We start from the raw sequence: 144,179 nt of genomic DNA, 5'->3' as shown, positions 1-144,179 counted from the left end.
CAAGTTGTTTTTGTCGAGGAAGCTATAGGTCCTCTCTGTGATGATGGAGGTGATGATCTTGTACATTGTAGGTAGGCAGGTGATGGGTTTGTAATTCTTTGGGTTCTGTGTCTCCTCTGTCTTCGGGAGCAGGTACGTGGTTCCCCGTGTGAGCCATTTTGGACATTTCTTTGGATTCTTGATGATATCATTGTAGGCCCATGCGAGGTCTTCGTGGATGCTGGCCAGGTTCTTGATCCAGAAGTTAGCAATTCTGTCTGTCCCTGATGCCTTCCAGTTGTTGGTCTTGTTGATGGCAGCAGTGGTCTCAGTGGTGTTGATGTCTGACCATTCTTGGTTCTGTATGTGTTTGTATTGATCCTGTTGTTGCTGGATCCATGTAGCTTCCTCATTGTCTCTTTTGTTGTTCTCCCAGATCTTACTCCAGAACTCCTCGACTTCTTCGATTGTAGGTGGTTCATTGACGTCTATCTTCTTCTTGCCCAGCTCACGATAGAATTTTTGGCATCTTCTTTGAAGATCTTGTTTTGCCAAAATAATGTGCTCCTCTTGTCAAATCTCCTGAGTCTCTGTGCCTTTGCTTGAATCTGTTGTTTTAGCATCTCTTTGACTATTGGTATATCATTCTTCTGTTGGATGTTGAGCTTTCGTTCCAGTTGTTTCCTTTTTCTCTCTTTGATGTTGGAGTTTTTCTCGACTTCACTCAAGAGTGATTATTGAGAAATGTTTATTTGAATAAATAGACAAATATGTTAATTCATGTTTAAGTAAAAGGGGCATGAAAATACTTTGTTGCAGTTGGAATGCTTTGTTTACAATAGTTGCAGTTGTGATGTTGACAAGAGGGCGACATAAGAGCTGCAGTAATGCTAATGTTTCGGTATTGCTACAGATTTATTTTATTCTGAAAAGTCTCGGTTTAAGTTAGACATATGCTTTTATGTTGAAGAGGGAAAAAAACGGAAGTGACATTGTTTTTTGTTCGGCTGCTTGACGTTTTGTGTGTGTGTACGCACTGTTAGATTTGTAACACAGGTTCACCTTTTTTCACAGCTCCTGTAATTTACCGCAGCATTACAGAAATTAAACGTTGAGTTTGAAGGTACAACTGTTCTCCTCATTATTGAGAAGCCCCAACTAATCAACAGTGATAGTTGTCTCCGCAGTTTCCTAATCTCCTTCTCAATGTTCTCCTTCCAAACTGGTTGTTTTCTCTTCCGTTTCTGTTTTTTTTTTTTTTTTGTCTTTTTCCTACTGTGTCTGCTATGGCTGAAGCGGCCGCATATATGAGCTGGTTGATTTCTGTTAGGTTCAACGGTCTTGTCATCTCGCCTTTGATGTTTTGGATGGCTTCGTTGGCGAGTCTGATGGCTTCTTTGGAGTGGTGGTCTTTCGTGATCTTTGGGATTATTAGTTGTTATTCGATAGGAATTTCTTTCAGGGTTTCCCATCTCTGCCTTGATGCTTACTGTCATCTCTGCTTCTTTCTCATTGTATTCTTCCTGGACTGCCTCTACTTGGTGTTGTACTTCTGGGGAGTCCGTGATGGTGGTTTCTGCTTGTTCTTCTTCCTCTCTAATAGTTGCTGCTTTCTCGTCTCGTTTGTTGATGTGTAGCTCCTCGGTGTTCGTGTTGGGGATGCTCTCTCTGATCTTTTTTCGTATGTTTTTGAGTTCCAGGTCTGTTAGTCTTTGGTTTTTAATGATCTCGCGCCTGACATTGGAGAGTTTGTTGGTGTAGATCAGTGACTGTGTCATTGATGATGTTTATTGATCCCACTTACAGTTGGCATCCAGATTCAATCTGTCCGTTGGTTGTTTTTCTCGCCAGATGTTGTAGGCAGCTTTGGACGTTGACGTGAAGCAGTGTAGAATGCTTCCATGACATCTATATACTCTTCCCTAGACCATTCATGGGTTTTTAGTTGTTGTACATAGAAGGCCACTATGAGGAGTGTCCTCGGTGTGGTGTTCCTCTAGCATTTGGTGGGTAGAGTTTGTTCCAGTAGCAGACTTTTCGATCCCAGCCTGGTTCCTCGCTGGGGATCGCGGTCCTTGCGCGCGACGACCAATGCGGTATGGTGATTTAGTTAGTCGTAATTGCATCATTGTGTTTAATTGTTAGAGCCCCTTTGGCCGCTTGTATTACTGGCTTGCCATACTTGTGTTGCCCGGTCCGTGCCACTTGGAGGAGAGGTTGAACTTCTACAGACCTTATTATTATTATTATTATTATTTCTTTCATGTTCCCTGTTTTAAGTCCTGTAGAGCCGGGTCCAAACTATGGACCTGAGGCACTATAGGGCAGATGTCACTTGATTGACAGTACTCGTCGTAATATGTGGGCTGTCCGAGTAGGGCGATCTTCTGGACTGCATGGATGTTGATGTTGTCTGGGATACGTGTTATGTCTGCACACATCGACAGCGCTGCATTTGATTTGGTGCTGTTCTATTGTGCTGGGATCGATTGGTGATGCCTGCGGGCTCTGGGTTGTTTGATCGGGTCTGCCTGTGATGCTGTGTCAGTCTAAATAAAGAATGCAACGTAGCGGTTGTGTCGAGCGACAGCGCTGTGTCCTGACGTGATTTCTAGATACAATATTGGCGACGAGGATGGCTGATATCTCTCTCCCACCACCTGCCCCCTTCCTGGCATTACCTGGCGAGCCTCCGGTACCATGGACTCGCTGGCTACACAGTTTTGAAAATTACATCATCGCCTCAGGGCTCGACGACGTGAGCCAGGCTAGGAAGACGGCTCTGTTGCTACACTGCTTGGGAGTAGAGGGTCATCGTGTGCTCGGGACTCTGGGGAACGTCACAAACTTTGACGAAGCTGTGGGACTTATGAGCACCCATTTCGCTGCTCCACAGAGTGCCCTCCTTCGGCGATTTATATTCCCTCAGCGACACCAACTGCCTGGTGAGTCTGTGCAGCAGTATGTAGCTAATTTGCGAGGGCTAGCTAGCACATGCAAGTTTGGCGCGCTTCAGGACGAGATGGTTCGCGATCAGCTAATCGAACACACCAACAACGCAAAGGTGCGTGAGACTCTCCTGCTGGAAAAAGACGATCTGCTGCTGTCCAGAGCAATTACCATCGCACTACAGGTTGAGGGAGCAGCTGAGTGTGCTGCTATGCTAAATACACAGCAAGTGGCCACCTCCAGTCAAGCTGCCAACGACTCCTCCCTCTACTCACGGCTGCCGCTCGGAACGCAACCCAGCCAGAGCGAGGCGGGCGCCGACTCCACTGGGAATGTCTTGCAACTACAACAACGGCGTTCTCGGCCCCGCCCTCAACAGTCCTGTGGTAACTGTGGATCTCGGTCTCATGTTTCAAGGGCTCAGAACTGCCCTGCCCGTGGCCAGACATGCCATAGCTGCGGTAAGCAAAATCACTTTGCCAACGTCTGTCGATCTTCCCCGGCTGGGTCAGAGGGCCACACCCCCCAGTCTTCAACCGCCGTCATTCACAAGGTGAGCTCTGGGCCAGTGTCATTCAAATCATGCACAGTCAACATTAATGATGTGTGCATCCCCCTGCTGTTGGACACCGGTGCAGGTGTGTCTCTCCTGAATGTTGATACCTACAGTAAATTGTTCAGTTCACTGCCACTGTCCGCACCCTCAGCTGTCCTCTGTGGGTATGGTGACTCCAAAATCGATCTGGTTGGCTCTCTCCAAGTGACTGTCCGCTATGGAACCAAGCTGGTGCCCAATGCAGTTTTTCATGTGGCACGCCGTGGGGCCAACCTGATGGGCCTGGATCTGTTCTCCGCTCTGGGGTTCTCCCTCTTAGACACAAGGGGGGCTGCAATCCTGACTGTTGCCACACCTTGGCAGCAGAAGTGGCCATCGCTGTTTATGGGGCTGGGCTGCCTCTCCGCCTTCGCCCATCAACCTCTCCTCAACCCTGCTGTGAAATCTGTCATCCAACCGCTGCGCCGCATCCCGTTGGCTCTCCGTGATGGGGTCTCCGCCGAGCTGCAACAACTGCTGGAAGCTGGCATCATTGAACCGGTGGACGCGTCACCTTGGGTCTCAAACCTCGTGGTGGCTAAGAAGAAGTCGGGGGGCCTGCGTGTCTGCGTCGATCTACGTGCAGTAAATAAGGCAGTGGTCCCTGATAAGTATCCACTGCCCACCTCAGAAGAACTCACTGCTCAGTTCTATGGCTCTGAGGTGTTCTCCAAGCTCGACCTCAGACAGGGGTACTTACAGGTGCCCCTCCACCCCAGCAGCCTAAACCTCACAGCCTTTGTGACACATGCAGGAGTGTTTCGCTACACCAGGATGCCTTTCGGTCTCAGCCCCGCCCCTAGCTGCTTCCAGAAAATCATGGTCTCCGTGCTGGCTGGCATACTGGGTGTGGCCATTTATCTGGACGATATAGTGGTACACGGGCCCACCAGTGAAATCCACGACAAACGCCTCAACATGGTCTTCGCAGCCCTGTCCAAGCACAAGCTAACTCTCAATGCTGAGAAATGTGTCCTCTCTGTGCCAGCCATCGAGTTTGTGGGGTTCCGGCTGTCAGCGAGCGGTGTAACTCCACTACAATCCAACGTGGATGCCATTCAGGCCATCCCTGAGCCCAGCTCAGCTGCCCAGGTCGCCTCCTTCCTGGGTATGAAAAGTTACTACCTGAGGTTTCTTCCCCAATACTCTGCGACCACAGCCCCCCTGTGCCAGCTGCTGCGTAAGGACGAGCCATGGGTGTGGTCAAAGGCATGCAGTGACGCTGTGCGTGATCTCAAGACTCAACTGACTTCACCACCAGTGTTGGCTCACTTCGACATCTCCAGCTCCACCTTTGTGACCTGTGACGCATCAGCCACAGCGATAGGGGCTGTGCTGTCTCAAACCCAGAACGGTGTGGAGAAGCCCATTGCCTTCGCCTCCCGTGCCCTCAACCTGACCGAGCAGCGGTACTCCGTGGGTGAGCGTGAGGCGTTAGCCTGTATCTTGGCTTGTGAAAGGTGGCACCTCTACCTCTATGGCCGCTCCTTCACCCTCAGGACAGATCACCAGGCCCTGACAGCGCTGCTGTCCACATCTGGGACAGGCCACAAACCCCTGAGGTTGCACCGCTGGTCTGACCGCCTCCGCCAGTACAACTTCAGCCTGCAGTTCACCCCAGGCAGAGACAATGTTGTCGCCGACCTGCTCTCTCGCTCTGTCTCCACTCCAGCTCCACAGACGGACACTGACTGTGTGGAAAATGACATTGTCCAAATGCTACACACACCCCTTCAGGCCACTGTCTCTCTGCAGAAGCTGAGGGCAGCCTCCGAACAGGACCCTGTCCTCTCCCAGCTCCGCACCTACATCCAGGACGGCTGGCCTCACAAGGTCCCAGAGGAGCTGGCTGCGTTCGCCCGAGTCAGACAGGAGCTCTCCTGCTGGAACGACACCTGCGTGGCACGTGGGTTTTGCACAGTGGTCCCAGCTGCTCTCCGTGCACGTGTTTTGAATATGGCGCATGAAGGCCACCTGGGCATTGTGAAACTGAAACAGCGCTGCCGAGACCTGGTGTGGTGGCCGGGGATAGACAGAGATATTGAGGCTCTGGTGAAGGACTGTTCTTCCTGCCTTGTGAGTGGCAAGACTGGCCACCAGGCTCCCCCACCCCTGCAACCTCTCGCCTGGCCCTCTCAGCCCTGGGAACACCTGCAGTTGGACATTTGTGGTGAGATCCATGGAGTTCCCCACCACCAACGCGTCATGGTGGTCGCCTACGATCTACACTCAAAATGGCCTGAACTCACCACTTCCGGCACTGTGACCTCACAGATCATCATCGACTTCCTGGACTCTCTTTTCTCTCGCTGGGGTCTCCCAAAGACCATCACCACTGACAACGGCCCTCAGCTGGTCTCTGCTGAGTTCGCTGCTTATCTCGAAAGCAAGGGCATCCGTCATATACACACTGCGTACTACCACCCCCAGGCCAATGGCGGCATTGAACGTTTTCACCAGTCACTGAAGAACGGCCTCAGAGCACACATGGCCCAAGGGTGCTCTTTCACGCAGGCCAGCCGTCACACTCTGCTGCACTATCGGGCCACACAGCACTCGACCACAGGCGTCCCCCCAGCCTCTCTCATGCTGGGCCGGGAACTGTGCATGCCCCTTGACAGGCTCCGCCCCTCCACACCCCAGGCACCTCCCTCTGGGGTCAGAGCCTCAGTCACTCGTCAGCAGACGCGGATGAAGCAACGGTTTGACCAGTCAAAACGAACCAGGGTGCCAGATATCAATGTGTCAGACTGGGTCAGGGTCCGCAGGCCCCACAGGGACAATAAAATGGCTTCATACTGGTCCTCTCCTCTCCAAGTCACCCGTCAGCTGGGCCCAGCCACTTACCTCCTCAACGATGGCACTCGGTGGCACTCCAGTCGTCTACGGAAGGTGTCAGCTCCGCCACACACAGCTGGTGACACAACCTTAGCCATTCCCTCAGCATGGCGAGACGCCCCGGGGCTTCATGCAGCTCCTACACGGGCCCCAGACATTCCTGGGCCTCAGCTTCCCCTGCCTTCTCCCTCCCCACCTCGGCCTGCCCAGCCTCAGGCCGCCCCGCGACCTGTTCGCACACGTTTATGCCCTGGCCACCTAGAGGACTTTGTGTCAACCTTTCATGTTTGAAATCCTGCCGGGGGGGAATGTTATGTCTGCACACATCGACAGCGCTGCATTTGATTTGGTGTTGTTCTATTGTGCTGGGATCGATTGGTGATGCCTGCGGGCTCTGGGTTGTTTGATCGGGTCTGCCTGTGATGCTGTGTCAGTCTAAATAAAGAATGCAACGTAGCGGTTGTGTCGAGCGACAGCGCTGTGTCCTGACGTGATTTCTAAATACAATAATACGGTTGGTGAACGTTTCCTGTCATGTTCTGTAAGAACTTTGCATCTAGTTCAATACTTTTCTCCCTCCTAGTGGTCGTTTGAGAGTAACTCATTATTCTCTAGTTTGCTCCGTGATTGTTCTCATTGGTTATTGTAGTCACATGACACAGCCAGGTTCAGAGATTCGACTCAGGAAATGTTTTCGTTATTTCTTTCGTATGTGGTCAGCTTGCAGCTCCAGCTACCTTATCCTTTCATTCCTCTTTTTGTGCCTTGGGAAAGCATCGCTTGTAAGTTATATTTACTTTCACGGTTAATCAGAATAGTGCACGGGTGTCATGCGGTGTATTCTGTCATGTTACATTTGAATATTTAGTTTGTTTGCACGTGAATGCGGTCAAAGCTAAACTAGCTATGAGTGGCTATGGCGTTTTCCGTTCTAATAGCTATTTCACATTTTCCTGCTGCAAATATGCCAGTGTTGTTTGTTTTGAAGCTAGTGAAGGTTGTGTACATTATTCGCAAGATATTTGCAAGTTATGTACAGCTATTTACATATCACTTTAATGGGATATTTGGACTTTGTAACCTGTTGTCATTTTACATAATTTTACGTCTGTGGATTTATAATGTGATTTATATAGCATACAGTAATTGGTTTCATTTTCTATATAATTTCAGTTTTACAAAATCGTTTCATGAGAATGACGACAACAGTAAAGAGCATTAAACTTTACTCCAGCCTCTGACTTTCTCTTGAAGCCTGTTCGCTATCTGACGATTTGAGTAAAGTCACACACACACCGAGGACAGAATATTTCAATTCCCTCCTTCATGAGTCCTAGCGCTCCGATGACCACTGGTGTTGTTTCAGTCTTCATACCCCACATCCTGTTGATTTCAGTCTCCAGGTCCTTGTACTTGGTCAGCTTCTCTGTGACTTTCATTGAGGCGTTTTTTTTCGGATGGTATTGCCATGTCGATGAGCATGCACATCTCTTTTCCTTCCCGTCCTTGATAACGATGTCGGGCTTGTTGGCTTTTATCTCTGTCAGTGTGGATGGGCATATCCCAGAGGATGGTGACATCATTGTTCTCAGTGACCGTTTTTGGCTGATGTTCTTACCACTTCTCAGCGTCTTGATCTTGTAACTCCTGCAGATCTTCCAGTGCAGGTATGCTGCTGCCTTGTTGTGCCTGTATACATACTCAGTCTTTGCCAGTTCCGGGCAGCCTGAGGCAATGTGGTCGATGGTTTCTTCGTACTTATTATTATTATTATGATAAATCCATCCATTATCCAAACCGTTTATCCTGCTGTCAGGGTCGGAGGGATGCTGGAGCCTATCCCAGCGAGGCAGGGACCCTGGACAGGCCGTCAGGCCGTTACAGGGCTGCGGGACCATCCATCATATTATTAATAATAATAATAAATCAAACTTATGTAGCGCTTTTCTAACACTCAAAGTCACTTTACAATAAGCGGGGTGAAACAAGACAACAGATAAACATAACACAGACATACAGGGGTGGATGGGAAGGGGGGGTTACGAGAGGGAGAAGCGGCAGCCACACACGACGCCAGCAGTACTCTCCCACTTAAACACATACAAAAGGGCAAGAAAAACAAAAACAACAGCACTGTAGACGTTGATTTGCTGTAGGGGTTTACTCCCGTAGCATATTCCTCTCCCGAGGTATCCACTAGGCAGTGGCACTATTTAACCCATAGATGGGGGCTGGTTCATGGGCATCAGGGAATATCCACACACCGGTGGGCCTGCGTACTGCACATCTATGGGCCAGACCTCAGCTCTGAGTCCCTTGTCGTTCAGCCAGGGTCCAAGGTGTACCCAGTTACTGTGTGTCGCCACGAGGAGGCACTACATAGGGCTTGGTGTTGGAGAGGCTATGTACTGGCAGGGAGAGACTTAAATGCTCAGCTCTCCTGTTCGCATTTCTGCTAGCCAGCGGTGAAGGTTGAGAGTGAGACATGACAGGCACAGAACACTACACCAACACACTAGACCAGCGGTCGGGAACCTATGGCTCGCGAGCCATATATGGCTCTTCCGGTGACGGCATATGGCTCCCAGACAATTTTGAGTTGAAAAAAAAATCAGTTTGGAACTGATTTTAAAATACTTGTGATATTTCTTAATAATACTGTGTCATTTTAAAGTAAACAGAAATGAGTTTTGAAGATAAATTTCACGGGTCACGGGTCACCCGTGGGTCGGGTCGGGAACCAATGGCTCGCGAGCATGTCCGGGTCATTGTAAAGGTGAAGAAATCAATTTGATCAGATAGCCAACTAGTTTATCCGCTTCAACCCTTGTAAGGGAAAAGAGGGCGAAAAGAAAAAAAGACGGTGGTTACCGTGCATTCCAGGCTGCGTGGACAGAGGAATCTGCATTTGTGGAGAGAGCAGGATCTGCCGTATGTCTCATATGCAATGATAACATTGCATCGATGAAACGGTCACATATAAAGCGGCACTTCGATACGCCATGCAGCACCAGAAGTCGCATTAAAAGTAAGACATATTTCATTTATTATACGTTAAAAATACTATATGGCTCTCAATGAAATATATTTAGAAATATTTGGCTTTTATGGCTCTCCCAGTCAAAAAGGTTCCTGACCCCTGCACTAGACGCTTCACAACAACCCCACTTCTTACACAAGAATCTCAGACACACATTATTATTATTGTTGTTGTTGTTGTTATCATTATTATTGTTATTAGTAGTAGTAGCAGTAGTAGTAGCTGTAGTGGTGGTAGTAGTATTAGTAGAATCATAAAGGCCATCATATTGGTTTTAGTGGTGTGGTAATATTAGACATAGTAGTCAGGATATTAATTGTATATGACATAAAAGCTTTTTCAGAAATCTTTTGAACATGTGCTTAATCACAAAGATAATTGGGGGGGAAAAGTAAAAAGTGCTTGATGATATCCTTTTTGGTAAAATCAAGTCTGAATGATGTAATGATGAATAAACATGCAGTGAAACAAGGGCTGCTCAGTTTATTATGTATAAAACGATAATCATCCACAGTTAGCCAATTCAAATAATGTCTTTTAAGCACAACTCTGTTTCTTTTTCATTTGAGTGTTTGTTGTGGTTGAAAATAATTAATCTAAATGTTGATTTAAGATTCATAAAGGCAGTAAAATCGTCAAGACCGACTGATCTTTGATAACATCTAGCAAAATTATCTGGATTACATTATGCCATAAAAGTGAATTAGATCTGACCTACCTGGTATACACCTCGGGGCTAAACACAGCCAGCTGAGGTCTTAGAAAACGCCACACATTGTGGCATCATAACTCATTTCCCCTCGAAATATTGTGAATTAATTTTGCATCTTAGTGTCAAAGGATACAAATTATCATGAGAGACTAGTGGTTCAAGCAGATGAGCTAGTGCCATTAGGGCTGATCTCAGCATCCTGGGACCAACTATGACGCGAACCCTTTGCTGTGTTCTGGGACTTCTTCTCTTTCTCTTCACCTTCTATCTGCACTGACATGTTAACTTGGGCGCAAAAAGAATTGGGGAAAAAAAATAAGAAGAAGAAATGAAAAATCCCTCACCTCAGGTAGGCTTGCTTCCATTTGAACGTGTGTGTGTGGGGGGGGGGTCTCTGACCTTTTGAGGGTCTGATGGCATTTGCAGGAAGTGGAGATAATACTGGATTCCCCACTGGAGCGAATCATGTTCCGGCAATGGTCCTAAGGTGATGAAACCTGTCAGCTTCACACTAATTTTGTCTCTCTCTCTCTCTCTCTCTCTCTCTCTCTCTCTCTCTCTCTCTCTCTCTCTCTCTCTCTCTCTCTCTCTCTCTCTCTCTCTCTCTCTCTCTCTCACACACACACAAAACCATACACACAGACAGATAATCAGGCAAAAAAAAAAAACACACACACACAACCATACCCATACAAAGACAGATAATCCTTCAAAACACACACAAACACATTCACAAACACATGCTCACAGACAGCTTTACACAGACACATGGATTACCATTTACACATGCATGCAAAGACACAATCACATGTGTGCACATACACAAAAAAAAACAACACACACACTCATACACACAAACATGTACACGATGGGCAATGATAAACATGCAAACAACAGCACTTAAAAACATACGCAATCCTGACTATGCAAACAAACAGTCACAGAGCCACCCACTGGACACACACACGCAAACACACAATCAGACAAACAACCTTGCACCAGTTGAACCTGCACACAAAGAGCAGCTGTCAATAACCACCATTAGTCAGAAGAGTACAGTTCTGTTGTAATGAGGACATCACGGTGCACCACCTCATGTGTCTCTTCACACACAATAGGTATTTATAGTGTTGTTCACTGCTGCTAAAGCCAATGATTTGGCAGAGGGTTATGCTGTAAGGGAGTTTGTGTGTGTGTGTGTGTGTGTGTGTGTGTGTGTGTGTGTGTGTGTGTGTGTGTGTGTGTGTGTGTGTGTGTGTGTGTGTGTGTGTGTGTGTGTGTTTGTGTGTGTGTGGCAATTAAAATGACAGAAGGCTGATGACTGTCAAAGGCCAGGTGCTGCGAGTTAAGCAGGATTTGACCCAGGACCATGACGTTATTGGATGCTGGTCCTGCAAGGTATGAACCACCCGGCTGGCAGACATCTGGCCACATTCTCAAACAAATCACTATCATACGGTAGACGTGTCACCCTCGAGTCTGGGAGGTCAGATATGATAGGTTAAAGTAATATTTATGACTATAAATAGACAGATAGAAATAAAAAAAAACAAATACATAAATAAACAGATTGAACAGATCAGATCTGGTGATTTTCCTTGACATTCTCAGTGATGCCCTGTCTGTCCTTAGGCGCTGTTTACAGATGTCTCTCTTTGCTTTTTTCAGTTGGCCGATGCTTAAAAGCGTCCACATGGCCTTTTCGGGGCTTTAAACTGTGTGAATGTGGGGACAGGCTCAGCTGGTCAGACATGTCTGTCAGCACAGCTATTACAATCCTGTCTGATGGTGGGAGGTTGTGTGTGTGTGTGTGTGTGTGTGTGTGTGTGTGTGTGTGTGTGTGTGTGTGTGTGTGTGTGTGTGTGTGTGTGTGTGTGCGCGCGTGCGCGTGCGCCCATGCATATGGCTGTCTGTGTGGGGTACACAGTCCTGTGACCTTGAAACTAACACTGAACATTATACCCAGCCATCCCACCCCCCGGAGCAAATATATACACATACAAACACGTGCACATACACACACACACACACACTTACATCCATACACAAAGAAAACCACTCACATACGTTCAAAAACAGCCCAGTGTCTTCCAGAGATACCACGTAGTCCGCTTTTTTCATTCAATGTATATGAGCCGGTGTGATCTCAGATTTATTTACTTTTGCTGGAGTCATTACAAAAAACTACTATTAAACAAGCGGCGGTCTACACATTGCCTGTAAAAAAAAAAAAAAAAGTTTCAGACTGATTTGAAACTGAGAGGGGTCCTATCAGCTCATGTTTAAAGCTACAGTATGTTTCAGAGGTTTAGGGCGTCCGTGAAATTCAGCAAGTTATAATATATGCAAACGCTCTTTTGCTAAAGCAGTGTTTTTCAAAGTTAATGTATATATTCAGGAAATCATTAGATATTTTCTGTCTTGCCAAAACAAGGGCATTTTGATGGGATTACCCCCACCCCCCCCCCCCCATGCCGGCCTGTGAGATCAGGTTCAATCAGTTTTTCCTGCCAATTGGTGTCCCCTGTGGAACAACTGTAAGCTAAAGCGCCACAGTGCTAAAGTGAAGAGGCAGAGGCTGGCTCGGAGGCAAGAACAACGTGCTAATGCTACAATAGGTCTCTAACGAGTGAGCGGCAGCGCTAATTTCCCTGTTTGACAAAGGGACTCTGTGATCTTTGGCTGTTGTTAGTGGTTTGCTGCCCTTGTATAGTGCAGCAGGTGTGTGTGTGTGTGTGTGTGTGTGTGTGTGTGTGTGTGTGTGTGTGTGTGTGTGTGTGTGTGTGTGTGTGAGAGACAGAGACCAGACCAGACCCTTCCCTGCTGCTGAGATAGATGTGTGCCAGCTCAAAAGCAAGGAGTTAATGCAGGTTGTGGAGGAGTGTGTGTATGTGTATTATTCCGTATGTATGTATATTTACTTGCTTGTATGTGTGTTCATTTCTTTGTGTGTGTTTTAGTATTATCCAAGTTATCCTGTGTGTAAGTGCACATACTCTGGATTAATTCAATTTGTGATGTGTGTGTGTGTGTGTGTGTGTGTGTGTGTGTGTGTGTGTGTGTGTGTGTGTGTGTGTGTGTGTGTGTGTGTGTGTTTGTGTGTACACATGCACGGCTGATAGGGCCAGGGGGTCAGTCCAGGCCTGCTGGGGGTTATTTGGTGCACAGCTTGCAGTGGACAGGTTGAGCTATAGATCATGTTCATCTCTCTGTGTGTTCACTGTCTTCATGACATGGCGAGCTGCCTTTCCCTGACCATTCAGGGCCCTGGTGAGGTTAACCTGTCAGTATCAGCACATCAGTCAGGAAGACCACCGCTTCGAAACAGCACCAGGAAAAAAAGTGGGCTCGAACAGCATATCACGGTTGTTGTTTTTTAAAGTTTACTTAAAACTTCAGCAAATGCTACGTGTTACAGTTGAACATGAAATATGGACCACAAAAGTTCATAAACTATATCCCATGTCTGACATGGCATATAGTTTGTGAATTTGTGTTAAACCCGTGTTATTTTTTTTATAATGTCCAGCCATTTTCCATACAAAGGAAAACAATATGTTTCTGTGTGTGTGTGTGTGTGTGTGTGTGTGTGTGTGTGTGTGTGTGTGTGTGTGTGTGTGTGTGTGTGTTTGTCTATGTGTGTTCCTTGGCTTACATGTGCACATCTAGGAGTGTGTGGTTACCCCTACATGTGTGTGTCTCATTGGGCTGTGTGTGTCTGCGTCCCGGTGTGTGCCATTCTTTGTGTGCCTCCAACAGATGCTGTAACTCCCGTGTGTTTTCTAGAAAAGTGTTTTCAGGATGGGTGCTACCTGATCCTTATTATCAAGTTTTGATATCAGCACAACTTGTGTCCACACATCCTGTTAAGTGATGGACGTTCCAACAATACTGTCATGGTCACAAATGACAGACGGTTGATGGTAAGTTATATAGGACAAGTCCCTGCAGTTGGCTACAACTGTGCAGTTTGGGCCACCAGTGAAGAAACCAAGTGAGGCAACCAAAGGGTACCAAATGCTGTAGGTGAGATGAGGGGCAGGCAGATGGTGGGGGGAGAGGCAGTAGAGTTGGAGGAGAGACAGTGATGATGATGAAGGATTGGAGTAAGTTGCCAGGAGCAGAAAAGGGCAGAAGGAGAAGTGCACGGTGACAACTCTGACAGTTTGAGGCTCCTCACACTCCTTCAGACCCAGGGTTAATTTTAAACCTAAAGGGTAGGTCCTACTCTGGGAGACCCGTCGACTGCCACAGTGCCTCGTTTTTTTGTATGTCAGTGCATGTGTTTGTGTGAGTGTGTGTTGGTGCATGTTTGTGTCCGTGCGTATTTGTATGTGTTTCAACATGCCCGCATGTACACATGCCTGACTTTTTTCGTGTCTGTAATTGAGTGTGCTAATTCTTGCACCAGCGTGTTAGTTATATACACACTTGTTGCGTATGTACCTTGTGTGTGGCCGGGTGTGAGGCAGCTCTTTTTACCGGATGACTCCAGTTGGCAAGTAAGCCCCCCACGCCTTTGTTGAGAAGCTCCTAGCATCTCAGCTACTGAGAGGCCCACATCAGTCCACTTTGTGGCCCCTTAGGAGATGTCCAGTGTTGAGGACGCTTCCTACCCCCCTCTGCTGTCCGAATCTCAAGTACCACATAAATCACATGGTGTATACTCACACACACACTGGGGGGCTGACCGGTATGGGTCTTCATCTTTCTACCCAACTATCTGTTCTCTATGTTTGTCTGTCTGTTCCTCCCCCCCTCACCCTCTCTCTCTCTTTCTCTTTCTCTCTCTGTCCCTGTATGTCTATGACTCTCTCCACACCTTTTCTACTGTTTTAATATTCTAACTAACGCAAAATATAAATGCTAATTTGGTGTCTCAGTGGCTTTGTGTGCCAAGCGCAGTGTTGAGCTTCTCTCGAGGACTTGAGAAACTAATAAGCTACAGGCACTCCTGTCTGGCACGCCTTGAATTCACTGACCGGCACATTAAAAACACGGGGATTTAAACATTTGTTAAGCTGGTTCTTAACCATTTGCTGTATGCTCCCTTGCATGTGCTCCATCTGTTTCTACATGTTATTTCACTCAGCCAGGGACCCCAAGTAAGTCTATAGCCTGCTGAGGCGGTAATAGACGAGAGAGATGAGTGTGAAACTTTTCCTGGGCGCGGGACGGAGGACAAGCTGATGTAGCAGGACACTTCAGGTCCCTTGGGAGGGATCATAGCTTCACTCAGGTCAATTTCTGCTTCCTCTTGTTTCTCAAATTAGAGCCTCCAGTTGGTTTTGGAAGCCATCATGGTGTATCTCACTGGCCTCTGCTGAAAAGAGGAGGGCTGCCGCTAGGTGGGTGGGGAATGGTTGGTATTCACTAGGCACCTTAAAGCAAGACGGGTTCTTTGAAAATAAGTGGTACATCCTATCAGGGAGCCCAAAAATGCCAAGTAGAACCCCTGAGAAAAAGATATCAGGATAGAATAGCCATTTGGCCCACTGGAATGTATTTATGTTCACCAGCCTAAGCCACTGTCTAAACTCCAATGAACTGTCTTATGGCTGACCTTTGAGGAACAAGATGGCCCTTGGTGTGATATCATAGCTCCTCACTGTCTGCAGAGAACGTCTCGGTTTTGAAACCTGAATGACTAATCCAGGCTTGACTGGTATCTTTTGTGTGTGTGTGTGTGTGTGTGTGTGTGTGTGTGTGTGTGCGCGCGCGCGCATGCATGCGTACATGTGTGTGTTGTATCAATACCATCCATCCATCCATCCATCAATACTAGGTTGTTAAAATTGCTTCAGCTGATCTAGAGCTGGAAGTGGGACAGAAGATCCACCTGGTAGCATCTGGAAAGTAAAGTGGACTCAGGCCTGATTTCTTTCTGTGAAACTCTACATAGCTTGTACATACGATCTGTCAGCATCTCGCCAGACTCTGAGTTAGCCCTGTGTCTGATCCAGAACATTCCTAGGCTTGCTGCTGGTCTCAGCTTTAATGCCATATAGCACTTCACGTCATATAGCACTAAGACGGTCATACTGCTTATCACAGGGCTGGATAACGTTTTAAGAATGATGATAAAAAACAACTGGCTATATCAAATTAAACATCTGTTCACTTTGTAGGATGATTAATTTTGAGACACTTCTTCAGTCTTTGATACTTGAGATATTTATCAAATTTGGTGGTGACAATGTGCATCTCTCCACAAAGCCTCCTTTTTTATTTCTTTTGCTATGATTACCATGGCTGGTATGTACGACGGAGAACCAGTTGCGCAAGCGAAATCAATTTGTATGTATCTTTAAGCGAATTGTCTCATTTTCACACTGCTATCAGATATCCGACTGTGATCTGCCCTTACCATGTTACGGCTGGTGCGGATTTGAGATTAGGCCACAGCTGTCCCAGAGAACCTTATCGTGCCTCCGTATTCCAGTTTCTGGGAGAACAGGATAACCTTTCTGTCCCTTGGGGGGGGTCCAAGAGCGAACGGCTGGGGCCACCTGACATCAGATCACCCCCATGGAATTTGGGGAATGGTACCGTCCGTCTGCCTATCCCGCACCATGGGGGACGTGGCATCTCTGAATTGTGTTTATTTGTTGGCACCCTGTCGTGAAAACCTTCCCATCAACTGCATGTTAATCTTGTCAGTGAATTCTCTGAGGCCTTTCTTTTTCGTTTTGTCCTCTCCCAGACCTCCCAACTCCGCAACATCTCAACCGACCTGGACCTTCCCTCACTTCTCCATTCTCAGCTGACTTGCTCCCTCTTTCAATCATATTCTTTTCTCCTATTATTTGCTCCTATCTTCTCAAATGCCTCTGACCCCCCCCATGTACACACACACACACACACACACACACACACACACACGATATACTCATAATAAACAAATACACTTGGACCTCCAACTCCTCCACATACACACAGATAAACACGTACCCCTGCAAGGGTTTGGTGACACGTCGCTGCAGCAGTAGAAGGCACTAAAAAGGCTTTAGTGATAGGAAACCTCCCAGTCGTGCTGAGAAGCCATCTTCTCTTTCACGACAGGCAGAATTTATTAGCTTGGCATTGGGCATCTCACCGGGTCTTTCTGTGCTCCCACCGGGGTGGGGAGGGAGACTGGGATGGAGAAAAAGAAAAAGGGAGAGAGAAAATGGGGTGAGAAGCTGAAATTCGGTGGTGAGGAAAAGTAAAGAAGCAGGCAAAACTCGGAGAGGAACTGGAGTGATGTCAGGGAGGCCAAACAGCAAGGAAGAGCTGAAAAGAGAATTAGCGAGTGATGCAGACTGATAAATGACAGGAAGTAGAAGAGCAAGCGGGAGGTCGAGAGAGAGGTGGAAATAGGAGAATCAGAGATGAAGTGATAAAGATTAGTAGATTTAAGGTAGTAAACAAGGTTTGAGGGATAAAGTATAAAGGGTAGAGGAGTGGTAAAGCAAACAGGCACAGTATTAGCAAATGAGGACAGACAGAAAGGAAGGAACTAGAGGGAGATGAGTTAGTTCATTGGTTGATCAAGAGAGGGGGGGGGTATGTTAGAGGCATGGACAGAGAGGAAAGGTGAAATGTGAAAAAAGAGGTCACACTTGATATATTTGGTGCACAGTTGAGATTAAACTGGGAACCTTGTCTTGAAGGCCTTTACTTATTGAGCCTCACTGGATGCAAACCTTGCAGCAGCAGAAGGACCGAGGGCAAAAAGTAACTTGCATTACTTTCAAAATCCTTCTTGCATGGCTTGATTGTTTAAGTCAGTGGTACTCACTAATTTTCTTAGGAGAGCCACTTATGAGTCAGACCATTCCTCAAGGAGCCACAGAGATTGCAGATATAACTCGGGTGTTTTTTTTTATCATCACTCTCAAGATATTTACCATCTTTGTGTATGTTTAAAAAATATATAGTACCATGCTTTCCATCCTTACATCTCTTTTTATTCTAATAATAAATCTGTCCATTTTGAGAAGGGTGGAGGTCAAGACAATATTTGATATAACCTTACGTGCTAAACTTGCAAAACATTTCGCAAATACAAAGCTGCACACATAGGCTATACGTCTACCCATGATCCCACGCTGTTACGTAGCCTACGTTCTTTGACATATCTTCAGTATGCTGCCATCTGCTGGATAATTCATTTCAATGTGCTAAAACAGGACACAAACGGAACCTATAGAAGTAAGTTATAGCTATGTTCTTATTGTTATCAGTGGATCTATATGAGGCGCAAAACAAAGTCTCACGAGCCGCATAAAGAGTAACACTGGTTTAAGTAGATTTTTATTTAAAGAGCTCGATATCGTCAGTGGTTAGCAGTCTCGTTTACGTATTTAGCCGATGCCTGACTATGGCCCGTCCCTTAGCAAGACCCAATGAGGTGTAAACGATGACAAATGCCACACTACACCAGACATCCCGTTTCCTTTACCTGCTTGTGAATTTTCATGTTGCTGATACTGTCTGTCTGTATGTTCCTTAGGCTTTGGTTTAACATATGCACTGGGATTCAGATTACCTGAGTAAAGGGTTTTAACAGCCCTGTGGGGACCATCCACACCATGACAGCAAAGCCTTGCAGGTTGTCCACCAACACAATCATAGAACATCCATGTAGAGGTACATTTGAAAAAAATATCTGAGCTACTGGAGGTGCACTTGATCTGTTTGCCAGTCAGCCATTCAAACAGCATGTAAAATGGAAACACCGCTCGCCGCAAAAGTGCAAATATGGGGTGACTCGTGTCTTTTGAAAGGCAGTGCATTGCTGTTTTGCCTACGTCTGTGACACAGCCACCAGCAAATGTAAGTAAAATGTCTAAGCAGCAGAAGACATGGCATCTACCGTCCATCATCAAGTTTATTTACATGGTGATGAAATACATTTTTTGTTGGAGAGCTGTGCGGAAACCTAGGAAGTGCTGACCGAGCGTTGTTGAGCCACATTGACAGCTAGTGGAAAAAGTGTCAATCAAACAGATGGCTGAAGCTTTGCTGGGGCCCATGGCTGCGTTTTGCATGCGGGATGAAAGAGAGGGGATTGAAAAAAGAGCTTCAAAAACAACACATGAGCATGCTATCAGTCAAATCAAGAATGAACCGTTCCTCACTTCTTTATGTCAAACCGAAACCAACAAGTTCAAAGGGTCACGTGTATGCTAATTAAAATCCCAAATGTCAGCCAAGGGCCCAGGTCGCACTGTCTATCATCCCGGCATCACGATGCCTCTTCGCCTATGCTGCCATGCATTGCCAGCCTGATCAAGTTCAGCGAGAAGCTGAGACATGGGGAAGAGGATCGGGGACTATCAAACTACAGCCCGAACTACAGGCCAGAGATGCAGAGTTTGGAGACGGGCCGGGAGGCCGGCGTGTAGTAATGAAGAGTTCAGAGGGCAAAAATAACAAAGACAGTGATCACAGCTATAAATTCTGACACGGGTGCATCAAGCTGTCTGCGCACTCATTAGGTGGAGCATCAGTTGGTTCGGGAGAGAAAACATTTTTAACCTCGTCGTGGCCAAAAAGGTCACAACTCAAGACCACTGTGCTCCGACATGAGTTACAGCCTCTCGTTAAGACTGGACATCCTCTCTCTCTCTCTCTCTCTCTCTCTCTCTCTCTCTCTCTCTCTCTCTCTCTCTCTCTCTCTCTCTCTCTCTCCCTCTCTCTCTCTCTCTCTCTCTCTCTCTCTCTCTCTCTCTCTCTCTCTCTCTCTCTCTCTCTCTCTCTCTCTCTGTCACAGTCTACTTTCCCTCCCTCCTCTCTCCTGTACCATTTGGGCTACAAGTAGACATATCCATTGCCGACATCTCAGGGGTGCTGAACCTGATACTCTTACCCAACCTCCCAAAAATGTGCCACAAGTGTGCCGTGAGAGGAAGTGAAAGCAGCAGTGGTGTCACACACACTTTATTTTTACAATTCGGACACACGACGCTGTCATACGATCTGGGCGGTTAATCTCCCTGCGGGCGTAAATTTATATTCTATTCAGGCAGTGCCCGAGGCAGCTTCAGTACGAGGCCCCCCGCCGGACCATGGCGCACTGCCCGGGACTCAGACCCTCCACCCTTCATCCTTCTCTGCGTACCAGCGGAGAACGGTCCTTAACCCTCTCAACACCCAAGACCAATCAAATTCAGAATCCTGTTTCATCTAAGACTGTTTCAATTCCAAAGCTTTGATTTATCTGAGTCTAAACACAGCCCTCAACGGGGCAGTTATAGCATCGGCAATTCTTGTTGCTTCTCAATTGAGGCTCGAGATGAAATACCGAGAGTTTAAATCAACACAGACTTTCAATGGACTTCAACAGCAGCGCGATGAATGACGGATTTATACTGCCTCACTGATTTTTCTGACACAGTAATTTGAGGGCATGAAATAAAACGCGCTGCCAAGGCGGTGTAATCGAAGCGTGGGAGTCACTGTGCGCTCCAGGGAGATTTATCGCCCATACAACGGCGTGTTAGCCAGATAAAACGTTACTTGAGAGAAGTTAAAACCCCGCTGTAGGTGTTTGAAAAATGAGGACAGGAGCGAGAAAGGGCGAGGACAGAGAAGGGGGAGAGAAAGGCAGGAGTTAAAGAGATTTGGACAGACAAGGGGTGAAAACCAGTGGGGGGAAATGAGAAAGGTTGGGAGTCAGCTGAAAAGAAAGGAAGAGGGGGAAGAGAGAGAGAGGTGGGTAAGAGAAGCTCATGGCCTCATCTTATCTACCGAGCATCTGAAAAAGCCCTGCTTTTTTTTCTCCCCCGGCTGATAAAACAAGCAAGGAGAAGAAGAGGACTTTTCAAAGAGGTTTCATCTGTTTTTCTTCCCTCTCTCTGACACCCAATCGGAACCGCAGCGGCAGCCCCAGGAGACCGGGCCGGGCCGGGCCGTGTTTAGTTGGCGCTAAAAAAGGTTATCTGCAATATTGAGAGGTGCTAAGCAGAGATCTGTCAGAGCAAGACCCGTCTACTTTGTGAAAGAAAAGGAAGGGAGGGAGAGAGGATGGGGGAGGAGAGAATGAGGTTAACGTGTGCTTATGAAAACAAGAAACTTTGAGGAGCAGGGCAAAAACAGAGGGGGCAGAGAAAAGGAGAGAAATGGGGATGTACTAACAAACAGGATATGATGTAACAATCCTCGCGCCACAGACCTTTAAAGTGTTGATTCTATAGAGTTCGATGGGTTTGTGAAATATTTTATTTCCCTATTGGTTTAATACATGTATGTTATATTTTGAATGTTTTTTTCTATAAATTAAAAGCAAAAAAAGTGCTGTCGCCGTTTCGGGGCCCTCAGACTACATCCTGATCTATTTGTCTTTGGCCAATGAAGGAAATTAATAGGGTCTTTGGGTTCGGCTTCTGTTGGCAATCAGTCTGCTTTTAAAATGTGTGGACTAATAGATGACATACGATGAGGATATTAAATATTTTTACATTTTTCAAACTATTAGGAATTATTTTGTTTACAATCACGGTGCGGATCTTGCATCACCGGGCTACAAGAATGTGCTATCTGGCACTATCCTTTTCACTTCATTCTAATAATACTCATGAAATTAATCAACTGTTGGCACCCTGGTAGCCAAATGGTGCATGCCACATAACTGCAACGTCCCTGGTTCGGTTCCAGCCAGTGACCTTTGGTGCATGTCATACCCATATCTCTCTTCCCTTGTTTCCTGTTTGCCACTTCACTATCCTCTATCCAATAAAGGCAAAAATGCAAAAAAAACTGTAAATATTCTTGTTAATATGTTATATGACAAGTTGTTGGTTGTTCATAATGTTCTTGAAGAGGTTTGATCGTTATGTTTTTGTTTTTTTCTAAATGTTGTCTTCATTAGCCAGTAGATGTCATGAGCAAATATAGCTCATGCTAAGCTAACAATGGGGTCAGCCCTATGTTCCCTCAGCCCTGTGGGTTAGCTAGCGAATAGCTAAGCTATCAGTTAAAGTTAGCATAGTTTAAGCATTAGGTTAAGGTTAGGGCTGGGTAGAGGTTGAGGTTAAGTCTGGTTAAGGTATGTTAGGTTAAGTTTAGTTAAGTTCATTGAAATAGGTTTGAGGGAACATAGACACAGTACCCTTACAACTGCTAGTGATTTCATAATGCAGTTTCAAAACCAATCAAAATCTGCCTCAACGAATCTAGAAATTCTTAAGACAGCAATTCTCACAAGGGAAAGGGCCAATATTAGAGTTAGACATAGTTAAAGGCAATTGTTTTACACCCCATATGCATTTTTATGTTGCACGGAAACAGGATTGGATGCAGATTCCTTCATTTAATTGGGCATGATATTTACATCACGCTTTAGAGGTCTATACTTCAGTGTGAACAATCAGTAAACAATGTTACTAATCCGTTTCCTGAACCAGGGTACTAACCTGTCAGTGGTTATCCTAAAGGATAGGCAGGCCATACTGTTCTGAGTCGACTCGCCCATCTGAAAGGCATCCTGAGCTTATGAGTACAGGAGAGTCATTGGGGTTAACAAGTGGGAACCTTCTTAAACCGATGTTTTGTTTGAGTTAGGCCCACAACACCCCAAGAAAGCCCCACGGCCATCTCCACCATGTTGGAACCACCATCATTAAACCCACTGTCAGCGGTGTCAAAAAGCTATGGACAAGGTGTTAATAAAAACGGAGGAAGGCTGACATGAGGCGGAAAAGACTGATTCAGAGATGGTGGGGAGCAGGTAGTGAAAACCAGAGGGTTAAAGAAGGGGGATCAAAGGAACTGTGGAGAAAATGAAAAACTTCAGGGTTGTGGGCTGTTTGGTCAGTGGTTTTATTGAATTAATTACATGAGTGGGAATTAAGCTGTAGCCAGAGGCGATTTTTAAGGGAGCTGATGCTCTGCACTGTGGTAGTGATTCCAGCGCATTGGAATGATGGCTCAGAAGCCTGAAAGAAGAGACGACTTCAGTTGAGTTATTGGTGTGCAGACAATGATGTGGAGTGGAGAATTGAAGGAGGTGGGGAGAGGGAGAGAGCTTTTAACTTAATTAAACACTAATATGAAGCAGTCAATGCCTGTCCCTTTGTTCTAGTGGGGTTGTGTGTGTGTGTGTGTGTGTGTGTGTGTGTGTGTGTGTGTGTGTGTGTGTGTGTGTGTGTGTGTGTGTGTGTGTGTGTGTGTGTGTAGACCTGGTGTCCCCTACACTAAACCAGACAGGCATTATCTAGGAGAATGGAAAGTGTGTGTGTGTGTGTGTGTGTGTGTGTGTACATCTCTCTGTATGCATAGTCTGACCAATAAATGCATGTCTTTGTGTATGTGAATGGGTGTGTGACTATTTGTAAAACTGACAAAATTGTGTTTTTTGTGTTCTTATGTGTGTGAGAGAATGTGAGACAGAAAGGAGAGAGAGCTTATTGTGCAAGTAGGGAAATTTTGTTTGAATTAGTCTGATAGGATTAGTCAGAGGTCACAGAAGGGGGAGTCTCGATTGAAGTAAATCTGTCTCGGGGGAACAAAACAATAAGGGGAAAAGATCAAAGCCTTTCAGACACTGAAATTAGAGACTCACACATTACACTGGGGCTTTAAACTGATTTCTGAACCTACATTACTATCAGAGGGAGCGTTGTAAAGCTACACAACCTTCTTCACTATCGAACACTTATACCTAGTGCTTTCTCTCTCTGTCGAGCTGTCTATCTGTCTATCTCGTTTTATGCATGCATATAATGTTTTACGTGTGTGGCGCAGTGGTTAGTACCTCTATTACTTATGACTCTGTTCAAGGATGGCACGGTGGCGCAGTGGTTAGTGCGGTCGCCTCACATCAAGAAGGTCCTGGGTTCGAGCCCTGGGGTAGTCCAACCTTGGGGGTCATCCCAGGTCGTGGAGTTTGTATGTTCTCCCCATGTCTGCGTGGGTTTCCTCCCACAGTCCAAAGACATGTAGGTCAGGTGAATCGGCCATACTAAATTGTCCTTAGGTGTGAATGTGTATGTGTGTGTGTGTGTCGGCCCTGTGATGGCCTGGCGGCCTGTCCAGGGTGTCTCCCTACCTGTCGCCCAATGACTGCTGGAATAGGCTCCAGCATCCCCGCGACCCTGAGAGCAGAATAAGCAGTTTGGATAATGGATGGATGGATGGATTCCTGGAAAATAAAGGTTCAAGGAGTCATTTTAGAGAGTTATGTCTTATGTCAACCCTATGTATGAAGGCTATATGATCAGCTTTTCCAGCTATATACATGTTCCCGGTCTTTTTGTTTGTCCAAATTATCGCAAATCTGATTTTCAAATGCTCCTTACGCTGCATTTAGTGTTGTCCATCCTAAAGAGGAATTGTTTGACAAAAACTTATTCAGTGATGAGGCACAGATCTCAGCTTCACACAGGGCCTTTTACAATGGCCTCTCATCTAGTTTACACGGTGTCTCCCAGTCCACTCTCAAGTGGTCCTCGGTGTGTTGTAATTATGTAACTGTATACCATTGTTCATCTGTTGTTACAATGTAGGAATGCCGTATCCAAACCTCTGTAGATCGGCCAGATGCCATAAGGCTGTATGCTGGTTTGAGGCAGGAGTGACGGGTGGCAAGATGCTGGACTGAAGCTGTGGGCTTTGTCCGGATTCGTGGTCATTGGATGGTTGGTCAGTGTGTGTGTCTGTGTGTGTGTGTGTGTGTGTGTGTGTGTGTGTGTGTGTGTGTGTGTGTGTGTGTGTGTGTGTGTGTGAGAGTGAGTCCGGCAAGAGGATTATGGGGAGTTTGGAGCGCAAGTCTCTGTGTTGACAGACAACTTGGCCCTGGGATTGAACACACACCCTGGAGACACACTCTCCCTGTGCCCTCACCTGACCTCTTTGTTTGTGTGTGTGTGTGTGTGTATTGTGGCAGTGGTCCTATACAGTCTTCATCTAAACATCTGATCTGCCACGGTTCTCATAATATTGCCATATATTGGATGACAGCAATTATAAACCTGCTGGTCTTTTGCAACAGGCTTCTGTAGATGTGCATCAAGTTTTATTAGTTTATTGTCAAAAGTTAAGCACACGTTGATTTTTCACGGCGCAAATGTACATTGATGATGTGATATAATGATGTTGACTCTCTAAATCATTATGGGGAAAGTGCTATCAAAAGCTACAAAAGACTGAAGAAAACATGATAGGCAGTATTGTCTGTTGGATAAATGTTGTTTGATTGACCTTGAAAACACACTGTGTCCTGATGGAAAATTATTGAGTCCATTAGATGTTGAAATCCACAGAGGTAAAAAAAAGAAAAAACCTTCACAGCGAGATAAAACAACAGAGATTCATCCACTAAAGTAATACATCAATATCCATGTACTGTAAGTGTCAACAAAGTATGTAAGGAGAGGTGCGGTGCAGTACGTCAAGAAGTAACAAGACACTACAGTGTTTATTCTCTAAATCAAATGATTGACAGGCCACTCTTCTTTCAGGGTGGTCTTTGGGGGTTGGGAAGCTTGACAGGGCTCCACGCTACCCTCGCAACCATTTTTCATCGCCCGTTTTCCCCCCTCAGAAAATAAAGCTTTAAAGGGAATAGCTACATTACCCATGTCAGGCTTCAATTTCTCAGCCCCCCCACCCCCCCACACCCACCATACCCCCACCCCTCAAAAGACCGTTCTGACATGTTAGACACAGATTTCATCACACACGCATCCCTTTAAGAGACACTTTGCCCTCTTTAAAGATTTCAAGCCCTTTTCCCATTTGGGATATTATGACCAATTTGGACAAGGTTCCCTCTGCAGTCATTACTCACAGTGGGTCATGAGATGAGATGAGATGAGATGAGGTTGTGAGTCGCACGTTTGAAACAGTTTTTGCGGTTCCAACTCGCCGGAGAAACTCGTAGTCTAATGGAATAATGTTTTAGTCCCGTGGTTATTTAGGATATATAATCATTACAGTGTTTCTTATAGCAAGGGTCAGGACCTAAACTGGGTCACCCGTGTTTTAGAAGACTTAATTCCCTAATTTGGGTTAAAACTAAAAAAATGCTGGGTTACTTTGCATATTCACTAAAGGCTTTTTCGAAAGACGCAAGCGGCGACTCCCAACGTTACACAACGCATTATGTAAAAGGCCTCTTCCACCAGCCGGACTTCACAGGCATTCCTCAAACTGTTTCTGATTTTGTCTGATCATCCCATGTTTCCTCTCACCGCGTCCACAGCCGTTTTGACACCTTGATCTAATGCTAGACCAAACAGAGGAGCCTGGGATATGGTTATAAGCGATGGTCTCCTGATCAGGTCTGTCTTGGTGCCCTGAGGGATGTTTGGCTCCCCCAGTGTGAACAGACCCCCCCCCCCCATCGTAACTGGAAATCAGCCAACTGTTTGGGTTTCGGACCAATGCTGAGGGTCTGCAACTCTGGGTCTGGTTTGGGTCTTCTCCAGTGAGGAGAAGCGATGTTGCAATCTGACTTGCGCAGACAGGTTTTATTTGGAAAGCAAGTGGATTTAACACGCGAGGACAGGAGTCATCACTGATTGAGCCTGTTGAGTTGATTTTGTTGGTATATCTAGACTGACATCAGGAATCGGGAACATTTATTTGTCGTTTCCTTTCATGCACTTGTATACATGAAATGAAACAAAATATCGTTTCCCCCAGCCCACAGAAGGGCAACACAAGGACAAAAAGACATAGCTAAACAATAAGAATGCATAGCCAAACTACAAAGAAGAAAAAAACTACAAAAGAAAACACAAAACTACAAAAACACGCATATTCAACATATCCAAAAGAACATTTCACTGTCCAAAAGAACAAACGCCAGCCAGGATGACTGTTGGAACTGCCAGTCTGCAAGGGCTAGCAGTTAGCTTAGCCTGCCCTGCTTCCGTGTCCTGTCAGATCACCCTCGGTGCTTCCTCTTCGGGCACAGCTCCGGACAGGGCCGTGGTCCTTGGGCCCACCGGACACAGCAGACCAGACTCCCCCAGCCAATCCAGCGCCAGTTCTCCCAGCCAGACACCCTCGACACACCTCCCCGCACTCCACATGACGACACCAAAAACACAGTCAGCGCCAGGCAAGGCTGCCGCCAGACCGCCCTCAGTGTTATCGGATCTGCCGGTCTGCATGGGCTAGCAGTTAGCGTCGCCTGCCCCACTCCTGCGTCCTGTCAGACCGCCCTTTATGTAACTATATACCATTGTTCTGTGGTCTAATTCACATTATACTGAGTTGCCGAGGAACAGTGTTGTAAAAATCATGACCAACAATCCAAAAATTTGACCGCAACACTTACCAATGACCCACTTTGTCCTCCACGTTAACTTTTTACTAAAACCTGGCACACTTTCTGGTATTTTTGCACCACTGACTGGTAGAGTCCTTGGTAATTTCTCTCAGTCGTGGAGCATTAGAAAAATGTGCGGGCCTGCATACATTTTCAGTCACATGGCCCTTCCATATTTTCATACACAGCACCACCAGCCTTGACCAGCTGTGAATTGTAGAGGGAGAAACTTAATAAAATGGGAAATCTGCATTTAAGTGCAAAGTCATGTGAAAAATAAAATATAAACCGACGATTAAAGCAGTTTGACAGGATATCCAACACATTGACATGTGAATGCAATACTGAAAATTGCCAGTTTGCCCTAGTCATGGAGATAGATGTACATTCACATGAGCAGTGAACGAGGACAGTCACCTGGATCCTCAAAATCCCAAAGAAAGCCCCAAAAACAAGGTTTTACCGTGCTGCTTAGCAACTGTTTAAGGAAATTTTTTCATATTACCACATCGTTTGTGATAGTAGCAGTCCTTGGATGAAACGTGTGACAGTGACAGCAAACTTGATGTATGTGTGAGGACTATTTATTAAGTGTGTCTCCCAATTTAGGTAATGACACAAAACAAGGAAACATTGCGGGGTGACAGTGCCGTCAGTGTTTATGGATTTTCACAGGAAATACGGTAACAGTAAATAGCTCTACGTTGTCATAGGAAAATGTGAGCTGAACCTCAAGTCCAATTGTCCCCATGTGTCATGCTTTGCGAATGGTTTCAGTCTTATTTCATGTACAAACAGTTTTCTGTCCTTGGCTATGGGTTAAGTCAGTTTTTTCTCTCTTCTCACACAGGAAATTGCATGTCTGTCAGGAGGATTGTGGGGCAGCATCCTGCTTGTAAATCATCACTCCGGCAGTGACTGTGGCGAAACTGCACTAAGCTACACAAATCGCTCTGCTCCGCTGAGACTGTTGTTATACAAACTTAGCTATTATTGAGCGACTTGTGCCAAACTTGGTTAAAGAGGTTACTGACGTCATCTCCGGTACCAGTTGGTTTCAAAACGGACTTCCATTTAGTTTCACCTGGAGTTCCCTGTTGTCTATTAATTAATTAGTATCTATCACAAACTGCACACCTTGATCCTCCGTTAATGATTTTGATTATCCGCATAAGTGCATTAATATCCGTCAGCCCGGCCTTGCTTTTTCTCCATGCAAAGATAAAACCCAGCTGAAAGGGTTGAAAGCCATTTCATATTCATGTTACCAGATGAGCTCCATTTCTTGCATCTGTAATCTAGATTCATGGCACCATGTGTAAAGATTAAAAAAAAAAGACAAAGATGAAAGACTCGACAGACCTTCACATTCTGTGTCATTTCATCCTGCAGCCGGTCCCCTGTTTAAACATACCCCTGCAAAAAAGCCCCGGCAGAGCGCCGTTGTTAAAGTGTTTTCGGAACAGATCGGAGCCGAGCACGTCTACTAGGTTTTGTATTTATTTTCTGTGTTTAATTGGACAAATGAATGGCATTCCAGCCCAGGAGCATAGTGGCATTATTGTTCTCAGAGAATAAACACAGAAAGGTCCTGCATGGACTATAAAACTGCAGAATAAACAGCCCTCTCAAAGCCCAGTATTGAATGTCTGTTTATGGCTAGTAATACCAAGTGCAGAGCTTTAAAATTACTAATTACATCAGCCACGTATGTGGATTTCTAGGGAGAGCTTTTAAAAGGGGCACCGGTGGCTGTGTGTGTGTGTGTGTGTGTGTGTGTGTGTGTGTGTGTGTGTGTGTGTGTGTGTGTGTGTGTGTGTGTGTGTGTGTGTGTGTGTGTGTGTGTGTGTCTACAGATTTAATAAGCAATATATACTTGTGTGGTTTTTGCTTCTGCTCTCCTGTTGTTTCCCTCTGGATATTCTATTCTGTTTTATAGTCATGTTTGTATCAAAATTAATCATTTCTTATTCAAAGTTTATGTATGTACATTCTTGTAAGCATAGGTGAGTTGAATGTGTGCGTGTGTGTGTGTGTGTGTGTGTGTGTGTGTGTGTGTGTGTGTGTGTGTGTGTGTGTGTGTGTGTGTGTGTGTGTGTGTGTGGCTTCGTAAGGGCCCAGGGAGAGCTGACCTCGGTGCAGGACATGAGGAAAGAAATGGTTTCCTCTTGCCTGAATCTCCGCAGACTCCCTTGATTTGAACATGTTTCTCTCTTCCGTTGAGGTGGTAGGAGGGGTGCTGCCTGCCCCCTGGTCACCAACCTCTCTACAGGCAAAACTACTTGAGCAGTTAGAATTCATTTTACATTCACTGGTTAATTTACATTCGTTGAAATTCACATTATTTGTAAGTTTGAATGAACACAGTCAGTTTTGGGACGACATTATCCCCTGTAAAAATGTTTTCTTCGTTGTCAGTTTTGCCTGTCTTCGTAAACATTCTGACCTAATGTTAAAGTATTTCATAGCAAGGCACATCTGCACTTAGATTTCTCAGTGCAGCCATTCATTAACGCCACCAGATTTTAGTTGCAGCATAAATGGATTCTTGATTTGTTTTATTTTATTTTTTTGTTTTTTTTGGGGGGGGGGGGTTGTTTGTTTCATAAAACTGATTTATTTTGAAAGTCGGCAGAAACAGAGGGGTGTGCACACAAATAAATATGAAGGAACCAAGTGCAAAAAGTGCAAGGACAGCTTTGGAAAAAAAAAAAAAAAAAAGAACGGCCAGAGACAGAGAAAGAAAACATTCATAGCTCTGTGTGTGTGTGTGTGTGTGTGTGTGTGTACTCCCTCAGGTTGAGGTAGAGGACAGTTGGTCCTGTTGGCCAGACCTGCTTGCGCCGTCACCTCATCATTCAGCGGCCTGCCTGGACCCCCCTCACCCCTCGCCTCCGTTGCTTTGGCGACCAGGTTACGGCGAGGTCTCTTCAGGCGTACGCACCACCTCATATCTTACCTCAGGTATGGGCTTATTCATGAGTGCTGGACACAGATTTAACACAAGGCCTGTCACTGGGATGACTAGTGGCCTGGCTGACTGATTAAGTGCCTGTTTGTTACAGCTGTCCCACTGTCCTGACTCCCATGCTACCCAGACTAACTGGACACCATTTTGAACGTGACGCTAGTGAGGTAAGTGCCGATGGGATTGAAAGTAACCCTGTTACCTTAGTCAATTGCTTCGTTTTCATATTTAAAGAAGAAAAACAAAAGAGCTACTGGAGAAAAAACTCCTGGATGCCGTCACTAATTTTGACTATATATAAATATATATGTAGGTTACCTTGGTTGGTGAAATTTTGCCCCGTGCATTTTTGGGGCAAAACTCAACACTGATTAATTCTACCTGTCAGTAAATGCTGAAGAACAAGTACCAGTCATTTCTTTCTTTTTTTTTTTTTTTGGTATGTGTGTTTTTAAAGCAAATATTTTGTTTGCGACACAGACACCACCAGGGTAAGCGCTTCCACTTCATACAACGTAATTTCAGATAGACCACGTCATTACCGTAAACTGACCTCTTTTCGGGTTATTTGGTCGTCACAATGCCCGTCTGTGCGCTTACAGTGAACGCCATAAGGCTTCTCCTGTTGTAATAATGGCGTCATAAACATGTGTACAGGATACAATAGAGAGTTTACCATCTTTAAATGTCACTCACTACGCTGTTGTATTTCCCAGTCTCTATTTTAAAACCGGCCCTCGGCGGATTGGGCCGACACATTAAACGGCCACGCTTTCGTGTTGCTAGGGGAACTTTCCAACGGAGGGAAAGTGCCGCTGTAATAAAAGGCTCATCGCCACCAACAACATTCATCACAAATGTGGGTCATAGGCGTGCATTGTAGCCCGTATCAGATTCAACGACTAGTCTGGTACGCTCTAAAGCCAACAGCTAAATGTTGCATTACATTTAATTCCACATATATGATGACAGGTACTGCTAACACAAGCCACGTAACGTAACATTATCTCGAGTGTAGCACAATGTTTATAACATAGAGTGCCGCCCATGCTCACAGGCAACCCATAAAATAAAGTAGTGGCATCGTATTCTTACATTTTTAAGCATTTAACTGATGCTGTTATCCAGAAAAAAATGTATAATACATTACTAGTTTTGTATCACTAACCTAATGGTCTCTGACTATCCCCTGGTATGATAGTAATACATGTCATGGCGTCATGACATACACATTACTTTATATTGTTGGTGTTACTTGTTTTACATTTGCTATGACGGCCCACCAGAAACACCCTATTGACCCTCTCTGGGGACCCTATCCGTATCCTGACAGTATTTCATACCGTTTCAAATGAGGCTTCGCATCAGGGCCAGCTGCCGCATGTCCTAATTTCGCAAACATTGACAAATATAAAACAAATGGATAACTAATATAAGACACATCGAGGTTGGCGCAGCGGTGAACACTTGTAAAAGTGTCGGTGATGATACCATGTGGGGACATCAGAGGGAGATTGTCCTGAGTATCTATGACTCTGATGGCCAACAGCCAGCATTGGACCCAGTCCTACACCCAACCATTATGGGCTGAACATTACAGCAGGTGGCAGGGCTGTAAGCTTCTAACACAAGGCAGGATATGAGCTTGGATACCAGAGGGAACACTATCCCTCCACCCTGTGGAGCAGGCTGGTGGAGCTTTCAGCAAAAGACAAGAGCGTCATCTAGTGGCCAGTATTCACTACTGGCCAAACACCAGGATGGACTACAGCTCTCCATCTGGTATCCAACATCTCACACAAAATACTTTTTACACAGTTATTATACTTACCGCTGTGCTGTGTGTAGATATTCACTCTTAATTACACCATATTGACTACATACTTAGATTTTTTATTCTTATACACTGAAGTCTGCGCTACCTGTATAGTTGTATGTATGGTTTTATCATTTTACAGTGTATTTGTTATGTATTCATACCACTCCGAAGTATGTCCACATACTATTTCAGCCCATTTTGGGGTGTTGGAAACACTGAAAACTCACTTCAGTATCTACATCAATTTATGTATGTCTGCTTTTCTCTATCGCCGGTAATCACTGCCTCCTGTAAGTGTGAAATCAATTAGCTTTGAACAGGCCATTTGTAAAACCGAACCTTTGTGTCTTTCTTATACCGTTCATTCTGTTTATAATTTTGTTCTAATTCATTTGAAGTGGTCAATTTTAGAATGAAATTTCTTTAAAGAAAATAATTTGGCTAATGAAAATTAATTCTAGTGAAGAAAATCTACATACGTAAGTGATTCAGTTGTGGTGAGAAAAACATTATTATATGAGGCGTGTGAGAAAAGCCAACACCCAAAGTAAGTTCAATGAGAAAGGATTTTTCCCCCATATCGTAATGTGAATAAAATATCTCTGCCCATGTCTAAAAAACGTCTTGTAACCATTTGGCTGTTACATTGTAGGAATTCCTACAAGGGGCTTGTCAGACAGTTATTTCACCTCAGCTGGACCCAGTCTTTCTTTTGCTTTTACCATCCTTAGATCACCCAATGTACTGGCAACAGTGTTAAATATTCTCATTTCCAAAAATATGCCCCGATGGGTTTTTCAGTTTCATGATGCCTTTTTTTCCGACAGTCTTGTGTTGTGTCCACCATTTATTCTCATCAATAAATGGCAGATGGACTGTCTTTATGTAGCACTTTTCTAGTCTACTGACCACTCAAAGTGCTTTACAATGCATGCTTCACATTCACCCATTCACACACACACACATTCGTACACCGATGGGGGAGGCTGCCATGCAAGTCGCCAACCTGCTCATCAGGAGCAGTTAGAAAGTGTCTTGCTCAAGGACACGACATGCTCTCTGGAGGAGCCGGGGATCAAACCAGCGACCTTCCAATTACTAGACGACCTGCTCTACCTCCTGAGACATGCTGAGACATATTAAGATCAATCAATCGTCAGACTTTGTACTAGTAACCAAATCCAAAGTCAAGGTGTAATAGGGAATTTATCCCAGAGCCAAAATCAATAGGAGGTGCTGATTTCCCCTATGTTGTCAGTGACATAAGCTCTGTCACGCCTATCACTATATTACTTATGTTAAGCTTTATGAGCATTTTCTGAATTCTTCAAAATACTACCAGGATTGAATTATAAATTGAGGCCCAGGTAAACACATGTTCTGATTTTGTGGATGACCGTGTTGTCATCCTTGACAGAGGACAAGGCTGAGAGCCAATTTCTACATAATTACTGGCCATTTTCATGATTAAAGACACAGGCTACGTAATATTCGGTCTTATTTTTCTTGCACTAGTGAGTACACTGGTGATTTTTCCAAGAAATCCATGTGCAGAAGAGAAATCGGTGGATGGAGGAAATCATAATGTAATTATCTTTTCTCACAGTTCATGGTATGGTTGTTATGAGCACTGTTACCAAGTACACTGTGAGTCTATATCAGAAATAAGAATAAAATAGTGCAATGGGCTTTTTCACTGCGATATTCTAATGCCAACAAAACTACTATTCTTTAAAATAATGTGTCATATACTGTTCGATGTTGTGGGGAGGTAAAATAGCCCCGCCATTTTAGTTCGAGTTCAAGGCAATGCCTTATTAATTTCATTTACAGGCTGGCCAAAAATCAAGGCTGAATGAAGACGTGGTACAGATTTGCCAGCACTTCAGTAGGTCAAAGATCCTCTCTCAAAATGTAGACTTTGTTCCACTTAAATAACATTTGTAGCAATTAATCTGAATGACTACTGGGTGCTAATGCAGTGTCAGCTCTGTGTTTAAGTGTGTGAGCCTGTCCTGGGATTTTCCTGAAGAATTTTTAATTTCGGTAGGTGTGACATTTACAGCTTCAAGACGAAATGCTGTCCCGTAAAGAGCTGCTGGCCTTCTTTATGACCTTGTAAATACAGAGTTAATTTGTTTTTTGTCCGCCTTGAGATTAAAACGTGAACAGGGTGTGAGAGGTGTTTTAAATGGTCTATTTAATTATTTTGCAGCGCCCCACGGTCAGGAAATAAACACACTCATGGAAAATTAAGTGCCTGATGTGGGTGCGAAACCTTTCCGACAGTCACAGGACTGCGGGTGGACATTTGAAAGCATTTGCAGTCTCCTCATTTCAGCAAAATGGATCTGAAAACTGAGACAGTGCAGTCATGGGGACACCAGTTTTCCCCTCTTGCTATGAAAGAATTTTCCTCTGTCTGCTTTTATGGCGTAGGGACCGTAAATTCAGGCTATGTCACGAGGGCAGTAAAGTCAAGCTAAAATCTCCCTAATTTAAGTATTGAATGATAGCGGTAAGGTAAACAGGGAGCAGGGGAGCTGACTGAACATCCCCCTCCTCAGACAGGTCTGTGATATGGTGAGGTCCTGACCTGGTGCCCTGGTGGTCTCTTGACAAACCTTTCTCATCTACAGCAACTGACTTCAACCCAGATCAGCCCGGATCCAGTCCCAAACGTCTCTCTTTAAGCCTACTGAATAGGAAGCTCCAGAGAAACTGGCCTAAATCATACATATCCAGCCACCGTCCTGTGTGTGGGAAGACGGGGACATTGTGGTGAGGGAGTTGTAATGCCGCTAAAGCATGAAATGTATGTGTAAGTCAACAGGGTTTCACAGAATAGCCATGTATGTTATCTGAAGCTCCCCAGCTGTGGAGAGACGTGCCTGTGTACACACACATACACATCACATGCACATTTTCACATCTCTGTGCTTTTGCAGCAGGGGATTTACGGTACTCATTGCAAAAGCTGCCTGTAAGGTAGCAGCGTTGGGGTGGTGTGTGTGAGGGGGTGATTCGGCAGGAGTAACACAGATGCTGTTTAGTAGTAAATAAAGCGTGTCATTTAATACAAACAGTTTCATTATATCACAATCTTTCAGCAGTTCATGTAAAAAAAAAAAAAATTCATCCCCCCGGCCCACCCCAGTGAAAACAGCTCACGCTGATAAGCCAGGATATCGATAGGAAAAACAGTCTGCCAAATCTGCCATTGATTAGGTGATGGTGAGGATGGTGCGTTCCCTCTTCCTCCTCTTCCTGGTCTTTTCCTCCAGGCGGCCGGTGGCATCTGCAAAGAACATCACGTCTTCCTTGCTCTCAATCTCTCGCTGGAGAAACTGGAGGCCTGCACCATTGAAGCCAAACAGGTCCTGAAACACAATTAGGGGAAAGGCATTTCAGGCGACAGATTAGATTTGAAGGAACTTAAACAGCCTCGTGAGCCAGCCCAGATTTGTGAGCTGATGACAGTGTGTTTACAATTCTGCTGCACTGCGTCTCAACTACGTAGCTGCTTTAGATCACTCTCCAAAGCCTTGACTGGACCATTTAATGTTTTAATGGACCTGCCATTTTTTAAATCTCCCAATGAGAGGGAGGTAGGACTCAATCTCACCAAAGATTAGAGTGACTGACTTGTGATATCAGTCTGGTTTACACAGCTAGAAACTTTTCAGACACAAGATAGCTACATTTTCCTTTTTTTCTAAAACTTATTAAGGGGTTTGCAATTAACACTGACTTGTTATTTTCATAGATTATGGCCTCTTTCCAGCAGGTAACAAACTCTGATCACATCTTTATGTGATCAAATCTTTACAAGTGCAGAGGAAAGATGCAAGTCTGAAATGTATCACACAGATAAAAACTCTTTCACAAAAACAGCTTTTCTCTATAGTTTAAATGTGGTTTCTGGTTGCTACTTACTCTTATTTCGCGCACTTTTGAGACGGTGTTGGTCCTCAGCTCGTCTATGACAGAAAGCAGCATCTGGTTACTGGTGATTTGGCCAAAATGTATCCTGCAGAAACAGAAACGATTGAGGGAAGACAGCATCTAAACAGAGGATTAAATAGTGGGTTTGTGGATCTAGATGTTCACTTACATTCACTACAGCCTCTGGATAAAAGGAGGCAAAAACCTACAGATTTGTAAGTCAAATAATACCGCATGTCTTCTTAACTTCAGCGGCACTGCAGCTATAGCTACAATAGAGAGAAAGAGACAGACAGACAGATTTTGTGCATACCTTAGCAGGAAGAAGAGGCAGCGGCAGACTAGCTCCACCTCCAGGCCCTGCTGGATGTAGCTGTTAAAGAGTGTCAGCAGCTCAGGGATGTAAGGGAATGGCAGCACCAGCAAAGATACCTCCAGCTCACTGAAACAAACAAACAAACACAAACACACACACACACACCACTGAATGTTCACATACATTAAAAAATATGGCTAGCCAGTAATATCTGGGATAGAGTTATACTAAAGCTAAGCAATTGACGTTTCTAACAAATCTGCAGTAAACTAGACAAGGTTGCATCCTGATGGGATTTGATCCTTGGCCAGCAGTGATATCCCCATTAAATCCCACCTTCTCAAAGCATGGCTTAAGGGTTTCTAAACACAAATATGCTAACCACTTTATTAGAGTTTCTAGTATTGGCGATAAGATGTTATTGTTGGTAACCAGAGTGAAGGAGTAAGGTCTGCACACTGAATTTCTCCCAAAAGCTCTTTTATTTGGCAATGTTTCGATCAGTTAGAGCTTCCTCAGGCCAACTGACTGAAACGCTGCTGAATAAAATAGCTATTGAGAGCAATTTATTGTGCAGACCTTACTCCTTCATTCTAGTTTTGCCATTTTTGCCTTGCACCTTAATATTTTCTGGATGTGTGCATACTTGGTTCCTCTTCTGTCGTTGCTAACCAGGACAGAGAGTTTGCCCATTCCAACCCATAGAAAAATTAAATATATCAAATCATATCGCAATATGGATTTGAGATCATTGAGCAGTTCAAGTCAATGAATAAAGTGGGGCTGGATGAAGGGAATAATGTGAAACTGACTCAAGTATACAGCACAGGGGGCATCAGGGTAGTGTAGCGGTCTATTCCATTGCCTACCAACATGGGGATCACTGGTTCGAATCCCCGTGTTACCTCTGGCTTGGTCGAGCGTCCCTACAGACACAATTGGCCGTGTCTACAGGTGGGAAGCTGGATGTGGGTGTGTGTCCTGGTTGCTGCACTAGCGCCTCCTCTGGTCGGTTGGGGTGCCTGTTCGGAGGGGGAGGACTGGGGGAATAGCGTGATCCTCCCATGTGTTACATCCCCCTGGCAAAACTCCTCACTGTCAGGTGAAAAGAAGCGGCTGGCAACTCCACATGTATCGGAGGAGGCATGTGGTAGTCTGCAGCCCTCCCCGGATCGGCAGAGGGGGTGGAGCAACAACCGGGACAGCTCGGAAGAATGGGGTAATTGGCCGGGTACAATTGGGGAGAAAAAGGGGGACAAATCCCGAAAAAAAAAGTGTACAGCACAGGACATATGGGAACCCACAAGAAAGACACAGACGGCTCATTTTGGTCCAGACTCAAAGTCTAAGAGACACTTCTCCAAACATTCAATTAAAAGAAGACATTGACTTCAAGTGGGCTTGGGCGGTATCAAGGTATTACGGTGTACCAGGATATTTAGAAAACCCAAAGGTATGATTTTCAATACCGTCAAAAATAGACACTCCTCTTTCTATTAAACTGGTAGGAGATGCTGTATTGAGGCGATGTGTTGTAGTGCACAGCACAGGCCACCAGAGGTCAGTCTCCACTGGTGGAACAGGCAGCTGAGCTGAGAAAGATGGTGACTGCCAGTGGGGATAACGTTACAGGACTATTAAAAAAAGGGAACTGCCTCTGCATGTTTGGAAGTACTTCAGGGTTAGTCACGATGATAAACGTGAGCCAGCCAATGCGGACAAATGCCAACAGAAGAATTATTTGGTTGTAGAAAAGAAATAATTGGCTGGTTATTTCTGCTCTATAGTTCTCCTAGCTAATCAATTGAATATGACTAGCTATGGAATCATGAAAATATTGCCACATATAACTTTATCTTGAGATGTCTTCTTCCAACTACAAAAGCAGTTTATTAGCCACATGATTTTATTCAACTGCCAGTCTGTCACCACATCATCTCCATCAGCTCACTGATGTGTCGGTATCTGCCGCGCTGCAACAAGTGTCATCAGGTCCTCCAGCAAGTTATGCTGAATTTATGGAAGAAGGGTGCTTATTTCCTATCTACTGATTATTCTATGGGCCATAAGTATTTAAACCTAGAAAGACTTGTCTAAGTAGGCTAATTGCATATGAGACACACAGCATTGTACGTGAGACAATGTCATACATGCTATAATGACTTCTATCACCAGCATACCCATCCTCCTCTTCCATCTAGCATCCAAATAAAGTTTCTAGTGATGCTTACATTGAATTTATTGTTTTGTTATGCTCGGTTTAGATCATCGTGAGACAGATTAGTTTTACCCTACTGATGATCAGATAGGATACACAAAGCTAAAATAAAAACAACAACAGAATATATTTGGGGCAGAGAAATACAATATATGTACAAAAGTATTGGGACACCTGGCCATCACACCTACAGGAGCTTTTATGACACCCCATTCTAAATCCATAGGCATTAATATGGAGTTGGTCCCCCTTTGCAGCTATAACAGCTTCCACTCTTCTGGCAAGGCTTTCCACAAGATTTTGGAGTGTGTCTGTGGGAATATTTGCCCATTCATCCAGAAGAGCCTTTGTGAGGTCAGGCACTGATGTTGGACAAGAAGACCTGGCTTGCAATCTCCGTTCTAGTTCATCCCAAAGGTGTTCAACGGGGTTGAGGTCAGCACTCTGTGTGGGCCAGTCAAGTTCTTCCACACCAAACTCACCCAACCATGTCTTAATGGACCTTGCTTTGTGCGCCGGGGCACAGTGATGCTGGAACAGAAAAGGGCCCTCCCCAAACTGTTCCCACAAAGTTGGAAGCATAGAATTGTCCAAAATGTTTTGGTATACTGAAGCATTAAGATTTCCCTTCACTGGAACTAAGGGGCCTAGCCCAACCCCTGAAAAACAATCCCATACCATCAATGCAGCCAGGCAGGTAATGTTCTCCTGGCATTTGCCAAACCCAGATTCGTCCATCAGACTGCCAGACAGAGAAGCGTGATTTGTCACTCCACAGAACACGTTTCCACTGCTCCAGAGTCCAGTGGCAACTTTACACCACCCCATCCGACACTTGGCATTGTGCTTGGTGATGTAAGGCTTGCATGCAGCTGCTCGGCCATGGAAACCCATTCCATGAAGCTCCCGATGCACAGTTTTTGTGCTGATGTTAATCCCAGAGGAAGTTTGGAACTCTGCAGTTATTGAGTCAACAGAGCGTTGGCGACATTTACGCACTATGCACCTCAGCACTCGTTGACCCCGCTGTGTGACTTTACATGATCTGCCACTTCGTGGCTGAGTTGCTGTTGTTCCTAAACGCTTCCACTTTTCAATAATACCACTTACAGTTGACCGTGGAATATCTAGCAGGGGAGAAATTTCACAAACTGACTTATTGCAAAGGTGGCATCCTATGACAGTACCATAATTGAATTCACTGAGCTCTTTAGAATGACTCAGTCTTTCACAAATGTTTGTAAATGCAGACTGCATGGCTAGCTGCTTGATTTTATATACCTGTGGCAATGGTTCTGAATGAAACACCTGAATTCAGTGATTAAGAGGTGTGTCCCAATACTTTTGTTCATATAGTGTACATGGGCATGTACAACATTACAACATGGTCAGTAACAAAATGGACTTTCTTCTTACCTGGACCTGACCTTCTTTATGACGTCTAAAACATAGCGAGATGGCTGTAAAGTAGAGAGACAGATGGTGTAACAGTGACTAAAATGTTTAATAATTGGAGGAAATCTTAGCAAAATGTTCATTCCTAACCAGCACAATATTCTACCTTATGCAGTTTTACTTACTGAAACATTCCCAAATACAAGGATGGGGTTGGGTTTGGGTGGAGGTAACTGCAAACACAGTGACACAAAAAGAGCATGGTTCAAAAATGGAGTAAGCATAACATCCTGTGATAATAGGACTAATTCTGCAGTTTTCTTTATATGGCTTAAGTCATATGTTTGGAAGCTGTAATTGCTGCTAAACGTGCCTTGTCTAACTACTAACAGACATGCCACATTTACTGTTGTATTTTTTTCAATCTGTTATATCCAACTAATGGATAAGAATTGTGCGTTAAAATGTACAGACATTTCATATTTTATTTTTCTACCCTGCTGAGGTTGAGTTAATTTCTTTTCCTTTAAGAGACTAGCAAAACATGTAATTGGAACAGGGATAACCAAATATTTGCATAAAACTGTAATAGGTCATAGGTGCAGTTAGTTAAAAGCTTCACTTTTTCTCATTTTTCTGTCTTACGTTTACCTTCCTCTCATATAAAGCCTATTGCATTTTCATGTATGAAATGTACAATATGAATAAAGTTTGGTTGATTAATTGAGTTATTGTTTAAGGCCATTGTACACCGTGTGCCTCTCTACCTGTTTGCCTGCATTCTCACAAGCGTATTTGTGCTCTTCCATCTTCCTGTTTTCCTCTCGGTAGAGCTCCAGAGCCTCCATGATTTGTTCTGCCTTCATAGAAAAACAAAAACATTCAAAATTGTCAGGGAGGTTCAATCTGAATACACGCGCACGCACGCACACACACACACACACACACACCTTTACACTGTACGCAGACCAGAGTTAAATATCTTATGCATATAACATTCAGCATTGATTTAATCAGCAAGGTTGCCAGATGGGCTTGGTTTGCTACATACGACAGCACATTGATGAATGACGTCATGTTCTGCAAATCACGGGGAAAGTATTTGAAAGCCAGTTTCACATAACACTGCTGTTGGATGGAAACCTTGTGTCTCCAAAATGTTAACACTCACAAGGGGAAAAATACCCTCATTGGACAACACAGTGACACCTGCACTCTTAAAATTATAAAGCAAGGGTTATGAAACTTGCTTAAGACGTAGCACACTCATGCGAACCTCAAATTTCATGAGCAACATAAAATAAAATGACGGATAACTCTTATAAAACACAGTAAACCGAGTTATGAGGCTCCCACATGACAGCAGCATTAAGGTCTTTGGGATTGACACCTTGTGTGAAGTTCAAAAAGGTGGTAAAACCTACCCCAATTTGTAATAAAAACATAATAAAACAAAACCCAAAACCATAACAAAAATTTGCAAGCACAGTCACATATTCTGGGTAAATATGAAAAGGTGAACCCCACTTACAGCTTTGACCGTCTCAACAGTTTTCTTGCCAGCTGGCGCTGCCTCTCCTTGAGTCTCTCCAGGGACCTGTGGAAGTGACCCACAGATTACACCACCCTCAGACATACATCCCCAACCTCTGCAGTTTTCAGTGAACTGGTGTCTTACTTCTATATGACCTTCAGTATCAATATATCTATCTACATATGAAACTTTTCAGTCTCAATAAATGCTTCTCATCTTCAGCCGCTTCTCTGGGGTAGGGTCACAGTGGCAGCAAGCTAAGTAGGGCACTCCAGGCGTCCTTCTCCCCAGCAACGCCCTCCAGCTCCTCCTGGGGGATCCCAAGGCGTTCCCAGGCAAGATTGGACATGTAGTCCCTCCAGTGAGTTCTGGATCTACCCCGGGGTCTTCCCCCAGTTGGACGTGCCTGGAAAACCTCCAAAGGAAGGCGCCCAGGAGGCATCTTAATCAGATGCCCAAACCACTTCAACTGGCTCCTTTCGACGTGAAGGAGCAGCGGCTCTACTCCGAGCTCCCTCTGGATGTCCGAGCTCCTCACCCTATCTCTAAGGCTGAGCCCAGACATCCTACGGAGGAAACTTGTTTCAGCCGCTTGTATCCATGATCTCCCCCATTCGGTCACTACCCAAAGCTCATGACCATAGGTGAGGGTTGGAACGAAGACTGACTGGTAAATTGAGAGCTTCGCCTTCTGGCTCAGCTCCCTCTTCACCACAGCGGTCTGGTAAATTGTCTGCATTACTGCTGATGCTGCACCAATCCGCTTGTCAATCTCCCGCTCCATCCTACCCTCACTCATGAACAAGACCCCGAGATACTTGAACTCCTTCACTTGAGGCATTCCTCACTTCACTTGTTTCTGTGATTTTCTTACCTGTGATTTTCTGTGATTCTCTTACCTGGATTATTGAGCATGCATAGACACCTATCTACATACCTACCAAGCAATGCAATCTGTCCATCTACCTTCTTCCTGTCTACAAACAAATCTAAAAATCTGTCCAACTACCTACTCACCTAACAATCTATCTCATTTATGCCTTTTAGATTAATAATCTATTTTCAAAGGGAGAAATGAAACAGAAAGTAACATTAAGACAATTGGCAAAGACAGATGACATACAACAATGTACAAAGGAAAAACATGCAGCCAAACTCCAAACTAATCTTATAAACCTTTAAAAATCTTGAGAAGGCGAACAGGACAAGGTGTTTCAAGCTTAAGTCTTATCTAACAACAGAATAGACGATTTGTGTCTATTGACTTGGCCTCAACATCCTTTGTAATCAGTTTACAGCATCTAGGAAAAAAAACAGGTTTTCAGTTTTTTTTTTATCATTAAGCAAGTGAGCTTCAATAAGGCAGACGACAGAATAAATGTGATCTTTAAGTTGGTATGCATCGTATTTCCAAGAGGGAGCATTTTCTCCCAAGGCGTTAATGAAGTAAAAAGGGTTTTTCAGAAAGTGCACCTACCACAGGCTCATCTCCTTTGGCCATGCTCTCTTCAAACTCTGCTTCTCTCTCCTGAGGGGGAAAAAGATGGTGGAAAGATGAGAAAAAAAAGTTTTCTGTTCTACAGACTTTAAATAGATTTGGTTAAACTTCGGTTAAGCAAATTTCATTCGTCTCTCAGTTCTTTGATGGGCAACAAAGGAAAGCCGCAAGATATCAATAACAAAATACCAACACTTACAAATAAAGAGCAGAAGTTTAAAATTGACGATTTTCATTCAAAAAATTGTAGAAACCTCCGGTATTAACTGGTTTTTCAGTTGCAAACCAATGCAGAGAAAGACTGTCAGCTAGCACATACGTACATATAGTATAACCATCAATCATCACAATAATCATAAAAGCTATTTTAATAGCACTTTCCAAAAAAGGACAGTATAAAATGAGTACCAACAAACTAACTGTTATGAAAGCACGGAAGAACAGATAAATCAGACTGAGAGCCATCAAAGGATAAAAATGATTGGTTGAGCCTACCATCTCCCTCTCCTCCTCCAGGATGATGGGCTCCCTGGTTCTCTCCCATAGACGCAGGGACTTGTCGTGGGATGAGGAGACGATGTGGTCCCCACTGGGGCTGATGGCCAGACACCACACCTCCCTGTGATGGCCCTTCAACCAAGAGAAGAAAAGACTGGGTTAGCCTTCAACACATCTATGATCCTGTTTTAGTTCAAACTACTGTTCCAGAATGCCATCAATGAGAGGGAAGAAATGTATGGATTTGTTTTAATAATTTTTCCACTGGTAGGGAATTTGCTTTAGAGTGAAACAAACCATACTCATTGTACAGATGAATATAATACATACTAGCACAGGGAGACTTTGCCATGTCAAAGATAACAATGTGATACTGGCCCCCACTTTTTTTTTTTGGATTTTTTTCCCTCTTTTTCTCCCTAATTGTATCCGGCCAATTACCCCACTCTTCTGAGCTGTCCCGGTCACTGCTCCACCCCCTCTACCGATCTGGGGAGGGCTGCAGACTACCACATGCTTCCGCTGATACATGTGGAGTCGCCATCCACTTCTTTTCACCTGACAGTGAGGAGTTTCATCAAGGGGACATAGCGCATGGGAGGATCACGCTATTCCCCCCAGTTCCCCCTCCCCCCTGAACAGGCGCCCCAACCGACCAGCGCAGGCACTAGTGCAGCGATAGGACACATACCCACATCCGGCTTCCCACCCACAGACACGGCCAAATGTGTCTGTAGGGATGCCCGACCAAGCCGGAGTTAAGACAGGGATTCGAACCGGTGATCCTCGTGTTGATAGGCAACAGAATAGACCGCCACACCACCCGGATGCCCATACTTTCTCCCATTTTACTCCCTTTTCAGTCTCAGGGCTAAGCCTTTCATAGGGGAAATGTTGGCCAAAATTTCTGAGAGATATGTGATAGCAGAATATATGCAGGCTAGTAAAATTGAAACCAGTGATGAGAGAGACTGAAAATGAGAGGATGGAGAGAGAGAGAGAGAGCGCAAGTCAGTCACCTCTAGTGTCTGGATGTGTTCGAACTTGTCAGCATCCCACTGCTTGATCTTCTTATCCTTCCCCGCCGTAAAGAACAGATGGGTTTTGGGGACAAACTGGAGGAACATGACACTGAGGACAGCAAAAATTACAGGAAAGAAAATAGATAAATAAATTATAGACAAAGACAGGAAGATAGAATGACAAAAAAGTAAGATGGATAAAAAGATAAAGTTAGAGACAAAGTGTGTGTGTGTGTGGGGGGGGGGGACAGCCAAACAGCCGGGGGGAAAACAAATGAGAAGCGAAGACATGAAAGAGCAGCTGTTGTGAAGTCACTGGTCGGAGTCGTTTAACAAAGACATGGATCATCAGGGTTCCTGACTACAGCAGATGAAGTCATAACTGGAAACTCCAGACCAGGTGGCCAGAGTCTACAGAATGATATCATCCTAATGCTGTTAATGTTACAGCAAGCACATGCTGGTGGATTCTTTTTGGTCAGTGTGCTTTGAGACTGTACAGTACTTACCTGTCATCATGAGCAAACATGGAGCGGTGACAGTCACCAAAGTCTAGGCCCCAGATCTTCACGTTTCTGTCGGCAGAGCCAGTCACTATCAGGGAGCTATCCTGGTGGGGTAAAAGAAACACAAATTCAGAGTCTGTGTGGGATGAGGGAACTGCTTTGTGGTGTAATTCAAAGCGTGTCTTGGATTCGTCCCCAGGTTCTCTTCCCGGCCGCCTGTGCCAAGTGTACCTCCCAAGGCTAAGGGGGCATTCTTACATGATTCCTCCATCATCTAAATCAGTGGTACTCAACCATATGCCATGGAGGGCCAAGAGTATGCAGGTTTTCAATCAAGACAGACTCCACACCAGCTGATTTCATTGATTAGCATTAGCAAACAGAAGAGAAGGGCTAAACAGTGAAATCACCTGTTGGGAGGTCTGGTTGGAATTAAAACCACTGATCTAAACCAAGTGCCTTCTGATCAGAGGGGCAGTGGGGGTGGGCCCTGCTCCTTAATAATAAACTATTTCAAATCAGATAGAAAATAAAAAAATAACGACAAGAGTCAGGACTGGAAATGAGGGGCATCTGGGTAGCATGGCGGTCTATTCCATTGCCTACAAACACGGGGATGGCTGGTTCGAATCCCCATGTTACCTCCTGCTTGGTCAGGCGTCCCTACAGACACAACTAGCCGTGTCTGCGGGTGGGAAGCCAGATGTGGGTATGTGTGTCGGTCGCTGCACTAGCGCCTCCTCTGGTCAGTCGGGGCACCTGTTCGGGGGAGACGGGGAACTGGGGGGAATAGCGTGATCCTCCCACGTGCTACGTCCCCCTGGTGAAAACATCAGGCATGTGATAGTCTGCAGCCCTCCCCGGATCGTCAGAGGGGGTGGAGGAATGACTGGGATGGCTCGAAAGAGTGGGGGAATTGGCCGGATACAATTGGGGAGAAAAAGGGGGGAAATTTTTTTTTAAAAAAGACGACATCAGAAAAATCTAAAACTACAAAGAGATTTGGGATGTTTTTATTTCTTTTAGAAATGTATGATGCAGTTCAGAACAATAAAGAAATATCTGTTCTTACAATATGCAACACCAGTAAAACAAAAAATTTCTTCAAACTATCAAATTTTCATCATCTTAATCTGAATTATTAAGTGTTATCACACCAGTTATGATAATAAGGATCATTTTAGCCATAAACAAATAGTCTTAGAAGTACCTGATAGTTGTTTGTCAGGTTGAGCAGTACTTACGTGTGAGATGTCCAGGCAAAGTACAGGCAGTTTGTGTCCATACAGGGACAGGAAGAACTGAAAAAGAGTGAGAGTGAGAGAGAGAGAGAAATGTCCCTCATTAGAAGTTATGTAATACATCAGAATCCCTCACTCGCTAAATTAAACAGATTTTACAAGTAAAATCATGTGAGGATGTCATTATTTCATAATTTCCCCACTTAAATTTACTTCAGTATTGAAAGGAAACCTTGTCTAAGGGAGTTCAGAGTGTTTTAGACCTATATGAAGTATTTATAAAAGAAAGGGTGGTACACTTCAATATTAGGCAGGCAATTCTTATAGTCAGATCATTCAATGTAGTTGTGGGAAATTTGATTTCAGTCTGTCTGTATCTTAATAAAATCAGCATCATGTACCAAATAGCACATTAAGTTAGTATGAGTGTGAATGTGCACATTTAAAAATACGTTAAAGTCCTGAAAATATACTTTAATACAAGTGTCCATCAGATAGTAAATGTTATTTGCATATGGAGCAACAAGACGACCTTCTTTATCCTGACTTGCACCCACTTTTGCAGGCTTTAATTACCTTCAAGCTTTAACCCTGAAAATTAAATACAAGCAAATGTCTTCTTTGATGATATGACGTGTAAGACTTTTATATCCTCACCACAGCAGCCAAATGCCAAAGAAATGGCAGTGAAATAGCAGTAAATGAAATAGCAGTCAATTTTGAAGAAGAAAAGTTGTTGCTAACAAGCAGATATGAGAGACCAAGCTCGTAAAAGATATTTACAAACAGATACTAAAACATCAACACCTAAAACCAAGATTTAACTATCATTTTTGGTCAGGGTGTGAAAGGTGCTGGCACAATATGACTGTTTGATTTTGAGTGCATTTCTGGAATTTAAAGCCATCAAACACCAATGCCAAAATCACCTTAGTGAGTTTAACAAAAACAATTATCTTCAGAATTGTAGCTTTAAGGTTTAAAATAGGGATGCATTGATAGTGATACCAGTATTGGCCCGATGCTGTCCTCGTGTACTCGTAAAACTACTCCAATATACCCAATACCCAGTTAGACGATTCCTGGTGAAATTGTGAAAAGTGAGTGGTGCTTTTTTTGCCATTTGGACGGAAAGAGTAGGAGATGGAGCCAGTTAGATGACGCAGAGAGACAGCCGAGAAGCAGATGAACATTTCAATGTGTAATTTGTCGGAATGGAGCGAGAACTCACAGAGTTACAAGCGTGTGTAATGTGGATGAGTGCAGACAGCTGAGGCACGGATGCGGCGTGTCATGTAAGCAGGGCGGAGCGGGTCTTTTATAAATGGTAAATGGACTGCATTTATATAGAGCTTTTCTAGTCTACCAACCACTCAAAGCAGTGAAAGGGTGAATGTCAGGCGTTTACCCATCCACCCATTCACACACAAATTCATACACTGATGGCGGAGGATGCCATGCAAGGTGCCAACCTGCTCATCAGCAGCAGTTAAGGGTTCAGCGTCTTGCTCAAGGACATTTCAACATGCTCTCCGCAGGAGCCGGGGATCGAACCAGCGACCTTCCGATTACTAGACAACCCGCTCTACGTCCTGAGCCATGCCGCCCTTACACTGCTATACTGTGACTGTGTTGCCGGTGGTTGCATGCCAGCCGTGTTTTCTGCTTCACTTCTGCTTCAACGGGTATAAACTACACAGAACTGTAAAAACTGAGTATGATCTGTTTAAAAACGATTAAATAAATACTTCATTGTACCAGAGGCAATGCGATGCAGCAATGCAACCTTGTGGGTTTTTTCATTGCACATTAAAATAAATCAATCAAATCACTGTGTATCCATGATCCTGTAGTTTAAATGAGCTAGTTAATTAATTCAGTACTTAATATAGCCTACCTTTCAAACCCTGCATAACCAACTGCATTATCACTTGGCAAAACTCAATATGCACGCAGAAATCGCCTTGAAAAATCCCTCAGAAAACACAGCTGGCACCCAACCACACACAACACAGTCAGTGTCCTGTTTGTTCAGGAAAACACAAAGTCGAATGTTAAAATGGGGTCACGGTGAGAAGGTTAAAATGTCAGCAACAGCATCATGTTGTGTATTTAATTTGTTACAGTCAGAAAGTGAGGAACATACGATGAAAATTAAACATGTTTTGAAAGTCATTGAAACATACAGTGTAATGGTATTACTAAGTACTCATATTGGTACTCGGTATCGACAAGTACCCAAATATAAATACTTGTACATGGTGTGAAAAAAGAGGTATCATTGCATCCCTAGTTTAAAAAACCGCCCCCCCCCCCTTTAACTCGTCTCCTCTCCTTGCAAAACCTCCCCTTCGTGGCTGTAAAGTGAAGCTAATCAAGTAATAGAACTCACTACAGGATTCCATCTCTCACGCTGATGTACCAGGAAAAGCAAGTAATCTCAATACTGTGAATGCTACTGAAGTCTTAGTGACCGTGTCCGTGTACCTTCAGCGTGTCTGTGTAGAAGACTTTGACGGTGCAGTCTAGCAGGGAGACCGCCAGGAGCCGATGGTTGGGAGAGAACTTCACACACAGGACGTCTTCTTCCAGCTGCAGGGTGCGTGTGTGTTTCAAAGTTAGCTTCCTATAAAACACACACACGCATGCACACGCACACGTACGCACACACGCACACACGCACACACACACACACAAAAAATCAACTGATTAATAATTTCACCACAAGTAAAATATTACTATTACCTTTTATTATGTCGTCACATAAGATCTTTACAAAACTATATTCCAATTTACATTATAATGAATAGCACAAACCTACCTATACTATTTTCCCTAGAACCTATTACCAAGTTGACTGCTATTGACTATTATGTGTCAGGTTATTATCATTAAAAAAAACCTCATATTCAGATAAGACTGTGGGACATGCAAGTTAGAGATGTATTCTTTACCCCAAAAGTGTGAAGTATTCAGACTCTTACACTAGGGATTATATTATTTATTATATTACATAAAATTGTATAAATATTATATTATTTATAAGTTTGTCCATCCATTATCTGAACTGCTTATCCTGCTCTCAGGGTCATGGGGATGCTGGAGCCTATTCCAGCAGTCACTGGGAGGCAGGTGGGGAGACACCCTGGACAGGCTGCCAGGCCATCACAGGGCTTTATAGATTATATTATTGTGTTATTATAGTGAGAAAATAGAATCCATTTAATAGGTATTTTTAACATAAGACTCCTATTTAAACAGACTAAACTAAAGTTCACATTATTACATGCAATGGATTATAATTAAACATCCATCCATCCATCCATTATCCAAGCCGCTTATCCTAGGTAGGGTCGCAGGATGCTGGAGCCTATCCCAGCAGTCATTGGGCTATATATTTAAACATTTGGAAAATGGTGATGACTTACTTCTGCCCAGCCTCCTGATCCCTGACCAGCTCAAAGTCCCAGAACTTGACTGTCTTGTCTGCACCTCCCGTCACAATACTCCTCTACAGGCACCACACACACAAACAAACACGCAGTCACACACAAACACACACACACACACACACACACACACACACACACACGCAAAACACAAAATGGCACAGGAATCTACTTTCGAGAAACTAAAATAACAACTGTTGAAATCATACATTTTAAAAAGGCATCAATTTTTGGAAGCAGACAGGTTAAAATAAAGACAGAAAAAAAACAGACTGCTTTAGCAGATCTAAAACCTGAATGACAGACTAGCCAACAGCCAGCCAGCTAAATGTTGGGCTGTACCTGGTCTGGGGCCAGACAGAGCGACCACAGGGCTCCATTGTGGGCATCCACTGTCTCTAGGAGGCTTCCTGAGGCCAGTTCAAAGATCTGCAGCTTACCACTCTGCCACAACACAAGCAGTAGACAATGGGAGAAGGTTTAGTGGGCTAAGCTACACAAGTTAAATGCCACTGTGAGTGTGTGTGTGTCAGCAATGTATTCCATAAACTGACAATTCTTTATATATATACTTTAATGATCCCCGTGGGGAAATTCCTCTCTGCGTTTAACCCATCCTCGCTGTGTAGCTAAGAGCAGTGGGCAGCCGCCGTGCCGCACCCGGGGACCAACTCCAGTTAGTCTTTTCATGCCTCAGTCAGGGGGCATGGAAAGACAGACAGGTGTAACACGCCTGTCTTTTTGATGGCGGCGGAAACTGGAGCACCCAGAGAAAACCCACTGCAGACACAGGGAGAATATGCAAACTCCACACAGAGGACGACCTGGATGACCCCCAAGGTTGGATGACCCCCAAGGTTGGACAACCCGGGGTTCGAACCCAGGACCTTCTTGCTATGAGGTGACAGCGCTAACCACTGTACCACCATGCCACAAATACAATACAGTAATATATAATATAATACAGTAATGCACAATATATAGTTATACACAATATATACAGTAACATGAAATACAGTAGCCCTTCACTAAATGTTTGCCATAATTAGTAAACTAAATATGTTATTCATATACAGATGTGCTAAAATTTGTTGGTACCCTTACAGCTCATTGAAATAATCCTTCTTTCCTCCTGAAAAGTAAAGAAACTAAAAGCTATTTTTGTCATGTATGCTTGCATGCCTTTGGTAGAATAATGCAAAGAAGCTGTGAAAATAAATTAATTATTGCTTATTCTACAAAGATATTTTAAAATGGCCAGGGCAAATTTGTTGGTACCCCTTAGAAAAGATAAATAATTGGATTATAGTGATATTTCAAACTAATTAGTTTCTTTAATTAGTATCACACGTCTCCAATCTTGTAATCAATCATTCGGCCTATTTAAATGGAGAAAAGTCATCACTGTGCTGTTTGGTATCGTTGTGTGCACCACACTGAACATGGACAAGAGAACACAAAGGAGAGAGTTGTCTGAGGAGATCAGAAAGAAAATAATAAACAAGCATGGTAAAGGCTACAAGACCATCTCCAAGCAGTTTGATGTTCCTGTGACAACAGTTGCAAATATCATTAAGACATTTAAGTCCATCGAAATGTAGCCAACCTCCCTGGGTGCGGCCCAAGAGGAAAATCGAACCCAGACTGAACAGAAGGATAGAGTGAATGGTAGAAAAAGAACCAAGGATAACTGCCATAGAGATACACGCCGAACTCCAAGGTGAAGGTATGTCAGTTTCTGATCGCACCAGCCGTCACTTTTTGAGCCAAAGTGGGCTCCATAGACCCAGGAGGACTCCATTTTTGCATAGAAAACATAAAATAGCCAGACTGGAATTTGCTAAAATGCCTGGTGAGAAGCCACAATCCTTCTGGGAGAATGTCCTTTGGACAGATGAGTCAAAACTGGAGCTTTTCGTCAAGTCACATCAGCTCTATGTTCAGAGATGAAAAAATGAAGTTTGCAAAGAAAATAACACCATACCTACAGTGAAACATGAAGGAGGCTAAGTTTTGTTTTGGGGCTGCTTTGCTGTGCCTACCACAGGGTGCCTTGAATCTGTGCAGGGCCCAATGAAATCTCAAGACTATCAAGGCATTCTGGAGTGAAACGTACCGCCCAGTGTCAGAAAGCTCCGTCTCAGATGCAGGTCATGAATCAGAATCAGAATACTTTATTCATCCCCGAGGGGGAAATTGGGTTAGATTACAGACACTCAAGCTCTAGTAAGAAAAGAAAAAAACTAACAAGATACAAGAAAATAGAAACAAATTGAAACAAGAAAAACAGAAACAAATAGAAATAGAAATAAAAGATAAAATAAGAAATAGAAATTACAACAAAATATATCAACAAGCATGGTGCACATAACACCCTATCTATACTGCACTACCACAGCACAAAACGAACAGCACAAACAAAATCCAACAGGGTAAAACAAGTCGAAGGACCAGTCCACTGACCATTTCTCTGAGTGTCTGACACGCTGAGGGAGGAGTTGTAAAGTTTGATGGCCACAGGCAGGAATAACCTCCTGTGGCGCTCTGTGGTGCTTTCCGGCAGAATGAGTCTATCAGTAAAAGTACTCCAGCACGTCATGGTGGCACATAATTTCAACAGTGTCCTCCTCTCAGAAACTGCCGCCAGAGAATCTAGTTCCACCCCCACAACGTCACCGGCCTTGCGGATCATTTTATTGGGCCCGTTTGCATCGCTACCCTCAACCTGCTGCCCCAACACACAACAGCAAACAGGAGAGCACTGGCCACCACAGACTAATACCACATCCTGAGCATTGTCTGGCAGATGTTGAAGGACCTCAGCCTCCTCAAAAAGTAGAGACGGCTCTGTCCCTTCTTGTAGAGGACATCAGTGTTCTTAGCCCAGTCCAGTTTATTGTCTATATACACCCCCAGGTACTTGTAATATTCCAGTGTCCACACTGACCCCCTGGATGGAGACAGGGGTCACTGGTGTCATGCCCCTCCTCACATCAACAACCATCTCCTTTGTCTTAGTCACGTTGAGCTGCAGATGGTTCCGCTCACACCAAGTGACAAAGTGTCCCACCGCAGCCCTGTACTCAGCCTCCTTGCCCTTACTGATGCATCCGACTATAGCAGAGTCATCAGAAAACTTCTAAGATGGCAGGATTCTGTGTGGTAGTTGAAGTCCATGGTGTAGAGGGTGAAAAGGAAGGGAGACAGGACTGTCCCCTGCGAAGCCCCAGTGTTGCTGACCACTCTGTCTGTCCGTCTGTCATGGGTCCTCCAACAGGATAATGACCCAAAATACACAGCTAAAAGCACCCAAGAATGGATAACAACAAAACATTGGACTATTCTGAAGTGTCCTTCTATGAGTCCTGATCTGAATCCTATGGACATCTATGGAAAGAGATGAAACTTGCAGTCTGGAGAAAGCACCCATCAAACCTGATAGAGCTGCAGCAGTTTACTCAGGGAGAGTGGGCCAAAATACCCATTAACAGGTGCAGAAATCTCATTGAGAGCTACAGAAAACGTTTCACTGCAGTAATTGCCTCTAAAGTAGTGCAACAAAATATTGGTTTACGGGTCCCATCATTTTTGGCCATGTAATTTTTTTTTTATCATTTACAATATTATGTTGAACAAAAAAAATCAAAAGCAGTCTGATTTCTGTGAAATAGGGGACAAACAATGGTGGATGCCAATTACTTTTGTCAATTTCAAGTTATTTCACAGAAAATTGTGCATTCTTTGTTTTTTTTGTGAAGGGGTACCAACAAAAGTGTCCAGGCCATTTTAGAATATCTTTGTAGAATAAGCAATAATTCATCTTTTTCACAGCTCCCTTGCTTTATTCTATGGCATACCAAAGGCATGCAAGTATACATGACAAATAGCTTTTAATTTCATCATTATTCAGGAAGAATGACGCATTATTTCGATGAGCTGTAAGGGTACCAACAAATTTTAGCATGTCTGTATATGTAATAATGTGTTAGATTATGTTATGTTCTGATTGCTTCTGCTTGTGTTTTACAATGCTTAGTTCTCGACAATGAGCCTGGGCAAGGCACTGCATAAAAGAAAAATATTATGTTGTGCATATTGTTAATTAAAATAAAATCCCTTTTACATTACCCATGTTTAGACAGGGTTCATGTGTGTGTAAGTACCTTTGTTCCTAGGATGATTTGTCGGTCCCCGGGCACAAAGACAGAGCTGATAGCGTACTCACAGGCCATCGTGCGAATCACCTGCAGTGTAGACCTGTCACAGGGGGAGGACCATACTGTTAGACAACCCGTCAAATCAACACACTTCACAAAACCTATTTTAATGAGTTAGACGGTTGAAAGAATGGTGCCATAAATGTGGAAAGGAGTTGCCTGAACTGGTTTATATTTTAATAGGAAATTATCACACTGATAAAACCTAGACTACATGATCACAGTTAAGAGATAATCATCATTTAACTAGTCATGATTTGTAGATGAAAGATGACTGATAAGGTATCAGAGAAAAATGTCAAATTTTATTGTGCTGTTCACTTTATTTTAAGAGTAAAAGTCAGATTGGTGAAAATTTTCAACTATGGTCGGTGTGCTGAAAAAAAAATCAGTGGTAAATATATGAAATTCAAATACAACTTATTAACTATGGGGCAAAAAAAATGCGTGTGTGCATATATATATATATATATATATATATATATATATATATATAAAACTTTATTGAAAGAAACACTCAATGGTAGGCAAAGTGCTATGTGTAACTGAAAAATATTTTCTCATTTGCAAACCAGAAATGTCCACATTGAATAACAGGAATGAATTGGCCAGCAGTTGCAGACATAAATATAAGCGCCTATTTATTAATTATAAATAAATCATGCCAATAGACAAATACCAAACCCCCCCCCCCCCCCGCCCCATTTGGACCGTTAGCGATCACGTATTTTTTAAATTTTGAACGTCGCACTTCTCCCTTCCCCATTAGACGTTGTGCACGTGATGTGCATGACGAGGCAATAGATGGTATGTCCTTTCCCGAGTAGCTTTATTGACAGCTGATGATTGCTTATGGCATGAAACAGGCCTGTACTGTCTCATAAAGAATTTACTTGACTCACTGGATTTCATATACTATATACAGTGCATCCAGAAAGTATTCACACCCTTTCACTTTCCCCACATTTTGTTATGTTACAGCCTTATTCTAAAATAGATTAAATTCATTTTTTCTCATCAATCTACAGACAATACCCCATAATGACAAAGTGAAAAAGGTTTTGTAGAAATTTTTGCAAATTTATTAAAAATAAAAAACTGAAATATTGCATGTACATAAATATTCACACCTTTTGCTATGACACTCAAAATTGAGCTCAGGTTCATCCTGTTTCCACTGATCATCCTTGAGATGTTTCTACATCTTGATTGGAGTCCACCTCTAGTAAATTCAATTGATTGAACATGATTTGGAAAGGCACACACCTGTCTATGTAAGGTCCCACTGTTGACAGTGCATGTCAGAGCAGAAACCAAGCCATGAAGTCAAAGAAATTGTCTGTGGACCTCCGAGACAGGATAGTATCGAGGCACAGATCTGGGGAAGGGTACAAAAAAATGTCTACAGCTTTGAAGGTCCCGAAGAGCACAGTGGTCTCCATCATTCGTAAATGGAAGAAGTTTGGATCCACCAGGACTCTTCCTAGAGCTGGCCGCCCAGCCAAACTGAGCAATCGGGGGAGAAGGACCTTGGTCAGAGAGGTGACCAAGAACCCGATGGTCACTCTGACAGAGCTTCAGCATTCCTCTGTGGAGATGGGAGAACCTTCCAGAAGGACAACCATCTCTGCAGCACTCCACCAATCAGGCCTTTATGGTAGAGTGGCCAGACGGAAGCCTCTGCTCAGTAAAAGGCACAAGACAGCCCGCTTGGAGTTTGCCAGAAAGCACCTAAAGGACTCTCAGACCATGAGAAACAAGGTTCTCTGGTCTGATGAAACCAAGATTGAACTCTTTGGCCTGAATGCCAAACGTCACGTCTGGAGGAAACCAGGCACCTCTCATCACCTTGCTAATACCATCCCTACAGTGAAGCATGGTGGTGGCAGCATCATGCTGTGGGGATGTTTTTCAGCGGCAGGAACTGGGAGACTAGTCAGGATCGAGGGAAAGATGAATGGAGCAAAGTACAGAGAGATCCTTGATGAAAACCTGCTCCAGAGCGCTCAGGACCTCAGACTGGAGCGAAGGTTTACCTTTCAACACGACAACGACCCTAAGCACACAGCCAAGACAACGAAGGAGGGGCTTCGGGACAAGTCTGTGAATGTCCTTGAGTGGCCCAGCCAGAGTCCAGACTTGAACGCCATTGAACATCTCTGGAAAGACCTGAAAATAGCTGTGCAGCGATGCTCCCAATCTAACCTTACAGAGCTCGAGAGGATCTGCAGAGAAGAATGGGAGAAATACCCAAAAATATGGGTGTGCCAAGCTTGTAGCTTCATACCCAAGAAGGCTTGAGGCTGTAATCGCTGCCAAGGGTGCCTCAACCAAGTACTGAGCAAAGGGTGTGAATACTTATGTACATGCAATATTTCAGTTTTTTATTTTTAATACATTTGCAAAAATTTCTACAAAACCTTTTTCACTTTGTCATTATGGGGTATTGTGTGTAGATTGATGAGAAAAAAAAGGAATTTAATCCATTTTGGAATAAGGCTGTAACATAACAAAATGTGGGAAAAGTGAAGGGGTGTGAATACTTTCCGGATGCACTGTATATATATATATATATATATATATATATATATATATATATATATATATATATATATATATATATATATATATATATAGCGTTTTTTTCCAAAACCGTCAATGGTGTTATAACTGCTCAACTAATGAGGAGCAGAATATCAACATTATATATATATATATATATACACACACACACACACATATATATATATACATACATACATACATACATACATATACACACACACACACACACACACACACACATTTATATATATACACACACACACACACACACACACACACACACACATATATATATATATATATATCATTTTTATTTTTTCGGAAACCGTCACTATAGATGTAGGAAAAAAAACTTTTAATACATAGCAGTACAAGCTTGTTTCGTGCATCGCGCACTCATCAGCTGCTAATGTGATTCAATAAAGAAAACACAGTTTACATTACCCAGTGTCACGCCCCTAATTTTGGTGGACAGCAACCAATGAGGGCAGAAAATATTTGAACTATTACAACCGACGGGTAGGTAGTTACGGTGGGGTAGAAAACATTACAACTGATGGGGTAAGGGTTTGGGGCTTGTTTTGAAAAAGCATTTAAAGGACCAGGGCACTATTGAAATAGCATACATTTAGAATATAACAAGGTAACGTCAAATTGGGTCATTTATGTATATCGTATAGTGGGGTTGTGTTGGAGCACAGTTGGAAGGGCAGGCAGTTAACATTTTTAAAACAATACAACAGCTAATAAATGTCACATGTGTATCATCTAATGGGGGGGGGATAATAAAGGCATTTTACTTGTAGTTTCAAAGAAAACATTTTTTTCGGTGTCTACAGCTGGTGGCCAATTCATTTCTACTATTCAAGGTGGACATATCAGGTCTGCAAATAATAAAATACTTTTATGCCAAGCACAGGTTACATCTTTTGCCGCTAACTGAATATGCATTGCTCCTTGCAAGGATTTTCCATTAAATAGAGTAACCGATATTTTTGTCTACCAATGACCAAGAGGGCCCTTTTAAGATTAGGTTTAACGCCCATATGAGTAGCTTCAGAAATGAGCATGCAAGAAATGCAGTGGCCTTGAGCCGACACATTTGGTCATTGGTAGACAAGAATATCGGTTACTCTATTTCATGAAAAATCCTTGCAACAGCAAGGATGATGACAGCTGATGATTGCTTATGGCATGAAACAGGCTTGTACTGTCTCATAAAGAATTTACTTGACCCACTGGATTATTTTGCTCCTTATTTGTTGAGCACTTTCCCTGCCGTGAGTGTTTCTTTTAACAAAGTTATATATATACTCACTCGCATAATATAGTAGGCCGAAACAGCATTAAAGGTTGTATTTTTCTGTATTTAAGACATTTACAAGAGCCAAATTGTTACCACTGGGATACTCAAATAAAGGAAAACCTTACAGTGGCAGTACTGGCAAGACAAGGAGAGGAACTTGAAACCTTTGATGCTGGCAATGGTATTACCATGCTTGAAAACACTGATCTCCACAAAGCATACAAAAAAGATTTTAGACCAGCATCACTTTCCTCTTACCATCACATGCAGGTATCCTACAAACAGTCTCACCTGTTCCACACTTTAACCGTTTCTCCGGATGCAGAGAGGATGGCCAGGTTGTCAGAGCTGAAGGCCAGGGTGCGTATATCTGTGCGGTGACCACCCAAAGTGAGACGAGCAGTCTTATTGGCTGTGGGTGTTGGTGTGTCTGACATCTTGAGACTGTAGGTCTCCACGGTGTTGTTTTGAAGCAGCAGCGCCACCCTCAGCTCATTGCCCACACAACACAAGCAGTCCACCCACCTGAGAGGAAACAAGATATGAATGGGTGAGAGAATTTAATTTTTTTTTTCAATTTTAAAACAAGTCTTTATTTAACAGAAAAAAATTAACAAAAAACAGACTTGAAATCTTTCTAAACATATACACAATACTTGTCAAATTACAAACACTCAATATGCATCTTTTAAGCATCCCAAAAAACAATCATTCAACAACAACTCAAAACATAAAAAAACAGGTAAGACCCCTTTTATCTGAGCTCTGCAGAATGGGTGAGAGAGAGAGAGATGCTTGTGCTTCACACCAACCTGATCTTGGAAGAAGCCTTGATGTTTGTCAGCCTGATAATCTCATCTTTCAGCATCTTTTCCACCACTGGTTCTGAAGCCTCCTCGCCTGCACCTTCTTGAGCCCTACGGCAGAGGGCAGTCACACAACAAATTACAGCGTTCAGACTTCTGTGAAACTTCGGACGTACAATTGTATGACATGGAGTCTGTATCATACAGTTGTTGTTCCTGCCTTCTATCTATCTACTACTACTACTATTACTTTTGGCTGCTCCCATTAGGGGTCCCCACAGCAGGTCATCCGCTTCCATCTCTTCCTGTCCTCTGCATCTTCCTGTCACACCAGCCACATGTCGTTCCTGCCTTCTATCTATACTACACAATGTCTATACTGTACTTTCTGTCTGTACAACAGATACTCTTTACTTTCTGTCTGTACTAGACAGAAAAAAATATTATAAATTGCAGTGATTGCGATGCTACAACCATTTTTACTACTGCTACAGTATAACTACTATATACAACAAAAATTTATAATTGTACCTTGCAAAAAGAGCTTAACAATACTATCATAAATACTAACAGTACTTTTGTAGCATTTTTAAACTTCCATAGTGCTTTATTGTTTTTACTGATGGTACTACTAGTGGTTGATAGATATAGATTTAAAGAACACTAAAAAAAGAACTAAACGACAATTAACACGATGTTTTGTTAGGATGTTTTACTTGGCTGCTTTCTTCTTGGCCTTTTTCAGCTTCTTTGTCATCTTCTTCTCCACTTCCTCCTCTGACAGCACAGTGAAGAGCTCCAGTACAGATTCATTACCCTGAAGGGAATGAAAAACAATTCAAACCAATGGCTGTGGTTTCACAACATATCAGTACGATTTATCCACGAGTTCAGAATGAGAGAGAAGAAAGCCACTTTATTTTGTCATTGTAGGTTACAACGAAATCGTAGATTACAATGAAATTTGTTCTCTGCATTTAATCCATCCTATTGCATAGCAGCAGTGGGCAGCTGCAGCACCCGCGGACCAACTCCAGTTCTTCTTTCCATTGCCTTGGTGAGGGGCACAGACAGGAGTATTAACCTTAACATGCATGTCTTTTTGATGGTGGGAAGAAACCCACACAGACACGGGAAGAACATGCAAATGTTATCCATGATATACTAAATATGAATGTTGGTTGAAATGTTATACTAAATACTGATTAGAGGTCAACCTATATGGCTTTTTCAGGGCCGATACCGATTATTAGTAATCAAGGAGACCGAAAACTGATATTTGAAACCAATATACATCCATCCATCCATTATCCGAACCGCTTATCCTGCTCTCAGGGTCATGGGGATGCTGGAGCCTATCCCAGTAGTCACTGGGTGGCAGGCAGGGACACACCCTGGACAGGCCACCAGGCCATCACACAGGGCCAACACACGCACACACACAAGCCTAGGGACAATTTAGTATGGCCAATTCACCTGACCTACATGTCTTTGGACTGTGGGAGGAAACCGGAGCACCTGGAGGAAACCCACACAGACACAGGAAGAACATGCAAATGTTATCTATGTTACACTAAATATGAATGTTGGTCTGAATGTTATACGAAATACTGATTAGAGGTCAACCTATATGGTTTTTTCAGGGCCGATACCATTATTAGTAATCAAGGAGACCGAAAACCGATATTTGGAACCAATATACATTTTCAGTAAAAATTAAAATCTTGGTGTCAAAATTTAGAATAACACAAACTCCAACACAAAACTTGATTGAAATGCCTTTCGGCATATGTTTGATTAAAAGCGGAATTTTCATGATCTTAATACAAAAAGGCAGCAGCAAGAAACAGCCTATCAATTTTTTTGCTAGTCAGCTGGCTAAATTATGGCTCAACAAATGAACTTGTTGGCATTTGCTATCACATTCAAATTAGCTCTATGAGACTGAGGAAGTGCACTGTCGAGTTTGAAATTATTTGGATGAGCAGTTCTCGAGAAAGCTGCAAGCAGTAAAGTTTTTAGCGAAGTTAGTCATAAATTCTGCTTCTTCACTTCCCGTGGAATAACGAGCGGAAACATGAGCAGCGCCACTCTGCCATTGCAAGCCAAACTGTGGTCGGAGGGGGGATTACACTCATTCCTTCAAGTTTGGGTGAACTAGTACACTAGTAACGTGCACTAGTAACATGTAAAAACACCAAGTCATACGGGCGAGTAATGTTACGTTCACAATACAGTAGCTAAAATAAGTTCCAGTTGCACTGGCACCAATGTTACTCAAAGATATTAACTCTTCTTCTTCTTCTTTCAGCTTGTTCCCTATTTCTCAAGGGCCGTCACAGTGGATTGTAGTTTTCATCGATACCTGTGAGGGCACAGCACCAATGGCAGCCATTGTTAACCCAGGCCTCAGCCAAACCCATATGGAGCCTCGACTGATCTGGTATGGTCTTGTCAATCTGCATGATTTGGCAAAATTTTACATCGGATGCCCTTCCTGACAAACCACTAACCCTATGAATGGGGGCACAGGTAAAGCGTTTGGCGCCATCCCAGTATTCATGGACTTGCGCCCATGCCTATCAATATTACATAAATACATTACATAAATGAACTCTATTATCTCTTTATATTTAGCTGTACATCACTCCAACAAAGTGCATTATTCGGGCATTTTCAGCGGTGTAACAGGGAAACTGGGCCATGCTTGTCATCATAGAAATAGATCATAAAATTGTGGTTTTTGCAACCTCAGTGTCGATGATTGTTATCATGTTTATTGAAACTTCAGCAATATCTGCTGCCTTACATTTGAAACACAGCTCCGCTTGTTCACCGAAGCTGCTCCAGTCTGCAAATGCGTGTTAATAGGCTATTATTCGTGACATTTAATTAATCACTGCTGTGGGCAGGACATTGCTCGAGACCACAGAGTGGTGACTACAGAGAGAGAGGCGGCTGCATCATAGCCAAAGTAAGATTTTTTTGAATTAATTTATTTTATCGGTAATCGGATAAAAAAGAAATAAAAAAATAACGATTCCGATAATGGTGAAATGTCAGATCCGATAATCTGTCAAGCCGAACGGTCGACCCCTAATACCAATTACACTGAAAAATACATATTGCAATAAAATTGTAGAAAACTCTTGTGGTAAACAGCAGTCTAAAATATTTTGTGCATTACATCTTTTTTAAAGAACCCGGTTTCTTATCCTATGGGTCAGTAGCCAAAATAGGCCATAAGTCTGCTTCTGTTTGGTCGCCATATGAAAAAAGGCCTTGGTCCATTGATGAGAGGCTGAACGTCTCATTTGGGCTCCTGGATTTTCAAAACCGTTTCGTGTAGGAAAAGATTGAAATCTTGCTCAACAGAATTGTCCATACTCACATGGCAAGCAATGACTCTGGCCTTGGCATCTGTCGTCAATGAAACAACCCTGTCCCTGGTTTCTCTGAGGATGGAACCTGCTTTCTTACACCTTACAATACTCTGAAGAAGGGCAGAGAGAGAGAGAGAGAGAGAGAGAGAGAGAGAGAGAGAGAGAGAGAGAGAGAGAGAGAGAGAGAGAGAGAGAGAGAGAGAGAGAGAGAGAGAGAGAGAGAGAGAGAGAGAGAGAGAGAGAGAGAGAGAGAGAGAGAGAGAGAGAGAGCAAGAGAGAGAAGGAAGGCCAGAGGAGATGTATTTGAGTTCAAGTTGAAAGGTTATGCTTAGCAGAGGGGGTTGCACAACCTTTTATGATTAACTTTTAATGTTGAATGTTGCTCCTTCTATTGGGAATTAAAAATCATTCATCAAAGTTGCTCTATGACTTATTCATAATTTAGGTTCGATTTTACTGCAGCCGACAGCGCAATAACCAAGGAAGGGGCATATTCTCTCGCTCTCAGAGGTAATAGTCAATTCTATCCTTTTGTCTCAGTGGTAGTGTTTCAAAACACAAAGGCAAATTTGCTGAAATGATGCACTCAAAATAAATCAATAAAGTATATGCAAGTTTTCCTTATCCTCTCACTCAGTATTTGCTGTGGGCAGTTGATGACAAAAGAATCATCGCCCTCATACCTCTTCAGGGCTTTCATCCAGCCTTTCCTCATTAAGTTCTTCATCATCAAGCAAAGTTTTTCCCTTTTTATCCTCAGGCTCTCCCTCTGCTTTTGCCTGAATAGGAAGGACACCAACAGCCCCACAGACAGAGCAACAGAGATAACTTATCAGCTGCGACAGCTTTGCACAAAATCAACAGAGTTTTAGTCATTACTGCTCAATGAAAGCACATTGATTATGGTTACATGAAACACCATTAATGATCATTTGCTGTCTTTGGGCTGCAACAAGCTAACCAGGGCAAAGTCACCTCACCTCCTGCTGGTACGTGATATCCCATGCCCTGAGCTCACTGTCTGCAGACCCAGTCAATAGCCTGTTCTCCTGGTTCAGAAGCACCATGCCCCACACCTAATATACACACAAATAAACATCTATTATACACAAATATGCTAAATTTGTAAAACAAGTAATGAAGTAACCCTTTTTCCTCTATTCCAGAATGACCAACATTAGGGTATAAACACACACACACACACACACACACACACACACACACACACACACACACACACACACACACACACACACACACACACACACACATACTGAAGTGAATGCTTTTAAGTGCTCTGCACCTTATAGCTTTGAAAATTTCAGGTAGACATAATTGGAGATTTTGTGGGTAATGGAGCAGTATAAACTATGCAGCCCACTAGGATCAGTCATACTGTGATTGGACAGTGCACTATTTTTAAATGGCTCTCAGTGGAAGGATGCCAAGACTGAATCTCAGAAAAAGATTGGCAAGGCTTTTAGTGTAAATCCAGGTTAACTTACCTCACTGCGATGGCCCACCATAGTCTTGAAGCAGTGCTGTGTGTCCAGGTCCCACCATTTCACAAAATTGTCCTTGGAGCTGGATGGGAGGAAAGGAACACAGAGCATAAAAATATTGTGTGCGTACTATCGTGTTAAATGAATTGACATGCTTTTAGTGTTAGTCTCTGTTGTAATAACAGTCATATATTCATCTATCTTGGACACAAGCTGAAACCTAGACCAATTCATTATTAAAATGAGTGAATATGGAATTCAAAGCCCTCAACACAGGAAGACAGCCAGCGCAAAAACATAAATCAGAGGTTCACACTAATTCAAAATGAAGGTTTCAAAGATGGTATCAAATCCCACAGAGTAGTTTCAACTCACAAGTAGTACAGTGCCATGGGCATGCTGACATAACCACACAGATATCACATTAAATTCAAATATTAAACATTACATTTAGAATTGTACCAAGTAAAGGGGTTCCGAAAGCGTGTGGCTAGTATTTGTAAGCCTGGGAAAGTGCCAAACCTTAAACTGAGTCTATATATGAAACTGCACTGTCCAGAATTTGACTGGGGTTCAATGGGCAAATGGTACAGAGATAGCAACTGAATAACCAAGCTGGGCTAGTCTCATCCTCATTCCATCCATTACATCTGTAAACAGAGTAGCTGGCACTGGACGGAGGACCAAATTATGTGCTGCTTTCAGTTGAGCCATTTTGCCTCACTTAACTAAAGTGGTAAAGCCGTCAGCTTGCAGGGGAACAATAAAAAAAATTATTTAAAAACCAGAGGGATGTGGTTTTTTCAGGGCTTACTTTATTTCATTATGAATTATTCTATTCTGTTTTTGCAGGGACTCAGAGTTGTTTTTGGTAGACAATCCACATTTAATAAGACAAAAGTAAAATCAAAGCTTGAGGCCGTTTGGTGTTACCTTGTAAGGAGAAGGTTCTTATTCTTGAGGAACAGGGCCTCTGTGATGGCATCTTTGTGGCCTTTCAGCCTGTAAAGTCCACACTCATTGATGATGTCCCACACAATCACATCTGTGTCCTGAAGGAGAGGAAAGCATCCCAGTGAGTATTTCAGCAAACAAAAAGATTAACAAGTACCAAGGCAAATGTGATGTAATTCTGCAGTGGATGCCCACAGCATGACGTTATTCAGATGTGATCTGCCACTACTGAAAAATTAAGATCAAGTTCAGGTACATTCTCTATACGGCCAGATTGGTATTAGATCTTGATTTTGACAAGATAAATATTCGACTATATTTAATTTCATATTTTACAGCCTACACCTGTGTGCAAAACTAAAATATCTAGAATAACAATAATTAGAACTGTAGGTGAGTTAATGAGCTCAGACAGTGTTCGGACACTAAATTAGCAGCAGCTGTCGTGCTTGGTTCAGGTCGAGTACCAATGTCATAGGGACAGGTCAGACTCACCCTTGGTCTGAAAGGGTTGTTGTATTCAGCACCTCAGCAATGCAAACCATAAATGCTAAACCTCCGTACATGCACAAACTGGTTTCGTTTTTAGCCATGTATACAAACATCTTAAGTCATAAGGAATAAATGCTCAACTCAACATTGTCCATCACTTGTATGCATTTATTGAGAAAATAACTACTTTCGCCTGCTCCCATCAAGGGTCGCCACAGCGGATCACCTGTTTCCATCTCTTCCTGTCCTCTGCATCTTCCTCTGTCACACCAGCCACCTGCATGTCCTCCCTCACCACATCCATAAACCTCCTCTTTGGCCTTTCTCTTTTCCTCTTCCCTGGCAGCTCCATATTCAGCATCCTTATCCCAATACACCCAGCATCTCTCCTCCACACATGTCCAAACCATCTCAATCTTACCTCTCTTGCTTTGTCTCCAAACAGTCCAACCTGAGCTGTCCCTCTAATATACTCGTTCCTAATCCTGTCCTTCTCCAATGCAAATCTTAGCATCGTCAACCCTGCCATCTCCAACTCTGCCTCCTGTCTTTTCGTCAGCACCACCCAGCCACTGAGGATGCACAAGCCAGTGTATTCTTAGTGCTGGTCCCAAGCCCGGATAAATGGGGAGGGTTGTGTCAGGAAGAGCATCCGGGATTAAAATCTTTGCCAAATCAAATATGCGGATCATAAATTAGATTGAGAATATAACTGATAATCAATTTATAACTGCACAAGAATAGATATTGGCACATGACTACTGTATAGGTCTAGACCCCCCCCCTTTTTTTTCCTCCCCAATTGTACTTGGCCAATTACCCCACTCCTCTGAGCCATCTTGGTTGCTGCACCACCCCCTCTGCCGATCCGCAGAGGGCTGCAGACTACCACATGCTTCCTCTGATACATGTGGAGTCGCCAACCGCTTCTTTTCACCTGACAATGGGGAGTTTCACCAGGGGGATGTAGCATGTGGGAGGATCACGCTATTCCCTCAGTTCCCCCTCCCCCTCGAACAGGCGCCCCGACTGACCAGAGGAGGTGCTAGTGCAGCGACCAGGACACATACCCACATCCAGCTTCCCACCAGCAGACATGGCCAATTGTGTCTGTAGGGACGCCCGACCAAGCCAGAGGTAACATGGGGATTCGAACCGGCAATCCCCATGTCGGTAGGCAACAGAATAGACTGCCACACCACCTGGATGCCCAGGTCTAGACTTTTGTCTGCAAAACACAAATATAATGTATATTTTTTTGCAATAATCATGAATGAAAAATTAAGATAAATATTGGTATATTATTGATATAGGTATCTCAGCTTATACGCACTGAGAGTAGACACTGCTTTATGCATGTATGTACAAAGAAAATACACTTGAAGCATGAAAAGATGGAAAAGATCACAGTGGCACTTGTGGGACACAGTTGAGGTGCTTACCTACATGGACTAGATGTAGACAGCAACACTTATTAAAATAACAAAGTTGCTGTTGCGAGAGACAGATGCCATCAGAACATACCTGGTGCAGACTAGTTGTAAAGCACACATTTTGGGCCCATGCAAACCACTGCTGTAATACATTGTTAATAACATAGCCTGAGAAACAAACACTCCAAATAAGGAAACTCAAAAGGATGCTGTTTTCTTAGTTTGCACTTGCTCTGCTCCAACTTTTGTGAACCAGCCACTGGAAATATCTGGTGTCAAATATATTTTGGATCTTTCCCATGAGTTCAGCATGAGGCTGAGAGTAATTGAGGAAGACTTAAGCTGACATCTGAATGAATAATGTGCTATTACTTCTGGAAGGTTGTTTCAACCCACTGTGAGGCTTAACTTTTTTTTTTTTGCTTGGCATTGACTCAAGTTCTTTTTTTACCTGCACAAGCAATGAGGATCTATTTTGGATGTGCAATCCTCATTTTCTGTACATTTCTACACATTTTCTGAGCATAGAAATCCCCATCTCCATGTAATACTCAACCTAAAATGGAATGTCCAAGCCTCCCGGTGTGGCATAGGTAAATTAAACAAAACAAAACAAAACACCACAAATGTGCGCAGTCCCATTTTTGTTGTTTAAAAAAAAAATCCTCTTGGGTCATTTTCCACACATGGCCCCAAGGTAACTCTCAACAAGGTAGAAATTCTCACAGCAGATGTAAACAGCAAAACCCAGTTCACTTACTCTGGAGCCGGTCACAAGCCGTGCCCCTAGTGTGTCATAGTGGATAACAGTGACGGCTGACTTGTGACCGTTGAAGGAGACGTTGCTCTCCCCACTCAACAGGCTGAAGAGCCGCACAGTGCCATCTTCATAACCCACAGCAATATGGACGCCGTCCGGAGAGGGGCAGAGGAAAGTCACCTCGTGTTTGTTCCCCTGTAGAATCAGGACCTGGACAAAAAGAGGAAGGTTGCCTCACGGAGTAAGTAAAAATATTTGTTTTTAGCCTGTCTCTGCTTACTTGCATATGAAAAAAAACTAAGATGTGAATCAAGAGGACCGTGATGGTGATGTTGGGGGGCTGAAGGTGGGAGTGCTGTAAAAGAACACCACACCCCTTTTCACAAACGCGCCCATAGAGGTTAGTTGGCCAATGGCAAAGTACCATACTACTTGTTATGTTTAATTTGTCAAGACAGCAATCTAAAATCCTTGGCCCATACCGACAAGCTTCAACTCATAAAATGTAAAGAAGGTACCGGTATCTCAAAGGGGTAGTAAAGCTTTGAGATACCTCGAAAATGTATCTCCATGCCAAGCTTCTCTTTTGTATTCGGATTAAGAAACTCACCAAATACTGAAAACGCAGAGCATTTCAAACACTAGTGTTCGCCAGACTGGTCAGATCTGGCCCAATTCATAATAGGGTGAATGTTAAAATTCGGTTGGTGCCTGAATAATAAGGAATCTATCCTAACTGTGACAAACGTCAGATGTGCTAATGTGAAAGGGAATTAACCGGACTTTCCGGGGAGGAGGGGAAAGTAACCTCTGAAGAAAGCGTAGCATCGTCCCGCAGAGAAACCCTGAAACCTCACCTTCTCTGCTTTTCGCACGTCCCAGATAAACACGTGTTCGCATGCAGCCACTGCGACATGCCGTCCCCTCTCTCCTCCTCGGAGGGTAACATAGGCGATGTTGGCCTTCTGGCTGCCGATCACCCCGAACACCGCGGTCGCCGCATAACGCAGGTACTGTTTGGTCAACCCCATCGCCGACAGCCCCAAGGCGACACCGAGTTCTGTCCAGTTAACACAAGAATGATATAGTCTCTTAAGACAAGAAAAACACAGACGTTGTGAGCAGCTACGTTAACAGTGAGCTCGTGTTTTACAGCCCCGAAGAGTTAGCGTGGGCGGAGTTTTACAATGTTTACGAAATGCTAAAGGAGGCAAAGTTTGGGCTCCGCCCGCGCAGATATCCACTTGCACCAAACCGAGCACAACCAGCGTTGCCGTAAATGATACTGACGAACCCACGTGGTGGTGTTCCCGAGAAAAACGAGTTTACAAAATGATATATAAAGCATATATGCGTGACTAAATCATGCGGAAAATAACCAAATTCTACATTGCTATAAATATTAATCTTTGAGCAATTCAGGCTCGCTACTTTTTCCCCTTACCTTCAAAATGCTGCCAGCCAAACGTACTGTATGGGAAACGTTTCCTGTGACACGCGGGTATGTGTTGCAGACCCTACCAATCGATCTAGTGATGAAAATGGTGAAGAAAATACCAGTCTCCCAATTCCAATTGCCCCCCTGCACTTAACCGTTCATAAAGCGTCTTCAAGATACACCGTGCTAAAAGTACAGGGGGATTGAACTAACTGAGCGCTGAGAAAATAAACCTGCGTTTTGTTCGATCAGTCACGTAGGCGTTCTATTGCTTTTCTCCGTGACTATACCTCATAACGCCTCTGTGCACTGTACCAAGCTAGCTAGCGTTAATTGATAACGGTTTTAATGGGCAAAATTAACGCGTTGAAAAAAAGTCCTGAGCGACCTCCACCACTGTGATGCAAAGTTTTTAGTCTACGTTAGCTCCCGCAAGGGTCATTCGCCGTCAATGTTTTGTTTTTGTTTTTTTCGTTTTAGAGAAACGGTGCGGTTTATCACACACCCCTAAAACCATCCTCAACGGAAGTGTTTTTACTCATTGTCAGCTGATCAAAATCTCATGCAGAGCTACGACAATCACGCGGAGTTAGCATGCTGCCTCAATTTTTGTAAACCTGGTTGATTGAGGAATTGAAAGGATCTGTGGCTACACCGTCCAACGGCTGCAATTGCTGGAATGAGAACAAGGATGCCACATTGTCGTTTCTGCATTTAATTGCTTGGATACCGCCTAACGTTAAGGACCCGCTGGGTAGGTGACACTGCTGTTTCTTATCTATCAAGTGCGCGACAAATTAGATTTAATAACGAACAGATCGAATTTGTGGTGAACAAAGTACCACTGTTTGATTCGATATTCTGCCAGTTTTGTGTAAGGTTTTCCCTCTGTTGTCGTTGATTGATTTAGGAGAAAGCCGTTTTTAATATGAGCCTCAAGAAATAAGGTGTAAATGCAACAGAAACGCAGTTCATGCCTGCAGATCTCTTGTCATTCAGCATTCATCTCCAGTGCTACAGGACAGTCGTCCCCTTTGTCATTTCTAATAAAGCTTATAATGTAATCATCCAGTGAAAGTATGGCTGCTAGGAATTTGTCATGGAGGGATGCTCACCACAAAAGCAAAGGCGTCTTTTAAAAGGTATATAAAAAAAAGTGAGAACACCTGACAGTGTCACACATCAAAAAATGTATATGGAGATATCTATAATGTGCAGCTTCGTAAGGGACACGTGGGTTGTGCTAGCAAAATGATGTAACAGTTTTGTGATGAGCAGTGATGGCCTCGATGTGACTTTCATCATGCTGGTTGTACTTTTATTATATTCGTCCCCGATAAATTCAATTTTATTTCTAAATTGACTCAGACTGTCCAAACGTAGTCAGGACTGTGGCTCTATTACATGAAGCTCAGTGTGCCGGTGACTCAACATGTCCTTTAAACCAGATGAGACACACAAGCAGTGTGTTAGAGAGAAGACGACAAAGGTAGTAAAGAGGTCAATGGCTTGTTGTGCTTGTTGTATTCAAATATATTTTTAACTCGCTCCTCTCTGTGTCAAAATGTGCGTTGTATGTGCTTGGCATGTTTCACCTTTAACAGACAAAGTTTCTATTTGCAGCACAGCTCCTTGGAGATTCGGTGTAAGCCTGTCCCAACACAAAAAATGGATCCTCTGGGAGCCCGCTCTCAGTTTGTTGATATCCAAACGCTCCCCAACTGGGAGGAGCAGGTGGATCCTGAAGTGGCGGAGACCCCACACAGCTACAGTGACAACCTGGTCAGCCAGCAAGCCTTCCCCTCTCCCTTCCCCTTCCGACCAGACATCAACAGGAAGATCGTACTCTTGTGAGTCAAACAAACATTTCTACTCCCTGAAGTCGCCTATTCCACATTTTTTTATCAGAATCAAACACATTTTAAGCGAGGACGGCAAATGTTTCGGAATTAGTCTTGGTGGCATCAAGATGGGGTGAGAGTAGACAGTCAAGTCAGCTGTATTTACACAGCACCGTAAAACACAAACCCAGTTCACAACAAAGTGCTTCATAAAGCAAGGACTAACGTAGACAACACAAAGAAGATGAAATAAAAAGTTTGAGTGTGTTATTCATGCATTTAAAAACAGTGAGTGCTCAGCGACGCATGTGGTGCAGGGACCATAGGATCTCTCATATGTTAGAAAATGCTCATTGATTAAGGAAGCAAGATGGTATCAGCCAGTTGTCTTGGTTTTTATCTTTCATTGTATTCTGTTCTTTGTTCAGCCTTCTCTCTCACCAGCTCTTATGAAGTTTTCAGTCAAATAAGTAAGATAAGATTGCCGTTATGAGCTGTGTGTCTTCCTGTGACCTCTTCACACCGTACTTTATTAACACATCTATTCCTGTTTTGGAGTCAGCTGTGTAAAGTTAGTTTAAATGGGTAGTAAACCCTTTATTTTCTATTACTTTTTTTGAGCTTAAAACACTTTGGTATTTCCTTAGAGTGGTAAAACAGATTACCCTGGTGAACACTTCAACAACATAAAAACAGGCCGCATTACATGTCCACTTTGAGATTGAAAGTCTGTGCTTTTTCCCTTCTTCTGGGGTAAAATGCACATTAGAATCAACTCTGCAACATGCCTACATTATATGGGGGCATCAAAGGCATTGATCCCCCACATTGCGTAGCCAACAAACATGGGGTCATGCGTGTTATGACGGATAAAATATGAGCTGAGCAAAAAGGCAACACATACATATATATACGTCAGCCAACTAAACTCTCTGAGTAGGTTTATGAAAAGCTTGGTTGTGGTGTTTATTACAGCACTGTTACCTTGACTCCCCCCCCACCACTGCCACCTTCATTTTCTCATTGACTTCTTTAGCCCACTCTTTCCTCTATACCAGTTCCATGGATTTGTTCTGATTTGCATGCTGACCTGACACCAGATTTATTCTTTATCTGGCTTACTTCATCAAAAGAAAAACAGAACTGAATAACTTCAAGTGGCTAGTCTGTATTCTTTATGTATGCTGAATTGATTGCTAGTGCTGAATATGTATTAAAATGTGCACATCAGCCCCAATCACTGCAAAAAGTGATGCAATCCAAGAGTAGAACGTCTTTCTCGTCCAGATAGCTGAACGGACAGTGAATGGTTGACGTGGCCAATCACTGATAACAGTGAGCACTGTTTGTTGGAGGAAAGCAAGCAAGGCACGGGAAGAGAAATAATCCGCAGTACCTCTCATACTCTCCCATTCCCCAACCATTATCTCTCGCATGATCATTTTTCAGGGTCTGATTGATAAGACTGCCTGTTCATTTTTACAGTTACCTTTGTTTTTTGAAAGATCAGGTGAGACAAAATTAAGAAGCCATTTCATCATTGCTTGTGAAAACAGACTTATGTCAAAACCTGGTATATGGCTGGACCGTGTATGGTCAATGTTCTAAATAGTGGCCAGTTTGTCAGTGGTAGCGTCTATAATGTGAATTCCTGGATATTAAATGTTCATCTGCAATTTTCTGTAGTGGTCCCAGTAATATTTGTTGTTAAAATGTACTGAAGTAGCATATCACATGACATTGTTAAGCTACGTTCGAGTAAAAATAGAAAAAGGTTATATCCATCCACTCATATCTTGGGATATTTGATATGAAATAGAACTTAATTTAATTGTAAGTATACCTATTCTAATTATTTTAACTCCCCCTTCTTTCATCAGTTTCTGTCTGCAGATGTCTCTCATTTTTCTAAGACTCACTCTGTACTGACAGGCACATTCACAAAGAATGGATTGTGCCGCTGATAGCACCTTGAATTACGCATCACTTGCAACCGCTATCTGCCTCATCTCAAAGCTCCAATTCACAAGATATTGTGCTAATGATATTACAGCACAAACACGCCCATAAAGTTTTGCAGCTGAGTCCAATTTGCCCTTGTTTTGCATCTGATTGCAATTATCCATGATGCAAAGTATAAATGGTGGCTTTGCACCAAGAACACAGTAGACGGGTTCAATGTCATCCTTGATGTCATCAGGTAGACTATAGCATGAATTGTTAGACCTGGCAACCTTTATCGCAAATGATTGTGGTCTCAGTTAAATCAAAAAGTGAAATTTTCCTTTGAAATATCTGCTCACAAGCACGCCTGGCATGATGATGCCTTCGCCTGGCCACAGTCACTGCTGCCATGATCACTGGAAAGTCTGGCCCTCAGTTACCACCAGCTCTCTGAAGATGCCAATAATTATCACTCCAACTGCTCGTGGCTTTTAGTGCTGGTGTTTTGCAGTGAAGCTCATTTGCATAGAAAAGGGCCAATTTTGTGTCAAATGCATGATATTACCTAATTTAAATACTTGCAAATAACACCAAGAAGCTATTTGCTTGGCAGCACAGATAGGGGTACATTTCACCCTTTGCTGGTGATTTGAGAATTACAGTTTCTTCTTGTCTTATTTGTGCAAGTTTAGTGGTTGCAAAAGCCGCACAATCCCTTTATGAATTCACCAGTGATAGTTTTGTCAGAGTGATTGTTATTTGGGGCGCTTTAACTATGTGCTCCCCCTCATACCACTTGGCGCTTGGCCGACAATCGCAACAGTGTTTGTCTGCATACTGCAAGATGGGCGTAATTACAAGACATGCCCCCAAAGTACAACACATGTCTGCATCAGTACAAGAAACGCCTACTTTCCAGTTCAAGAAATGCCCCCAGGACACCCCCACCCTCGCTCAATGTTAAGGTTGGGAGGGTAAGGTTAGGGCAAGTGATGGGAGTCCTGCTACAAGTCCTGCCCCTACCCGTTCCACCCCTGTCTTGCAGTCCACAGACAGACCCTTCTCATCAATCCTGTAACTTCAGTGACGTTGTTGATCACCTGATCCAGCGACCCAATCATGTCAAACATGATCACTCAGTCACTCAGTCACTCAGTCAGCAACATTCATGTTTGTAGGGCTGCTGGCCCGCTGGTCCGGTCCAGCCAAAAAAATTACTATCATACCCTTTTCTTTACTTTACATGTTGGAGCAAATAAGGACAGGATGGTGCATCTACAGACCAAGATGAATGCATACAAGATTAGCTGGCCATATAGTCGTCAGAATGAATGAATCAAGTTAAAAAAAAAACAGCAGTGGTCAAACAAGCAGAAAGACTAACAGCAGAAGTGAAGGTGAGTTGACTATATACTGTTGAACAAGAACTAGAAAACAAAGCTGGCACTCACTTGAAGCCATGATGCAAGTACTATGCATGTGATAGAGGCCCATATGAGCACACTGACATCCTCTCATAGAAGCGTCACAGTTGAGTTTAGACACAGAATGTATTTCACTTTTGTTTGATAGATTTAATGCCAAGACATTTCTTCATATTGATTAAAGTTTGGACTTGGATTGGGAAACTGTCATCAACAACAACTAGAGATGGTTATAGTACAAATTTTGTATAGTAATTTGTATTGTATAGTACCCAGGCTCAGGACCTTCGCTGCATGTCATCCCTTGCTCTCTTTTCCCTGTTTCCTTTCCCTCTCCACTTTCCTGTGAGCGCCAAAGACTTGAAAATGCCAAAAAAAGTATATATATTAAAAAGAAATCAAGTGATTCTGAAAGAATTCAATACAATATAAATTGTCTCTTGCATAGTGGCTATTCATAGTGCAGTGATTGAGAAGGAACATTGATGGTTTATCAGTTGGATAGAATTGTCCTGCTTGCTTTTTGAAAGATGAAATTCAAACCACTGATTTGGATGAATTAACTCAGTCAGAGATCAACTGAGTGAGAATGAACTTAGTAGAATGTAAGTGGCCTCTTGTTCAGATCCCCTGATTTCAGATCCCTTGTGCAACTTACATTTCCCTAAGACACAGAAAACATAGTGTGGCACATACTACTTTCTAAATCCTCTGCTGTGGAGCACATGACAGGCCAGATCATGGGCTGGCGGGAGCCTCTCAGTTGGACCCTTGTTTTTGCCCTGTTCAGTCATCATGAGCTCTCACATTCCTGCTGAACTCAAGTGCTCAGCTCAAAGAGGAATGAGCCCTGAGGATGACCACAAACCAAGCCATAGTTTAACAATTGGTAGCTGTTTTTGTAAAGGACATCTTGTCTTTGACGGTGTTAATTGCTGTGGTTAAGGGCTATTCTCTGTGATACAACCCGTACCCAAACTGTACTGTGCCAATAATCATAGGGTAGAATCAAAAAAGATTGAATCAGTTCATCTGGATACAACTTTTATTGACAGGTATGTTTCATTACTCAACTAAGTGACCTCTGCAGTCTAAACTGACTGCAGGTATCCCCACCCTTATAAGCAATACAGTTGCATAACAACCGAAACCAATGACCAGATTCATATGCAAATATTTGTGTGACCATTAACTGGAGTTTCAATGGCCATGCGTACTATTCACAGAGGATTAGGGAATGTTGCAATCGTAAGATGGTGAGAGATGTACTCTTAGCACCCCCCCCCCCAGTTCAGGGATGGTCGTTCCCTCTTAACATAGATGGCCTCTTTGACTCCCTGTTCAAACCAGCGTGCCTCCCTATCAAGGATATGCAGGGTAGAATGTCCTTTTCGGTACTGATGCTATAATGAAGCCCTGTTAATGGCACGATAAATGATTAAGATGATAAATGGAGGTGGGGCAAATACGTAAGCATACTGACTAAAGACCATACTTGCTGACTGATTTGATATTGGCCATGCACATTGGGGAATTTTCTCATTCACCCAGCTGTGCACAAATAGTGGCACATGATTAAATTTGAGACATGTCTGTGTGAGTTTGTCACACAGCATAACTTCCCGTTTTGAAATTCTGATGTCACGCATCCATAGTTAAAGAAAAAAAATGCAACAAAACTCAAGAAGCACAGCGTCATCTTTCTTTCATTAACTTCACTACTGGTTTTATAGACATTGCAATCAAGATGGCAGCTGTGCAAGTCAGTAGCAGGACGGAACAGTAGATGCCATTCTGTTTGGGATTAAGATTATTCTATTGCATTAATTTTCACTCAAAAACACTAAGTAATTTTAGCTTGATTTTTTTTCTTTCCCACCATTTAAAGCTGAGGAAAATATCTTTGACATGTTCATTCCAGACAGGATAAAATTTCTCAAGTATCAAGAAATTATCAAAATTACCAACCGCTAGACCTCCACTGGTAACACTCTGCCATCATCCAAAGAGTATTTCAAACTTTGTGGTGCAATGCAAAACAGGGTCTAAATGGTTGTTAATGCTAGCAAGGCCTGTTTTAGAATAGTAAGTATTCAGTAGAGTTTTGAGTCTTAAGAAGAAGTCTGTTCTTTCTCGGTCCTTGCAGCCTGGCCTGTCTTGTGATCAAGTGCTTTCAATACATGCTCAATTAGTTCCCCATTTACAGTCCAACTAGACCTTAGAGGGTAATGCTGCTCCAGATTTGAGAAATAGAGCACAGAATGTGAATGAGAAAGTATTAATGGACATGTATTCTGAAGATGATGCTGTGTTTTTCACCACATGGAAAACGATATAAATATGTATTCATTTATGCATTTCTGTCTGTTTTCTTTTCTGTCTATTTCTGACTTTCTTTACCTCTTTCATCTATATGAACAGACTAGAAGAACCCCGCTACAATGTAGCGGTTTGGTTATCCACCCGTCTAAATCTCCCTCCTCTTCATCCTGCCAGCTAACCGCCTTCCCCCTGCCCCTAAACCCCCCCCTACTCCAACTCCCTCCCCCCCAATGCTCAGAATCATCTGAAATGCCGAGAAAAGTGGTTTACCCCCCCCCACTCCAACTCCCTCCCCCCAAATGCTCAGAATAATCTGAAATGCCGAGAAAAGTGATTTTTAGCCATTTTTAGAAAATGCATATTTTGCATAATTATGCATAATTATTATAATTCTATTTTAATTTTCTGCTATTTTTATGGTCCTCTCTGGAACAATACCTACCACCTCCAAAAAAAATTAGGATCATAAGTGCATTTTTGCAAAAATGCATATATTTTGCATAATGCCAAAACATTTCAAGTCCCAGAACATTTTTTTATATAGGTGAAAAAATCAAAAATGCTCAGAATCATCTGAAATGCCGAGAAAAGTGGTTTTTAGCCATTTTTAGAAAAATTCATATTTTGCATAATTATGCATAATTTTAATTTTCTGGGATTTTTCCCTTACTCTCTGAGACAATACCTACCACCTCCAAAAAGAATTAGGATCATAAGTGCTTTAGTTTTCGGTCCCACTATCTACACTAACTAACACACACAGACACTAACACCTCACACACACATTACGAAAATATATGAGTAGATTATTAGATGTTTGCGGTATTTTGGCGTACTTCAGTTAATATCTATAGCTAACATGGACTTGGAAGATCATGTGGATTTGGTATGTTAAACAGTAAGATAGTGAGTCACTTGCAAGTTGTCTAACAGTTGTTCATTCATATACATACTTACAGAGAAATAGGCATAGAACCCAGTGCAGAATGTTGATCAACCAGCCATTCATTCATTTATTATTATTTATTTGACAGTTGTTGTGGGTTTTTTTTCTTTCTTCCCAACAGCACCGGTGATGTCGCCCTGCTAAACTGCACAGCCATCGTCAACACTAGCAACGAGTCACTAATGGACAAGAACCCAATTTCAGACAGTATTCACCAGCATGCGGGGCCAGAGCTGAGGGATGAGCTGCTCAAACTCAAAGGTACAGTAGAGGGCGCTGCTGAGGCAAGGGGCTACTGTCAAGGGCAAAGCCACACTGGCAACCAAAATTACGCTGAAGCCAAAGTTTAAGAAGCAGATTCTGCTGACCTCCCTTTCCATGGTTGGAGCAGTTTATCCAGCTAGCTAAACAGTCAAATATGCCCAGAAAGACTCTTAGACTGAGGAGGTTGCATTGTCTTTGAGTTTACTGAGAGACATGACTTGACTATGAAAGGATATGGCCTTCGGTAGCTTCGATGTACAGAAGAAAATGTTCTACCACAGAGCACAGAAAATATGAGTAACCTGCAGGCAGCACCGGCCATGTGCTCCTCTACTAAAGCAAAAATGAAACTTAACTCGACTAAAACAGCTTTTTCACTCTGCGTCACTAGGTGGCAGTATTAGACTGAAGAATATGAAATGGATTAATTTAATTCTTTGGACATTGCATACAGAGGCCATGACACTCCCTGCCTGGTGTCTTTAAGGACACCACTCCATTAAATTCTAGACTACTACATACGAGTGTGTTGGGGATAGGAGGAGAATAAGTTCTGTAAAGGCCTGGAGAAAATCTTGGGTGTTCCTTGTCGGATCACTCTGACTTCCACCTTCCTTGTGAGTTTATCCGTACAAGGGAATGCCTTTGTTACCACCACCATAGGCCATATCCTTTCACTCTGCTGGCCTGCGTCACTAGGTGGCAGTATTAGAATGAAGAATATGAAATAGATTATTTCCTAGGACATGGCATATGGAGACCATGACAGATATTTGCATGTTTGCAACATTTGCCTCAGGCTAAAGATCTGTGAACTGAGACAATACATGTAATTTACTGTTCTTCTTCTTCTTCTTTCGGCTGCTCCAGTTAGGGGCCACAGCGGATCTTCCATTTCCATCTCTTCCTGTCCTCTGCATCTTCCTCTGTCACACCAACCACCTGCATGTCCTCCCTCACTACATCCATAAACCTCCTCTTTGGCCTTCCTCTTTTCCTCTTGCCTGGCAGCTCCGTCTTCAGCATCCTTCTCCCAGTATACATGTAATTTACTGTGTTGTTTCCAAAATGTTTGTTTGCCGTAACTGCTCTTAGTGAGTTGCAACACCCTACTATTTTCCCCATAGGGATCATGAGAGTTTCTTCCAGTACATTATAAAAAGTTGGCTTAGGCTCAGGCAGTTCATGTATCAGTTAGAAAAACATTAAAGCTGCACCAGTTAACTGTTTCACTTTAGCATATCGTCATTAAATTCATTTTGGTTGCATAGTGTGATGGCTAAGGGAGAAAGACACAATCGCCAGTTGGATCAGATCAGATCCGTAGAAGTCTTGTTTATGTTATGCATTTTGTCTGCCACCAGACACAAAACCTCTGGGGAAATATGAGGATGGCTTTATGGCACACATAAGTATTGCAGTTTTGCTTCACCTCATTTGTTAAGCATAGCTCCTCTTCATCCATGATAGTCTTTTGAGCTATAGCTTTTAAATAAATGCATGTATATTGCTGCTATGCTATGAAGAAAAAAGAAAACTCGGTTGTCTTTGTGACAGTTGACGTAAAAGACATTGCTTGAATCCAAAAAGTTACCTGGTGCCTCTGTAATGTGTGGTCAATAGGGATTTTACATATATGTAAGTGGGCAGATGATGCCGATACCAGCTGCTCAGAAAATGAGCTAAAAGGGTTTCCAAGCACAGACTCCTGACCCCTCATATTCCTGTATACTATTATTGAAATTTACATTTGAAATATTTGAAATACCCTTGAAATGCAATTGACCTATATTTAAACCCTTTTTGGGAAAAAAAAGTAGATTGCCAGTATGACAGAGTCTGCCGGTGTACGCTGATCACACAAAGCCCCGATCAAGATCCGGGTTGAGAGCCATGTCAAACTCTGCTCTGGATGGTGTGAAAGGGGTTACTCTGTGTCGCTCCATGTCTGGGACGGGCTCTTGTCTGCCTTGTTGAAGGCGGACTGTCGGTGCATCTGCTTTTGATGACACTAAACGTAGCAAGCCAAACGACATCTCTGTATATGAGACTTGGCGTGAGTTTGCCGCTTTCACAGAATGGACTTTGTTCTTGATATTTTCAATATTCCCGGATCTTGTGTGAAAAGGGTATAATACCTAATCCAGATGTAAGGGTATTAGTCAAACTCACTGGGGGGAAAAACTGCCCAAACTTTTTTTTTTTTTAAATCAATCTTTTTTGGCAAGTAAAATTTGAAAATGTAGGTTTGCACACATAGAACAAATGCTGTGTGGGTGGTATGTGTGGACTTTGTGCCTTCCTCCCACATGCCCTCTGTGACAGGCTCTCATCGATAGTAGTATAAAAAATACACTCAATGAATGTAACATGACCTTTAATGTCTGTCCTAATTCTATTTCCCTGTAGGATGCAGGACAGGTGAGGCAAAGATGACCAAAGGCTTTAACCTGGCAGCATGGTTCATCATTCACACAGTGGGACCAAAGTACAAGGCCAAGTACAGGACGGCTGCCGAGAGCTCCCTTTATAGCTGCTATAGGAACATCTTGCAACTGGCCATGTAAGAACAGTTAGTCAAGAAATGAAGCAGTCAGTGTAAATGTAAATATGAATTAAGAGACACTTCTTTGTAGAGTTTGCATGTTCTCCCTTTGCTTCCCATAGTCCAAGGACATGCACCTTTGGTGAATTGGGGACTCTGAACTGTCCATAATTTTGAATGGTGTGTGAGTGAGCATGATCTGATATCACTCACATGGTGTATCTCATCTATCTATCTATCTATCTATCTATCTATCTATCTATCTATCTATCTATCTATCTATCTATCTATCTATCTATCTATCTATCTATCTATCTATCTATCTATCTATCTATCTATCTATCTATCTATCTATCTATCTATCTATCTATCTATCTATCTATCTATCTATCTATATATATCTATATATCTATCTCTATATATATACACTACCGTTCAAAAGTTTGGGATCACCCAAACAATTTTGTGTTTTCCATGAAAAGTCACACTTATTCACCACCATATGTTGTGAAATGAATGGAAAATAGAGTCAAGACATTGACAAGGTTAGAAATAATGATTTGTATTTGAAATAAAATTTTTTTTACATCAAACTTTGCTTTCGTCAAAGAATCCTCCATTTGCAGCAATTACAGCATTGCAGACCTTTGGCATTCTAGCTGTTAATTTGTTGAGGTAATCTGGAGAAATTGCACCCCACGCTTCCAGAAGCAGCTCCCACAAGTTGGATTGGTTGGATGGGCACTTCTTTGAGCAGATTGAGTTTCTGGAGCATCACATTTGTGGGGTCAATTAAACGCTCAAAATGGCCAGAAAAAGAGAACTTTCATCTGAAACTCGACAGTCTATTCTTGTTCTTAGAAATGAAGGCTATTCCATGCGAGAAATTGCTAAGAAATTGAAGATTTCCTACACCGGTGTGTACTACTCCCTTCAGAGGACAGCACAAACAGGCTCTAACCAGAGTAGAAAAAGAAGTGGGAGGCCGCGTTGCACAACTGAGCAAGAAGATAAGTACATTAGAGTCTCTAGTTTGAGAAACAGACGCCTCACAGGTCCCCAACTGGCATCTTCATTAAATAGTACCTGTTAGAGCCTGTTTGTGCTGTCCTCTGAAGGGAGTAGTACACACCGGTGTAGGAAATCTTCAATTTCTTAGCAATTTCTCGCATGGAATAGCCTTCATTTCTAAGAACAAGAATAGACTGTCGAGTTTCAGATGAAAGTTCTCTTTTTCTGGCCATTTTGAGCGTTTAATTGACCCCACAAATGTGATGCTCCAGAAACTCAATCTGCTCAAAGAAGTGCCCATCCAACCAATCCAACTTGTGGGAGCTGCTTCTGGAAGTGTGGGGTGCAATTTCTCCAGATTACCTCAACAAATTAACAGCTAGAATGCCAAAGGTCTGCAATGCTGTAATTGCTGCAAATGGAGGATTCTTTGACGAAAGCAAAGTTTGATGTAAAAAAAATCTTATTTCAAATACAAATCATTATTTCTAACCTTGTCAATGTCTTGACTCTATTTTCTATTCATTTCACAACATATGGTGGTGAATAAGTGTGACTTTTCATGGAAAACACGAAATTGTTTGGGTGATCCCAAACTTTTGAACGGTAGTGTATATATATATATATACACACACACACACACACACACACACACACACACACACACACACACATACATACAATTACTCAATTACTCTGTTCAGTTTACCACACCACAATTTCTACAAATCCATCACATGACCAACACAATCACTCACACGGTGTATCTGATTATTGCCATGTTGGTGTTGTTCCCATGACATCATCATTACTGTTGCTTCAGGATCATAATTCCAACAGACCAATCAAGTTGTTGTGATGTCGTGCCTTTGCAACATGGAGAAAAAGACCAGAAAAGTACCAACGCTAACCTAACTGCAGCCTTTTTTTAGGGGGGGATTTTTTTCCCCCCTTTTTCTCCCCAATTGTACCTCGGCCAATTACCCCACTCTTCCGAGCTGTCCCGGTCGCTGCTCCACCCCCTCTGTCGATCTAGGGAGGACTGCAGACTACAACATGCTTCCTCTGATACATGTGGAGTCGCCAGCCGCTTTTCACCTGACAGGAGTTTCGCCAGGGGCACGTAGCGTGTGGGAGGATCACACTACTCCCTCCCCACCTGAACAGTTACCCCGACCGACCAGAGGAGGTGCTAGTGCAGCGACCAGGACACATACCCACATCCGGCTTCCCACCCACAGACACGGTGACAATTGTGTCTGTAGGGATTCCCAACCAAGCCGGAGGTAACACGGGAATTCGAACCGGCAATCCCAGTGTTTGCAGGTAACGGAATAGACCGCCACGCTACCTGGATGTCCTCTAATTGTAACCTTAAACCTAACACTTACCTTATGCTAACCTTAACCGATAGCTAACCTTAACCTAACCAATAGCTAACCCACGCTAACTCACAACCTAATCCCACAACCGTCTTTTTTCCCTGAGTTGCAAAGCCATGACAGCACAACAACATGATTGGTCAGTTGCAATGATGGTCCAGGAGCAACATTAATTATGATGTTGTAGGAACAACACCAACACGGTGATATCGGATACAGTGTGAGTGATTGTGTTGGTCATGTGATTGATTTGTTGAAATTGTGATGTGGTAAACTGAACAGAGTAATTGAGCAGAAATACCATTTTGAATCAGCTTCACGTAGAGGTATTCTCAGCTACTCACAGGCTCCTTAGAGGAAAGCCAAAATGTTTCTTAAGGGGACAGGTGAGCGGAAGACTCCTGTTGTTTCACTAGATGATGTGAAATGCAGTCCACCTTTTAGGCCTTTTTGCTGTTTTTATTGAATCCTAATTTTCCAAATGGTAGTGTTTTATCTTTCAAATCTTAACACTTACAGTGCCATGAAAAAGTATTTGCCCCCCCTCCTGATTTCCTCTATTTTTGCATTACACTTAGTATTTTTAGATCATCATACAAAATGTAATGTAAGATGAAGAGAACCCAAGTAAACACAAAGTTCAGTTTTCAATTGCCAATTTTATTTATTTAAGGAAAAAAGTTATCCAATGCCAACTGACCCTGTGTGAAAAAGTAATTGCCCCCTTAGTTACTCAATCAACCAATGGACCAAATTTAATTGATCATTGGATTCAATTAGAGCAGACACAGCTAGGCCTGATTACTGCCAGCCCTGTTGAATCTAAACATGTCTTATATAGAACCTTACCGTCACTATGAAGTAGGCTACAAGGTCTCAACAAGCAGCACACTTTGCCACCATCAAAAGAAATTCTGGAAGAGGTGGTTAAAAACAAAGTTGTTGAGATCACTATGGAAAGGGTTATAAGACCATTTCTTAGACTCTGGGACTCCAGCGAACCACAGTGAGAGCCATTGTCTCCAAATGCAGAAAACTTGGAACAGTGGTGAATCTTCCAATGAGTGGCCGGCCTACCAAAATTCCTTCAAGGGCGCAGGGACAACTCGTGCAGAAAGTCACAAAAAAAAAAAACAGGACAACATCTTAAGCACTGCAGGCCTCTAGCCTCAGCCAAGGTCATCGTTCATGATTTGACAATAAGAAAGAGATGGGGCAAAAATGGATTTCATGGGAGAGTTGCAAGGTGCAAACCACTGCTAACTAAGACAAGCATTAGTGCTCATCTCACATTTGCAGAAAAGCACATTGATGACCCCCAAGTCTTTTTGGATAATGTTCTGTGGACAGATGAGTCAAAAGGGGAACTTTTGGAAAAAATGGGTCTTCCAAAAAGAACAAAATTAAGATTTTGGCGTGGCCTAGTCAAAGTCCTGACTTGAACCCCATTGAGATGCTGTGGTAGGACCTTAAATGAGCAGTTCATGCTCAAAAACCCTCCAGTTGCTGAATTACAGCAATTCTGCAAAGAGTGGGCCAAAATTCCTCCACAGTGATGTGAGAAATTGATCTCCAAGAAGTGTTTGGGTGTTGTTGCTGCTAAAGGTGACACAATGTGTTAAGTTCAGGGGGCAATTGCTTTTTCACATGGGTGTTGGATAATTTTTTTCCTTAAATAAATGAAATTACCATTTAAAGACTGTATTTTGTGTTTGCTTGGGTTCACCTTGTCTTATGTTATATTGTGACAAGTATGCAAAAAAGAGGAACTCAGGAAGGGGGCAAATACTTTTTCACGGCACTGTAGCTGTCTTGAGGAAATTGACCTTGCTTACTCTTCACTATGTTCATGTTGCACACTCACACTGTGTGCTTTATCTGAAATGGTGTGTAAGTTGTCTGTATCTCTGCGTCTGTTTATTTGAGGCCCGTTTGTCTGTCTATCAGGGTCGTGTCTTTGTCCGTCTGTTTTTCTGTCCATTTGTCTGTGCACGAGTGTGACTGCAACTTGGTACTGCACAATATGCAAGTAAGCTTGGACTCTGTTAGTGGGGGAGATGGGCAGAAAGAGAGAGAAGACTGAGACCTGTGAGTGTAGCTTAGGCCTTAGGGGTATGAAATCCCGGCCGTCCTAGTGTTGGCACTAGAACTACCTTACTTATGTACTTACTGAATGTAAGGTTGTTTTTTCCCTGTTTCCACCCACCACAGAGAGCAGTCCATGGCCTCTGTAGGTTTGTGTGTTGTGAGCACACCCAAGAGAGGTTACCCACTGGAGGATGCCACACATATCGCTTTCAGTAAGACACACACACACACACACACACACACACACACACACACACACACACACACACACTATAACTTGCCAGAAAATGCTTAAGCTGGCTTAGTATGCCATTAATAATATAAAGGCAAACATAACAGTCGGAGTATTTCATCATCAGCCTAACAAAAAGATACCTATTAAACTACAACCAATTTCCTAAACTGTCCATAGGTGTTTTTACACGTCCTCCCTCTGAGCTGCTGTTGTTGATGTAAACTGTAACCTGCCTACCAAGAATCAAACCCATTATTACTGGCCTGTTCAGAAGAGAAAATGCATTCGACATCCATGATTTCCCCTCTGTCAAGTCGAACTCTTCTAAGCTGGAGATTGAGCTTTACTTTGGCAAAAAAGAAGCCAGGTGTGGCGCGTTTGCAAGGTGTCAATTTTTCCTTTCACCTGTGGCCAGTCTTTATTGAATTTCATGTTTTAAAAAAAAAAAGAGAAGAACTTGAACTTACTATATTAGGACTTATTCTATAACAAATTATATAAAAACATTACTAGAACCCAATCAGAACTAACTGCTTCTCCCAGAACTAACTGGGAGAAGCAAACCAGGACCCTCTTCACACCATTGGAGTGTTATTGGGGGAAAAAAGTAGATATCCATAAAATTACCATGTAGATGTAAAACACAGTGCTGGATAATTAAGGAAAATGGAATAGTCATCAGTTTGTTTTTGCAGTCATTGTATTAATGGTCATCGTGTGCTTTTTTTTTCTTTCTCTAATTAAAGGAACAGTGCGCAGGTTCCTGGAAAACCATGGGGACACTATTGAAGCGGTGGTGTTCGCGGTGTCAGAGATAGAGGAGGTGTGTACCGTCTCAGCCCTGTTCTGTCTTCTGGATTTTATCGACCCTTCCTTTCCAGGTTGCCACTGGTTTACCCGTAGGGTACTGAAAATGCCGGGTTAGGTTTTTTTTTTTTTCTGCAGAAATATTTATGATGTATTTCATAAATAGAACTGCTCAGGGTTTGTATTAGTTAGATATTAGTATTGGATAAATAATACAGCTGCAACTTGGAACTCTTTTGGTACATGAGCATTTTCTTTTCTTTTTTCTTGACTCACTAATAACAAAATGAGATGTTACTCTGTCTGTCTGTCTGTCTGTCTGATCGCCTCCTCAGCCGGTGTACAGGAAGCTACTGCCTTTGTACTACCCTCGCTCTGAGGAAGAAGAGAGGGCCAGCCTGCCCCTCATCCCCACCGACATCGGGAACTCTGAGGGCGAACCCGTGGTCCCTGAAAGACAGATCCGCATCTCTGAGAAGCCGGGGAGCCTAGAAGGTAGGAAGCAGGAATGAGGACAACAGGCAGGCAGTGAGAGGTTTTAATGTTGTGCATAAAATCTAAGAGTGCTACTATATAATTATCTTATCACACCAGGATAACAAAGCTTTTACAAGGTCAATAAAAATGTTAGAACATAATGAGAACATGGACAATGAATAAATAAAAAAGAACATTAAGTATGATACTGGAGGCATTTTTGTTCCATCTTGTCGAAGATATTCAAAACAAAAAAAACAAAAATCACAGTTGTGAATTGAGTAACCTAAATAAGTGTTTCTAAGTGTTTTTAAGGACACTGACTTGACTGGCCTCATTCCAGAGTACGACTTAGTGTGCTTGAAATGTCTCCTAAGCTATATAAGCAAACTCAGTGCTCCTTACTGTCTGTCAGTGTGCCAGGCAGTAAGTCAGTCAGCCTGTCATTCAGTCAGCCAACTAGGGACATGGGAGAATCGTTGAGGATCCATCATGACAAAGGCAGTGAAACGCTTGGCCTTTCAGCTCCTTAGCCTTTGCCAATAGCTACACACATACACACCGACACAAGTTAATGCATTCATGCAAGTCCACATCCACACCAACCTCAACACTTTCTCTTGTGCGCTGTCTTTTTTTCCCCCCGCTCTCCTCTTATCCTTTGACTCTCCCTAGATCTTTCTCCAACATACTCGCACACACGTGCCTACACACACTCACAATCTGAGGCTTTGTAATTAGTCAACGAGGCATGTCATCTTTGTGTTTCCTGTGGACTTGCAGCTGTGCGCTGTGCGGTTCAGGGAGGGTTCCATGGAGCACACTCAGTTGGCCAACACAGGGCCCTGACTAAAGAAGAACAGGTGTTTCCATGTGTGTGTGTGTGTGTGTGTGTGTGTGCGCGCACGTGCATGTGTGTGTTAGTGTCTGTATTTGTGTGGGACTCGCGTAGGACTCGTCCCACCAAGGCAAGATTAATAGCGTAGCAAAGGGGAGATTGTTGTGGGGAGTCTCACACATATGACTTCTTTACATTTTTTTTCTGTATATCTCAGGATTTCTTTTTATTGTAGCTTTTTGCTAATTGGAAGAAGGCCAGTAGGGGGCATGGAATCTAGCTCCTACTTCCTTCTTATTTTTTTCTTATTTTTCCTTTTTATCTGAAGAAGTGTGGGTCACATCACAGTGCGTAGAAGTGTTTGTGTTTATATGTCAGTGATGTATACTATTTCTCCATTTTTATTTTCGACAATTTTGCACACTCTTTTTTTTTTACATTAAAGACTTCTGCTTTCCAACATTAGCTCATATGCTAGCGATAATTTTGAGGTTTCTGTGTTGACATGGTGACCTTGCTCGAACTCACTGTCCAATGTCTGCTGTCCTCATGGTTCCAGTAGGGAGGTTTCAGCCTCAGAGCGTTGATTCGAAGCAGGCCGGCCGCCTGTGAATGAGACCCAAAGATAACAAACATACACACACACACACACACACACACACACACACACACACACACACACACACACACACACACTGTCATTCACACACATATGGGTTTAAACAAATTTGTGCTGGCGTGCTTGCACAATCACACACATGCCCACAGTCTTGGATGTAGACAAAGATGCACAAACAAACTGACATGAACTAGAGCCTGGAATCTGGTGTTGTTATAGGGCCTAGGCAGCCCAGGTTGTTTTCACAGCGCACATGTACACATGCACGCACACACGCATACACATACACGCACAAACTGTCACTCACGCACACTTTGACCCTAACCCTGGCCACACACACACCACACTGAGGAACACAGGTCGGCATATATAGAGCATAACATGAGTTAAAATGAAGAAAATCTGACGTTTCTTTTCTCTACAAATCATAACAAAGAATCACAGAAAATAATGGACATGGAACAAAAGATGGATAATGCCACATTATCATTGGTAGGAGGCTGATCACCAGAATTTGCCTGATATTAACAATATTGTAAAAACCCAAAGATTGTCAAGGGGCTGTAAAAAGAGAAATGTGTCCTTGTTCCCATCTCTTTGTGTGTGTGCACGTTTTCATTTGTGTACCTGTGTGTAGACGACTCTGAGGATGAGAGTCTGGAGTCAGCCTTGGGACAGGTGGGGAACCATGCCTTTGCCAGGATGGAGGGCGATGTGGACAAACAGCGCAAATTGATCCTGCAGGGCCAGATGTCCGAGGCAGCCATGCAGAAACAACACCTGAGAAAGTAAGCCACCAAACCAAACACTGAAATCTTGAATTTTACAACAGTAAACAAATCACCAGCAGGCTACAAATCTGATTTGGTTGAGTCCCATTAAAAACTGCCAGGAAATGAAAAAACATACACGCCTATAAAAACATAACCTTTAATTTGATAATCAAAAATCTGATAAGCCGTTGCTTGGTGAAGGTAAATATTTTTTATTTGTATTATCATGAGCCTTTGCATTCTTTTTTTCCAATGTGGTTCTTTTTGCAGTTCAGTCATTTATTTTCTGTTAATTTTATTTGATTTTGTTTTTTCCTTTAAGTGATTTTGTTTGGCATTATGTCAAAAATATGAGCATATACTTTATTCGGTAACACTTTAGTATGGGGAACATATTCTAAGTAAAAAAACTTAATTACTAGTGAATTAGTAATGATCAAGATGTCACTTTAGTATGGGGAACATATTCTAAGTAACAAACACTCAATTTAGAGTAATTTAACACTATGAACACTTGTAGTTTTGTGTTTTGTTATGTAAGAACAGACCATATTCATTAAGTGTTAGTAAGGGAGAATAACTGTTCTTGTGGTACTACCACCCTATAAAGTCCATACTAAGCAAAGCATATTGAGATGGTACTACTAATAAGCAATAATTCTGAGGTTATAGAGGGAAAACTCATAGTTAATGGCTTACTGGTTGTATAATAAGGCCATGCAGAATAAGGCATTAATGAGTACGGAATAATGACCAATTAAGAGCCAATATGTTGCTAATTTGCATGCTAATAAGCACCTAATTAATGGTGACTATGTTCCCCATACTAAAGTGTTACCCTTTATTCTACAACCATAAATCTACGCTAGATAAAAAGACATTGTTTCTGCAATAGTAAGGCCTGAATTCATCATCATCAGCAAAAGCTCCACACTGACTTAAAACTGCACCAAAACCGAGTTCTTTATCAACGCAGGATTTCAGAGGTGGGGGTACAAAGGATGAACTAAGGTCACAAACAGTCTCCTTGCTAACCACATGCATTAGCATAGCAACTCACAGTGTTTTACTGTAATTATCGGGGACGGGAATAACAACTCACAGTGTTTTACGGTAATTATCGGGAACGGGATGAGAAGGATGGGACATGTCTTGGGTTTCAAGGTTTAAACTACACGCTCTATATTCAGCATGTCGGACACGATCAACAACTGTGTCCCTGACATTTCCTGCTAACCTGGCTCTAATCCCCCTGTCCAAGTTGAGTTTTCTTTTTCTTTTTTTTTTTTCAATTTCCCTATCACTGCTCAGCAAAATCAAGTTTCACTTAAAGCTGCAATCCTGAAGATTTACATGAGAACGAATGTCCGTTCTTATACTCTGTATTGCTGGCACATTTAAAGCAGAAGCGACTGCGTGAGTATCCTAATCATGAATGCGTTTGTAGTTGCTCTTTTTAATGGGCATTTTATATCTTCAGCAAGGCAGCCGAATGAGGAGGAATAAATCAGGTAGTGGCGAGTTTATGTAGAGAGTAAAGTTGTTCTGGCTAAAATGGTACACCAAGCTGAAACAGATAGATAGAATAACATCCATTAACTAAGGTTCAGTTATGTTTTATTGTTCGCTAGAGAAGGCACTGATGCATCATCACTGGTGACGGTATAAAATTTTTTAAAAAATCATAGCAGCATTGCAACCTTAATACTGCTTTCTATGGAGGCATAATGCATATTATGTGCTATATTTTATATAATGTGGACCTTGTAGGATTATGAGACACCCTTTACTTTCTAAATTCCTATTTATACTATCTTATAATCTTTGCCTTATCTCTTATTTGTTTCATCTGAACAACCCAAATAAAGTCAAATTCCCTGTCTGTGTAAACTTCGTTGACAAAACAGATTTTGATTCATATTATCGAGCATCTTGAGTTATCATACCGCCTTTTTCTTTTGTTTTTTTCTGCCACCCTACAGTTATAACCGCTGGCTATGTCGAGCCAGAGCAGAAGACCTGTCGGACATCGCTGCACTGAAGGCATTGTATCAAACTGGTAAGCGCGTGTGTGATGGTGGTGGGGGGTTCGTCTTCATCATTAGCAGCTGTCTCAGATCATGTTCCTTATTTCTGTTTGTTTGGGGTTTTTTTATTATTGTTATTAAATTATCAGTTTGTACCACAGAAAAATGCTTTCCTCACTGCATGTAACATTGTAGGGGGGGGGCAAAGATGACCAATAAATGAATTGGCCTCTATGGCTAAAGCAGGATGGCTCTCTCTACAGCCTGTCTGTCTGGCTGTCCCCCTACCTGTCTGTCTCTCTCTTTCGGGAACTTTAGTAAGGTGTCATTTACTGATATAAGCAGTAGAAGGCAGTGTTGCTTTACAGGCAAGCCCCTGTGCCATCTGTGTAAATTAACAAACCACCCTCTCATTCCTGATTGCGCCGCTCTCGTATACACAGAAAATATATCTCAAAAATATTCAAAACACTCTGGCTCCCTGGTTTCTTAAAATACAGACCAAAACCTACAATAGGTCACAGGCCTGGTAGGTGACCTGAGGCATTCTCAGGCCCAGGAGCCCATAGACAATTGTCGGTCTATGGATAGGTCCCCACATAAGACAAGTAGTACTCCAACCCATAGTGATAGATTACCAATTTTAGTTTTCTGACACCAGACTTAAGTATAACATTGCCTTTTTCAGCAAACTCACTGTTAAGCCTATACATGTCAGTAAGAGTGGCAAGGAAAACTTTATGTGTGTGACTGTTTGAATGACAAAGATGTCTTTGCAACATCTCAGCTTTTCACCTCATGCATGTGCGTGTGTGTTTTTATGTGTTTCCCTGTCCCCAGGTGTGGACATGTGTGGCAGGACAGTGATGGTGGTGGTGGGGCGGAATATCCCTGTCACCCTCATTGACCTAGAGAAGGTAAGAGTCAGTACTGCTGGACTGAGAGATCGCTGATTCATGCTCTCATTTGAAATTCAAAATGGATTTCAGTGATGTCTTAGTTCGGCTTGACCCAGAAATTGTATGCCTGTGCGCTTTTATGGTTTTCTGTTTAGTGTGTTTTAATGTGGTTGGTTGTTCACATGTGCTTGCATATCTGTGTTTGGGCATGCTTGTGTGTGTGTGTGTGTGTGTGGGTGTTTGCTTGCATTTGTCTGGAAGCACTCATCTTTGTGTGTGTGAACATGTGTGTATTTCTGGTCCTCTTTGCATGCACTATAATTGTGTTTGTGTCCTTGGATGCACGTGCATCTTTGCCTATGTATGTGAATGCATACACACATATATGCATTCAATTGTGCATGCTCTGTGTGTTAAGCTAGCACGTGTTTCCATTTGTGCATCCTTGTGTATGCTCTAATCTTTGTGTATGTGTCTGTGTGTGTGTGAAGGCCCTCCTGTACTTCATCCATGTGATGGACCATATCACGGTGAAAGAGTATGTCATGGTTTACTTCCACACACTGACCGGAGAACACAATCACCTGGACACAGACTTCCTAAAGAAATTGTATGATGTCGTGGATGCCAAGTAAGACTCCTGTTACTTTTTTTTCCCAATGGGTTGTTCTCAGGTGCTCCTTTTCACATTTTGAGTCAAATTTGTGTTGTGTGTGTGTGTGGGTGGGTGGGGGTGTGTGTGTGTGTGTGTGTGTGTGTGTGTGTGTGTGTGTGTGTGTGTGGAGGGGGGCTTAACTTGGCAGTAAGAGGAGCATGCTTGTATCAAAGCACTGGCTTGGTAATCCCAGTTTGGCCTGAGCTGTCAATCCGAGGGTTGCATGTTTTAGGAGTCTAGATGCAGCTGTTGTGCCCCTGGGCAAGGCACTTCAGTCCTACTCGCCCCAGTTAGTTTTGGTCTGTGGCTGATGTGGTGTTGCTCCCATATCTGGACAGTGTAGACAGCAAAATGTGCAAATTTTACTTTCAAAAAAGGAATGAATGAATGAGTTCCCCTACTGTAACTTAATATTAACTTTAATATAGCTCATTAATTAATAACTAGCTTTTGAATTATATTCCTTAATATGTTTTAATATCATCAGTCATATGTCTTGATACATGCTCAGTAATCCAGGTAAGAAAATCAAAGAAGGTTGAATCAGTTCATCTGGATACAATGTTTATTGACAGATACATTTCATCACTCATCTAAGTGACATCTTCAGTCTAAATTGACTGCAGGTATCCCCACCCCTTATAAACAATACAGAACAATACAGTGGCATAACGACCGAAACCCACGATCAGTTTCATATGCAAATATGGGTGTGACCATTAACGAGAGTTACAATGGTCATGTGTAATATTCGCAGAGGATTTTTCGAATGTTTACAATCACAGCATTGTAAGATGATGACAGATGTACTCTTAACCCCCCCGTCATTTGGGAGTCAAAACTCATAATAATTTTATTTCTTAAGATATTGAGCTCTGAGATAAAAAAAAAAATGTCCTCCCTTTAAAACATTATTTTCCTCATCTTTCATGTCCACCACTCTCTCAGCATCCAGTTCTTTTACTGTCCCGTTCCAATATCGCCATCAGTCCACACACGGGGAATATATAAGAAAACAGTGAGGCTGTTTCTGATTTCACCACCCACTCCCAACTGAACACAATAACTTTTTTTGTCCTGTGTTGTGTGCTCTGGGTTTGTTGTTGGACGGCTGTCATTGTCAAGCCTGTCCGCCTGGACACATCTCTACTCTTTAATAACCAGTTCTGCATATTGAAGGCAGAACATGGGGCTTAGAGGGGGCGGTCCGGTACGTCTCAGGAAATCCACCCAAATGGGATAAAGATTTGACAGGCTCTGACAGCTCCCTGGGGTTCTGATCGCCATTTCTGTATTCAGAGTAACCAGGCACTAAGTGTGTCCAAGTGCAACGTGTTGATCAAATGTGCCGTGTGATAGTAGGACTTTTTCTCAGATGTGCATTTTTGGAAATTGGGCTCCAGCTGTGAGGTCTCCAGCTCAGGGAGGCTGTTCTCTATTGTGGACCACCACTGTGATCGTGTTGTGTTTTAAAACAGTTTAGATTTATGTTTTGCCATTTTCCTCCCAGGAAAAATATCTCAGTGGTGAGAGCTGAAATTTAGCTCGTGAACAATGTACTTTTTGAGGAAAACACTTTATTTTAGGTCAATAATGTATGGTCGCCATGACAACAGCCTCCTACGTGGGACAGAGATGGAGACTTAAGAGCCCAAATGAGGCTTATGCTGGATGTAGGAAGGGTAGGGACCACATGAGACTGACCCTTTTTTCTTTTTTTTTTTACTATGTGCATTTTATCTTCTTAATAGAGTCCATCCTTGGATCCCCTCAAGGTTTTGCTTTCTGTGTGGTTTGGTTTGGTTTGTACTTAGCCTTTATCTCCGCTGATGCGATCCGTTGAAACTTACCCTCCATGCTACAGAACTATACGGCTATGGTTTCAGTGTTTTGACTAGTGAAGAAGTGAAACGAGTTGAGAAACAAGTTGTAAAATGCGTTTTTGCTTTAGTTTTTGGAGTAGGAGGCAGCCACGTTTGGAACAGGAACCAAGTACTTGGAGCGTCGTTTCTGAGGTGATGTATTGGAAGTGATGGGGACTAAATGCAAGACTGAAATTTCTTGAAAAGATATTCATGTGTCGATTCAGCCCTGGATAGGCTTACAACCATTTTACAGTAATTATTGTTTTATTCAAGAGATGCCATAATCGTCCATGAAAGTATTTCAGTTTAGGAAAAAACCTCAAATTATCCTCCTCTCTTTTGCAAGATGGCGGACATGCCCGAAAACAGCTTGCTATTGAAACCTCAGCATTAGCATATCAGAAGGTACACACATGCAGACAGAATTTGATGCCAGTATGAAAACCAGCCTGACCTTGTGTACTTCTCTTTGGGGCGTGCCATGAGGTTTACCAGTGATGAGTACTTTAACCAAGTCAATGCACTGCAAGAAAAGCCACATCCTTTATATTAAAACCAGAACTGTTTTCCGCTTCAGACCTACAGTTCTGTAGTATCTGAAGTGATTAATAAGCTTCTCTCTCAGTATGACGAGTGACGCTGTTTGTCCAACAGTTTGTCACCAAGAGAATGAGCCAACTTTCCTCTGTCGCTGGGGAAACTCCATGCATTCATCATTTATGTTTCAACTTGTCTTCTGCTCCAGTTGCATGTTTTTTTTATATTGGTTTGAGTGCACATCGCAGGGCAGGATGGCTTCTTCAAAAGTTTTTGTTTTTCAAATAACATTTATCGAGTGAGGTTGAACTGCAGAGTCATTTATGTGGTATCCTGAAATTCTACCCAACGTTGTTTGCCTCCATCCAAAACCAAATATTACTCTTTCTGTTTTACCTAAACTAATTATTAGCCTCTCTGTTTTATCCAGTTTGAAGTCTGCTTCACCTAAATCCACTATTAATCTTTCAACATTTCTTAATATGTACTTCAGTTCTGTTTTTAGTTTGGTTTCGTTTAGTTGTATGGGGGTGAATCAAGATGACGAGCGAAAAGACTAGATGATCTCTCACACACACACACATACAAACTCTTAAATATGAGTTATGACTCTCCTTGACTAGCTGTTCAGCCTTCCTTTTCACAATAACTGTGAAACCCCATACAGTCATAAACAACAGCCATGACGAGATATATCACACTTAACTCATTCACAAGTAAAAGCTGTAGAATTTAGGTTGGATGCAGATTACCACAGCAGGTCAGTTCTCTCCAAATTTACTTAAGTTTTCATGCTATGACTCATGAAACCCTCCTGCTGGGAGCACACTTCTTTATGATTTTTTTTTTTTTTTTTTTTTTTGTCTGTTGGTTGTTATGACTGTTAAGCTTCCCCTCTGGGGAAAGCAAGTTGAAGAGCAAGACAAATTGGTTTTTGATCAACTTGTAAGACTGTTGACCAAGACATTACGCTGCCATGGCCTTTGGGGAAAAATGTACGAGGAAAAAAATGTACAGCGTGTTTCTTTGTAGCTTATTTGCCTTTCATACCAGCTTGCTCGTATTCCTGCTGGCAGTGGTTCACATCAAGTAGCCATGTTTTGCTGCGCAGTTCTCCAAGCATCTTGCAGTGACATGAGCAAAAACATTTTTACCACATGTGGCTCCAGCATAATTCAAACCCTGGCAGTGTGAGTGGCATAGTCCACATGTTGAATGAAACCCCTAAACCCTCGCGGTGCTTGTGCCTTGCTGTGCCTGTTGAACTATGCAAAGAATTTAACCCCTATACATGCCCTGATAATGTTTATATAGTGATAATACTATTCCGATTCTGTATTGGTCTGTTTTTATGCATTTTGGCACATGCTTACCTGACTGGCGCCATATTTTAAAAGAAAAGGTTTCCATAATTCTCTGGCCTCATGGAGAGAAAGATGAGGTAGTGAGGTTAATGTGGGCTTGGACCACAGACAGGGGCTCCCCCCCCCCCCCCCCCTGGCCAGTACTGACTGTGCTCAGTGAACAAATGCAGCCTAAACCAGCCTGACCGCCATTGCGTGTGCACTACATAATGACATGAATAATGGCAATTGTCACAGGGTATTGTCAACAATCTGTTCTGTTGACTAAAATGGACAGCCAAGGCCCCATGTTTTCAATATTGAGTTGATTACTTAGAAAATGTAGTCTGTCTTCTGTAAACTCCTCTCTAGTTGTGTACTTTTTATATTGGGGATTTTTGTTTTGTTTTGGCGGTGGCTCCATTGCTTTGAGGTTTGTACTATTTTTCCAGAATAAGAGGTCCTTTAGCTCGACCCCCCCCCCCCCGACTCCGTCGTGTGGAGTTTGTATGTTCTTCTTTGATCACGTGGGTTTCCTCCAGGCGCTTTGCTTTCTTCCCATCAACCAAAGATTTGCATGGTAGGTTAATTGGGAAACTTCAGATTTTCCAAAGTTAGGAATAAAAGTGTGAGTAAGTGTGTGTTGACCCTGTAATCGACTGGTAGCTTGTGCATGGTGTCTTGCTGCTTTTTTCCTTTTGGGATAGGCTCTGATCCTCTGTGAGACTGAATCATATAAATCAGGTATAGATAATGAGTTAATGAATGATTATTTTGTTGTGACAGTAATGCCAGCAGCCATACCAACATGTACCCTGGCTTTGCCGAATGATGGAAGCTAAGCAGGTATGGGCTTGGCTAGTACTTGGCTGGGCGACCTCCTGGGAAAACTTAAGTTGTGCTGGAAGTGGTGTTGGTGGGCCAGTAGGGGGGAGTCTTTCCTCTGGTCCAAATAAAAAAAAACAACAAATGTCAAATCCTAATGCTCCAGTGCAGTGACGGGGACACTGTGCTGTAGGAGATGCCGTCCTTCGGATGAGACGTTAAACCAAGGTGCTGACTCACTGTGGTCATTAAAGATCCCATGACACTTAATCACAAAGAGTAGGGGGTTCCCCAGTGTCCTGGCAAAACTCCCAACTTGGCTGTCTCCATCTGGCCACCTAATCATCCCCCTGTGTAATTGGCTCAGTGATTCATCCCTCTCCACCTCAAGCTGATGTGTGGTGAGCGTTCTGGTACAAAATGGCTGCCATGCATCACCCAGGTGGGTGCTACACTTTGGTGGTGGTTAAGGTGAGCCCCCCCCCTTCACTGTGAAGTGCTTTGAGTATCAACATAAAGCGCCATATAAATGTAATTCATTATTATAATAATAATTATTAGTAGTAGTAGAAGTAGTAGTAGTAGTTGATCAGCCACAGCATGAAGATTTGGGAAAGAGTAATAGAAGCTAGGTTAAGAGGAGAGGTGACGATCAGCGAGCAGCAGTATGGTTTCATGCCACGAAAGAGCACCACAGATGCGATGTTTGCTTTGAGAATGTTGATTGAGAAGTATAGAGAAGGCCAGAAAGAGTTGCATTGTGTCTTTGTAGATTTAGAGAAAGCTTATGACAGAGTGCCGAGAGAGGAGGTGTGGTATTGTATGAGGAAGTCAGGAGTTGCAGAGAAGTATGTAGGAGTGGTGCAGGATACGTATGAGGGAAGTGTGACAATGGTGAGGTGTGCGGTTGGAATGACAGATGGGTTCAAGGTGGAGGTGGGATTACATCAAGGATCGGCTCTTAGCCCTTTCTTGTTTGCAATGGTGATGGACAGGTTGACGGACAAGATCAGGCAGGAGTCTCCATGGACGATGATGTTCGCGGATGACATTGTGATCTGTAGCGAGAGTAGGGTGCAGGTTGAGGAGAGCCTGGAGAGGTGGAGGTATGCACTGGAGAGAAGAGGAATGAAAGTCAGTAGGAGCAAGACGGAATACCTATGCGTGAATGAGAGAGAGGACAGTGGAATGGTCAGGATGCAAGGAGTGGAGGTGACAAAGGCATTTGAGTTTAAATACTTGGGGTCAACTGTCCAAAGTAACGGGAAGTGCAGTAGAGAGGTGAAAAAGAGTGCAGGCAGGTTGGAGTGGGTGGAGAAGTGTGTCAGGAGTGATTTGCGACAGAAGGGTATCAGCAAGAGTTAAAGGGAAAGTTTACAAGATGGTTGTGAGACCAGCTATGTTATATGGTTTGGAGACAGTGGCACTGACGAAAAGACAGGAGGCGGAGCTGGAGGTGGCACAGTTGAAGATGCTAAGATTTTCACTGGGAGTAACGAAGAAGGACAGGATTAGGAACGATAATATTAGAGGGACCGCTCAGGTTGGACGGTTTGGAGACAAAGCAAGAGAGGCAAGATTGAGATGGCTTGGACATGTGTGGAGGAGAGATGCTGAGTATATTGGGAGAAGGATGCTGAATATGGAGCTGCCAGGGAAGAGGAGAAGAGGAAGGCCAAAGAGGAGGTTTATGGATGTGGTGAGGGAAGACATGCAGGTGGCTGGTGTGACAGAGGAAGACGCAGAAGACAGGAAGAAATGGAAACGGATGATCCGCTGTGGCGACCCCTAACGGGAGCAGCCAAAAGTAGTAGTAGTAGTAGTAGTAGTAGTACTGGTGGTAGTAGTAGTGTTGTTGTTGTTGAGTAGCCTCACTGTAGCAATAAACATCATGATACTTTATTTGCTGCACTGTGCCATTGCAAGATAAAGGAGCCAGTACCCTTCTCAAGTCTTATCCTTACGTGCGTTACTGGCTGCCAAAATAAAAAGAAACGTATGACTTATGAGCGGTGTGTTCTAGAGAGTAAGTTGATCAATTTTACACATCAACACCCATCAAATTTTAACAATATAACGGGAAAATAAATTGTTTACCACCCATAGATATCTGCATTGCCCCCCAGTGTGATAACAGTTGGCAAGGGAATTAATTAAGCATATACCATCCACCCTACATCCATCCACTGGACAGGTACATTAGCCTCAAGCTATTCATCTTTCATTTATCTGTCATTGATTTTTTTGGTTTTTTTGTTTTAATGTGTTGCTAATCCAAATTAAACTATATTCAAATAATGTTTGTTTTTGTTTTTTTACTCTTAAAGAGGTAATTTTCTAATGTCAAATAGAATTGTACAAAAGCTTAAACTGCACCAGGTGTATTCAAATTTCTTGAGACTACTACTACTATTACTACTTTTGGCTGCTCCCATTAGGGGTCGCCACAGCGGATCATCCGTTTCCATCTCTTCCTGTCTTCTGCATCTTCCTCTGTCACACCAGCCACCTGCCTGTCTTCCCTCACCACATCCCTAAACCTCCTCTTTGGCCTTCCTCTTTTCCTCTTCCCTGATAGCTCCATATTCAGCATCCTTCTCCTAATATACCCAGCATCTCTCCTCCCCACATGTCCAAACCATCTCAATCTTGCCTCTCTTGCTTTGTCTCCAAACCATCCAACCTGAGCTGTCCCTCGTATAATTGTTCCTAATCCTGTCCTTCGTCACCAATGAAAATGAAAATGAATCATTCCTAATCCTGTTCTTCTTCATCACTCCCAATGAAAATCTTAGCATCTTCAACTCTGCCACCTCCAGCTCCACCTCCTGTCTTTTCGTCAGTGCCACTGTCTCCAAACCATATAACATAGCTGGTCTCACAACCATCTTGTAAACCTTCCCTTTAACTCTTGCTGGTACCCTTCTGTCACAAATCACTCCTGACACTCTTCTCCACCCACTCCACCCTGCCTGCATTCTCTTCTTCACCTCTCTTCTGCACTCCTTATTACTTTGGACAGTTGACCCCAAGTATTTAAACTCATATGCTTTCATTCAAATTTCTTGAGAGATCCCACTGAATAGAAGACGAGCGGAGTTAAGTTGAGCAATGAGTCATGGCGGCAGCTAGGCTCGCCCCAGTACAAGCTCTGCTGTTGTCTGTCACTACTGTCAGTGTTATTTGTTCGTAAATTGTCATGTCTGTACAAATATACCCACGAAGAACAACTTAACATTAGAGAAGGATTACATGAATTACATCGGCAACACCTAGCCATTCCTGATGAATTGTTGACATCCCGCCTACCAGGGTACTCGCACAATCATGGACTGGGTGGCCACAGATGATCCGGGGTTCTATACCGATTCATATGTCAGCCCTACCAGTCCCCACTACAGGCTATTCTACTCTCAAACCTCCAATCCCTCATGAACAAAATGGAAGAACTCCTACTTCAGATCCACAAAAGAGAATACGGGGAATGCTCAGCCTTCTGTTTTACTGAAACCTTGCTCAACAACAACATCCCGTACTCCATCGTAACCCCACCAGGATATACCAACCACCGAGGTGACAAGTCAGTCAAATAAGAGGTGGCATCTCATTCGTCATTAGAGTCAGATTCAAGATTCTTTATTTGCTACATCTCATTATAAAAGTATAAGAGTAAAATTCTTGAGTTTCGGTTCTTCAACACTGCAGCTGAACAACAACAAAACAAAAAAACAGCAACAATAATAGTATGTGATGTATGTAAGGTGCTGTGTGTGTGTGTGTGTGTAGGCCCAGCCCCAATAAATGTGAACACGTGTGCGTGTGTGTGTGTGTGTGTGTGTGTGTGTGTGTGTGTGGTTGTCTGCATATCCATGCGTGTCTGTATGCCAAGCTCCCTCTGTGTGTGTGTGTGTCTGTCTGTGTCTGTGTCTGTGTGTGTGTGTGTGTGTGGTTGTCTGCATATCCATGCGTGTCTGTATGCCAAGCTACCTGTGTGTGTGTGTGTGTGTGTGTGTGTGTGTGTGTGTGTGTGTGTGTGTGTGTATGTAAATCAACGATCCACTGAAGACCACAGGTCAGTACCATCAGTCCGGCACCAGGCTTAGTGTCTTTTAATATTCTTTGTTCAAAAGCCTGCCTGGTTGCTTGGTGGAAAAAGCTGTTTCAGAACCTACTGGTCTGGGCTTTGAGGCTGCGGTACCGCTTGCATAATGATAGCAGCTGGAACAGTCTGTAGATGGGGATGGCTGGGGTCTTGGATAATCCTACTGGCTTTGCTGACACAACGTCTATTGTATATGTCCTGGATGGAGAGAAACTCGCATCCACTGATGTCCTGGGCCATCTGCACAACCCTCTGCAGTGTTTTGCGGTTGTGGGCAGTACAGTTCCCATGCCAGGCAGTGATGCATCCAGTCAGGATGCTGTCGGTTGTGCCTCTGTAGAAGACCTGTAGAATCCTGGGCCCCATGCTGAACTTCTTCAGTTGCCTGAGGTGAAAGAGGCGTTGCTATGCCTTTTTCACCACATGGCTGGTGTGTTCATCCCAAGTGAGGTCCTTGGTAATGTGGACACCGAGGAACTTGGAGCTGTTGACCCTCTCTACAGCAGTCCCGTTGATGGTGATGGGGTCCAGCCTCCCCCTTCTCTTCCTGTAGTCCACAATCAGCTCCTTGGTTTTGTCGACGTTGAGAGAGAGGTTATTCTCCTGGCACCACTATGTTAGATTTTAACCACAGTAGACATTAACCACAGATGGTGCACTAACTCCACAATAGTATACCCGCCATGCTCCCCTGATCTCAAGTTTCTCACTATAACCTGCAGACCCTTCTATCTCCCACAAGAATTTGCATCGATTGTCTTAGCCGGTGTTTAGAGCCACTCCCAAGCTAATGCTAGCATTGCCATTAGTGAGTTAGCTCATCACATTGCCAATACAGAAAGAAGATATCCAGATTCTCTTATAACAATACTGGGTGACTTCAACCACATAAATCTCTTCCCTGAGCCTCCTAACTATAAGCAACAAGTGACATGCCCCACTACAGGTGCAAATATTCTAGACCATTGCTATAGCACAATCAAGTCGGCTTACTGTGTTTTCCCGAAAGCTCCACTGGGACAGTCTGAACATGTGACGCTGCTCCTCATCCCAAAGTACGGGTAAAAGCCTTAAACGGTTAAAACAAAATCCAAAACTGTTGAAAGCTGGACCAAGGAGGCAGTCAACACTCAGAGATTGTTTTGAATGCACTCTCTGGGAAGCTTTAGAATCCACGTGTGACTCCCTCGATAAGTACACAAACACAGCAACGCCATACTTACAGTTTTGCGTGAAGAGGTGCATTCCCACTAAAACCGTAAGGTCATTTGGCAACAGCAAGCCCTGGTTCAACAAAAAACTCGCAGCTGTTTGCAAAAAAAAGATCTCGGCCTATCTCAGCGAAGACGAGGAAGCATACAAAACTGCAAAATATGAACTGCGATCTGCAATCCTCCAAGCCAAGTCATCCCACACCCAAAAAGCTGGAAGACCAAATTTCTGTAAATAACCCCAGAGCAGTCTGGAAAATCTGCAAGAGAACAACCAATTACAGGAAACCTCCCCTGCCAGATGTGCATGAGGACCCTGACCTACTGAACAAATTCAATGAGTTTTATGCTAGGTTTGGAAAAGCCGGCACATCTTCCTGCTCACTACCTCAGCCCCCCCCCCCCCTTTCACTATCCAGGAGGAAGAGGTGAGGGTTGTGTCCAGAAAGAGCAATAAAGTAAAAGCAGCAGGGCCTGATCAACTCTCCCCCGCTGTACTCCGCTAATGTGCTGACCAGCTGGTGCCTGTTTTTACCGACTGCTTCAATGCATCCCTCCACTAGTGTTAAGTCCCACAGTGCTTTAAAACAGTCCACCATCATCCTGGTCCCCAAGTCCACCAAGATAACATTGCTCAGTGACTACAGACCTGTTTCCCTTACATCCATGGCCATGAAATCATTTGAGCATCTGGTCCTCAACTACCTCAAATCTTCCATATCATCTCAACTAGACCCCTGCCAACCATGCCAACAGGTTAGTAGAGGATGCCGTCAGCCTGATATTCCATAATACATTACAACACCTGGAGACCCCTAACACCTACACTACCGTTCAAAAGTTTGGGATCACCCAAACAATTTTGTGTTTTCCATGAAAAGTCACACTTATTCACCACCATATGTTGTGAAATGAATAGAAAATAGAGTCAAGACATTGACAAGGTTAGAAATAATGATTTGTATTTGAAATAAGATTTTTTTTACACCAAACTTTGCTTTCGTCAAAGAATCCTCCATTTGCAGCAATTACAGCATTGCAGACCTTTGGCATTCTAGCTGTTAATTTGTTGAGGTAATCTGGAGAAATTGCACCCCACGCTTCCAGAAGCAGCTCCCACAAGTTGGATTGGTTGGATGGGCACTTCTTTGAGCAGATTGAGTTTCTGGAGCATCACATTTGTGGGGTCAATTAAACGCTCAAAATGGCCAGAAAAAGAGAACTTTCATCTGAAACTCGACAGTCTATTCTTGTTCTTAGAAATGAAGGCTATTCCATGCGAGAAATTGCTAAGAAATTGAAGATTTCCTACACCGGTGTGTACTACTCCCTTCAGAGGACAGCACAAACAGGCTCTAACCAGAGTAGAAAAAGAAGTGGGAGGCCGCATTGCACAACTGAGCAAGAAGATAAGTACATTAGAGTCTCTAGTTTGAGAAACAGACGCCTCACAGGTCCCCAACTGGCATCTTCATTAAATAGTACCTGTTAGAGCCTGTTTGTGCTGTCCTCTGAAGGGAGTAGTACACACCGGTGTAGGAAATCTTCAATTTCTTAGCAATTTCTCGCATGGAATAGCCTTCATTTCTAAGAACAAGAATAGACTGTCGAGTTTCAGATGAAAGTTCTCTTTTTCTGGCCATTTTGAGCGTTTAATTGACCCCACAAATGTGATGCTCCAGAAACTCAATCTGCTCAAAGAAGTGCCCATCCAACCAATCCAACTTGTGGGAGCTGCTTCTGGAAGCGTGGGGTGCAATTTCTCCAGATTACCTCAACAAATTAACAGCTAGAATGCCAAAGGTCTGCAATGCTGTAATTGCTGCAAATGGAGGATTCTTTGACGAAAGCAAAGTTTGATGTAAAAAAAATCTTATTTCAAATAAAAATCATTATTTCTAACCTTGTCAATGTCTTGACTCTATTTTCTATTCATTTCACAACATATGGTGGTGAATAAGTGTGACTTTTCATGGAAAACACGAAATTGTTTGGGTGATCCCAAACTTTTGAACGGTAGTGTATGCACGCACCCTGTTTGTTGACTTCAGCTCAGCATTCAACACAATAATCCCCTCTAAACTATTCTGCAAACCACAAGATACAAACATCAACCTGACCATAAACCACTGGATCATGGACTTACTCAACACCAAGAGTCAAGGTGAACAGCTGTACATCTCGCCCCCTGTCCCTCAGCACTGGTTCCCCCCCAGGGCTGTGCCCTGTATCCCTTTTTCTTCTCTCTGTACACTAACCAGTTCACCTCTCTGGACCACTCAGTCAAAGTATTCAAGTACATAGATGTCTGTGAATGTTCTCATTCATCCAGGTCATGGTTATCCAAAGGAGTTGAATCAAGTGCAACTGGACTTGGTATATATCCGTGAAGACGTTTCGCCTCTCATCCAAGAAGCTGGTCTAGTCAGAAAGGCACGAACTGAGGAAGCCTCTTGGATGAGAGGTGAAACGTCTTCACGGATATATACCAAGTCCAGTTGCACTTGATTCAACTCCTTTGGATAAGTACACAGATGATACCACCATTGTGGGCCTAATCTCGGACAACAACGAGAATCCATTTCAGCAAGTAATGGACAGGGCAGTAAGGTGGTGTGATAACGACCTCCTGCTCAACACCTCCAAAACCATGGAAAAGGCCATTGAATTCAAAACAAAAAACAAGATTGCCAAGAACCTGTCCATATCACTGAACAACCCATAACCGTGACAGACCCCTTCAAATTCCTTGGCACTCATATCAACAATAACTTGAAATGGGACATCAACACCAGCTCCATCATCAAAAAGGCACAACAACGCCTGTATTGGTCCATTTTACACCGCCATCATCCTAAGCATCCTTACATCTTCCTTTACAGTCTGGTACAGAACCACAGACAACATCACCAAAAGCAAGCTACAACAGATAGTGAAAAAGGCTTCCAAAACATAGGATTTGACCTTCCTCCCCTGAACTCCCTTTTCACCACCCGCATGGTCAACCAGAATGGTAAACTCATCAATGACCCCTCCCAGCCAGCCAACTACCTCCTTAAACCCATGCCATTAGGAAGATGCTACAGGTCAATCAGTGCAAAAAACACCCGTTTCAGAGACAGTTTTTTTTCTCCCTGCAAAAAGAACTAAACTCAATCCTCTCCTAACATGACCCTGATACCCCTTAATGACTATGCAATTGTTGTTATTTGTATCCTAAGTATTTATTTATTGTATGTATTTATGTTGGAAAGTTGGGTATGTTAATGCTGAGCTACCATCCTGTACCATAAACAAATACCACCAACCAGGTTATGTGGCAGTGAAGTTTCTTGACAAGTTTCTTGAATCTTAAATACATTAACAAGGTCCATACATACATTAACAAGGTTGATTTCAAATCCACCCATGTTCAGTTGTGTGATTGCACAAAAATATCCCAAACTGTGAGGTCTCAACTACAACAGAGGATCAAATCCTGTCATGAAGACCAAGGAATTGGAGAACATTATAAAAAAAAAAAAGGTCGGCAAAGCTTTGAACCTTTCTAGGAGTACCATACAATCTATTGTTAAAAAATGCCGAACCAGACAAAAAGAGCAATTGTTAGAGAGATAACCAAGTGACCAGCTACACTTAGTATTTCTGCCCTCATTTGCTGAAATTGGAGAATCTATCCAGAGATCAGTTGATTTCCCCAGCACTTCAAACATCAGCCATTTTGAGAGACTGGCTAGAAGGAAGCTAATTCCAAGGAAGGCCAACATTAAGTCATGCCTGAGTTTTGCTTGAAGCCATGTGTCAAAATGTGAGACCTTTCAGGGAGAAGATTTTGTGGACTTATGACACTAAAGTTGAGTTCTATGGCTGGAATGCAAAGTGCTATATTTGGCACAAATCAAACAGTTCAGCAACACCATGCCTACCATCAAGCATAGTGGTGATGGCATCATGCTGTGGGGGCTGTTCAGTAAGAGGGGACGGAAAGCTTGTTGCAGTCAGAGACAAGATGAATGGAGCAAAATACAGCCAAATGCAGGCAAATCCTTTTTCAGTCAGCAGGAGATCTGTGAAATTCATGTTATGACAGGACATCAACACAAAGCACATAGAAAAAAAAACTACTAAAGAATGCCACATGAAAGGTTAATACCATGAAATGACCCAGCCAAGGCCCAGACTTAAATCCCATTGAAAATTTAAAACCTGAAAACCGCCATCCACTGACGTACTCCATCAAATCTGGCAGAGATGCAACAAATTTGCATGGAGGGATGGACATCAGCTCCAAAATCGAACTGTGCAAAGCTCATGCAGACATAGCCGAGAATACATTTGGCTGTAGAGAAGAAATGGAAAGAAATGTTCTTAAGAAGAAAAGAATTTGCTTGATAATTCAAGTCAAGTCAATTTTATCTATATAGCCCAATATTACAAATTTGCCTCAAGGGGCTTTACAGCAACATAACATCCTGTACTTAGACCCTCGCATCGGATAAGAAACAACTCCCTAAAAAAAACTTTAACAGGAAGAAAATAAGTGTTGAATTTATTGTGTAAATTTCAATGCATTGAAGTTCAGAGGTGTAACTTAAACAACATGTAAAATAGTTCATGGGGGTGAACACCCTGAGGGTGCTATAGTTAACCAGCAAATAATCTCAGACATTGAAACTGTTAATTGCTCAACAGCAGTGACCAGTTAACCATGAAACATTTTATAAATTATGAAATGAATGTACAGCATAACTGAAAGTAAACAACTTATGCAACAGTTGAATGACTTTAGGAAGTGGATTGATTTTTTTTTTTTTTTTTTTTGGTCCCCTCCTCCACAAAAAGGGCTAAATACAGGGTCACCATGGAATATGGTCTCCCTGCAGCTGTCCCACAAGTAGGGATTTAGTGTCCAGCCATCTGTATTACTGGCGTTCTCTAGAGTAGATCGTCAGTAAGACAGATGCCTGAATTTGGATCATATGGTTGAAGGGCAGCCTTCCTGCTTACTATGCTATCCTGCTGCCCACATGCATTTTATATCTCAGCCGATGTTCCCCGTTAAAAAATGAATTGGTTTGCCCTTGAATTCGCCAGACTTTGGTGTCTGATGTCTCTGAGACTGTCTGAGCCCCGTTAATGCCTGTCTGTAAATCAATGGATATTTGTGGACTGGGCAGTATTTAGTCATTCATTTATTTATCTATTGTTTCAGCATTCTAAAATTTAGTAGCTACTTTCACCTCTTTTTCATACATTTTTTTAATATATATATAATTTAACCACCAAATGATGGTGTGCTACGTGCCAAAGTGGCAGGTAAACCAGGCCAACTTGCCAACCACAGTCACATTTTGCCAATTTTGGCTGGAGGTAAATTATCCACCTGTGTTTTAGGTAACTACTGTACAGCTTTTCAGAATACAATGGCTTTGAAATAAGACATAAAGTTAAAAAAAAACAGTTGAGTCACATCGATGCACAAAAAACTGATGATAAAATATATTGGCGTTAAGTTGTCGTTACCAAATATAAATGTTTTAAAGCTTAGGGAGTTGGGGTTATGTGCTTTATGTCTGTATACTCGTGTCTGTGTGTGTGTGTGTGTGCGTATGTGTGCGCGCACTCCTGGATCTGTGTGTGTGCTTGTGTGTATGCTCATGGGTCTTGTGTGTGTGTGTGTGTGTGTGTAATAAATGTTTCCATGCTGTTGGATGGCCTTGAGCTGATTCTCTGTACAGTTGTGTTTTTTGGGACAGTTCCCCTCTTGCCTTGGCCACATAGAAGTGCCTTTGGATGTGATTAGGGCAGTTTCATGCAGAGTTTGGCCACTCCATTAAAGAATACACCCTTCCCTCTGTCATAATTGTTGTTTTTACGCATATACAATCCCATTTTCTTTGCCTGTCCAGTTTGCAGGAAATACTAAGTCAGTGGTGTGATAATGATACTGACTCATCAGAGTTTTGCCTCGCTCTGTCTAAACTGCTCTTTTTGTTGTGTTGCAGGTTTAAAAAGAACCTGAGGGCATTTTACTTCATCCACCCAACATTTCGCTCCAAGGTAAGTCGCAACGTAAACCATGCTCAAACCTGTCTTCGAAGCTGGCCTAATTTTATCAACTGAGTGACACCATTCTCCTAATTACTTAGCAAACAAAACAGTTTCCAGTTCCAGATCAAGTGTTCACATACCAAGAATTTGACATGCTGGGTTTCTCACCTGGGACACATAATTGATAACTTAAATTGTAACACAAAATGAGCGATATACACTACCGTTCAAAAGTTTGGGATCACCCAAACAATTTTGTGTTTTCCATGAAAAGTCACACTTATTCACCACCATATGTTGTGAAATGAATAGAAAATAGAGTCAAGACATTGACAAGGTTAGAAATAATGATTTGTATTTGAAATAAGATTTTTTTTACATCAAACTTTGCTTTCGTCAAAGAATCCTCCATTTGCAGCAATTACAGCATTGCAGACCTTTGGCATTCTAGCTGTTAATTTGTTGAGGTAATCTGGAGAAATTGCACCCCACGCTTCCAGAAGCAGCTCCCACAAGTTGGATTGGTTGGATGGGCACTTCTTGCGTACCATACGGTCAAGCTGCTCCCACAACAGCTCAATGGGGTTCAGATCTGGTGACTGCGCTGGCCACTCCATTACCGATAGAATACCAGCTGCCTGCTTCTGCTCTAAATAGTTCTTGCACAATTTGGAGGTGTGTTTAGGGCCATTGTCCTGTTGTAGGATGAAATTGGCTCCAATCAAGCGCTGTCCACTGGGTATGGCATGGCGTTGCAAAATGGAGTGATAGCCTTCCTTATTCAGAATCCCTTTTGCCCTGTACAAATCTCCCACCTTACCAGCACCAAAGCAACCCCAGACCATCACATTACCTCCACCATGCTTAACAGATGGCGTCAGGCATTCTTCCAGCATCTTTTCATTTGTTCTGCGTCTCACAAACGTTCTTCTTTGTGATCCAAACACCTCAAACTTGGATTCATCCGTCCACAACACTTTTTTCCAGTCTTCCTCTGTCCAATGTCTGTGTTCTTTTGCCCATCTTAATCTTTTTCTTTTATTGGTCAGTCTCAGATATGGCTTTTTCTTTGCCACTCTGCCCTGAAGCCCAGAATCCCGCAGCCGCCTCTTCACTGTAGATGTTGACACTGGTGTTTTGCGGGTACTATTTAATGAAGATGCCAGTTGGGGACCTGTGAGGCGTCTGTTTCTCAAACTAGAGACTCTAATGTACTTATCTTCTTGCTCAGTTGTGCAACGCGGCCTCCCACTTCTTTTTCTACTCTGGTTAGAGCCTGTTTGTGCTGTCCTCTGAAGGGAGTAGTACACACCGGTGTAGGAAATCTTCAATTTCTTAGCAATTTCTCGCATGGAATAGCCTTCATTTCTAAGAACAAGAATTGACTGTCGAGTTTCAGATGAAAGTTCTCTTTTTCTGGCCATTTTGAGCGTTTAATTGACCCCACAAATGTGATGCTCCAGAAACTCAATCTGCTCAAAGGAAGGTCAGTTTTGTAGCTTCTGTAACGAGCTAAACTGTTTTCAGATGTGTGAACATGATTGCACAAGGGTTTTCTAATCATCAATTAGCCTTCTGAGCCAATGAGCAAACACATTGTACCATTAGAACACTGGAGTGATAGTTGCTTGAAATGGGCCTCTATACACCTATGTAGATATTGCACCAAAAACCAGACATTTGCAGCTAGAATAGTCATTTACCACATTAGCAATGTATAGAGTGTATTTCTTTAAAGTTAAGACTAGTTTAAAGTTATCTTCATTGAAAAGTACAGTGCTTTTCCTTCAAAAATATGGACATTTCAATGTGATCCCAAACTTTTGAACGGTAGTGTAGAATATATGTAAACTAAACCAGCATGAGTAAATAAGTAATTCTCTATTTAGTCAAACCAAACAAAATCGCATGTTTACAAAGTCAGTGTCAATATTGTATGTCAATAGTCCATGCATATACCGTAAAAGCTTCCTTAGTTTATTGATCAAATTTAAAAGTATATTGATATCGTTATAAAGGAAATGAGTTTTCATGCTATATAGTATGTACACATCAAAGAATATTGCACCATTTAGCGGAAGGAGGAGTAAGGAGACTTGAGAGAATATCAGTCCTGTCTTTCTCCCACTCCCTCACTGTCGCTTTATCCATCCTGTTTCTCGCTCCCCTTTTTTATATTTTCTCCTAAATCTTTGTCCCTCTCCCTTTCTCTCTTGTTTCGCTTGTGTGTGTGTGCGTGTGTCCCCCCCCCAGGTCTCTACATGGTTCTTCACAACCTTCAGTGTGTCCGGTCTGAAAGACAAGGTTCACTACCTGGACAACCTGCAGCAGCTCTTCACCTGCATCAAACCAGAGCAGATCGACATCCCTCCCTTTGTGCTGGAGTATGATGGGCGGGTGAGCAAAACAGACAAAGACACACTACTCTGGTTAACCTCCACCTCACTTCTTGACTCTAATTTAGAGATACAAACACCATCAATTGTTGTTACGCAGCATGTTGTGCAAATGTTATGCAAAACAACATTCAGTTTCTGCTCCATTTCCCCCCTGACCTTCAAAACTCAACCCAAATGCATATTAAATTCATGCAGGTAGGCAACTGCATGTTTGTCAGTTAATTTAATGATTCGGAAAGTGGCAGCGCGTCTGTTCTTCAACCAACCCAAAACCTCACATGTCAATCCGCTCTTAATATCCCTCCGCTGGCTCCCAGTTGCTGCCCCCATCGAATTCAAAACCTTGACGCTCGCTTACAAAACAGCAACTAAAGCGCCTCCCGCCTACCTGAACTCCCTCATTCAGGTCTACACTCAGTCCCGCTCACTACGCTCTGCCAATAAAAGGTGTCTGGCACTTCCGCCACAACAGGGCCCTAAGTCACTATAGCAAGACTCTTCTCTTCTGTAGTTCCCCGGTGGTGGAACGAGTTACCAAACTCCATTCGATCCGATAAGTCCCTCTCCATCTTTAAGAAGAAGCTAAAGACCCAGCTCTTTCTCGAATACCTCCACACCGGGTGGTATTAATGGAAAAACAACAACAAAAAAGTGCTTCTATGCACCCTATGCATTGCCTTTGTGCACAGCCTGTTGACACCTATATGTCCTATTGGACTTGAACCTAGTTTATTGGCACTTGCATTGTGGCCTCCTGACTAGATCCTTGCTTGTGTTGTATTAACTCTCAGATGTGCATTGCTTTGGATAAAAGTGTCTGCTAAATGAAATTGTTACATTGTAATTTCTCAGAATGACTGGGAAACTGTGGATGAGGACAGGGAATGAGAAAGGGGATTGTGGTTCTCAGCAACCGCCAGTCACATAACCTCTAGCCCTTCCATGCTGAGGCTCAGCAGCCAACACGATAGGGCTGCGGTTGTCCTGAGCAGATATCGGTAGCCAACAGCAATGGCTATGCTTGTGCTGGACAGATACCAGTAACCTACAGTAGAGCATTATGTTTGTACTGGGCGGCAACCCATGGCCATCAGGAGAGGGCTGCTATTATACTGGGTAGGTGTGGTTGTGTGGAACTGTGTGAAACTATAAAGACATATAGTCATTTTTAAAAGAGTATGTATGATTCAGTCAGCTTTTACTAAATAATTGAGAGAAAAAAACCCTCTTTGGCCAATATCTAATATACACCACTGCTTTACAGTTTTTGGTGATTATTCACACTACTACGGTGCCAGAATAAAATGCACACACAATCTCTAACTCTTGACATAAGCTGTCAAGAGTTATATATTGTGTGTATGTACGGGTAACGTGAAAAAACGGTTAATGTGCAAACTACCCAGGTAATGTGCAGATTACCCAACGGGGCAGTTAATGTGCACATTACCCGCCAGAACGGGTTATCTGCACATTACCTGGGTAGTCTGCACACTACCCGCTTGGGCGGTTAATGTGGATAGAACGAACAACATTATCCACATTGACCGGGTAGTCTGCACACCACCCGTTTGGATGGTTAATGTGGATGGAACGAATCCACATTAACCTGGTAGTCTGAACATTACCCGTTTGGATGGTTAATGTGGATGGAACGAACCTGCAACTCATCTTTTACGATATTTTGATATTTAAATCAGCAATACGCTTTTAGCCTAATGACTCATGAAGTGAGGCCATCTGAGGAATCACAAGTTGTGGCAAATGAAAGAACAGACGTTGGCGATATCATTCTGTCTTTAGATCAACGTTTTCCCCCACTTGTATAACGAGGCTATTAGCATCAAAGAACACAAAAATTAGCCCTCCTCGCTCTCTATCTGATCCCTGATATGAATGAATAGCCTACAAATTTGACAAGGGTGAAAAGAAATATCAGTCTCGGCCATCTCCCATCAGGCTACTATAGCCTACTCTCACTGGAGACATGCGTCATTCAACCAATCTGAAATGGCAATCACTCCATGAACAGACTGGTAAATAAAACTTTATGGAAGAGGGGTACTGGCGGGGAAAAAATACTAAGACTAGATGATATGAAAACAGAACGAAATTCGTTTTATAAGCCCAGTATGTAGGAGCAGAAGCAGCGAAAAAATATGTCAAAATGGAATTCCTGTCTGCCAATCAGGCAAGAAAAATTAATGAACAGGCGATACCTTTCAGATGCACTTTTACACAACCACCAAAAAAGACAAAAATGTGCCCGATCCCCTCCCTCGCCTGGCTAATATAGCCTAGTAGCCTACATATTTCATCGATCATATCCTAATCTAACCGAGAATATGGGAGGGAGCAAACGGTACCCCTCTTCCATAAAGTTTTATTTACCAGTCTGTCCACGGAGTGATTGCCATTTCGGATTGGTTGAATGACGCATGTCTCCAGTGAGAGTAGGCTATAGCAGCCTGATGGGAGATGGCCAAGACTGATATTTCTTTTCACCCTTGTCAAATTTGTAGGCTATTCATTCATATCAGGGATCAGATAGAGAGCAAGGAGGGCTAATTTTTGTGTTCTTTGATGCTAATAGCCTCGTTATACAAGTGGGGAAAAACGTTGATCTAAAGACAGAATGATATCGCCAACGTCTGTTCTTTCATTTACCACAACTTGTGATTCCTCAGATGGCCTCACTTCATGAGTCATTAGGCTAAAGGCCTATTGCTGATTTGAATAACAAAATATCGTAAAAAGATGAGTTGCAGGTTCGTTCCATCCACATTAACCATCCAAACGGGTGGTGTGCAGACTACCCGGTTAATGTGGATAATGTGGTTCGTTCTATCCACATTAACTGCCCAAGCGGGGAGTGTGCAGACTACCCGGGTAATGTGCAGATAACCCGTTCTGGTGGCTAATGTACACATTAACCACCCCATTGGGTAATCTGCACATTACCCGGGTAGTTTGCACATTCACTGTTTTTTCACATTACCTGTAACAAGTACATTATAACAACAATCTCAACACATCCGAATTTGAGGCAGAACATCAGGTCTGTAAATACCATGACATTATCTAAATCTAACCCTCATGGGTTCATAACACCATTACGGCAAGGAATTCTAGGCCTTTTGTGATGCTTATAATTTAATTCTCTGTCATGATGGCTATGTTAAGCCCTGTATTGCTTGGAGCCCTGTGGAAGCACTACTACCTTTTCCTCTGTTAGTGGCTCTTTTTGGTTCAACAATTTCAAGGTATTTCAGTATCTAAACTCCCTTAAACTATAGTTATAATTTGAGGCATTAGCCTGAATTGCACTGTTTGCTGTAGGCTTTGTTTGAAGATCCTTGGGAATTTGTTGTCACTAGAACTTCTCATAGAATATTGCCTTGTACTATAATGACAGCACATTATATTTACACCAAGGACATTCGAATTTATGTATTTTAGACAGGGCAGCATGGTGGCAAAGTGGTTAGCGTGGTCGCCTCACGGCAAGAAGGTCCTGGGTTCGAGCCCTGGGGTAGTCCAACCTTGAGGGTTGTCCCGGGTCGTCCTGTGTGTGGAGTTTGCATGTTCTCCCCATGTCTGCATGGGTTTCCTCCCACAGTCCAAAGACAAGTAGGTCAGGTGAAGCGGCCATACTAAATTGTCCCTAGGTGTGTGTGTGTGTGTGTGTGTGTGTGTGTGCGCGCGCGCCCGCCCTGTGGTGGCCTGGTGGCCTGTCCAGGGTGTCTCCCCGCATGCCACCCAATGACTGCTTTGATAGGCTCCAGCATTCCCATGACTCTGAGAGCAGGATAAGCAGTTTGGATAATGGATGGATGGATATTTTAGACTTTGAGCTGACACTGTAAGTGTGACTAACAGTGATAAAGCATCCGAGGGGTCCTCTTGTCTTTTTAACTAGAATTGGTTATTCTACTCAAAAGTTTCATTTGACACGTCTGTTTTGTGTGTGTCTGTGGGTATGTGCTGGTGTCTGTCTCCCCTCTGCACACCAGCAGTGTGTGTCCTGGATATGCAGGAAGGATGAGTTTAAGGTTACACCTAGCTGCACATATACCCAGTTTACCACATCATGTTCTATGTCGTATCCTTTTATAATGGAAGACAAACATGGCACCAATTTCCATTTTTTACTTCTTCACAAGCCAAGCCTAAATAGCAAGACTGCTCACTGCGCCGCTGTTCATAAACTTGTGGCAGCTTTCTGCTTTAGTCAACATTAATCCCAGACACACAAACAAAGGAAAGTAGAGGGGTGAGTGGAAGGGAATAATCCAAAAGTATTTAAATTCGCCTCCAGCTGATGTTTCGTGTTTATTACTGAGATAAACCAGAGCAGGGGAAAATTGACTAATTGTCAGCTAATGACTTACTGATTACAAGTCTGTCTGCACGAGCATGCTCATATGCATGTATTTGTGTGTGTGTGTGTGTGTGTGTGTGTGTGTGTGTGTGTGTGTGTGTGTGTGTGTGTGTGTGTGTGTTTGGTTGAGTGTGCACACATGCATATGTTCATCTGTGTGTCTTTGTTTGTGTTGTACTCATTGTTCCATGAAAGAGCATTTATCTTTGCACATGTGTAAAGGAGAGATCGATTAATCAGTTAAACTTAGAAACCCAGTTTAGCTGTGGTTGTTCTGGGGCACTTCGTGTTGTGTTTGCTTGAAGAAGGAGCTCTGCTGGGCTCCACAGGAGACGACTGGAATGCAAGCAAAGGGCTTTCAAAAGTTTAGGATTTGTGAGGCTCCGGTGCCATGAGGACGACGTGTAAATGCTATATTTTACCAGGATGTGATTTAAATTGATAAACGTGTGTTAACCCTTTGAGTTGTGTTGGTACATAATACTATGTAAGTAGTTGATGGAAATTTAATACTGTAAAGCTCTTACAAGGGGGTAACAATTGAACAAGTGGCTATTTTCAATTGCAAATATTGTTACTACGTGACCTTAGGTTGCGTGGTTGCACCTTTGCGTGCAGGCCTGTGCTGGCTGCAGTAACCGTTTATTTACACTGTTGCAGACTTAAGGGCAGGAGAGCTTATTAAAGACTTTTGCAGTGTTAACTGTTGGCATTGTATCCAGTCCTCATTGCATTTAACACCTGTTATCAAAATGCATCTGTGTTTAGCTGGAAAGACATACTAATACACTCTCTGGCTCTTTCCCAGCGAATGTAAGAATTTCTCCTTTGTGAATGTAATCTACCATTTACTCATCTTTCACTTTTCTCATGCCGATGTTGTTGGGGGGGGGGGGCTTTATGGGGGTCTGAAGAGAGATGACACATGTGGCTTGGAGAAGCTATTCCCTTTTTACATTTTGCAAACTTTCAGCCACGATGTGTCCAAATACCCTTCCCAAGATGGTTTACACAATGGGATTTCTCTCCATCCACTGTACGCCTCAGCATGCATTTACACTTCATTTTTATACAGATAAATGTTCCTGGATTTCCATTTGATTATCCAAAATGCATTTAAAGCCAGGTGTAAATGGGGTCCGAGTTTCCATTTCAGCTATGTGAAAAAACGCTCCCCTTTGCAACTGACTGGAATGTGATCCACTGCTGTGTAAAAAAATGAATTATTTAAAGGCGAAAGTTCAACTTGTGATAACATTTTCTCGTAAAATGCTGATGCAAATGAGTAACCAAGAAAATGATAAAAGCTTGTCGTACTGTTCCCAGAAAACATTGAGTCAGGAAGCGTTTCAGTACTGACAGTTTTACTTCAGAATTAATTGGTTTTAAAACTTTATTTTACAAAAGGGATTTATTTTAAGGCCTTTTTTTAATTTAATGGCTTTATTTTATAACACTTCAACAAGGCCTTAGTGGTATAATGTTAAAAGCCTAAGCCCCAGAATGATCAGGATAGTCTTTTTACCTGAAGTCTCAGCCTCTTGAAGACATCGTTCTTGCATATTTATTTTTTTATTATTGATTTTAGGGAGGAAAAAAGTAACTGTGAATTAAAAAAAAAATTCGTTCAAGACAGCGTTTGCAGAATGGTTTTAAATTTGAAGGCACTTTGGGGGATTTCTACCTGGATGCTGACCTCCATCATCTGGCGATGTGAATAACTACTCCCAAAGTCCAAATAGATGAAAAGCATTAATTCACGTATAGTTAGGGTATTCCCAGCACTTTTGAACATCTGTCATTTCCTAATGCCCAAGGGTGGATATCAATTTACTGTAATCTCTTCATCGTTTGCTGAGGACTTCCAGTGCAAACCATGTCTTCTTGGGAGCAGGACATCCCAGGCCTTCAAACAAGACCAAAAGCATGGGGGAGTGTTTTTGAAAATCTGTTCAGTTTTGAGGGGTTTTAAAGTCATTTACATTTTTTCAGTTGCTAAAACCAGTACTGATATTTACATCTAGTCATTATAAGCTTATTCTTGGGGTGATGGCTGGGGTTTCCTATGATGGTATGTGATCACTAATAGTTGGCAACTGTTTGGATTTGCCTAAGTTCTTTTGATGATTTGATGATTATGGTTTACTTTGGCTCTTACAACATGTAAATATGAGTCTTGGTGGTAGTTGAAACTGGGGGTTTGCCTGAGTCTGAAGCTGAAGCAGTGCGAGTAGATGTGACTTTAAATGGGATTTCCAGTTGTGGGAACAATAAAGTTGATGTTGCTGCTGCTAAAACCGCCAATACTTCTACCATTACTGTTATCACTACAAGCATTGAAGGGTTATTTTTCCAATTATGGTATCGTCCATAAAGAATGTTGTTCTATTCCATTGCCTACCAACACGGGGATCGCCGGTTCAAATCCCTGTGTTACCTCCAGCTTGGTCGGGTATCCCTACAGACACAATAGGCTGTGTCTGCAGGTGGAAAGCCGGATGTGGGTGTGTGTCCTGGTCGCTGCACTAGCGCCTCCTCTGGTCGGTCGAGGCACTTGTTCAGGGTGAAGGGGGAACTGGGGGGAATACCATGATCCTCCCACGCGCTACATCCCCCCTGGAGAAACTCCTCACTTTCAGGTGAAAAGAAGCGGCTGGCAACTCCACATGTATCGGAGGAGACGTGGTAGTCTGCAGCCCTCCCCGGATTGGTAGACGGGGTGGAGCAGCGACCGGGACAGCTTGGAAGAGTAGGGTAATTGGCCAAGTACAATTGGGGAGAAAATTCCCAAAAAAGAAAAGAGTGCTATTAATATTATCGCTACTTCGATTAGTACAACCACTATTACTAGCTTTTGGTTACCTACTTGTATCACCACTACTGGTACATCTTCTAGTACTGATGCTACTCCAACTACTACTACTACTGCTATTACAGTAACATTTCAGGAGAAAGTTGTTCATCATATTGCATGGCCTCCTTTTTTTCCATACTGGAGATTATCATGTCAATGACTGGATAATTTCCATTCCTAACATGTTCTCCTCCATTTTTAGAGCTTAGTTTTGCTTGCGCAATGAAATGCAAGTGCTTAATCATATGAGTCAGCTATTCCAAATAAGAGAGATATTTTGGTTCTCCTGTCAGATGCAAAGAAGCTCAATTCATCTTTTTTTTTACCCCGGGGCAAAGCAGGGTGTCATAAGCCAGAGGTCACCAAATGCTTGGCATCAACACATTAGCATTCCCCAGAGGGCGCTTACTCACTTTGAGCTTACTGTACAACCTCGGTCCCCTGAGAGGCGCTCCACCATTAGTACCAATTTATCTGACATGAGATAAAGATGCCTAAACCAGGCCAGAGTGCACCACAAATGTATCTCCACTCTCAACACTTCAGCCAGCATACTGGAACTGAGAAAATTGATATTCAAATCACCATTCCTGAGTTGCGGTTTCTTAGGAATAGTTTGGTCTGCTGCTCTTGAGTTACGACACAAGTGTAATTCAGGGAATATGATTATTCTCAGTTGCTGTAGCTTACCTTGCTGAACTCCATGGTAGATGACACAAATTATATATAACGAAAAAAAATACAGTAAAAGCAAATAAATAAAAAATATTCTAACTAAGTTAAAATATTTGACCAGTATCAAACTTCAAATTGCACCCGGCCAATTACCCCACTCTTCCGAGCCGTCCCGGTCGCTGCTCCACCCCCTCTGCCGATCCGGGGAGGGCTGCAAACTACCACATCCCTCCTCCGATACATGTGGAGTCACCAACTGCTTCTTTTCACCTGACAGTGAGGAGTTTCACCAGGGGGACATAGCATGTGGGAGGATCACGCTATTCCCCCCAGTTCCCCCTCCCCCCCGAACAGGCGCCCCGACCGACCAGAGGAGGCGCTAGTGCCGCGACCAGGACACACACCCACATCCGGCTTCCCACCCGCAGACACGGCCAATTGTGTCTGTAGGGACACCCCACCAAACCGGAGGTAACATGAGGATTTGAACCGGCGACCCCCTTGTTGGTAGGCAACGGAATAGACCACCACGCTATCCAGACGCCCCAACAATGCATGTCTTACTATAGCAATGACTAGGTAAATATCTTTGAAAGAGAAAGTCAAACATGTTGGTGCCAGTTTGAAGTAAATCTGGTCATTGTCCACCTTTGGTGAAAATTTCATGTCATTTGCTGCTGCAGTTTTGCCATAAAGTTTTTAACAGACAAACAAACAACATCTAAAGCAACACCTTTCTGGTTGGGTAAAAGAAAAGGTTATTAAAAGGCTGTCTGTGTACTTCATATGATGATGCTGAGTTTTTGTCAATGTACACATACAAACAGGGGAGAGAAAAAATCGATTGCAGGGCTCTAAAGATGAACCATGTCCGGCGAGGCTCGAAAAGGGAGAACAACGAAATTAACAACAGTATTTCATAAACTTTATATGCAATGTAAAAATTGTGCTCAGCCCCCTGAGTCCCCCTCAGATGCATCACACAATTTTCTCTCCCTACTATGAGTTGCTTGCAACCCTTGTGTGAAATGTGTCCTTATAATTATCATGCCTACTGAACACATCTAGAATAAGGCTGTGTATCCACCAATTACCTGTTTTTTGTTTGTTTGTTTTTTTACATGGCTAGCACTTGAGGCAAGCACTTGAGAAGTATTTTGTGAAAAGCAGGTGCTGAACGCTGAGAGGAGATGGTAGTTGTTGCAGATGAGGATGAGGTTGGTAGTTGTTGCGGATGAGGATGATGATAGTTGTTGTGACGCAGTGAGATGGGAGTTTGACAAGAAGTCCGAACACCCCTTAACTTAAAGGCTCCAAACTCGTACTGTTCCCAACTTACCAACACACACACATACACGTACACACACAGATGTATTTATGCTAGTAAATACGGTGGCTTCTTAATATTTTACGGTGCTTGCATACTGATAAGCTGTGCTATAGTATAAGGCAGGAGCAGCTGGTAGATGGTGATAACCTTTGGCGTTAAACAAATTTTAGAGTTCCTGTGACGACTTGTAAAATCATTTATTCCCCTAACACCAGCCTTCGAACGTACAGCTATTTAAACTCCCACGTAACTCTGAAAATGAAGCCTTTCAAAGAAAAAGAAAAAAACACGATCTTCTCCACCACTTATAATCTGTTGGTTAAATCGTTTTTTCTGTTAAAATCTACTTGTCTGTTGTAACCTCCAGGCCGCTGTGTGGGTATGTCCAACTCTATTTGCATGTGCAGGGTTATATACTGCCTACTTACTGATCAAACCCCCTGGGCTCTTCGAAAATGTTCACCGATCATGTCATGTCTCCAGGTTTTACTCCCCTTAAAGTTCAATATTATCTGTTTCAAAACTGCCTGACCGTCTGTTCCTCTATTACAGATAAATGGGCCTCACCATGATCCATGCCAGTCCTCCAGTCTGTGACAGGAGACCAATAAGTGCTCCACACAGAGAGGAGAAGGATTGTCTAATCGACTGCCATATTGCCGCTGCAGTTGTGAAAGCCAAGATCCTGTCGCAGCCCTGAGCCATAATGGAGAAACTTCCTTCTGGTTTATCGGCTGCATTATTTAGAAGGAAATCCAGCTTCGGAAGAGTAGCTGAAAACCTCTGAAAGTGGCTTGAAGAACAGAATAACTTTTAGCCGAAAGGACAAATGTAAAAGCAACAGCCAAAACCTCACACCCACAAAAAGATGATTGTGGAGCTTATATGGCTTCTGGACTTCAACTGATAGTAGGGTGTTGTTTTGTTGTTGGTTTTTTTTTTGTCATGGTTTTGATTTGGGGTTTTTTTAATTTTCTTCCCAGAGATCTCTAAATGGGCAGCACTCGTTCAGTGTCCCTTGGACAGTTGCTGAAAGCAATTTACATGGTATGGGGGGGTAACAGACCAACGCAGTTGTCTCAAAAATTTTGAGGTCTTGCCAAACCAAGACCTCGGAAGTCCTCAATGAATTCATGTCAACGATCTCCTGACTGTAAAGATGATCCCTGTTTGGACCTCTCCCACCTTATCATAACTAGCCATGCTGGACTCCATGGACAGACTATGGTACAATTCAAGACTAATCTACAATGAGGTTTTCTATCAGGACTGTTGACAAAAATCAGTTGATGGACAGCTTCTCTCCTATGGCAGCGCCTCTGCAGACATCATTAGCCTTTGTTTGACCCGCCCATTTTTACAAGTGCTTTTTTTAAACACTGTAAACTATACTTACTTTTTGAGGGTCTTCCTGCCCAGCTGCAATGTCTGTACATGAGTAACATGGGGGTGTATTGTAGGACGAACATTTTTGCTCTTGCTCCCTGGCCACTGGATCTCGGGTGGCTCTCTGTCTGTGAAAGTCCATGCTTCATGTCTAAGTCATTCATTGCGGTTTTGTTTTCTCTCCTTGTTGCACAAGAATCACTACATCTTCAATATTTCTGTTTCCACACTTCAAATGTGGGTCAAGTAATGCACTCAGCCCTTTTTACCATTTGAGTTTGATTGCTTGGAGGGCAAGATGGCGGAGGTCAAACTGCAGTAGGGCAAATCCAATAGAACTAAATTTGTTGATGGAAAGGACAAGTTAACTTTCGTTCCTATAATTACTTTAACACGCCACTACTCACACTGTTGTCATAGTGTGACCTGAACCCCTCCTGTCTTGTGCTACCCCCAGTTTAAAACAAACAACTGTTTGCAGGTACTTTTTGACATAGCGCTGTCACTATCACAAGCAAATTTACATGCAAGTCGTTCTGCCCTGAAAGCATATGCAGATTGTTTGTTTTGGAGCCGGCTTCACACACCTTCACTGCACATTTTTCCACACACTACCGTGATAGCAAGATTCCACACGTCTTTAAATCATTTTACCTCTGCTGGCAAGAACCTGCGGCCAGAAAATGCCTTACGCAGCCCTCCAAGGTTTAAGCGACTGTCCTTACTGACATTTCAATGATTTAAATGAAATGTGCAAATGTTTGGTTCTACTTTAGAGCTCGCGGTTATCACCCCGTCTGTCGTCTGCCACGTGTCCAACCGTCAAGCCTTCCCCAGGCTTTTACCCGCGTTGTCAGCAAACGGCGTCTCGTAGATCCAGAGCGACGCAGATGGGGCAGGCCAGGATGCTCGAGACACTTTAGAGAAATCTTTCACCTTTTAAACTCTGAGGTCACTTTTTGCCTCTGAACCCCCATCTTGTCCACCCACCAACATATGAGTTCAAATGTGCATTTTATGCAGTTCATTATGGTTCGATAAAAACACACACTTCAAGAAATCAGTTAATTTATTAAGACTTTTTTTTTTTGCTTAACACATGAGATTGTTTCACTTGCTTTCAGTGAATTCAGGAGAATATGTTTGAGCCGAGTGTAATTTTCTTGATACTAAGCAGAGCGGTCTGCCTTACTCTGTCTGCTTTCCAGATATTGACACGTGATCCCAGAAGATTTGTTTTTTTTAAACATTTCCTGAATGGCTTTGAGAGGGGGTGGAAGCGTCTCACCCCTGGTGTCAGAATTGTTTGCTGCTTTTGAAAGAAAAAACACACACGAGTTTAACCGACTGAAGCGTAATCTGTATCTACATATTAATCCCACCTTCTCACCATCACCGAGCCCCTGCATCACTGACGGCGTCCCTCCGGCTGTCTGCATTAACGAATGTAAGCCGGAGCGCAGTGAAACCTGCTCAGTGGTCAGCTCAAATCAATGAAGTCATCAATACACAACAGATGTTCAATACTGTGATTACGTCAGAATGTGCATACAGTGTCAGATGTCAACTCACTGAAAATGTATATTTTCTTTTTTACTATATCAGTTTAGGGAATTGAGGCTGGTTTCTACACGGTACATTCTGGAGAGATTTTTGTGCAGACTAATGACTAATTGTTGATGCCAATCCACTTTTTTTTTCCTGTTTATTCTTTTTACACACGCTATTAAAATGATTTACTTTAACTTTGTTTTGAATGTCTGTATTAGGGGAATCAAGGCACAGGGGCACCCACAATGAGTTTTTTTTCCACTTAAAGCAGTAGTTCAGTGGTTATTATGCATGTTACCTTTTGAGTCACATGATCATTATGTGCCTGGGATTGAATCCTTCCAGGAATATTTTATCCTCTCTTCCATCTCACATTCCCTTTTGTATGGATAAAGAAAAGCACATTCTCCTTAAAAAAAAAAACACAAAGTTGATTTTAGGACCTTCTTCAGTACGGGCCACACTGCTGCAGCACTGGAAATGCTCATGGTGAAGTTGACATGACAGTTTGTCTACCACAAATAAGACTTAAGTGGATGTTGAAAGGAGCTGATTAAGATAGACAGAGTGCACCAAAATGCAGTTGTCTCTTAACTGGGTGCACCCCATCCATCGACATTAAGGCCGTCTTTTTTTTATAGTATGCAGCCGCCTACGGTGTTCACATTCCATGCCGTGTTTGAAATGGTGCCGTATGAGGAAAGGTGTGGAAATAAAGCAAGTTATTGTTGGGTTATGTTGTCAGTGTGTCTGAATTTACTGTTACTTTTCATATGTAAATCTATTTTTCTGGAAGTTTCCATTCACATTAAAGTGTGTGTGTGTGTGTGTGTGTCGGGGGGGGGGTCTATCCAGAGACCTCTTTGTTAAGGGAAGGGCTTTTTCATCACTACACGTTCCCACTGCCTAGGCTGTTTAACTCGTGTGTCTGTTTGAGTCCAGTCCAGCAATATGTCTGGCCCAAACGATGTCGGCATACTACATCATTGCAAGGGAAAATAAAATACATTGCTTTAATGCAACCATATGGCGCTGAATGAAAATCAGTGTGCTGAAATGGATGAAAATATTGCAGTGCGCTGTACTGTAGGTCCAAGATGCAAGGTCATTTGTTACAGGACCCCTTGTAGCGAAGGGAACACCGGCTGTCACACTGAATTTATAACATTAAATGAGCCCTTTGATGAATGGTAGACTCCAAAGTGCTTTACAGTACCGAGATGTCTGCCATATTTGGCACATTAAAAATGTACCATGGGTTTCTCCATCTTAAATGCTCTTGTTTGACTTTTGTTGAACTTTTTCCCCATGCCGGGGAAGATTTCTGATGCCATCAAGAGAAAAAAAGCTGGAAAACCTGTGTTGTGAATGAGCTCCAAACTGGCTGAAATTGGGATGTACTTTATTTTAGACCAACTGGTAAATTCTGATATCTGCGTCACATTAAGTTACATTAAAAAGAATTGCATAGGGCGTCCGGGTGGCGCAGCGGTTTATTCCGTTGCCTACCAACACGGGGATCGCCGGTTAAAATCCCCATGTTATCTCCGGCTTGGTCCGGTGTCTCTACAGACACTATCGGCCGTGTCTGCGGGTGGGAAGCCAGATGTGGGTGTGTGTCCTGGTTGCTGCACTAGCGCCTCCTCTGGTCGGTCGGGACGCCTGTTTGTGGGAGAGGGGGAACTGGGGGGAATAGCGTGATCCTCCCACGCACTATGTCCCCCTGGTGAAACTCCTCACTGTCAGGTGAAAAGAAGCAGCTGGTGAGTCCACGTGTATTGGAGGCATGTGGTAGTCTTCAGCCCTCCCCGGATTGGCAGAGGGGGTGGAGCAGCGACCGGTATGGCCTGGGGGAGTGGGGGAGTTGGCCAAGTACAACTGGGGAGAAAAAAGGGGTAAAAAAAAAAAAGCATAATGCCTCGGATAACATGAAAGCTTAATAAATGCGGAAAATGCCAAACACAGTCTTAACACAATGACTTGAGATTTTTTTTGGGGGGGGGGGGTTTGCAGCCTTAGATGTAAGATATAAGCAATATTCTGTTACTCCATACAGCAAAATAATAGGACACAGCTCCCAGCTCTATTGATTTGAATGAGGAAAAAAAGTACATGTACTACATGAGATTTAAACTAGGTCAGTCAATACATCATAACACACTTGACACAGGTAATTGAGCTGGCGCACCATCCTCCCATTGAGAGCAACTGATACCATATTTTTGGATTATCAGTAAATGTGCCAAAACAAAGCCCTTTATATGGCGAGCAAGACAAGTGTTTATGTGTGTAGGTAAGCATATGTTTCTTAGAGAGCAGGTCAGAGGACAGATCTGTGTTGACATTTGTTTAGTTATGTCAGGATTCCAGCAAATAATACACATAATTGGAACCAGTGGACGTTAACGTTGCCTTGCATTCAGCTCAGTGAGATAGGCTGATGCTTTTCATGCACAGAAATGCAGGTTGAATCCACACCATGTGCTGAGACTTTATTATTGTCAGCAGTGTGAAAACATGTATTAGTAAGATAACAGAGAGAATGTCAGCAAAGCTCAGCGTGATAACAGGCTTATCACTTTGCTGAATGTTCTCTCTGGGCTGCAACCCGGTCCAACGGGACAGTCATTTAGGCCCTCTAAAACCATAATAGGATAGGAATAGGAGCAAAATCAGATTTAATTTGGAGCTACATTTTGCAGCGGATTCGGTAAATCCCAACACCATGCAAACGTCTGCACTAGTGAGATTGGTGCTCTCTAGGAAAAACCTGTAGTACGAGAACTCGCTGTGAAAATCCACTGGGAAAAACATTCATGGAAGTCCAAAATAATGTCATTTTAACTTGATAGAAAGCAGATCCCAGAAAATGGGGCTTGGTTGGATTTTGTTTGCTATTGTAAATTAAATCCACCGCAATACTGAGTTGTCCCAGGAGTAGCACACTCTTCTGACTGATATCGCTCAGTTTATTATTGTAGATGGTTTTAAAACACTTTATGTATAAGCGTTGATGTCATGCCAATATTTTTTGTTCTTCTGTGTTAATGGAAAATATTTGATTGCTCTGTGATGGCCTGGCAGCCTGTCCAGGGTGTCTCCCGCCTGTCACCCAATGACTGCTGGGATAGGCTCCAGCATCCCCCGCGACCCCGAGAGCAGGATAAGCAGTTTGGATAATGAATGGATGGAATAATGGATGGCCTTATGGCTCCAAAACCTCTGGATGAAAATAACCACCTTTGCTGGTTGCTCAGTAGCCGGTGCATAGTATTTGTTTTGCTCACTGTACGTTGTATTGCATCTAGTTGTCTTATGCACAGTTTGTGTTTGCTACTGGCACACACTAACATTTCCCTGCCAGGATGTAAGGAGTCCCTCCAGCTCACCTTAAACATGACTTTTTTTTTAAGCACATCTCCCCTTTAAGGACAGAGAAGTGCAAAGAGACAGACCAGTGGTTGAATAAGAAGGGGGCAGAAAACAGCAGCTGTGGTTTTTTCCACCTGTCTCATCTCCCTCCATAGCAAACAGTGTCTCAGGTTCCAAGTGGCAAAGTGGCCTTACTTTAATTAAAAATCTCTCTCTCTCTCTCTCACACACACACACACTGTCTCTCTCACCCTCTCTCACTCTCTGTCTCTCTGTCACTCTCTCTCACTGTCTCTCACCGTCTCTCTCATGCTCTTTGTCTCTCACTCTGTCGCTGTCTCACCCTGTCTCTCTCACCTGTCTCTCACCCTGTCTCTCACTCTGTCTCGCTGTGTCTCTCTATTACTCTCTCTTTCTCTGTCTCTCACTCACCTTGTCTGTCTCACTCTCTCTCTCTCTCTCACCGTCTCTCTCTCCTCTTTTACTGTCAACCCACTCCATCCATAACCCCCCCCACACACACACACACACACACACAAATTTATACCATGTCTCCCTCTTGTACCGTTTTGTGTCTAGTTTTAATCTATTTCACATCTTCTTTTTAATCTGGGATTAGATGGCTGGAAGGGGGGATAAAGGGGGGGGCGATGGCGAGATAAAGGGATGTCACTGTCTGCTCCGTGAATGATGAGGTGAGCGGAGGAGTAAATCTATCTTTTATGGACCTCCCTCTGCGACGGGGAAGGATTAGACAGGTAGGAGGAACAGAGAAATGCACGCACACACACACACACACACACACACGACACAAAAACACACGTGCTGACACAAGCAGACAAAAACAGAGGCAAAAAGAAACACAGGGACAAACAAAGAAGGGCAGAAACATAAAGACACACAGAGGAGACTTCCGGTAAGATGGCGACTTGAATAGCAGCACAACTTTCTGCCTCTCGCAAGTTGGCTAAAATAAATCCTCTAAAACACTAAACTCGACGCAAAAAAAGGAGAAATGAGAAGAGGATGTAATTCGAATAAAGGTAGCCGTACAATCCAAAAGGGTAACGCACCAGATACACAGGGAGCGAAGAAACAGTCGGAGCAAGGTAATAGCAAACACGAGGTTGAAGAAGCTACAATGGCGGCGGACACAGCTGAGACATTGCGTGCCGGATTAGCAGCTATCGCTAAAGAGATAAAAGAATTCAAACAAGAGCTACGAGGTGACTTTGCCAGACTCAAAGATGAGGTGAAAAGGGAAGTGAAGGAAGAGATTGCTTGCTTCCGAGAAGAAATGACACAGAAGTTTGCAGAGAGCAACGGCGAAATACAGGCGCAGAAAGCGCACGAGTGAGGCCCAGAAGCGCATAGCCGAGCTAGAGGAATGGCAGGCAGACTCGACAGAACTGCTGATGGACATGTCGACCCAAACGCGCCAGATGCAAGAAAAAAATAATGGACCTGGAAGGGAGGTCAAGGAGGAACAATATTCGAATCTTTGGTGTGCCAGAGGAAACGGAGGGAGGCTCCATTACCCAGTACATGGAACAATTCTTGAATACTCAACTTGACTTAGAAGAAGGGACCAATCTCCAGATACAAAGAGCTCACAGAGCCCTCGCTCAGAAACCCCCTCCGACAGCTCCCCCCAGGTCAATAGTGGTGAACTTTCAACAGTTTGATATAAAAGAAATGATTCTCAAGAAAGCATGGAAAAAGAATAAGATAGAGATAGGGGACAAACGTATTTACTTTGATCACGATTACGCAGCTGAAGTGGTCCGGAAAAGAAAATCATATTTGGGCATTAAGAAAGTGCTCAAGGGTAAAGGAATTCGTTTCCAGACACCCCTCGCCAAAATAAGGATCCACTGGAACAACGGAACGAAGACATACGACAATGCCAGGGAAGCTGCGATGGACATGAAAGACGAGAGGCTGCGACATCGAGATACCAGACGATGACACGGCAACCACGGCCACAGAGCATGTGGAGGCGACTGGGATGCGAGCAGGGTGGCAACGAGTCCAAGGCGCGAGCAGGGTGGCAACGAGTCCAAGGCGCGAAAGGAGGACGTGAAGCTGCACAGCGAGCGAAAGACGAGCTCCAGGCCTATCGGAGAAAGTAGGATTGGTATCGTTCTGACTGAGTTGAGCTTCATTACAAAAGGCTTTTTCATCACATGCCACGGAGAGAGGTAGGCTATACGGTTGCCAAACGTTGGACATACCTAGACAAGGCTGTAGGCCTATCCCATGTGATGGGCAAAATGTCAAGTCTAGAGTGGGGCCCTTTCTGAAAAGGATTTCCCCTTCACCTACCAACGGGGACTCGGGGTGGTTAGGCCCCTTTAGTTGGAAGTTATTTTTGTTGTTGATTAATGTGTTTTATATTTGTAGTTTTTTTTTGTTTGGAGCTCTGTGGGAATATATGGAAAAAGAGTATCAATATGTCTAGATGGTTCACACTACTAAAATAATGTCGCTGAATGTTAATGGTCTAAATATGTTAAAGAAGAGGGAAAAGGTTATGATTAAGCTAAAAAAGGAGGATGTACAAATCATATTCCTACAAGAGACCCATTTAACACAGATAGAGCATGGGAAACTTAAGAAATATGGGTACAGACATTCATATTATAGCTCCTACAAGGAAGGGCGCAGGAGAGGTGTTGCAATTTTAATATCAAACAAAACTCAATTCGATTATGATAGGGAGATTGGAGACAAGGAGGGGAGATATATTATAGTGAAGGGGAGGTTAGAGAACAAACCAGTGACATTGGTAAATATATACGCCCCTCCTGAAAGTGATAAAAGATTTTTTAAATCTTTGTTTGATGAGATAGCAAACGAGTCAGAGGGGGTCTTAATTTGTGGGGGAGATTTGAATGTCGTTTTGAATCACAAAATGGATACGACCAGTATCAAAAGGACTAAAACACAGGTCACTCGATTTGTAAATATATCACTGGAAGGGATGGGGATGGATGATGTGTGGAGACAATTACACCCTCAGGAAAAACACTATACACATTACTCAGCTGTACATAAAGTTCATTCAAGGATAGACTATTTCCTTATGAGCAAAGACGATATTTACAGAGTAAAGCAGTGTAGGATTGGAGGGGCAGATATCTCAGATCACAATCCAGTATATTTAGAAATTAATTTGAATTGTAGAAAGCAAAATACGGTTTGGAGGTTTAATGTGGGTCTACTGAATAGTGAGCAGAGTAAGATTATGTTAAAGACGGATATTCGGACATATCTAGAAGAAAACAGCAATGGGGAAGTAGACCCAACAATATTTTGGGATGCCATGAAGGCGGTCATCAGGGGAAAGTTAATAGCGCATTCAGCATTAATCAAAAAGGCAAGATCAATTATATCCAGAAAGAATACGGACAGGTTAAGAGAAATGGAGAGGGAATACCAGACTGCGGGAAACCCCGTGGTGTTGGAGCAAATCAAATCGGCTAAGTCAGACATTATTAAAGAACTGTTAGATGAAGTTGAGAAAAAAAGCTTGTTTCTCAAACAAAGATATTATGAAACAGGCCCGCGCGCAACTTAACTGTTGGCAAAACGTATTCGCAAACAGCAAGCAGTTGGCCATATACATAAGATCAGAGACCCCCATTCAAATGAGTTAACGAATATACCAGAAAGCATAGAGGACATATTTTTGGGATATTATAAAGAGCTATATTCACAACCCACACCTGCACCCGAAGCGGAAATTAATACCTTTTTGAATTCATTAGATTTACCCTCAATTGGACGGCTCCAAAATGACAAATTAACAGCTGACATCAAGATGGAAGAGGTGATAGATGCAATAAATTCTTTGAAAAACAATAGAAGCCCGGGCAGCGATGGATACCCTGCAGAATGGTACAAAGTGTTTAGGGAAGAGCTGGCACCGATACTTCTGAGATCCTTCAATTGGACACTTCACAATAATAAGATACCACCATCATGGTCAGAGGCAATAATCACAGTCATTCCAAAACCGGGAAAGGATAAAGAATATTGTGGGAACTACAGACCTATTTCATTATTAAATGTAGATTATAAAATATATACGACAATTATCTCCAAAAGGTTAAACTCATTCATAGGTGATTTGATAGATGAAGATCAAACAGGATTCATGAGAGAAAGACAAACGCATGATAATATCAGAAGGACATTGCATATTGTTGATCAAGCGAGTAAGAGAAAACAAGCTACACTATTAGTAAGTTTAGATGCAGAAAAAGCATTCGATCGGGTGTCTTGGAATTTTTTGTATGCAGTATTGGAACGACTAGGGTTCAGCGATAAGTCAATACAGTGCATTAAAACATTATATCAACAACCTAATGCTCGGATTAAAATAAACGGGAGTTTAACGAACAAATTCAGTTTGCAGAGGTCGACAAGACAAGGATGCGGTTTGTCTCCGACACTGTTCGCGTTATTCATTGAGCCTTTAGCGGAGGCCATTCGCCGAAATGAAGGAATTAATGGAGTGACAGTGAATGGCACTGTCCACAAGGTGGGGCTATTTGCTGATGATGTCATAGCCTATCTTGAGCAACCACATACATCACTCCCTCAACTAATGAAGCTACAAGAACTATATGGTCATTTATCTGGATATAAAATTAACGTCTCAAAAACACAGGTGCTAGTTCTCAATTATACTCCAACCACAGAATTCAAGGGAAAATTTGACTTTAATTGGAATCTAAACAAAATCAAATATTTGGGAATTTACATTACCAAGGAATTGTCTAAATTACATAAAGCAAATTACGGCAAGATCAACGATGTGATGCAAAAGGATATTGATAGATGGTCCACTCTGCCACTTGACTTCAGCTCAAGAATTGAGACAGTTAGAATGAATATTCTACCAAGGCTTCTTTACCTATTCCAATCGTTGCCTGTAGAGGTGACTCAAGCTCAATTTGATAGGTGGGATAGGACAATATCTAGATTTATTTGGGGAGGGAAGAAGCCCAGAGTAAGGTATGAAACTCTCCAACTCTCAAAGGAAAAGGGAGGTATGGGTTTACCAAATCTAAAAGAATATTTCAAAGCTGCCCAGCTGAGATATGCTGTTGACTGGTGTAGGCAAGATTACATGGCCAAGTGGAATGTCATGGAAAGGGAATATGGTGGGTACCCTATCCAGAATATTTTAGGGGATAAAGAAGTATACAAGAAAACAAAAACCCACATGGATTCAGTCACATTATTTACACGGGAGTTATGGTTTAAATTGATTAAAATCAACAAATTACAAGATGAGATACAGTTATTGAGATGGGTAGCATATGATAGAGACTTTACTCCAGCGAGGCATGATACAGTTTTTAAACTGTGGGTTAACTGGGGAATCACAGCATGGTGCACTCTAGAGGAAAAAGGGGAGATGGAGAGTTTGCAGGGTATGAAAGAAAAGTTTGATTTGGAGAATCATGACTTCTTTAGATATTTACAATTAAGGGATTATTACAACAAACGTATCAGGGGAGGACCCTCCATGGAGGTGAACAGTGTGATTCAAATTATAATTAACGCATATAAAGGGAGAAAATCTAGGACTATATCTGTACTATATCAAGCTCTCACAACTAAAAAACACTCAACTACATATATAAAAGAAAAATAAGAATTAGAATTTGGCACAGAAATTACAGAGGAGGACTGGCAGAATATGTGGAAAGTTCATCAATCCTCCACTAGTTTGCGGATATGGAGGGAATTCTCCTGGAAAAATCTGATACGTTTTTTTATTACACCAAAAATCAAAAATAGATACTCCAGCACCAAACTGTCATGCTGGAGGGAATGTGGAACAGAGGATGTAGACCACTCGCATATATTTTGGAAATGTAATAAGCTAGCGATGTTTTGGGAGATGGTTCATGATGTAATACAAAAGGTACTTGGATATGACTTCCCTAAGTGCTATATGACCCTCTATTTCTGTAATTTTAACAACGACGATATAGGGCCAGGTGATAGATGTTTGGTTAAGATACTGCTGATTGCAGCTAAGAAGGCAATCACAAGAAAATGGTGCCAGGTGGACGCCCCCACACAAGGACAATGGATGGAAATAGTGGAGGACATTCATACAATGGAAAAACTGACTCATCGATTGAGACTTACAGTACCTCGGATGGAAGACCAGTGGAAGAAATGGACATGGTTTAAGGAGCAAACACGCGACAACATAATTCATGACAACACTTAAGACTGGAAAGTTAGACCCACAGGAAGCTCTTGCAGTTCATTTTTTTGTGTGTTTTTTTGTTTGTTTGTTTTGAGTTGCCCTGTTGGGCTTGTGTGCAAGTAAATGTAGATAATTCAATGTTTACTTCTGAATACGGATGCCATGTTTGTATTGACCTAAAAACTTCAATAAAAACTAAAGTGATAAAAAAAAGACACACAGAGGAAGTCAGAGACACATGCATTCAGGCGCAGACATAAACACACACATCACACTTTCATTCAGACACACCTGGACACAATCACTGTCACACAGATGTGACGAGCAATCGAATACAAACACACTCCATGCACACACATTCACACACATACTAGCCTATAGGTAAGACAAAGAAACCACCAACTCACACCAGCATACACAGAGAAACACACAGACTTATTAACTCACACAAAGTAATACACACACACTCACACACATGCACAGAGTCACACAAAGACACTCACACACAGACACACACAGTTACACAGATAGGCTGAATGACACACAGAGGGACACAAACACATGTTTTGGCTCACAGACTGACTAAAAGAAACACATACACACACACACTAATACACAAAGAGACACACAGATGAACCAACATTGACACACAAAGAGAGACTGGCACACACACATACACACCCACGCATGCACACACGCACGCACGCACGCACGCGTCCAAATACACTAATACACAAAGAGACACACACAGATGAACCAACATTGACACACAAAGAGACTGACGCACACACACACACACACACACGTGTGCACGCACGCACGCATACACACACGTCCAAATACATTAATACACGAAGAGACACACACAGATGAACCAACATTGACACACAGAGACTGGCGCACACACACACACACACACCCACGCATGATGCACACACGCACGCACGTCCAAATACACTAATACACAAAGAGACACACACAGATGAACCAACATTGACACACAAAGAGAGACTGGCACACACCCACGCACGCACGCACGCACGCACGCACACACGCGCACACACACACACACACCTGGCTGCCCTTGGCTCTGCTCTCCTCTGTCAAACTAGGTGGGAGGAGACGTGCAAGCATGACTGCACATTTAAGGCTAATGCAGTGAGAAAGGGTTTGGGAAGTTCACACTGTGTTCAGGTTGTCTCAAACAATTCATCTCAACCCCCTTTAGCAAGGAGCACTTCAGCACAACTGTTAGACACGCTAAATGGTCACATGCAGCAAAACAACAATGATGATCTGGACTAGAAAAACTGTCAGAATGCTGAATAGAAACTCATTAAATTGAGCTTAAATGTTACATAAATGGCATTTAATTACATAAATGTCACTACTCACATTGCTCTCCATAACCTTTTCGCAAAAGTTTGCAGGCACACATTGAGCTCGCCATTGTGCCTGGGGTTGTTGGTCTGAAACATTTGACCTTTTTCCCCTTCTCTTTTAACTTCCATTTCACTTCCTGCTGGGAGGTTTTGGGGTGAAAAGATCCAGGAGGGGTTTAGTTTTCTCATCAGGAACACGGTTACTACATCTATCATCCATTTATATCTTATTTGCCCGGAGTTTGACCTGATCGTTGCTTAAAGTGACACTTAAACCAAGAAATTTTTTTTAAAAGTAATGTAAATTTACATGTTTTTGTTATTTCTATATAAGAAATTTGGATTTGTGAAATTGTATTCAGCAAAGCCGGGTGAATCATAATTATGGCCCACCTCGGGTATTCGGCTTCGGCCAATTAGCTGGCAAATTGCTAAGAGCGGTTGAGGTCCACACTCCTCAGAAATGACAAATCCAGACCAATTCCCCCAGCATGACTCAAGATTTCTGAAATAAAACCACAACAAAATTGGGTCACGTCAGACAATAAACTAGGCCAACCTCATTTCCACTTGTCTTTGGGTTGGCACTGGCCTGATGGTTCACCTCTTGCCTCCTGGCCTGCTGTAGTGTGGACTGCTACACTTACAAGACAACATTTTCCGTGACATTCTGCAGTTTCTACACACCCAAATGAGGGGTTTGATAAAACAGGCTTGGAAAAAAAACAACACAGCTTGAACAACGGTGTTATCACACGTGATGAGCATCGGCTTTGCTTTGACGTTTGCATTTGCACATCCGAACACACAGCGGAATCGTTGCTATGAATGAACACACAAATGACTCAATATAAATGATTTAATCAAAGGCAGACTTAAGCATCCCAATAAATGTACAAACAATTAACTTCTGCAGCTCTGCGAAGCAATGTGAGCATGCAATCAGTGTTTTAGTCAAAGACCAACATCTGCTCGCAGACATTAGGTCCGAGCGATTCCTTTGAAGCTGAACTTCAAGAAAACACTATAAATGACTCCTCAGTGGGCCAGGCCAGGTCTGATCTCCTCATGAAATAAAACGGTGTTCATATTGGATAATTAGTTCCAGTTCACAAAGCCAGAGAAAAATGCTAGAGCACACATAATACAGCTCATCCATTGATAAAATGCACATGTGGCAGTCCTGTGGAGGTTTGTGCATGATTAGGGTTGTGTGTGTGTGTGTGTGTGTGTGTGTGTGTGTGTGTGTGTGTGTGTGTGTGTGTGTGTGTGTGTGTGTGTGCGCGCGCGCACAGGCATTTGCCTGTGTGTGTGAGACATCTACTAGCATGATCGAACCCCTCTGGTCACCTAGGTTTGTTTGATGCTTTGGTTCAGGTGCCACTGAGGGCCATAGTGTGAGCGTCTTCATACCAACAGAAGTCTACAGCACCCGATTTCACAACCACTCAGTCCACCACAAATAAGCTGGTGTAAGTGGCTGGCGGTCATGAGAAATTGCATACACGTGGGACTTGATAGCTCATCACAGTATAGCATCAGTAACCTTCAAAAAATGAAAAGAAAGTACGGATGAACTTGTTCAGGTCTGGTAAGATGTTTGGAGGGTCCTGTCAACCGTTATCATGAGAGATCTGTCAAAAGGAGTTATAACCTTTTCCTCTTTGGTTTTAGAGTATGAGCTGAACGCCCAACATGTAACGGGCACTTCATTTTTGTTTTGCTAAAAACGGGAGGTCATAACAGTGCAGTCTTTCATGTTGACGTCTTCGCTGCTGCTCAACCATGATGGTGGTCCCTTGTAGCCTCTGGTTTCCAAACACTCTCATTGCTGTTTTAAAGTTAATATCCCCGATACGATCTGGGCCGCCTCATCTTCGACAGATTTACAAGGGGAGTGGAATATACACACTGTCGGAAAATGGAGAGATTTGACACAGTGGCGTATGATGCAAAATAAAGCGTGTCATGTAAAAACAGCGAGTACTGGAGCGATGCAGAAATAGCCAACAACACGGAAATGACAGCCGGAGGAAAAAAAATGGATTTGGTCTTCTTTGTTACTATAGTTTCCGTTGTTGGGAAACGGTGCACCTGTGGCTGACAATAACCGTATTTTATCCGAGGTGCTTAAGACAGGTGAAGACAATAGGGGAAGTAGTGAGGTACGTCTATGCTCAGCAACTCCGGGAATTATGTTACAGATGCTGCAGAGAGCCAAACGCAGTAAAGCAACCAAAATAGCATAACAATCATCTCCAGCGCCCCCTCTTCATCCCACCGGCTACAACGTGCCCCCTCAATGGAACAAAGATTACTTGCGGAAAATAACCACCAACAGATGGCTGTTTAACCTTTGCCTGGAAGAAAGATTTTTATCATAGAGAACGATTTCATGGTACACATGAGCTAAGAGTTCAAATGGCTGGCCGATAGCATGGGAGGGTGTGTGAAATGTGTCTTGGTCAACCAAGCCATGTAGTCTGTCTTCTATCACAGCTCACATATTTGGCAGCGTTTCAAAATGAGCATATGCTCGCTTGATTAAAACTGTTCCCTCTTGCTCAACCTCTGTAAATAATGTGTAATGTTGACTGTTCAGGCTGGGGGAGGAAGCAAGACGGGGTCAGGGTACAACCAGGACCACTGACCATAGGGGGAATGAACCAGGCTATAATGTATGGACGGCCCCTAACAGTCTTAACCGGGTTTGTATATTCCCTCTCAACATAATGAACACTGGAAAGGTAGAAAGACTGGGACGCATTTCGTATGTATTTCGTATGTATCAAGATGTGTCACTCTACAAAATATAAAAAAACCAACAAAAAAAAAAATCTGCTTTGTTAAATTCTGTCATTGATGCAATGTTGTGCCATTAATATCCATTTGTATGGCTGTGTTGATATGCAGATTAATATTAATTTTCTTTCTTTCTTTCTTTCTTTTCAATCTAGATACGCAAGCATGCTTTATTTTAGTTGAGGCACATACACTTGGCTGAACATCGCATCAAGTTACAAGAACAACTTGTAAAAAGATTAGCTCAATAAAGTGCAATGAAACATGAGAATTATCCCCTGTTAAATCTTTCACTTATTAAGTATTTGGAGAAATAAGCTATAAGATAAGGTGGTCAATGACAAGAAAATAGATTTAGCTTTTGTTTTTCTTTGTTATTATTGTCCAGTAGCTTTTCCCCTCATTACAGATGGGTTTTATACTTGTGAGGACCATATTTTCTTTAATGTAAAATTAATATTACCATGCAAATTTTTAGAATATTTACTACACAAACTCATATTTGTTGATGGAACACAAGCTTTTGGAGACTATATATTCTCATCATAACTCAAAAAGAATGTCTGTTTATAAGCAGATAAGTAAACAATATAAGTCCTTTATAGCTTTAAACGACAGCTGGAAGTCAGGTTTTATGGTCACATATAAATTGAATTGCTCTTTGGATTAAAAGCACAGACAGAAATTTCAGAATAAAAAAACATTGCTTGCGTGAATCTGACTAGCAATGCAGCTGTGTACAGGCCTCATTATAGCGGCTATCAGCAATTTTTATTTTGAGCACTTTTTTAAAAATATTTGGTCAAAGTGTTTCTACATGCCAACAGCTATCAAGTAAGTAGCTGCTCTGAGAAAAACATCTGGGCTCTGCTGCTGCTCTAGGTACTGTAAACAGGGACAGAAAATGTCCTCTGTTCCTGCTCCTTATTAAGACTAAGATTAAGTTTCCTTTATTAAGCCCCTTTGGGAAATTCAGTTACTGCAAATTAACCTATCCTAGGTGTGATCTGTGTAGCTAGGAGCAGTGGGCTGCTGCCTTCATACTGCACCCTGGGGTCAACTCCAGTTCTTTTCCAATTGCCTTGGTCATGGACACAGACAGGAGTATAAACCCTAACATGCATGTTTCTTTTTGATGGTAGGGGGAAACCAGAGCACCTGGAGAAAACCCACTGCAGACACGGGGAGAACACGCAAACTCCACACAGAGGACAACCTGGGATGACCCCCAAGTTTGGACAACCCTGGGGTTCAAACCCAGGACCTTCTTGCTGTGAGGTGACAGTGCTAACCACTGGGCCACCATGCCGCCCAAAGAGCTCTCCTGATTGGCTTATCAGGCAATCAGGAGAGATCTTTACAAGGCGGCATCTCCATTGGTCCCTACTTGCTGTTAATCAGTTGCATGTCCACAAGGCTTTTGGGTGGAAGTGACGGAGCGAATTCTTTTGCAGTATGTTTTCAAAATATAGCTAAGCTAGCTCTTGCTAACTTCCACCCAGGATTGCTTACCCCCACTTAAACCAAGAAATGAGCTCTTGCTACTCAATAATGTAAATTATGTCACCATGGTGTTTGAGTATTTGTGAGGTGTTGCAGGCTTTGGAAATGAGGTGAACATCTGGCTCTGTGAGTTTGTTTCAGTCAAACCTTCTGCTACTGTTATTAGATGCCACAGGGGCCATCCGTTTTCACAATGACAGCTGAATTGGGGCCAGAGAAGGAAAGTGACATTATATAACCTCCTTTTAGTTTCTCACATTGGCTGTGGAGGCTGGCACACAGGAGCTCGTTGACTGCCGGTGAAGACACTAAAGCCACAGTCACAACAGCAAAAAAAAAAAAAAACATTGTCTCTTGTTCATTTCAACAGAGTGCACCAAATGCAATCACTTTCTGTTGCAAGGAAATTGTGTCTCATTTGTCTCACACCATGTTTGGCCCCGCTAACTATAATCTGCAAAATAGCAATGCTCAACCAATAGAAGAGAGTGGGTGGGACTGACCTTGACTCACTGAATTAAAAACAGGAGGAGTGTCATATGTTGCGGTTTCTTCTTGACCGCAATTGCTTTCCTTCTTCTCCACATGAGAAGCAAAGGTAGGCCCTTGGTTTGCTTTTGGGTGAGCACACCAACTAGCTGAAATGCTAGTCAAAAACAGTACCAGAGAATTTTCCAGTACTGCCTGTCCAAGTAAATTTTGCCATTTCTAGTACTGCAATATAACAGCAGATTGGCCCTCTGAATTCTTGACGAAGCCTTCAAACTCACTGTACTGTAATGGTATAGCCTTGCTAGCTAGACCATACTTCAGGCAGTAGGATCTGGCTGAACCTATAACCAAAGCTGGATAATGAGAGAAACAAGCATGGTATTTCCATTTCTTTACTATTGCTAATCTTTGATACTGCCGATAGAATAGGTCAAACATGCCTTAAAGTGCACAGTAAAAATGTCATTATTATTCATATTGAACAGTGGAAAAGTGGAAGACTGTTGTGTGGAGTTCTGGGAGGAGTTAAGACAGGCACTGGGTAGTAGATAAGAGTAACCAGATGGCTTGGCAACTACTGCAAAAATAGTGAGGGAGCCAGCTAGGAAGGTACTTGGTGTGTCATTTGTACAGAGGGAGGAAGACAAGGGGACTTGGAGGTGGAATGAGGGAGTACAACAAAGTATACAGAAGAAGAGATTGGCAAAGAAGAAGTGAGAGAGTCAGAGATGAAGAAAGTAGACAGGAGTACAAGGAGATGCGGCGTAAAGTGAAGAGAGAGGTGGTGAAGGCAAAGGAAAAGTATGGTGTATGGTGAGTTGTATGAGAGGTTGGACACTAAGGAAGGAGAAAAGGACTTGTACCAATTGGCTAGACAGAGAGACCGAGCTGGGAAGGATTTTCAGCGGGTTAGGGCGATCAAGGATAGAGATGGAAATGTGCTGACAAGCAAGGAGAGTGCTGAGAAGGTGGAAGGATTACTTTGAGGGGCTGATGAATGACGAAGATGAGAGAGAAGGTTGGATGATGTGGGTACGGTGAATCAGGAAGTGCGGTGGATTAGCAAGGAGGAAGTGAGGGCAGCTATGAAGAAGATGAAGAGTGGAAAGGCAGTTGGTCCAGATGACATACTTGTGGAGGCATGGAGGTGATTAGGAGGGATGGCAGTGGACTTTTTAACTAGATTGTTTAACACAATCTTGGAAAGTGAGAAGATGCCTGAGGAGTGGAGAAGAAGCATACTGGTACTGATTTTCAAGAATAAGGGCGATGTGCAGAACTGTAGCAACTACAGAGGTATAAAGTTGATCAGCCACAGCATGAAGATATGGGAAAGCGTAATAGAAGCTAGGTTAAGAGGAGAGGTGATGATTAGCGAGCAGCAGTATGGTTTCATGCCACAAAAGAGCACTACAGGTGCGATGTTTGCTTTGAGAAGTAATGGGGAGTGGCAAAGAGAGGTGAAGACAAGAGCGCAGGCAGGGTGGAGTGGGTGAAGAAGAGTGTCACAAGTGATTTGCAACAGAAGGGTACCAGCAAAAGTTAAAAGGAAGGTTTACAAGATGCTTGTGAGATCAGCTATGTTATATGGTTTGGAGACAGTGGCACTGACAAAATGATAGGAGGTGGAGCTGGAGGTGGCAGAGCTGAAGATGCTAAGATTTTAACTGGGGTTGACGAAGAAGAACAGAATTAGGAAGGAGTATATTAGAGGAACAGCTCAGGTTAGATGGTTTGGAGACAAAGCAAGAGAGACAAGTTTGAGATTATTTGGACATGTGCAGAGTAGAGATGCTGGGTATATTGGAAGAAAGATGCTGAATATGGAGTTGCCAGGCAAGAGGAAAAGACAAAGGCCAAAGGGAAGGTTTATGGATGTGGTGAGGGAGGACATGCAGGTGGGTGGCATGACAGAGGAAGATGCAGAGGACAAGAAGAGATGGAAAGAGATGATCCACTGTGGTAACCCCTAATGGGAGCAGCCGATAGTAGTGGTCATAGTAGAAAAGTGTGAAGTATTGTTTAGGGAATGTTAAAATCTGTAACACTCTGGCTTGGTCGGGCATCCTTACAGACACAATTGGCTGTGTCTGCAGGTGGGAAGCCGGATGTGGGTATGTGTCCTGGTCACTGCACTGGTGCTTCCTCTGGTTGGTCGGCGCACCTCTTTGGGGGAGGGGGGGATAGGGAGGAATGGCGTGATCCTCCCATGTGCTGCGTCCCTCTGGCGAAACTCCTCACTATTGGGTGGGGAGAGGTGGCTGGCAACTCCACATGTATCAGAGGAGGCATGTGGTGGTCTTCAGCCCTCCTTTGATCGGCAGAGGGGTGACAGCGACGACCGGGATGACTCGGAAGAATGGGCTAATTGGCCAGATACAATTGGGTAGAAAAAGGGGGGAAAGATCCACAAAAAAGGGCAGGATGTGTCCAACCAGATTTATTCAGCACCAGTCAGAACACTGTACAAGTTTCTCACATCTATCAGGCCAGACTAAATGGTACCCAGTGCTTTATCAACAGCAACACCCTTTTCCTAAAGGCCTACCGTTACTACCAACACACCCTGCTTCTGGCAGGTGGGCCTAGCCTTGGGCTCACACCAGAGCCGTCATGAGCACTACTGGTCACTCTGCAAGCTAGCCGCTTGTTGCCAGCCACCCAGCGGTCATCACCTAAGGGGCAGGTGGTTTAAGCTGTGTTGTGGACATCACATTTAGTTGTGCCCAATAGCCTATCAAGTTTAGACGTTACAACAGGAGAGAATGAATCCTTGTCTAAAATTACTTACCACTTCAGCGTGTCATCCTCAATTTGCTTAGTCACTCTGGGTGCTGCCGATACAGTGCTGCTACCCCTTTTTGTCAGCTCTCATGGAAAATTAATGGCTGCCAGCTGCTTTTGTTGCTCAAGATGTTTTTGGTGTGGGTTTGGGTGAGGGATAATAGTTACAATAAGCCTGTTGAGGAGCACTACTCCCCTCTTTTAAGTTACTATAAGTGGCGTTTCAGCTCATTTGTTTAAATAAATGGTAAAAACTGAAAAAGAGAAGAGACAGTGATAAGTGAGGCCTCTAGGGCATTACAAAGTTATCGTTAACGCAGCTGTCTCAAGACTGTGCATGACAACCTGAGTTCAAATCCAGCCCAGGAACTCTGTTACACTCTCCAGCTTAACCTTAGTCTTCTGTTCGAGTCAAAATAACTAATTTTATATAATAACTACTGAATTAACCTGGAATATTGTTTATATTATCAATGATCAATATGTTACACTTGCATTGCTATACAAGATGGCCTGGGTCACTGTGACTGATGAACAGTACATCCATTGTTAATAAACTACAGAACCTGAGGGTTAAAGGAAAAATTGACTAATAAAATAATATTTTAACTGAATAGATATAAAAACCAATGCCATTTTCTTTCAATTTGTTATTCTTGAAAAAATTAACCACCTTCTATTGAATAGATTAATGAAAAAGAGCTGAACCCAAGTTTGTTGTGATGGATGTTGGATTGAAATATTCTGTCCATCACAGCGACCTTGCTCCTCACAGATGTAGTCTATGTAACATCACAGGATGCACAGAAAAGGTCCATCTCTTACTCACCTGGAAGCGAATCAGTCATCTTTGGCTCACTCATGTTGAGAGCAGAGGCTCTATATCTGAGAGAATAGAAACAGCATGTCAGAGTACAGTAAGAGTACAAAAAGCGCCTTGTAAGGTCCTCTCGGTCAACAGGATTTAAAATGTTTAAAGTGCGAAACATGCCAAGATGGATGCCAGCATTCTCAAACACTGGCAGCTAAACACATCCTCTGCTAGCCATATGCCGGGCGAAATACGTTCACACACGTATTTGGAATTCATCTGGTGATAAGATATACAAAAAAATTCTCGGAAGAAGGACACGTAGTCACACATGCTTCCCAACGCACCTGGCATATGATCAGCAGTACTTGCATGCGTGCATGTGTATGTGCTGTTTGCGTGGGAAAGTATACATAAGCTGACATAGGCTATTTAGGTGTAAGGCATGCGTGTAGTGACTATGTAAGCCCATATTGCATAGAGCCATGGTAAAAATGTCTTTCTGGGAAACTGAGCCACCGAGGTGTAGAAAGTATCCGAAAACATGCTGAGTTTCTATCTTGTCTGTCAGTCTCTTTCTTTAACTCTTTCTCTCTCTCTCTCCTGCCTTCTCTCTGTTTCAGCCACAGGCCCATCTGCCTCCGGGGGGTTGGTGGCCACACACCCCTCTCCTCCCCTCCTCGTGCCACCATCACCTGTTTCTTGAGACCTTGGTGTCCTCCAATATGGAACTCCTCCAGAGGCTTCTGTTGCAAGGGGGAAGTGCTCGCTGTTTGCACAGCTTGTGTGAGTCCAGAGAAGGGTGGACAGTTTACACGAGCTGCTTCTCTTCTCAAATTTTTTTCTTTTTTTTTTTAGCCACAGACTAAAGTCCATGACCTCAGTACAGTGAGAGGAAAATTACCAAGTCTTGTGGACCCGTGGCTATGGTTGATTGTAGATTATGTTAGAATTCAAATTCTTGCCCTTTTTCATGGAAAGATTTGCATGTTGATGTGTGGCATAACCTGTTTTATAATGTTTTTAATTGGATTATTATGAATTCTGAGAGAGGCATTATTTAAAATGGGCAGGATCAGCTTACAAAGTCTTTACAGTTGAACAGTTCTTTTTGGGCTTAGGACTCAAGTTGCACGATGAACCCTGCTCATGGTCAGGTTCCCTTCCAAGAATGACCTTTGACCCACTTATGTCAAAACAACTATAACTTATTTTCCTCTAAGTACCATCTCCTTTGACTAGTTTCACACTATTTTAAGAAACCTCTTATTTGAAGTACTTTGTGAAGTCTTTTTAACTCTTGATCTTTTAAAAAAATTGCTTTGTAGTTTCTCCATATCATCAGATGGTATATAGTAGAGCGTGACAGAACAGATATGAGAAGGAAAAGCTGGTTGAACCCACAGCACATGAGACCTTCATGAAGTACCACCAGGTACAACCAACTCCTCTTCAGCTGATCTGTAGCATGTAAATATGCTGTGGATGGAGGTTTTGTCAACATACTATGTCCCCAGGCTGCTTTCAATCTGTCTGAATCTGTCTGAATCTCTCTCTCTCTCTCTCCCTCTCTCTCTCTCACACACACAAGAAAAGAAATACATGCACACCACATAATCAGCAAGCTCATGATGCCGTAAAACAGATGCTGTCAGTGCCATGGTTCATTACTCTTGGATAGTTTGCATGGATGCTGATGAGATTTCTAAGGGACCTATATGTACAGTGCATCAGTCTTAATCAAGTAAAATACTATTTGATTTATCCTGACCCTCAGTACTCCATCCAACCTGATGAGACAAAGAGAGACAGAGAGAGAGAGAATAGCTTTTTTTTATATTAATTACCACACAATTGATCCAACTACCATTTGTAGCAACAGACTCCCCCGCCGCAAAACTAGGAGTTAAGGATCACAAGTAGCTGTTGAAATGCTTTATAGCCATTACCAAAACACAACGTGACACCCTCCTTAAAACACTCTGCTCTGCCTCAGAATAAACGCATCTGAATTCATCTCCTGTATCCAACAATATCGTTGAATGGTTTCTCTTGGAACATTTTTAAATCTAAAGCTCTGATTAGGGACAGAAAGCAGTTACTACGTTATGCTCTGCAAAGCCAAATCGCAGTGAGGGAATGAATAGTGAAACTGAGAGCTGAAATTATTTCAGATTTTACTGCCTGTCACCCCAAAAGAAATAAAGAAAGGAAGCAAGGAAGAAGAAAGAATGCATTCATGGTGTTATTCATTGATCTAGTTTTTTAATCAACATTAAATTCAAAACCATACTACTGACCTTTGACTTTGGAAGAAGATTGTGCTGTTGGCCTTTGTAGAGTGCCATTGTTAACATCCTCCCAGTGCAACAGCTAGATTTATCACTTCCCTCTACAGCTTTACCCACTGCAGCCCATACTGGTCCAATGCACATAGAACTGGGTTCACGTATACGCTGATGAAGTGATATTGTTTACATCTAAGTGTTTGTGTAGCCTACTGTCCACTCGGCACCTTCAGCATGTCCATCCATTCTAGAAGAAGGATCCCTC

At 42.9% G+C, this 144,179-nt stretch overlaps 2 protein-coding genes across 3 annotated transcripts; one reads left to right on the top strand and one right to left on the bottom strand.

Moving 5' to 3' along the window:
* Positions 1-35,227: 35,227 nt before the first annotated feature.
* Positions 35,228-68,675, bottom strand: wdr3 (WD repeat domain 3). Its single transcript, XM_056289555.1, has 27 exons — positions 68,645-68,675; positions 68,058-68,260; positions 67,201-67,410; positions 64,495-64,613; positions 63,565-63,643; positions 63,040-63,135; positions 62,743-62,838; positions 62,068-62,169; positions 59,393-59,493; positions 58,683-58,787; positions 58,162-58,395; positions 53,946-54,039; positions 50,125-50,226; positions 49,762-49,844; positions 48,821-48,959; positions 46,337-46,393; positions 45,096-45,196; positions 44,584-44,695; positions 43,562-43,696; positions 43,046-43,096; positions 41,566-41,631; positions 40,802-40,894; positions 40,220-40,267; positions 40,056-40,099; positions 36,419-36,547; positions 36,097-36,190; positions 35,228-35,540 (listed from the first exon to the last, which is right to left on the bottom strand). Exons 2-27 carry the CDS (start codon positions 68,229-68,231, stop codon positions 35,385-35,387), a joined length of 2,820 nt encoding a protein of 939 aa, XP_056145530.1. The 5' UTR covers positions 68,232-68,260; positions 68,645-68,675; the 3' UTR covers positions 35,228-35,384.
* A 605-nt stretch (positions 68,676-69,280) lies between these two features.
* On the top strand, positions 69,281-122,972 carry gdap2 (ganglioside induced differentiation associated protein 2). 2 transcript variants are annotated; one of them, XM_056289668.1, is made up of 14 exons: positions 69,281-69,392; positions 70,262-70,488; positions 77,237-77,376; positions 79,789-79,942; positions 84,529-84,617; positions 85,387-85,463; positions 85,783-85,942; positions 88,019-88,169; positions 90,137-90,213; positions 91,022-91,098; positions 91,572-91,711; positions 107,624-107,678; positions 109,923-110,066; positions 119,861-122,972. In XM_056289668.1, exons 2-14 carry the CDS (start codon positions 70,307-70,309, stop codon positions 119,903-119,905), a joined length of 1,491 nt encoding a protein of 496 aa, XP_056145643.1. In that variant the 5' UTR covers positions 69,281-69,392; positions 70,262-70,306; the 3' UTR covers positions 119,906-122,972. The 2 variants fall into 2 exon arrangements, with proteins under 2 accessions (XP_056145643.1, XP_056145644.1); XM_056289669.1 differs by lacking the exons at positions 69,281-69,392; positions 70,262-70,488 and adding an exon at positions 73,809-73,820.
* The last annotated feature ends 21,207 nt before the right edge of the window (positions 122,973-144,179 follow it).

This window comes from Lampris incognitus, chromosome 11 (genome assembly GCF_029633865.1).
Source record: "Lampris incognitus isolate fLamInc1 chromosome 11, fLamInc1.hap2, whole genome shotgun sequence".
NCBI lineage: Eukaryota > Metazoa > Chordata > Actinopteri > Lampriformes > Lampridae > Lampris > Lampris incognitus.
This window is presented reverse-complemented; position numbering and strand designations above follow the sequence as displayed.

What these genes read in the sequence shown, in the direction of transcription:
- wdr3 (XM_056289555.1), bottom strand. Translation starts at nt 68,231, where the DNA reads ATGGGGTTGACCAAACAGTACCTGCGTTATGCGGCGACCGCGGTGTTC. An exon ending in CCAGAGTCATTGCTTGCCAT is followed by an intron (nt 59,494 to 62,067) that starts GTGAGTATGGAC and finishes CATTCCCTTCAG; the next exon opens with GGTAATGAATCTGTACTGGA. An exon ending in TCTGTCTGGCCCCAGACCAG is followed by an intron (nt 49,845 to 50,124) that starts GTACAGCCCAAC and finishes TGGTGCCTGTAG; the next exon opens with AGGAGTATTGTGACGGGAGG.
- gdap2 (XM_056289668.1), top strand. Translation starts at nt 70,307, where the DNA reads ATGGATCCTCTGGGAGCCCGCTCTCAGTTTGTTGATATCCAAACGCTC. An exon ending in GAAGCCGGGGAGCCTAGAAG is followed by an intron (nt 85,943 to 88,018) that starts GTAGGAAGCAGG and finishes ACCTGTGTGTAG; the next exon opens with ACGACTCTGAGGATGAGAGT. An exon ending in ACCCAACATTTCGCTCCAAG is followed by an intron (nt 107,679 to 109,922) that starts GTAAGTCGCAAC and finishes TCCCCCCCCCAG; the next exon opens with GTCTCTACATGGTTCTTCAC.